Consider the following 144179-nt stretch of genomic DNA (forward strand, 5'->3'; position numbering starts at 1 on the left):
GAAAGTGGTGGGGAGAAAGGTTGATCAATCGGTACAAAGTTACAGTTAGGAAGGCGCAAGAAGTTCCATGGTATTATTGAACAGGATGGTAACTATAGTTGACAATGCTATGCTGTACATTTCAAAAAGTTGTAAGAGAGGATTTTAAGTTTTCACCACAAATAAATGATGTATCAGATACCTAAGTTTTTTAAAAAACTGAGTCATGTTGAGGTCTATTCTATAAAGGAATTAGCTTATTGCATTTTGTTTTGTTTATCAGAATACTGACTTGAGAGTTTTAGCCTACATAGATATCATAATATATTACTGGAAGGTTTCTTGCATTTTGATCTTTATTGCGAATAATAAAAGCATTTCTGCGGTAAGCTGTATAGCAATTATATACTATCTTAGTAGCTTATTATCTTATGCTTTGGATAAGTGTCCCTCAAATGTTCATGCGTTAAAAACGTGGTCCCTACATTGGCACTGTGGGAGATGGTAAAACCTTTAGAAAGTGGCACTTAGTAGGAGGTCTTTAGATCATTGGGGGTGTGTCTGTAGGACCTGGTCCTTTCCTCTCTTTCTTTAGCTTCCTAGTTATAAAGTGAGCACTTTGTTCCACCATTCTTCCTGCCATTCCCATCTGTCAGGACTACTAGAAGCCTAAAGGAACAATCTACCTATCTTGGATAGGAACCTTCAAACTGTATGCCAAAATAAACCTTTTTGTCTTTATAAATCACTTAATAAGGTATTTTGCTATAGTTTCAAAATGTTACTAACACATGGTATATATTATATCAGGCATAACTATTATATGTATATATTCAATCTGTAATTGTTACTCAAAGGTACTAATATAAATTTCCAATTCATCCTCACCAAAAGATTAGTCATGCTATTTGTGTGTATATGAGCATGTGTGTTTTGCTGGGGATTGAACCTAGGACCTCATGCATGGTAGGCAAGTACTCCATCATTGAGTTACACCTACAGCCCAGTGGTGCTAGTTGCTTGATAAAGACCAACCAATACAGCTTCTAAGAAAGATGTTTTTGTATTCTTCTATTTTTGTAATATCCTAACTTTCTTGACTATTTTCTATGTATTTTGTATTTTTTTTTTATAAATATTTATTTTTTAGTTATTGGCAGACACAACATCTTTGTTTGTATGTGGTGCTGAGGATCGAACCTGGGCCGCACGCATGCCAGTCGAGCGCGCTACCGCTTGAGCCACATCCCCAGCCCTGTATTTTGTATTTATCTCACATCATTCTGTTCATGGATATTACGTTCTCATTTCCAGATTATTTCCACTTTTTCACATATAGTCTTTGGTTTTATATCTGCTAAGATTTTCTTCAACTATTTTACTTTTCTATGATGAACTTTTCAAAAATCATTGACCCACTTTCCTTGGGAACCTCTAGGAGATAGTCTGGTTGTATCTGCTGCAGAATGGTATTCTTAGCAAGCCAGTTTTCTGTTCTCCTTATCCCAGAGGAGGCCAGAAGGGAGGGATCTATTTCTTTCTCATGCCAGGACTGCTGATCTGAGGCTTCACTTCTGGAGAGCAGGGATATAATCAAAGTAAGTCACAATACCGATGAAAAGAAAAAGGATTCAGCTGAAGTTTGTGCCAATCCTTGCTTGCCTCTGTGTTCCCTCTATCCTTCATACTAATTATGGACCTCACTCTTCCTTTCTCAACTCCATTGAGTAAACTATGCAATGTGTCAAAGTTCACAAGTGAGTGCATCAAAGCAAATGAGGTGGCCACACAACCCCACCCAAGCTTAGACAGTACATCAATTAACATGTAGTTTCCTAAAGTTAGAATGAAATTAAAATGGAAATCTGTGTTAGAGGAAGGAAAGGATAAACATGGAGATCAAATGATCAGATTATACTTAGGTAAAAACACTTTTTTCCAATAAATATTTATTGAGCAGTATTGTGGAGTGAATTGTGGCCCTTCCCCAAATTTGTATGTTGAATTCCTAATTCCTAGATATCTCAGAAAATGACTGTATTTTGAGATATGATTCAGCCTGATAGTTTATCCTGCAATTTTTGGACTAGCCAGCCTCCACAATCACACGAGCCACTTATAAAATATGTGCATTCTGTTTCTTTGAAGAACGCTGATGAATACAGACACTTTCAGCATGTTAGACATGATAGGAAATATATCTGATGATGTTTTCTTTGACTTCAAGGGAAATATTTCAGAACATAAGATATTCATATATAACAAGTAAAACTAAAGAAATGCTATTGAAGAGTATGTGATTTATTACTTAAAGTGCACTAGTGATGATAAAGATTCTTCACTTAGAAAATAATGGGTGGGTTAGAGTTGTCAGGAAAAGTTTAATTGCATGTAACTTAGCATATAACTGAAAAAATTTTCAGGAAAACTCTGGGTTTTTTTCATTATACTTTTATCCTACTTACTCTTCAAACTATAATACTTTCAAACAACCAAAAAGAGTTTCCTCTTCCCTCTTGAAGGCAGGACCCCCTCCCTCAGTCTTACTAACTATATCATTTTCTCTATGAGATGCTGTCTTGTCCATACTAAGCTGCCCTTTCTGAATTTGTTGGCACTATCTTGGGAGGGAAGAAGAGAGGTAACAAAAGACAGAAGTGCTTCCTGTGAGGCATAAACTTTTTCAGGAAAAGAAGACTAAACAAAGAATTCAAAGGAGACAGGAACAAAGGGTTTCCTTATAACTCTGAATGCCTGATACAGAGTAAGTGTTCAATACATTTTTGTTGAATACCTTAAGAGAATAAGCAAAATAAATTTTTCAAAGCTAGGTATCCAGATAAAATTACATTATACCTTTAACCACCATCTTTTTTTTTTTTTTAATATTTATCTTTCAGTTTTTCGTCAGACACAGCATCTTTGTTTGTATGTGGTGCTGAGGATCGAACCTGGGCCGCACGCATGCCAGGCAAGCGCGCTACCGCTTGAGCCACATCCTCAGCCCACCACCATCTTTTTGTTTGCATTTTGTTCTTTTGTTTTGTTGGTGCTAGGGGGTGAATCCAGAGGTACTTTGCCACTGCCCACATCCCCAGCGCTTTTTATTTTTTATTTTGAGACCGGGTCTTGCTATGTTGCTGAGGGTCTTATTAAGTTGCTGAAATTGGTCTCAAACTTGTGATCCTCCTGCCACTGCCTCACAAGTCACTGGAATTATGGATGTGCACCACCACACCTGGTTCTAGTCACCATCTTATTAACATGTTAGAGGACAGAACATGTTATACCCCCTGTTCATTTAGAACAGTTGGCTATGGTAGGCATTCAATGAATATGAACAAACGAAAAAAAAAAATGAGATCAAAACCAGGCCTAATTGTGATGATTTTAGCAAAAATCAGGCATCAAAGACCTTTTAAATTTTGTCCCTCATATAAACAGCAAAAAAGACCTAACAAAAATGTTCAGAATCAGTTTTAAAACTCTGGAAATTAATGGAGGGCTTGCAGCAAGCCAAAGAACAATTAAGAAAAAAGGTTGGATCTTAGTAAAAGCCAGGAGTTTCTTAGCAATCATTCTTCAGTTCAGTGATGAAAAATAAAAACACCTGACATTCCTAGAACAAGCAGGATCAAAAAGGACCTCATTCCAAAGAAATATCATTATTTGATCTATTTGCTGGTGGTTCACTGGAAGACACCAGAGGAAAGATACTATTTATTTATTTATTTATTTAATCTCAGATTTTCCCAGTGCTAAATGCCTCTGGAGGTGGGGGAGAGATTTTAGTAAGTGCCTTAACATCACAGATGCCTGAAATAATTCATAATAGTGTTATCAACAATATATTAACCAAAAAGCTTAAAAGGAAAGCCTGATAAATGGGATACTTATAGAGACTTTGAAAAATTCTGACATCTAGAAATTATCAAGGAATTAGTTCAAAAGACTTCCTGGTTATTCACTAAATAAACATATAACACTAGCTCTAAAAAGCACTAGCAGCAACAAATGCCGGAGAAGCAGATTCCTGCTCTGATTTTCAGAGATGCCACATTATCTGAGACCTCTGTTTACTTTTCAACCCCCCAAATTATAAGAAACAAGAAGGCACACTTCATACACAGAAGATAAAAGCAATTATATAAAACAGTCCCTGAAGCAGCTCAGATGCTAGACTTACTAGACAAAGATTTTAAATCTGTTTTAAATGTGCTCAAAGGGTCAATAGAGAACACATCTAAAGAAGCATGAAAATGATGTCTCAACAAAGAACATAAAGAATGAGATTTAAAATTTTTAAAATGGTCAAAGAGAAATTCTAGAATTGAAAAATAAAACTGCTGGGCTGGGGATGTGGCTCAAGCAGTAGCGTGCTCGCCTGGCATGCGTGCGGTCCGGGTTTGATCCTCAGCACCACATACAAACAAAGATGTTGTGTCTGCCAAAATCTAAAGAATAAATACTAAAAAAATTCTCTCTCTCTCCCTCTCTGTCTCTTAAAAAAAAAAAAGAAAGAAAAGAAAAGAAAAAGAAAACTGCTAAAATGAAAAATTCTGTAGAAAGGCTCACTAGCAAATTTGAGGAGGTGGAAGAAAGAATCTGTGAACTTAAATACAAGTCAATTGAGATTACCCAGGATGAAGAGCATAAAGAAAAAAGAATAAAAATAAATAAAACTTCAGAACTTGTGAGACACCATCAAACGTATCAACATACTTATAAAGGGAGTTAGAGAAGTTGAGAGAGGTGTGTAGAAAAAATATTTGATGAAATCATGGCCTAAAACTTCCAAAATGATTTAAAAACAATTTATACACCCAAGAGTTTCAATGAATTCCAGGTTGGAATAGCTCAAAGAGATCCACATCTACACAAATTATAATTAAACTGTTGAAGGATAAAACAAAGAAAAAACCTTGAAAGCAAAATGATAGAATAACTCATTGTATATAAAGGATCTTTGTATTACTAGTTGATTTCTCACCAGAAACATGTCTGTAATCCAAGTGACTCCAGAGGCTGGGGCAGAGGATTGCATATTCAAAGCCAGCCTCGGCAATTTAGCAAGGCCCTACACAATTTAGGGAGACCCTGTCTCAAAATAAAAAATAAAAAGGGCTGGGGATGTGGCTCAATGGCTGGGTTCAATCCCTGATAAAAGAAGGAGGAGAAGGAAAGAAAACAGAAACCAGGGAAATCAAAAGGCAATGAGAGAGCTGGGGTTATAGCTCAGTGTTAGAGTGCTTGTCTTGCACATGGGAGGCCCTGGGTTCGATCCTCAGTACCACATAACAATAAATAAATAAAATAAAGGTATTGTGTCCAAATACAACTAAAAAATAAATATATATTTTTTAAAAAGGCAGTGAGATAATATATTTAAAGTGCTGGAAGGAAAACACCTGTCATATAAGAATTCCATATCTGGAAAGAATATCTTTCCAAAATGGAGACATTATTCCTAGATAAACAAACACAGGATATTTCACTGCTCCAGGATGTTTCTTGCCATATGAGAAATATAAAAGGGAGTCTTTCAAGCTGAAATGAAAGGATTCTAGAAGTAACTCAAATTTACACAAAACATGAAGAATGCCATTAAAGGTAATGAAATAGATAAATATAAATGTGCACTTTTAAATTTTTTTTAAAATTGTACCCAGTCCCTTTATTGATTTATTTATGTGGTGCTGAGGATTGAACCTAGTGCCTCACACATGCTAGGGGAGAACTCTACCACAGAGCCACAACCCCAGGCCCATAAATGTGTACTTTGTAATGTCTTTTTTTTTTCTGTATAATATAACAATTATAAATCCAAGTTGTAGATTTATATGTAGAAAGATTTTGTTTTTTACAATAACAAGAGGCAGAAAACAGAACTTCATAGGAGCAAAGTTTTTGTATACTATTTAAGTTGGTATAAGTCCAAAGTAGATTGATCTAAATTATTAATGTTAGTCCCCAGAACAACACTAAAAATAAACTTAAATATAATTTTAGCACTAAGTTATTATCATGTATCACTCATATATTACAGAATTTATCTTGGACTTATTTCATTTCACTAGTTGCTCAGAAGTTTGCCATGAAGACATACCTTTGGGGCTGGGATTGTGGCTCAGCGGTAGAACGCTCGCCTAGCTCAGGCAGGACCCGGATTTGATCCTTAGCACCACATAAAAATAAAGGCATTGTGTTGTGTCCATCTACACCTAAAAAATAAGTATTAAAAAAAGACATACCTTTGGCAATTTGTCTAGTAACTGTGCACCATAGTATTCTATATGGTTGCCAAAAACATCCTTCAAAAAGTATCTTTACATTCTGTATAAATTTGTTAGAATCTTTGAAAAGATTTGGTGGAAGTTCTTGAAAAGAGAATATTAGATCATGTTTAAAATCCAAGGAATGCCACCAAAAGTTTCTAAAGGAAATGCTCAGTTTATCAGTAATAAACTGTATATTCTTAGGAGTCTGATAGTAAAATCCATTGTTATTTTAGGCTACATCTGTTAGTAATTCAGAGTACAGAGGGCATATTTAAGGGGAAAAAGGTACTAGAATAGGATAAAACAAATATTTTTAGAGACATGAACAGAAATAGAAAGTCATATGGTCATAGACATTAGGAAGTTTAGATTGTTATCTGGGCAAGGATACAATATGGGAAGTGATAGAATACTTGGGAAACAGGTTCTGCCAAATTAAGTTAGAATATTATTTGGTCAAACTTGTTCAAATATGAAATTAAATGACAGGAGAACTACCTAAGTGGCTTGTCCAGATACTTTTTGTCACACTCATTTGAAATACATACATCCCTTTCATACATCCCTTTATGCCCACAGTGCCAATCTTTCCAATGTACTCTGACCTAAAAAGTCCTAAAAGAGGATATAAATAGAACTTTTAAAATACCTTCAGAGAAAACTTTATAGATATAGATTCTGGTTGCCTTAAGAATGCTTATATGTATTTGGATGCTTCACTGAAAGCTCAGTAGCTATAAGATTGGACCAAGTAAAGTTGTGAAACAAGTATGAAATACTAAGAACAAACCAAATGTTGGGAAGAAGTAGGTTCAGAGAACAACATAATACTGGACAATATAATAAGGTGTGATCCAGAGTACAGGAGAAATAGTGACAAATTTCTTAAAAGATGTTTTGGGACTTAACACATAAGGATAGAAGGCAATCAAAATTAGCAGACTTAAAAAGGGACTGATAAAATAAAATACCTGGATGTTTAAAAAAATATTTTAAGCATAATTCCAATTCTGCCCATGAGGGAATAAGTGCTGTACAAATTGCCCTATAGCCATAAACAACTGAAAAACCAAATAAAATATGTGAAATCATGGTCTTCCAACATTGGACAAAATTAGGACAGGTAGCTCAGGACTCTATTCACTGAGAAAAAAGAAACAAATGAGATGGGCCTTAAATTTTTAGAGGTTGAGAAACTAAAACTTGCAGGGCAGAGTTTTTTGTGCTATCATTACATGTTAGAAATCACTGGAGAATCCTCTTGAGCCTTCTGTTAGTCCTGAATTGAATATCCATGAGAACACTAAACGAGGTGGGGAGCATCAATTAGGATGTGGTTAGCTGAAAACTTACGGAGATCACATAGACCTGAGAATATTTCATGATTCTGGCAGTCTGAGTCGATAAATATCATAACATACACACCCTTGGTAGGGTCCTCAGAAGGTTGTGCATTAGTAATATAGAAAAATTAATTTTCAGAAAAAATTATTGAACCTGTCCTACTAAATCACAAAAACAGGGCTGGGGTGCAGGGTAGCTCAATAGTAGAGTGCATATTTAGCATATGCAAAAGCCTTGGGTTCAAGTCCCAACCCCTTTTCCCAAGTAATATAAAAGCAAGACTCAAAAGAATCAAATAGATTCCAAGCAACTTAACTATTCCCCAGAACAAAGTGCAACAATATTTAAAAGAATACAACAAGGGGCTGGGATTGTAGCTAAGTGGTACAGTGCTTGCCTGGCATGTGTGAGACACTGAGTTTGATTCTTAGCACTGCATATAAAGAAAAAAATACAGGTCCACTGAAGAGACACTTCTCAGAATATGATGTACAATCAATCAACAAATACATGAAAAAATGTTCATCATCACTAGCAATTAGAGAAATGCAAATCAAAACCACTCTAATATTTCATCTCACCAGTCAGAATGGCAGCTATTATGAAGACAAACAACAATAAGTATTGGCGAGGATATGGGGAAAAAGGTACACTCATACACTGCTGGTGGGACTGCAAATTGGTGCAGCCAATACGGAAAGCAGTATGGAGATTTATTGAAAAATTGGGAATGGAACCATCCAGCTATCCCTCTCCTCAGTCTATACCCAAAGGACTTAAAAACAGCATACTATAGGGGCAAGGCCACATCAATGTTTATAGCAGCACAATTCGCAATAGCTAAATTGTGGAACCAATCTAGATGCCCTTCAATAGATGAATGAATTAAAAAAAATGTGGGGGCTGGATTGTAGCTCAATGGTAGAGCACTTGCCTTGCATTTGTGAAGGCCTGGGTTCGGTCCCTAGCACCACGTAAAAATAAACAAATAAAGAATAATAAAGATATAAAAAATGTGGCATATGTACACAATGGAATATTACTCAGCAATAAAAGAGAATAAAAAAATGCAGGTCCATCAACAATTAAAAAGATATTTGAAAAAAAACAATACAACAAAATCCTGCATAATAACAATCTAAAATTCAATGTGTGATATCCAATAAATTTTCAGACATGTTCAGAAGCAGGTGAGTACAATATATAACCAGGAAAAAAAATATAGCAATAGAAACAAACATAGTGTAAAGACATAATGTAATTATTAGAAAAGATCCTGAAAAGAACTATTATAAATCTTATCAATATGCTAAAAAATGTAAAGAAAAACATGAACAAGACAAAAAGAAAAATGGAAGGATAAAAAGAATTCAAATGGAATTAGTAGAAATTAAAAAATGCAAAACTAAAAATAAGCTGAATGAGAATAATAATAGACCAGACACTGTTGAAGTAATGATCATCAAACCTGAATACATAAAAATAGAAAACTGTCCAAAATGAAGTACAGAGGGAAAACAGACTTTAAAAAGTAGAGAGACTATTAGAGACCCATGGGGCAATGTTGGGAAACTAACATGTAATGATAGCACAAGAAAAAGAGGGATGCATATTTGAAAAGAAAACTTGAGACCAATATCTCTTATGAACACAGATGCAAAAAATCCTCTACAAAAGCTAGATATGGTAGAATGCACCTATATATAGTCCTAGCTACTCTAGAGGCTCCAGTGTGGGTTCACTTGCGCCTAGAAGTTTGAGACTAGCCTGAGCAACATATGAAACTCTGTGTTAAAAAAAAATTCCTCAACAAAATATTAGCAAATCATATCTAACAATGTATAAAAAGAATTACACTCCAGGGCTGAGGTTATAGCTTAGTGGCAGAGCGCTTGCCTAGAATGTGTGAGGCACTGGGTTCAATCCTTAGCAACACAAAAATATAAATAAAGGCATTCTGTCCACACACAACTACAAAATAATAATAATAATATTAATAATAATAATAATAATAGAATTACATTCCATGACCAAGATGATTGATCCTAGGTATGGTAATTTAACATTTGAAAAAAAATCAATGAATGTAATCCATCACACCAGCAGGCTAAAGAAGAAAAATCACATGGGTCATGTCAATAGATGCATAAAAAGAATGTGGCAAAATCCAAAACTCTTATTAAAGTAGGAATACAGGAAAACTGTCTTGGCTTGATAAATAATATCTATAAAAATCCTATAGCTAACATCATACTTAATAGTGAAATTCTAGAAACTTCCCTACTAAGATCAGGAATAAGGCAAAGATGACCCCTCTCATTCCTTCTTTTCAATATCATACTGCAAGTTCTAGCTAATACAGTAAGATAAGAAATATTTTTATTTGAGAAAAAAGAAAATGCCTTTGTTCATAGATGAAATGATCACCTATGTAGATAACCAAAAAGAATTCACACACACAAAAAAAACCTCCTGGAACTAATAAGAGATGATAGCAAACTTGCAGGATTCAAAGTTGATATACTAAAGTCAATTGCTTTCCTATATACTAATAACAAAAAAAAAAAAGGAATTTGAAAATACCACTTACATTATCACCTCAAAAAAATATTTAGATTTAAATTTAACAGACTACTTATAAAGTCCGTATGAGGAAAACTATAACTCTAATGAAGGATAGCAAAGAAGACCTAATTGGAACATTATTCCACATTCATAGATACACTCAATATTGTCAGTGTCATTTCTTCCCAGCTTGATCTATAGTCAATGCAATCCCAGTCAAATTTAAGACAAATCTGGGCAACAAAGCAAGACCTCCATCTCAAAAATAATTAAAAAAAATGTTACATTGTAGTATTTCTCAAAACTGCAAGGGCTTTTAATTTCTCTCCCAATTAAACAATGTCTCTACTATGGAAACATTGTCTCTACTTAAGGAAGTGGTTAATTTGGCCCTTCTTTACCTCTCTGATCTACAGTTGCTTTCTCTGCCTTCATCTATACTGGCCTCATTGATGTTCCTCAGACATGCCAAGCACACATCTAGCTCAAGGTCTTTTTATTTACCATGTTTATTATTTATCATTTCTTTCCCCTGATGTGCCATAAAGTAAAAGAGGGCAAATTTTGTTTTCATCAACTTAACCCAGTCACCTAAAATTCTGCATCACACATAGGAGGCGCTCTAATGTTTGTTAAATGAAAAGTCCAAGCCCAATTATACAGCATTTAGGATATTAGAAAGGTTAACAAAAACAGGTACTCAACCATAGGAGACATAACAGAAATTCAATAACCAAAAATGGAATTGTAATACTAGAATTTTGCTAGTAACAAAGGTCATTTGATGCCAAATGTTGAACAAGAAATAATTAATGCATTTTTGTCAAAGATCAGAAACTTATCAAGAAGTTGGGCTAAGATGGGGATCTAGAGACTTAAACGATGGGAAGTAGGATTTGATATTAAGTTCAGCCTGAAATGCTCTAAAAACATGATTTCAAAGTGATCATGATTAATAACAGAATTTCAGAGGAGCATGTGTGTGTGTGTATGTGTGTGTGTGTGTGTGTGTGTATATATATATATATATATATATATATATATATATATATATATATATATATATTACTAGGATTTAGTAAAGACTTGCTATATAATACTATCATTTTCTTTTTTTTAACATCAATTTGTTAAAACATTTAATAATGATGAAGGTGTGATAAAATGCATACCTTAGAAACTAACAGAACAGTTGCAATTAAAAAATTATTGTAGTTGTACAGAATGTCTTTATTTTGTTTTATTTTTATGTGGTGCTAAGGATGGAACCCAGTGACTCACATTGTGCCGGAGCATTAAGTTTGTCATTTTGTTGTACAACCATCACCAACATCTATCTCCAGAACCTTTTTCAATACCACCATTCTTTAAGTACTGCAATAACTTTTTATACTTTGGTGTTTACAATCTATATAATCAATAAATTAAGAAACTTCTGAGGACTGGGGATATGGCTCAATAGTAGAACACTTGCCTAGCATGTGCAAAATCCAGTGTTCAATCTCCAGCACTTCAAAAAGCCAAAAAAAAAGAAACTTCTAAAGAATGAAATTATGTTATTTTCAGGAAAATAAATGAAACTTGAGAATGTTAAGTGAAATACACCAAACACAGCAGATCAAGGGTTATACATTTTCTCTTCAAGTGGAAGCTAGAGAGGAAAAAGGAAAAGAAAGGTAATAGTAGGGGGATCTCAAGAAAATTGGAGAGAACAGTAGAGAAAAGGGACCAGGAGGAGGGGAAAGGGGGGGAAATACTGGTGAACAATACTGACCAAATTATATTGTTATATCATGTGCCTATACAAATATGTAATTACAAATCCTAATATTATGTATAATTATAATGTTTCAATAAAAATATGAAAAAATAAACCTCTTCAATAACATGAAGAGATTACTTATACAATATAAGCAGAAAAAGCACAGGTGACTCCCAGAAACCCCTATAATTTCTTGTGTATGCATTCAATCCCATATCCTATTCTATTTTAGGAATAAAAAAGGTGTAAAGCTTCTTCTTTAAGGAAAAGAGCAGGATGCAGTGGAATGTGCCTGTGTCTCAGTTACTTAGGAGGCTGAGGTAGGAAGGAGGATCGCTTGAGCCCAGGAGTTCAAGGCAATATAGGAAAACCCCCTCTCAAAAGGAGAACATGTGTCCTTGACTCAACCCTTTCTCATAATGTGAGATCTCATCTTTCAATTATGTGTTATGCTGCAAGAACATCTGGCAGTTCTTCCATCCATGTACTCTGACAGCTGCCAATACCAATTCTCCTGGCATGAACTGGGATGGAGTTCTAAGCTTCAGGAAATCTTATTTGGACCTGGCAGTTGTTTATGGGCTGAGGGCTCTCCATCTACAGAAGGCAGAGTAGTATGGAGTTCTAATAGAAGGTCCAAAATGTGTTCTTGCTTTCAGGATAGTGATGATCTTGGCATTACTTAGGTCAGAGGATTATAAAAGGCATAGGACATTTATGGTCCATAATCTTTTTCATGGCCATAACTTGGCAAGTTCAGTGTCTCATAGTTCTCAACCCAGCTGCATTTAGAAAAGCACTTCTTCATTGACTTCCAGATTCTATTCCTATAAATTCTAATTTTCCCTCCCTCTTTCTCTTTCCCTTCTATCACTCTCATAAATTTGTTTCTATTGCATCTTTTTTTCTGACCTGCTCTTTAATTGTGTGCAGACATTTTATTTCCTGAATATTTATGTATCACTATTTTGGAAAGCTTATTTTCCCTTCCACGTTTAAGTACATCCTACTTATAAACAACATATTTAACATAGTGAGAGACAGAGAGCTGGGGATGTGATAGGGCACTGACAGCATACATGAGGCCCTGGGTTTGATCCCCAGTATATGCCCCCCCACCACACACACACACACAAAAAGAACCAGAAGAACTTTTACCCCAAAAGGATCAAGTGAATCAAGTCCAAAATACTGTTTCCTGCATGACAATCAATGTTCTTTCCACTATAACATTACAGTCCTATAACATTACATTTTAATGATTTGCTGTTTGTAAACCTAAAAGCTATCTCAAATACATGCTATCCCACCATCAGCCAACACAATTCTGCCACAAAAGTCTATATACCACAGATATTTTTATAGTATACCACATAATGGGTAACATATATGCTATATTACTATGGGTTTTTTATATTTATTTTTTAGTTCTAGGTGGACACAATATTTTTTATGTAGTGCTGAGGATTGAAACCAGTCCCTCATTCATGGTAGGCAAGCACTCTATCTCAGCCACAACCCTAGCCCGTACTATGTATTTTAATGTCAAAAACATATGCAAGGGACTGGGGTTGTGGCTCAGCGGTAGAGTGCTTGCCCAGCATAGGCAAGGCCCTGGATCCTCAGCACCACATAAAAATAAATAAAATAATTAAAGATATTTTATCTAACTACAACTAAAAAATAAATATTTTTTAAAATGGAAATATTCATATTATTTTTCATATTTCTTTTATATAATTTTCTTAACTATGAAGTGAAGAATCTTGCATTTATTCTATTGCTATATGATAACCACAAACAGCATTCTAAACGACAAATTTGTTAATTCATAATCATGCATAAAGTATGTAGGTAGACCTGTGCCTCGATTGGTCCCATCAGGCTGCCATCTCATCTGAGGCTCAGGTTCCTCTTCCAAATTCTTGATTTTATTGGTAGAGTTCATTTCCCTGTGATTTTAGGACTGAAGGCTTCAATTCTTAGAAGTCATTTACTATTCCTGCCATATGGCCCTCTTTCTTCATACAGCAGTTTATATCTTCAAGGCCAATAAAAAGTGTCTCTGGTGTTTCAGATTTCTGATTTCTTCTATCTCTGGCTTCTAGATATTCATTTAAGGGGCTTACCCAGGATATTCTCCCTTTCAAATAACTTAAAGTCAATTGATTGGAGGGCTTAATTATAATTAAAGAAATGATTATAGAAATGATAGTCCATCATATTCAAAGGTCCTATTCGAGGAGAGAAGACTGTACAGTGCATGTACATTAGGGGATGGAATCATGGGAGCTATTTTAGAATTCTCCTACTACAATATTTAATGGCAGAGATTTTGTTTTGCTCACTTTCTGATTATCTATAATTATTCCGATTGATTTTCCTTTACAAGATCATCATAAAACTGATCAAAATGAAATCTCCACTTTTATAGCAGTGACTAAAAAAACAAAGAACTTTAATTTTTTTTTACTTTGTTACTATGTGACCACTGGAAGGTTATTTCTTTAAATCTGTCTTAATTTTCAAATATTATCGCCAACAAAATCAGAATATTATCTATATTAATTTAGGGAATAATATCTCTAAATTAATGTTCTTCCATTCACCATTTCTCCCATACCTTTTGAAAAAAGAATACTGCCTTGGCCTTTTTTCTTGTGAGAAACTCATTCAAATGTACCAAGAGGGGCTGATCCAAACCTTGCTAATCACCAAACTTCACTATCCCCCCATAGTGGAGAATGAGTTTGGGTGGATGTGAGAACCCACCCAAGGACAAATAGAGGCTCATTCCCACCCTACTCCTAGATTTCCTGAAAGAGCATTTTGAGAAAAATAACTGAAGCTACTATGTTTAAATGATAGAGGCCACAGATTATTTTGTCTGCCTTATAGAAATGGAAAGAGCCTGGCATGGTGTAATTCCAGTAACTTGGGAGACTTAGACAGGAGGATTCCAAGTTCAAGGACAGCTGTGGCAATTTAAATTTAGTGAGACCCTATCTCTAAAGAAAGAAAGAAAGAAAGGATGGGGGGCGTGTAACCTGGAAGTAGAACACCCCTGTACTCAATCCCCAACATTTAAAAAAAGCAAGACAGGGGTTTGGGGATATAGCTCAGTTGGTAGAATGCTTGCCTCACATGCACAAGGCCCAGGTTTCAATCGCAGCACCTCAAAAAATAAACAAATAAACAAACAAATAAATAAATAAAGATGAAAAGAGAGATAAATTGAATATCTTGATCTAGTTTTGCCTGAAGCCATTATAATCTTAGAAATATAGATGATTTAGATAAGATATGAACCAATAAATAATCACAACCCCTTTTCTTTCCTAAACTAGTTTAAATTGGATTAATCATTTCTGAGAGTCCTGGTTAAAGCAATCCACATACCTGTAAATTTCTGATCAAGGTTTCCATTTCTACTGACAAAAAAATTGTTTAAAAGAAGCAAAATACAAGCACAGATGGCTGTTAGTTAGGTCCTATTTGTAAATCCAGTTTTGGAGAATACACACAGATATATGAAGGAGCACAGGGGATGTAGTTAAGAATATGAGTAGCAGTTTGTATAGAAGATGGAAAGACATCTTGGTAATTAAATAATTACTAGCATGACAAAAAATATGAATGAGAATCCAATTCTCTTGCCATTTCCTCTGCAAAACTGAACTTGTATTTTTTTTCCTTCAGCTCCACATTCTTTTTTTGGGGGGTGGGGGGTTTACTAAGGATTGAACCCAGGGGCAACTTACCATTGAGTTACATCTCTAGCCCCTGACCCCCACTTATTGAGACAAGTCTTGATAAGTTGCTTAGGGCCTTGTTAATTGCTGAGGGTGGTCTTGAGCCCATGATCCTTCTGCCTCAGCCTCCCAAGTCACTGATTCTCCAGAATACACCAAAATTTTCACCTTCTGTTCTTTTCTCCCCACAAACAGAAGTATGTATGGGCAATAATTACTTTAGAGCTTACAACTGGCAAATCTAAACTTCCAATGCTTTCCAAAACTCCATTTTCATAGCCAGTATGGTGGCACATGCCAGTAATCTCAGTGGCTTGGGAGGCTTAGGCAGGAGAATCACAAGTGCAAGGCCAACCTCAGCAACTTAGTGAGACACTAAGCAACTTAGCAAGATCCAAAAAAAGGGGGCTGGGATTGTGGCTTGGTGGCAGAGTGCTTGCCTAGCATGTGCGAGGCACTGCGTTTGATTCTCAGCACCACATATAAATAAATAAAATAAAGGTCCATCGACAAACTAAAATAAATATTTTTCAAAAATACAAAAATGGGCTGAGGATGTATCTTAGTGGTTAAGCACCCTGGGTTCGATCCCCATTTTTATACACATACCTCTATTTTCATAACCATGTTTTTGTTATTAATTGTGGAAAATAATTAACTTGCATTGTTTTGTGATAAAGGAAAAAACTTTTTTTTTTAATTTTTATTGTTCGTTGTTCAAAACATTACATAGTTCTTGATATATCATATTTCACACTTTGATTCAAGTGGGTTATGAACTCCCATTTTTACCCCGTATACAGATTGCAGAATCACATCAGTTACACATCCATTGATTTACATATTGCCATACTAGTGTCTGTTGTATTCTGCTGCCTTTCCTATCCTCTACTATCCCCCCTCCCCTCCCCTCCCCTCTTCTCTCTCTACCCCCTCTACTGTAATTCATTTCTCCCCCTTGTATTATTTTTCCCTTTCCCCTCACTTCCTCTTGTATGTACTTTTGTATAACCCTGAGGGTCTCCTTCCATTTCCATGCAATTTCCCCCCTTCTCTCTCCCTTTCCCTCCCACCTCTCATCCCTGTTTAATGTTAATCTTCTTCTCATGCTCTTCGTCCCTACTCTGTTCTTAGTTAGTCTCCTTATATCAAAGAAGACATTTGACATTTGTGTTTTAGGGATTGGCTAGCTTCACTTAGCATAATCTGCTCTAATGCCATCCATTTCCCTGCAAATTCTATGATTTTGTCATTTTTTAATGCAGAGTAATACTCCATTGTGTATAAATGCCACATTTTTTTTATCCATTCGTCTATTGAAGGGCATCTAGGTTGGTCCCACAGTCTTGCTATTGTGAATTGTGCTGCTATGAACATCGATGTAGCAGTGTCCCTGTAGCATGCTCTTTTTAAGTCTTTAGGGAATAGACCGAGAAGGGGAATAGCTGGGTCAAATGGTGGTTCCATTCCCAGCTTTCCAAGAAATCTCCATACTGCTTTCCAAATTGGCTGCACCAATTTGCAGTCCCACCAGCAATGTACAAGTGTACCCTTTTCCCCACATCCTCGCCAGCACTTGTTGTTGTTTGACTTCATAATGGCTGCCAATCTTACTGGAGTGAGATGGTATCTTAGGGTGGTTTTGATTTGCATTTCTCTGACTGCTAGAAATGGTGAGCATTTTTTTCATGTACTTGTTGACTGATTGTATGTCCTCCTCTGAGAAGTGTCTGTTCAGGTCCTTGGCCCATTTGTTGATTGGGTTATTTGTTATCTTATTGTCTAATTTTTTGAGTTCTTTGTATACTCTGGATATTAGGGCTCTATCTGAAGTGTGAGGAGTAGAGATTTGTTCCCAGGATGTAGGCTCCCTATTTACCTCTCTTACTGTTTCTTTTGCTGAGAAAAAACTTTTTAGTTTGAGTAAGTCCCATTTGTTGATTCTAGTTATTAACTCTTGTGCTATGGGTGTCCTATTGAGGAATTTGGAGCCCGAACCCACAGTATGTAGATCGTAGCCAACTTTTTCTTCTATCAGACGCCGTGTCTCCGATTTGATATCAAGCTCCTTGATCCATTTTGAGTTAACTTTTGTGCATGGCAAGAGAAAGGGATTCAGCTTCATTTTGTTGCATATGGATTTCCAGTTTTCCCAGCACCATTTGTTGAAGATGCTATCCTTCCTCCATTGCATGCTTTTAGCCCCTTTATCAAATATAAGATAGTTGTAGTTTTGTGGATTGGTTTCTGTGTCCTCTATTCTGTACCATTGGTCCACCTGCCTGTTTTGGTACCAGTACCATGCTGTTTTTGTTACTATTGCTCTGTAGTATAGTTTGAAGTCTGGTATCGCTATACCGCCTGATTCACACTTCCTGCTTAGCATTGTTTTTGCTATTCTGGGTCTTTTATTTTTCCATATGAATTTCATGATTGCTTTCTCTATTTCTACAAGAAATGCCGTTGGGATTTTGATTGGCATTGCATTAAACCTATAGAGAACTTTTGGTAATATCGCCATTTTGATGATGTTAGTTCTGCCTATCCATGAACAGGGTATATTTTTCCATCTTCTAAGATCTTTTTCTATTTCTTTCTTTAGGGTTCTGTAGTTTTCATTGTATAAGTCTTTCACCTCTTTTGTTAGGTTGATTCCCAAGTATTTTATTTTTTTTTGAGGATATTGTGAATGGAGTGGTTGTCCTCATTTCCATTTCAGAGGATTTGTCGCTGATATACAGGAATGCCTTTGATTTATGCGTGTTGATTTTATAGCCTGCCACTTTGCTGAATTCATTTATTAGCTCTAATAGTTTCTTTGTAGACCCTTTTGGGTCTGCTAGGTATAGAATCATGTCATCTGCAAATAGTGATAATTTAAGTTCTTCTTTTCCTATTTTGATGCCTTTAATTTCTTTCGTCTAATTGCTCTGGCCAGTGTTTCGAGAACTATGTTGAACAGAAGTGGTGAGAGAGGGCATCCCTGTCTTGTTCCAGATTTTAGAGGGAATGCCTTCAATTTTTCTCCATTCAGAATGATGCTAGCCTGAGGCTTAGCATAGATTGCTTTTACAATATTGAGGTATGTTCCTGTTATCCCTAGTTTTTCTAGAGTTTTGAACATAAAGGGATGCTGTACTTTGTAGAATGCTTTTTCTGCATCTATCGAGATGACATATGGTTCTTATTTTTAAGTCTATTGATGTGGTGAATAACATTTATTGATTTCTGTATATTGAACCAGCCTTGCATCCCAGGGATGAATCCTACTTGATCATGGTGCACAATTTTTTTGATATGTTTTTGTATATGATTCGCCAGAATTTTATTGAGGATTTTTGCATCTAGGTTCATTAGAGATATTGGTCTGTAGTTTTCTTTCTTTGAAGTGTCTTTGTCTGGTTTAGGAATCAGGGTGATGTTGGCCTCGTAGAATGAATTTGGAAGTTCTCCCTCTTTTTCTATTTCCTGAAATAGCTTGAAAAGTATTGGTATTAGTTCCTCTTTAAAGGTTTTGTAAAACTCTGCTGTATACCCATCTGGTCCTGGGCTTTTCTTAGTTGGTAGTCTTTTGATGGTTTCTTCTATTTCCTCAATTGATATTGGTCTGTTTAGGTTGTCTATATCCTCCTGACTCAATCTGGGCAGATCATATGACTTAAGAAATTTATCGATGCCTTCAAGGAAAAAACTTTTTAAGTCTTAGCTTTCACCTGATTTTATGAAAAGATTTTACCTGACATACTGGTTTAGATAGTATTCCTCAAAATTCATGTCAATTCAACTTCAGAATGTGGCCTTATTTGGAAATAACATTAACCAGTTATCATATAATTAGTTAAAACAAGGTCATACTGGATTAGGATTGGCCCTAAAGGTTGGTGTCTTTTAAAGGATATGTGAAGATACAGACACACAGGGAAGAAAGGCAAGTGATGACGGTAGTAGAGGTTGGAGTGATGCAGTTGCAAGCCAAGGGATGCCAAAGATTGTCAGAAACCCTCAGAAGCTAAGAGGAAGTATAGACAGATTCTTCCCTGGTGGTTTAAGAGGGGACCTGACTCTACCAACAATTTTGCTTTGAACTTCTAGACTCCAGATATGAGAGAATTTTTTTTAAGCCCCTCAACAAGGTAAACCTGTATATCACATCATCTTTTGATAGTTTTCCTAGTTGAAAATCTGAAAGACTCCTTTTGTTCATTTTTAAAAATACCCTACATATGTGGTTCAGTGGTAGAGTGCTTACCTAGCTTGCACAAGGCACTGGGTTCAAACCTCAGCACCACTTAAATGTAAAATAAAGATATATTGTAGCTATTATGTTTCCAGGTCAATTATTCCTGCAAAAATCTCATTACTCTTACCATTTCTGCTTTAACCAATACAGTTAATTAATAAAGAACAAAAATCTATCCAAACTAAGAAATAGGTGGGAATTATTTACTTTGTAAATTGCCTATCGTCACATAAAAATATAGTCCCTAGCATGTAGGTGGCGAAATCCAAACTTTTCTGTTCTTATCCAGTTTTCAGTAAGTGGAAGATCTTACTATTTTCCCATACACGTTACTTTGATCACAGTGGCTTTTTCAGCAAAATGTTCCTTTTCCTCTTTAGAAATCAGTTCCTATGGATACATGCTCTGCCATATAGTCTTGTACTTTTAACAATACACAATTTCTCTTAGGACATCTCATAAAAACCAACTTCAGATGATGTGGTGTTCATGTGAAATTTACTTAAAAACCCTTTCATGTTATTTTCATAAAGATATACCAATTTCCCCTTCATCCCCAAATTCCAATAATAATTTACCATTCAGGTTTGCACCTAATTAAATGTGGATTCTGATTATATTCCCCAAAATGCGTCCAAATATTCAAATGGTTTTATTAAACTGGAAATTTTATTAAAGTGCAAATTACTTTATTATTTTTCTTGGTACTGCATAATCCCTAAATGTTAATCAGACTCGGCAATTCTTTACTCCTACCACATTCTTGTTATAGTTCAGCTATCCTCCATTAGATCTAGTATCACTCAGGATAAGACTTCTACTAATTTGTGGACGCAAGACATTATTTTTTATTAACTCAAGTTTTTCCTCCTGATTTTGACCACATGATGAAATTTTCAGGTCCACTTTGGATATAACCATTATATAGTTCCTGAGCCTCTCCATACCTTTCCAGGTGCCATTTTACTATACATATATCGCCCCCCACCATCCCCAAAGAATTCCCTCTCCAACAATGCTCAGTGCAGAGGGGAAAAATTCTACAACAGCCATTAACTCAATATCAATTATTTTCTAAAAGTAATATTCAATTGGCTGTACTAAGCAAGCATATCAAATACAGCTTACCTCTTGTTCCCAGTCTCTTTTCTTGTATTAGAGTCCTTTGACTGCATGTAATAGAGAAAATTTAAGAGGGAAAGTTCATTGGAAGAATACTGAGATACTTCATGTAAGTAAGCCAAAGAAACAAGATCTGGTAGAAGCAAATAATGGAATTTTATGTCACTGTTTAAAAAACTGAGGTAATGGGCTGGGGTTGTAGCTCAGCAGGAAAACACTTGCCTGGCATGTGTAAGGGCTTGGGTTTGACACTCAGCACCACATAAAAATAAATTAAATAAAGGTATTGTGTCCAATTACACCTAAAAAATATTAAAAAAAAAAACAAGGTAGCAATACACCTGCTTGTATGGCAAAATACTCAAAATATATCATGAAATTACGGATCACTGCTTATGTCATGATCCCATTAAGAAATGTTTATAATATACAATTTTTGGGAAATATGCAACAATCTTTTAACAGTTGATACCTTCTATAGAGTAAGGTCAGCAGGAGGGGAGGAGTGTCAGTGGATTTTACTTTCTAGTTTATTCTCTTCCTGAGAATTATTCTTCTCCCATGAGCACTGCAGCAGCAAGCTTTATGTTGTCAGATCCCTTAAGAAATCCCATTGAGAAATGGTGCAGCCACAATGGTAGACAACGTGGAATCAACTGTTAAAAGATTGTTGCATATTATTGCTACCTTGTACAAACACTGTTCCAGCCCATAGACTGAATGATATGAAAAACTGCAAGGTTTGAGTAGAGACCTAGAGAAGATTCTAGCTATGATGCAAATAACCCTGCAAATTGAGCTGTTACAGCAAATATTGTTATTGAAGGTGAGAAAACATACAATGTAGAATTTATGACAGAGGTTCACTGAACTATGGAGGGGTTCAATGTGTGTGAAGTAGACCTGTGCAATATTAAGGGGTGAGATGTGGTTATCCCAAAGTGTGCCACCCAAGTTTCTCAAGAAAACTAGATATGCTGAGTGTGGTGGGGCATGTCTATAAATTCCCATCAACTCAGGATGTTGAGGCAGGAAAATTTCAAGTCTAAAGCTGGTCTCATCAACTTAGCAAGGACTTAAACAATCCTTTATCAAAGTAAAAAGGTCTGGGGATGTGGGGATGTAGCTAGTCAAGCACCCCTGGGTTCAATCATCAGTACAAACAAATAAACAAGCAAACTAGATACAACTAACATATTTGGCTGACAACCTCCAGTTGCCACTCCTGACCTACTGCAGCATTCACACAGAAGCTGGGCTGCTGTGGGCATACTGATCACACCACTTCTTCACAATGCAAGACTACTTTAGTGGGTAATTTGCTCTAAGATACCTCATTGGAGTGGCAAAGATGAGATCTGAAGGTCTATTCTAATTTCCCTTTCTTCTTTCTCCTCTATCACAGCTTTCAAGATTTCAATTTGAAGGCATTCCCTGCCTTCTAGATCTTCTCCCTTATTACCGTTTACAGGCATTTCCCTCAAAACATTTCTAGCACATCTGACTGTATCTTTTCCCTGTATTTCGGAGTCTAAGTATCATAAAATTCCACTGTCATGTATGCTTAAACAATAACCTTGTTATTTAAAAAAAAAAGTGGCAAAGATTTTGCCAAATCATTTACACCTCTTGATTTTACCCAATTTTGAGAAAAACAAGTTTCACTGCCATAATCCACAGTTTCTCAAATCTAAACAATTTAAATTCTAAATATCATAGAACATCAATAGCTCAGTATTGTTGTAGCTCCTATAAAACCTGCTTCAAGCCAGGCACTTATGATAGATATGTCAAGAGCTTTGTAATGTTTTGAACAACTAATAATAATAAAAAAAAAAAAGAGAGAGAGAGAAAAAAAAAAGCCAGGCACATACATGGATTCTTCCTGTGTGAGTGGTAACTGAATAGAGGGAAAATATAAAAACAAAACAAAAACACTAAACAATCTTCCAAAGGTCATCTGTTTATAATAATAAAGTCAACATTTAATAAGCTTTTATTTTATTATTTTTTATTTTTAGAGAGAGAGAATTTCAATATTTCGGCGGACACAACATCTTTGTATGTGGTGCTGAGGATCGAACCCAGGCCGCACACATGCCAGGCAAGCGCGCTACCGCTTGAGCCACATCCCCAGCCCCTTAATAAGCTTTTAAACCTTAAGAATTCTGAAGGATTGGGTGCCTTAATTCTTTTTGATCATACAAGTACTGCCTTAATGCAAAGAGTGACCATCTGTTCAAAATCCCACTTATACTAATTTTCATAAGAATATCAATCAACTATATCTTCCACTTTCCTGCACTACACTGAAGTATCATTCTTGGTCCACTGTATAGAATTTCAATACATTTTCCTACCACAGCAAATAACCTCAAAAAGTACTGTCACCAAAGTCTCAATTTAGATGAGTATTAATTTATGGACCATAGTCAATTCACATTCAATCCACCCATTCTTCCAGAGTAAGTGTTAGTCTGGGGTACACATGTAGGCTCAGTGAGGCTCCGGGCAGTGGAGATGGCCCACCCAGTCCAGGTGAGCTATCCTTGGTGGTGATCTGTGGGACATGAAGCCCTGCTTTCAACCTAGCACCTCCTGGTGCCTGAAGCACAGGGCTTACAATTTGCGGTGAGGTCATGTTGATACGACATATGAAGTCACCTTTGACAATTTCACCTGGAGAGACCAGCCTATTTTATATAACTTAGGAGCTAAGTATTTTATTTTATTTTTTTACATTTTAAAAGTGTTTAAAACTCCACAGACCATATATAGGAAGCAATGGCTACAATATTACTACTTGTCCTTTTAGAGGTAAATTGGCCAACCCCTATTTCAGTTTTGTTGTTTCGGTTTTTGCAGTGCTGGGGATCAAACCCAGAGCTTTGCACATGCTAGGCAAGTTCAACCAGTTTCTTAAAAGCACTAGTGATGAGATTTACAGCAGTAGTGATCAAGCATTAGTATGAATGTCACCTGCACCGTGCCAAAATGCAAACCAGGTGTGATGGTACATTCCTTTAATCCCACCAACTCAGGCAGCTGAGTCAGGATCACAAGTTGGAGGCCAGTCTTAGCAACTTAACCAGACCCTCAGCAATTTAATAAGACTATCTCAAAAAGGGCTGGGGATATAGCTCAGTGGTAAAGCACTCCTGCAAAAAAGCATATTTTTGGCATCCAAAGATTCATGTGAGGGCCCTAGAATCTCCATCCAATAACCCAAGTGATTATAAGATGGGTCAAGTATATTTTGAGAAAAACTCCTCTGGACATTCTAAAATTTATTTTGCTGGATCATCTTAAGACCATCAAAAGGGACTTCTTATTGAACTGCCTTTATTGGTCTGTTAATTTAGAGTTATGATATTGATCTGCTGTTTGAGAAATATTGCTTTTCCCAAACAACAAATTTGCTTCTATCTTAAGAATATCATGAATCTTCTCATTATCTTATTCTACTGTAACCAATTTTGTTCCACTATCATTTACTTAAGAAATGTACACAACCTGATGGTTTGCATTTTTCAAGGTTTAACTCACCTTTATTTTCTATTTTGTCTTCACCTAAATTTCCCCCATTTGTTAATATTATGCATCATATGCATATTCCTTAATCCAATAGGATTTAGTTTTCCCAACTAAGAGCAAGAAATATACATATGTTTATATATAAATATATATAATGTTTCTTTTTTCCTTACATAAAATTCCTAATCCAATGAAATGTGGAAATAAGAATTTGTCAGCCTAGATTAGGAAAAATGCCATGGCAACAACTCTCCCCACCCTCATGTTCCAGCCACTACGAGATCAGGTGAAAGGAGTTTAAGTAGAAAAACTAAAAAGTAAACCAAGAAAGAAAATCCAACTTTTAGTATTAAAAATAAAACAAAACAAAAATGATTCAATAGCTTTGAATAAAGTATCAATAATCAAAATTTATAAAATGGACAGTATTTATTAAAGATTCAAGTACCTGCTAAGCACCATACATGTATTAGTTAATCCTTACACATTAAGCTAATAACAATTATTTCCTTCTTTTGTTGTTGTTGTTGTTATGCTGGAGATTGAATCTAGGGCCTTATGCACATACCATGGAAGAACACCACCACTGAGCTACATCCCCAGTCCACCAATTATTTTCATTTTTAACAAATATATATCTAAGGTTTGAAGAGAGTAACTCGTCCAAAGGTCATTATAATCATTAAGTGATGAAACTGGAATCTGTACTAATATCTGATTACAAAGTCCACTCTTGAAAAGTACTCTCCAGAGATTTAAAAATAAAACAATACAATAACAATTATTCTGCATGGACAGATAAAGTGATGAAAGGCACAGGGAGAAATCCATAATACATATTTTAGGGTTCGCCTATGTGCAAAAGTAGTAATTATTCAGAATTACTAAAGTTCCGTCAAAGACTAAGAACCAAAAAACTCAAGAGTTTCATTTTGCATAAGATGAGAAATAAAAAAAAAATTTTTTAAATGACATACATGGAGCTAGATATCAAGTTTAGATATCCAGACAAAAGTGAACAGGATAAAATGGATAGAAACAGCTGTCAAAACAACAAGTCACACTTTCTGTTATTCAATTTTCAGTTCATGATGCTTTTATTTTAGAAAACACACTGAATCAAACAAGTTAGAGCTACTGCTTTCTTGTTCTGTGTATTTCTACTTTTCTCTTGAAAAAAGGGTGAAATCTATCTTCATCCATTCTGCTAATGAGATAATCAAAGGATCACCGGTTACTTCAAGAGAACCTAGGGGGAAAAACAAATATAACTCAAATTACAGATTTAAATAAATTTTATGATCAGTTGAGAGGGGGGAAAGACACAATATCAACTAACATAACAATAAATTACTACAAATTGGCTAGATAACAAAGACTACAATCTTTACATTGCCATTCTGTGTCCTGGTTTTCCCAGTAAGCAAAAGTATATTCTAATTCCAATTTGGAAGATACTTAATGTTCTTATCATTAAAAATTAAAAGCTATACCTATTATTATTTTGTATGAGCAAATTTGAGTTTTCTCCAGGAGAAACTATTCTAAATCTCTAGAATTTGTTCTCTCTAGTAGGTGAAGACTTACTAGTTAGTTCAATTTATAGGTCCATAATGATGTCTACTTCATTTAAGATGCTGTCAAGACAACAGCTCACCTTTTTTCCCTTTCCTTTTCTTTATCCCAAGTACTTAGATTTATTTTAGAAAGTTACTTATTTAAGTATACTTTCCCAGGGATTAAACTACCCCAGAGAAATAGCTTACTTACATTTTATAAAAATTAATCCAATGGAAGACAGACAATATTCATAATAATTTAAATACAGTCACAAAGATGCTATAATAGTATTATTCCTTAACAATACTACAATAGCATTGTGTTCCACTTTAGTCAGAAAAACTGTACCAAGAGGACAAAATTGAGAAAGATTAAAAATTCCTTATATCAAAAAAAACTTAAAAAAATATATAGTACTAAAAGGCCCAAACAAAATTCTAGGCTAAGTCTTCAATAAATCATAGACTGGAATAATTTAATTTTAGATTCAATTCATGTTGGTCATCTTTTTTCAGCTCTAAAAAAGCATAACTTTATTATTATTATTTTTTTTAAGGAGGCTGAGGTAAGAGGATCCCAAGTTCAAGGTCACCTTAGCAACTTAGAGACACTGTCTGAAAATTTTTAAAGGTGAAAAGGGATGGTGATGTAGCTCAGTAGTAGAATACCACTGCCAATGGATTCAATCCCTAGTACCACACAAATCAATGATTTCATAAACTAATCAAAATTGTTGATTAACACAAAGCTGTTTAAGACAGTGTATTCATATTTTATGCTAATATGCATGTTTTTTAGCACTAAATATAATTTTCAAAATACAAGGTAGTTTCTTTTTACACAGTAATGAAAATTAAAATTTACTGCATAGACAATATTATCAGTTATTCCAGTATCATGTTACATGTTACTTCCTATCTTTCTAAGTAAATACTCATTTATTCACTTGCCCCCCTGCTGGCCTAAAAAATATGCAAGGAAAAAAAAAAGGTATTTCAGAATAAAAAAAGATTGCTGTTTATTATAAACTGACTTCTTTTCCAGAATAGGAATGGATGGTAGGCAAGGTGAGAATTAATTAATGGTATATTAGATGTAAAAAAATCCATTCTTCTTCTTTGAACACAAAGTATCTTAATTTATTAATTTGCAATGCTGGAGATTGAATCCAGGGCCTTGCATATACTAGGCAGCCACTCTACTACTGAGCTATATCCTTAGCCCTTTTTGTAACTTCTTTTAACAATGAATAACTTTTCAATGTTAAACCCTGGAAATGATGTACTCATAATACCATTTAATGTACACAACACAAATAAGTGTATGAACAAGCAATTCTGTATGACATTATGTAAAATGGCAACCTACTGCTTTAACAGACTCCCCATACTGTATTAGATATCGATAAGCATAGAAAGTGACAACTTTTTTGGTGGCATCACACCATGTTCAGTAATTAGATTTTGAAGAAGATATGGTATATAGTGCAAAGAGTACTACACATTGATAATCAGGTAACTTGGATTTTAGTTCTGGTTCTCTAATCTTGGGCAAATCACTAACTTCTCTAAACTTTAATTTCCTTTTCTACAAATTCAAATAAAAAGGTTTACATTTTAAACTTCCTAAATTTCTATGGCAGACCTTTGTAGGTCAGCATCTCAATTATAGATATCAATAGAACTCCCCCTTTCTCCTCCCTCCCTCCCCTGAGTACTGGGGGTTGAACCCAGGCCTCACTTCACCTACTGAGCTTCATCCCCAGTAACCCCCTCCCAAACATACATACACTTTTCTGAGACAAGGTCTTGCCATGTTGCACAGATTAGCAACAAATTACCTACTCACTGGGATTACAGGCATGTGCCACCAAACCCAGCGAGAACTCACTTTTTAAAAAATAATCACTTGTCTGGATAATATATTTCTATCATCTATAAATCCTGAAAACAATTATTTGTGTGTTAGTTTAAGAGAATAGAAAAGCTTCTGAAATGCTCATGTATATAAGATTTAGACGGCTTCGTTTTAACTTTTATTTGAAAGACTAAAAATTCATCTTCTCTAATACATGTATCTATAAAACAATGACCGCTTTTCTCATGTTTTGAATATAACAGACTTTAAAAATCAGTCACCTAGAAGTTAAAAGCCTAAATAAGGCTGGAGAGTAGCTTAAGTGGTAGAACACTTGCTTAGCATGTATGAAGCCCTGGATTCACAGCCCAGCACTGCAAAACAAAACAAAACAAAACAAACAAATCTAAATAAGATTAAGAATTATATTGCCTCTCATTTCTGTTCAAATAAACAAACAGGTTGGTTGGTGGAAACAATAAAGAAACTATAATTAAAATGAACATGTAATTGAATAGCCAGGCCTATAGCTTATTATAAATTTAATGTAAATATAAACTTCAAATATGATTTGCTGGGCTGGGGTTGTGGCTCAGTGGTAGAGCACTTGCATGGCACATGTGAGGCATTGGAATAGATCCTCATCGACACATCAAATAAATAAATTAGTAAAACAAAGGTATTGTGTCCATGTTCAACTAAAAATTAAAATGATTTGTTGTCTTCTATTTAGCCCAAATTCTAATATGTAAGTAATCACAATGGTGCCACATGGATTCACTTACCTAAATGCAGGTACAGACGCCTAGGCAGTTACAGACAAAAAATGCCAATGGAAAGGAGGAAGAAGACACACACACACACACACACACTTACTCACTAACTATTAAGAAAAAAAGAGGCAGGCAGAGATGCAAAATAACAACATTGGATAAGTAAAATCCAAAGGGCTCTGAAAGAGAGAAGACCATCCAGACAAACTAAGGTAAGAGAAGTTAAAAAGGGATAGAAAGAGGCAGAGGAGAAAACTAAGAGTCAGATAAGCAAGAAAGAAATATAAATACACAGAGTGGACTGATGTGCATGCAGGGTGACAAGGAAATGGGACTAGTTCAAAAAGAAACAGCCAGTAGACCATATCTTATTACCCCCATGATTTTTTTTTCCAAAATACATTCTCTAATTATCCCTTCAGCAGTCCTACTAAAAATGAGGCAGTCTTAATTTTATAAAATGGTTAACAATGTATACTCTTCTTGGAAGATTTTTAAAACATTAGATGTACTAGCAGCTTAACTTTTTTCCATTTTAATTATGTAACACAGCACTGGTATCAGATTAAAAAAATACCGTTGATTACAAATTACTTACCATTTAGAGTCAAAATCCAGTAATCTGTTTCCATTTTTGCCCCCCTTGCTTCACTTGGTATGTCATACTCTATATCTCCTCTCCTATGCAGATTTTATGTCAGTAGCCATCAATCTGAAGAACTCCTTCCTCTGCTGCCACCTACCAGTTTATTTCTCTGCTGCAGCAGAAGGGTATATAGAAAAAGTTCTTGCTTACTATTCAAGACTAAAGAGAAAAACCTTTAACATGTCACATTTTCGCATGTGTAAACTTTTGCATGTCTCACCCAGATATTCCCCCCAAAAAATCATAAACAAAAATCCCAATCACAAAAATCAAATAATGTATGATCAATGTTCATGCTAGTGGGGAAAATTTAAAAAAGAAAGTGGAAAGATTCAGACACCCAACAACTGCCATCTCATTTTCTGTTCTGTCATAGTTTCCTTCTTTACCTTCTTTACAATTTACAGGGTAAATTAACATTTACCCTATAAATGTTAATTGTGTAAATGTATAATTCATAAATTTAACTAGGCAGTCTATAACTCCTACAAATTTAAAGTTCTGAGACCACTCAAAGAATTATGGAAGTTACATGTTATTCTAGAAACTAAGGGTGTTTAGGTGCTTTACCTGCTTGAGCTTTCAATGTTCTGGACTGCTTATTGCCCAATGGCTCTGAATACATTAAAACACGAACATATACTCCACCTACATTTAAAATAGGGTAGCATTTGTATGCCCATATAAGCACTGAGGTACATATATAGATCTTTTCTTTTAAAAGAGTAATAAATTTAAGTCTTTTAAAAATATTGACCATGAATGCATATTTCCTCAAATTGTATATACACAACATAGAAAATTAGGGGGAAAAGGCAGACAGAATGACAAATGTAATAGCAGTCATAGGAGAATTGGGAATTAACACAGCATAAATGTTTTCTGCTTGTTAAAACCTAAGATTCATTTCTATTCTTGATCTGTTTGTCACTGGGGGTCTACATTTCAAATATATTCTATATCAATTATTAAGGAATGATATCTAACAATGAACGGATGGTAACAGTAATGGCTTGTTTTTGTTCCACCCTCCCACTACCTTCACCATAAAATAAATATGCACAACTTTGCCAACTTAAAAAAAAAAAAAGTCAAAATAAAACGAACACTGACATAAGCACCAAAAGCTAGTCAACAGTGGCACTGCAATGACATTGTATCTGCTTTCTCATTCCTTCCCCCATCTCAATCCCCACCCTTTTGACCTCTGTATATGGGATGAGCCTGAGCAGGAGAAGTTGGTGATGTCAGGACTGCGCCGTTCCCACGGATGCTCCTAGAGGCCTGCTGTGCTTCTGGGAACTGGGGCACAGGGATGTCTGTCTGACTGAAACCTAAAACAACAACAGTTCACCCCACCCCTCATGTTCCCAAACCCCACAATTGCAGCCAGGTATATATGCTATATAAGGTCCACCTAATAAGTTTGAATATGGTAAAATCTAAAAGCAAGATCATCCTTTACAAGTCAGTGGTTTGCAGTGGGGGCAGCAGAATGGAGGTTGTTAAACTCTCCATACCCTATGTAATCACATACTACATACATCTTAATGGTGGCCATTCTTAGCAGCAAGAGAACAAGGGTCTCCTGAATGAACCTTTTTATTAGTACACATCATAAATTCCTGCAAGACTGAAGTTGGGACTCCTTTATTAATAAATTTCACCTCAACAAATTATTTTTGTCTTAAAATGCTTATGGGAGTGACTTCTGCTATCTTTTTATATGAGGTAAATGAACATGTGACTTATTACATGCCCTCCCTTTAGCTTTAGAAAGAGAACTCGAGTCAGGATTTCTTTTTAACTAACTAGTAGTTTTTTAAAACTTATAGCCTTTTTGGATAAGAAATTTAAAGCTACAGTATAAAATTATGCAGAAGCATATACAGAAAAGGTACTGCCTACTTTTGCTGCCATTCTAACATACTGGAAATGAGGATTATTTACCAAAATGCAAAAATATGGTAGTTTAAGCTCTCATATTAAAACTAAAACTTGCAGAAGGACAGAAGAAAGGAGGAAAAGGTGGGTGGATGGGGACAGAGAGAGAAGGGGATAGTCTACTAATAGGAAGGCTACTGAAATGGACAAGCTGCACTCCTACTCCTGCTACTGGCTTTATGATCATCATGAATCTGCTTAACTATGTTGTGCTTCAGTAATGCTTTTCTTAACTGTTCAAACTATTCTAACTGTAATTTTTGATTGCTTAAAACCTTGACTTTGTGATAATCTTAAACTGTTCACATTTATTTCTCTAAGAGCTAGCTTCTCAGAAATGCTAATTACTTCTGATATGACAGTGCTTCCATAACTAAAATGCTTTTTTATTATCTATATTTCATCATTTCTTTCCCTTTTATAATTATGTTATTGAAAGAGAAGCACTAAGGTAATTGAATGCTATGGTGAGTTTTTACCATATATATAACCTACAACCTAATTTTACCTTTTCAAAACTCTAGTTTTCCATACCTGTCAACTCCTAATTGATGTCTTTATACTGTGAGCTCACTGTGTATTCGGAACACCAACCCCTGAAAAAGCTTAAGCCAGAGTAGCACAATGGAAGAAACAAACAAACCCAAAACAAAAACAAAGCCAAAAGTCACACTCTGAAATACTTAATTATAGACATATATGCAAGGAATGGAATTATCTAAATGGCTAAACAAAATTCCCAAAGAAAAGTTCTGAGTTCATCTCAAATCAATTCAAATGTTACCCACAAAACATCTCCTTTAATCAAATTTGCTAGATATATTTATGCATTATTTTTTTAAATGACAGTTATGACAAACCCACATTGCCTTTAAAGTGCATAAATAAAGGAAACTTTTAAAAAGAAAAGTAAAGTTAGCCTTGTGATGGAAAGAAAGGAGAGTCAAATTACCTGCAAGCAGGCTGGGGCTGTGCCTGAATCCAAACCGCTGCATTTAGCATTCATTATACAGCTGCATTATTGGGGGAAGGGGAGTTTAGAAGGGCACTGACCCCGAAAGTTCTCAATACTTCTCACTCATCATCAGGAAGGGGGAAGAAGGAAAGTTTTTTCTCTGGGTATTTTTTTGTTTGTTTGTATTTGTTTTTTTGGCTCCTGAAAAGGCTGGCAAAGAACAGTAACAGTGCAAGCAATTAGAATATTTCTTTAAAAACAATTTTAAAAATCCAAAACATTAAGGAATTTTAAAAGCCAAACTTTCGTTAATATAGAAAAATTTTCACTAGAGTTAGACAGCCACCAAAACAGCATGGCAAAAGGGCACTGGTATAAAGGAAATAAAATACCACACAAAAATCGAAAACAAAACTAAAAACATTTCAAATTAAACCTGGAAGACTAGAGATTCCAACAGCAGATTTCTGTCCACTACCGAAATATTCCAATATCCAAGCTTCAAATGCACCTACACTGTATTTTAAATGAAATTTTGTTTTGTTTTGTTTAAGAAGAAAAATAAAAGAAAGAGCAGTGAACCTGGTTATAAATCCTGCAATATATTACATATTTTTAAAATCCTAGTACAACAAAAACAAATTTTAAATAAAATTAAACAAACAAACAAATAAAAACAGTAGCAGCAGAGGTTACCTGTCTGAGCACCTACATTTTCTTAGGAGGGGATCGTGTCTCACCAGCCAAATAGCCCATAAACCTTCTCAAAAAAAGCGAGCCAGGAGAAAAATATAACACAAGGGTTGATTTCACAATGTCTCTAAGCCCCCCAAGCCCCAAAGTGGGGGCTCACTGAACGAAGAGAATTTGTTTTCCCATTGCTTTCTTCTTGAGAAAAAAAGGAGATGATTTTGAAAGTCAGTGACTTTTTTCAATGCCTTCGGTACCTTTTCTCAAAGTCTGACAAAGTGCTCCATGAAAGCAAGTCTCTTGTTGGATTTTTCTAATGTTCCAGGGTAGTTTTCTTATTGATAGCATATACAGAAAGATTTTTTCAAAGTTCATTGGAGAAAAGCCAGCAGAAATGACCAATTATAGGCACCAAAAAAGAAAAAAGACTATTAAAAATTTTTAAATGGAAATAGTTCATATGTATAGATAATATAGTAAAAGTCCAGTTTTCATCATGGGTGACATAAAAACAATATCAGAAAGAATTATTTTAAAAATACAATTTAGAATTACAATTTTAACAATATACAAAAATTTAACAATAATTCAGAATTTGGCATGATAATGATTACATATATTTGATAAATACATTTTATCTCTCATAATAGTGAAGATCATACAAAAGTTATTGAACAATTATGAAAATAAATTCAACTACCACTTAAATATCTAATGCTGATATTCACTTTGAGTTCTTCCAGCATTTTTTTTCTTGTTCTTTACCTTAATTTTTGAGGAAATTCAAGATACCCATGTTTTTGAAATCTAATATGATCATTCCTAACCTTCTCATTCTAATGTGTGAGTATGAACTCCAGAAATAGATTGGTCATGTTTTAATATAGTATGAATGCACAGAAAATGGACAAACAGGGAGTAAAAGTATAGGTGAAGATTTCAGATATTTCTTGAAAATGGTTGCTTAATTTGGTTGTTAAAAAATGGCTAACTACATTTTTCCTCATCCCTTACCCACAACACAAAATTAGTTTTTCATCAAATAAGGAGGTTGTTCATTTTGTGTTTTTAAATACATATTAACCTATATACATATGATATATAACTGTTCAAAGTATATGTATCATAATATGTATGGCAACCAGATGGTCTCTACATGAACATATGAATGATAGTTTGATTAAGCAGTTCTTCATTTATTTCTCTATACCAAATAGTATGCACCTTTCAAAATATGGTCATTCGGCAGAAGTACCAAGTATTTCTTTTTGTTAATGAGGCAGAGGTACTTATGTGAGTCTGAGTCCCCCAATAACCCTGTGCAAGTCAAATTCTTTTAGATGCAATTAGAATATACTAAAGATAAATTAGAAACTTCTCTTCAGTTATATTTTTTCTCAGGTGAAATGAGACAGTGCACAGATTAGAGGTACTATTCTATTTGTCAACAATCAACCTTTCACTCAATTTTAATAGTATTTAATTCTATGGAAAAAAACAAGTTTTATTACATTCCTTTTTAAAACGGGGAAAAGCTGTACAAGTAAGCATGATCAAACCTCTGTTAGAGCTGGTTAATACTGATCTTTTATTATTGCCTCGAAGTCTCTCTAGTAGTGTCCAAGAAATTATGTTAAGGTCCATCTGAAGGAAAAATAGCACTGGAGAGGCAAAGAAGGGCTTGGGTAAAAGCTTCAGAGGATTTGTAGGGAGATGGAACTTGCTGTTTAAAAAATTATGTTGAGCTCTGTAGCATCTCCATTTCTTAACATACCTTCCAAACCCATCATTAAGATAATTTAACCAATGTTATAAAGGCTCATATTATATGCAGTTCTGGGGCTTTTGTGATTCAGAAAATAAAGGAATAAAAAGAGTGGTCAGTACTGAAGGCTTAGGAGTAGGGCTATATGAGACTCAATACTGCTAATTTAATCCCCAAATAAAAACATCCAGTCTACCCAACCCCAAATCCTATGTGTAAAAAGAGAAAATGCATAGCCATGAGCATTGACAAAAAGCATGTAGCTTTGAATAAATCATACACGGAACAGTCTAGAAACAAAGGAAAAAACCAAACAACATACATATAATACACATGAAGGCCTAAGAAGCACCTATTCTTATGTCTTTAGGTGACTACCTCTACCCCAGTGGAGTCTAAGTCATGAAAACAATGCATCTGTTTTTTAAAGTAAAAAACTGTGTTTCCCATCATGCTCCATTCTCTACAATCTATCCTTTTTGTTTGGTTGGTATAAATAAAAAGCAAAACACAAACACATGCATGCGTGCACACACATACATATATACTCCCTTGTAAAATGTGAAAAATGCAAATATGTAACGCTGGCGTTAGAAAGCACTTTAGCTTCATACTTAAGAAATTATAGGTCCCTGATGTGCCCCCCCAAAATATTTTTCCTTGTCCTTATTCTTTAAATGTCCAACCACAAAGAGAAAAACAGAAAAAAAAAATAAAAGGTTTTAAATGTACATGTTTCAAGTCAATGTCTTGTTAACAAAAAGGTAGCATTTTTTTTTTTTCCACTTTGGCCATTATTAAAAGATGCAGGCATAGAGCAGGGAATGTTAGACTAGCATGTATTAAAAAAAAAAAAAAGTAACATTAACAGAGCATATATCTTTCAAAAAAGACTAAAACACTAACAAATACAAGTCAATGCACATATTTTAAACTAGTGTAACTTTATCTACATTGAGTAAATGTTATTTTGTATACCAGACATTGCAATACTGTTCATTTCTCTGTCATCATGCAAACATGCCAATTTTGTCATTAAAAAAATGTCTTTATTGGGTTATATTTACTTTGCCCTCCCACCCAAATTAAGGGGAAAAAACAAAACATAAAAATGAAAAATACCAATAAAAGAGCCCCTTAAGATTTCATAAACAACTATAAATTAAAGCTGCTATTTAACAGCAAAATGGTAGAATTTTCAGATTTACAGATAAAAAATTCCTGTAATTTAGGCAGATGTTTTCCTCACTCTTTACAAATTTTCAAACACAATGTAAGGTTATGCTATCGGATATTTGAACCAAATCAATGTTTTGTATAAAAACAAAAGGAACCATGAACAAAATTTTCATGTGCCTCATGGCCTGAAAGCATACAGTTTTTGGTAATTTAAAAAGTAACTAAGAGAGCCTCCTGACATCGTTCTATCCCACCTCTTCTGCCTCTTTGTAGAATCTGTAAATTAGTCAGTAATATCTTACTAGCAAAGGTCTCATCTATTTCCCTCTTCTCTCAACTAATCCTACTAATTTTCCTCTCATCCTCCTGAGCATCCTCCATGAACAGCATTGCAAGTTGGCTTAAAAAAGAAAAGGGAAAAAAGAAAAAGAAGGTTTTACAAGGGTTTTGTTGGTTAATTATTTACCAGTGGAGTCACTCCACTAGGAGTTTGATTTCATTGGCTAGCAGCTGGTTCATGTTGAATAGGCCCCCTGGGAGCTTGGTGAGTAGCTCTCGCTCCGTGCTTTCAGGGTCACTGTCGACAGAGCTGGAACTTGCGCTCATGTTGTCGACAGCAGTGCTGGCAGGGGGACCCAGCTCCGGCTCACTAGTCTCACTGGCCGTGGACACCACGGAGAGCAGGGACATACGCCGGGTGAGCCGGCCAGAGGGCAGAAGGGAGGCGGCATAGTCTGCTATGATACCAGCTACATCTAGATTACAAGCCTTATCAAAGGCGATGAAACCTACATTTGCATTGGCCTCGCAGACACAGAAGGAGCCGTCATCTTTCATCAACAGGTCAATGCCACACACATCCATCCCCAGGATATTAGACACCTGGATAGCTAGCTGCTTTCCTTGTTCACTCAATGAACACATCATTCCCACACCACCTGGCAAAGGAGAAACAAGAAAAAAGTTACCAAAATAACAAAGTTTTGAAGTAAAACTGATGTTAGTCTCATTAGGCTAATCCTCTCTTCTAAATCTGTAATGAAAACAAAGGTGCTATTCTAGTATATAACTGGAATTTTGGACTCTAGATTTACTGCATTAGAGATTCTGTCCTTATCTAGTCTCTTAAAGAATTGACTTTAGCACTTTTTCAATGTTACTTTTTCTGAGAAAGTCATTAAACTTTCTCTAAAGCACATCTTACTTGCAATAATATGAACCTAAGACACATACTCATTGATAACCAACAGGAAATGGTTCCACAACCATTCAAATACAAAATCTACACATGCTGAAGTCTCACACAAAATGATGTAGTACAAAATTTAAAATAAGCTCTAGATTATTTACAATACTGAATACAATGTAAACACTGTATACAAAGTTCTTATACTGTACTGTTTAGGAGTAATGACCCCAAAATACCTCCAACACGTTCAATACAACATCATCACTGCAGGCCTAACTGCACATTACAAAAAGAAGACTCAAGATGAACAATGCTCAAACAACAAGTGTGAGGAGAGACCAAGGATCTGTCATATGGCAGGAGACTACAGCAGGGTATGCCCATACATCACTTGATTTGCAGATTAGCACATGGCAAATTCAAGGTTTGTTTTTGGAATTTGATGGAATAAAAATATATATTTTCAATCTGTAGTTTGTTAAATCGTTGGAAGCAGAACCTGTAGATATAGAGTGCTAATTATATAATGAACTTTTGCACAAAAACAATTAGGCCACTTTATGTTACATAAGAAAAAACTTTTACAAATTTTTAATTTGAAAAGACAGCTGAGATGAAAAATAAAGACCTAGGAAAGAATGGCTGAACATGGCTCTGTTCCTCTATACAACCTACACTCTAATTTATCTTGCCATTCCTAAAATAAAAAAGCTTCTGGGTTGTGAACTAGTTGAACACGGTGATATATGGGCTTTGCTCTTATTTGAGAGAAATGAAGCAGAACTAGGTTCTCTCTTGGAGACTAGCTTCAGGATTCTGAAGAGAGAAAGAAGGAAAAGACCTTTGAGAAAAGTTTGAGTGAAACAGCTCTGTGCATTCACAGAAGTACCTCTAACAATATTACATGAGCATGCTTTTCTCCTTGAATTCAAAGAGGCCAAAGAGTAGCTAGACTGGTGTGCTGAGTCCTCCCTACCACCAAAGCTGGTAGGGGAGGTTCAAGAAACAAGGCTTCCCAGTGTCTGCAGAGGACATACATAAAATGATGCAAATAACCAGAGCTGAGTGAGCACTGATGCAACAACAAGATAAAAATCAATCTACCACTTGAATGAAAGAAATAAGAAGTTAATGAGATTCAAGTTCAATTTAAAAAGACTTTCTAAAGCAAAAACAAAACATGATTTCCCAATTTAAAAAATTCAGTAGAGAACATCCAAGAACAACGGTGCACACCTGTAATCCCAACTACTCAGGAGACTGAAATAGGAGGATCTCAAGTTTGAGGTCAGCTTGGGCAACTTAATGAGACTGTCCCAAAATTTAAAAAAAAGGCTGGGGATATAGCTCAGTGGTACAGCACCAAGTACAGAACGAAAACATTCAGTAGAGGAACTTAAGGAAAGTCAGTATGTTTGCACACAGCTGTTAATTCCAGCAACTCAGGAGGCTGAGGTAGAAGGATTGCAAATTCAAGGCCAGCTTCAACAATTTAATGAGGACCTCAGCCATTTAGCAAGTTCATGTTTCAAAATTTAAAAAGGGCTTGGGATGTAGCTCAGAGTAAAGCACCCTTGGTTCAATCCCCAGTATCACTGGTGGTAGTGGTGATAATGATGACCGTGATAATAAATGGGAACTGAAGGAGAGTACAGTCATTTTTGAGAAATCACTTAGAAAATCAAGGGTAAGAGAGAGAAGATTTAATAAGATTAAAGATGAAAAAGAAGATATCACCATAGAATCTTCTAAAATCCAAAGGATTATCAGAACCTATTTTGAAAGCTTCTACTCCAATATACTAGAAAATCTAGAAGATACTGACAAATTTCTATACACACATAACCTGCCTGAATTGAATCAGGAAGAAGATATACATTATAATCAAGTGAATGAAACTGAAACAGCAATTAAAAGCCTTAGAAAAAAAAGAAAAGCCCAGAACCAGATGGAATCTCAGCTGAGCTCTACCAGACTGTACAGAAAGATTAATACCAATCTTTCTCAAACTATTCCATGAAATTAAAGGGAGAGAACACTCCCAAATACATTCTATAAAGCTAGTATAACTCTGATACCAAAACTAGACAAAGACACATCAAGGAAAGAAAACTACGGATCAATACTCCTGACGAATATAGATGCAAAAATCCTTAACAAAATATTAGCTAACCACATTAAAAAAAAGACAGAAAAAAGATAGTTTTCATGTAAGTTTCATTCCAGAGATACAAGGTTGGTTCAACATACACTAATCAATAAATGCAATTCACCACTTAAAAAAAAGTAAGGGCAAGAATCACATAATCATCTTAAAAGATGCAGAAAAGGCCTTTGATAAAATTCAGTATTCATTCACATGAAAAATGCTGGAGAAGCTAGGGATTGAAGGAACTTAGCTCAACCTCATAAACGCCATAAATTTATGACAAACCCAAAGCCAACATCATACTGAATGGAGAAAAACTAAAAGTATTTCCTCTAAAATCAGGAAGAAGGTTGTCCACTCTCACCACTCAATATACTCCTTCTAACACTAGCCAGGGATCAGGTAAGAAAAGGAAATCAAAGGGATACAAATAAGAAAAGAAGTCAAACTATCTGTTTGCAATGACACGATCCTATACCTAGAAGACCCAAAAAAAAACTTCACCAAAAGATTTCTAGTGCTTATAAATGAGTTCATCAAAGTAGCAGGATACAAGATCAACACCCATAAACCCACAACTTTCCTGTACTCCAACAGTGATTCAGTCAAAGAAGAAATCAGGAAAATCATTCCATTCACAACAACCTCAACAAACAAACAAATTCTGGAATTAATATAACTAAGGAGATAATTTTACAATGAAAATTATATAACTAATTCCTTTCAAATTCTCTGTGTGCTCCTACTCTATATCCTATATTTTCAGAAATAAGTCTTTATGTTGAATTTCAAGCTTATCAACACACTGCTTTTTCTTTATAGTTTTATAATGTTTGCATTCTTAACTATGCACTGTTAAGTTTTGCTGTATATTTAAATTTTACATAATAAGGAATCAGACTACATATATTCTCCTCTGACTTGCATTTTTATTCAACATGATGTTTTTGAGATTCATCCATGTGGTTGTAGATCTCAGAAAAGTAACTAGTAATAAAATTATGTAGGGTCTAGTAGCCACTACATAAACTTGTTTTTCTCTAAATTAAATGGGGAGTTCCTAAAGGACTATGAGCAAGATATGATTTGTCTTGCAATATACAGTAATCCTCCCTCATCTGTGGGAAATATGTTGTAAGACACCCCTCTCCTTACCATAGATGCCGGTAATTGTGCATACCAAACCATTTACTTATTAAGTAAAAAGGCCTATAGCTGTATACAAATACTGGACAAAAGCTATAACATTTACTTTATATATCAGAAAGACACCTGCATTACTTTTACCTAGTGAGCAGTTGCTTTGCATTCTCCCATCTGTTGAACAACGTAACATGGTACCAACAACACGGCCTCCGACAACAATGACTCGCACATCCCGTCCATGAGACTCTTTAACATACTTCTGGAACAGGTATGGAGCTTCATGACGAATAAGATGGCTTAGATCAGCCAAATGATGTTTATCTCGAGCCAAGAAAACAGCTTTACCTGTGATTTAAAAAGAATAATATATACACATAAGTCAAACTGTGGACAGTTAATATCTACTACCTGCACATTCTTGAGTACCAATCTATTCTTTCAAAACTAATTACAGCTGGGCATGATGGTGCTTGTCTATAATCTCAGGGTCTCGGGAGGCTAAGGCAGGAGGATACAAGTCTGAGGCCAGCATCAGCAACTTAGTGAGATCCTGTCACAAAATAAAATAAAGAGCTGGGGATATAGCTCAGTGGCAAAGTGTCCCTGGGTTCAATTCTTGGTATAAAGAAAAAGAAAAGGAAATAAAAAATTACACTTTTTAAAGTTTTCCTTGTTAGAATGTAGTTTAATTATAATTAATCAGATAATACAAGAATGTTTAAAGACAAAGCTAATAATCTTCTTCTACCATTCCCTCAACCTCCATACTCTATGGTAAACTAGAACTCATTTTGGCAAATGCTGAAAGGTAAAAATCCAGAGATTAGCCAATAATGCTAGCATCATTTATTAACAAAACTTTTCCCTCTGAGTTAAAAGTATAAGTGTCATATACTATTGTATAATATTAATACTGTATTAGTATGGAGTAACATAGCATGTTATTATACATGTCAACTTATTTCTAAATTCATTAGTCTGTTCTATTCCTATTTTTGTGCCAATCAAAGTAGCTCTTTTTAAATGTAATTATAAATTCCTTTCTTGGGGGACAAAACCCATGTCTCTTCTGATTCAGTCAACAGTTCCAGCTAAACTGATCCAGCCATCCCAGTCAAAGCACTAAATTTGTAGTCCTCATGTTTATAAATCATTTTATGCCTTAAACATTCTTCCCTTAACTTGAAGTCATTATATATTTTCACAGACTCTTATAAAAAGACTTATAGTTTGCCTTAAGTATCCAAGAATTTAAATTTATAAATTGGGAGAGAGATGATTTAAGTTAGAGATCTAAGGTGTTCAAATTTTTAAGAAGGAAGATAAAAGTAATTAATTTGAGGCTTACTATGAATGTGCATGTAAAGCATCTAGAACAACTCTAAACAGAAACAGCTTCTAGTTAAACTTATCTTGCAATAATCACCTAGAAGTGTGACATGTCATGTACCTATCAATTTCTCTTTATTCTTCAGCATTCTGTTACAAAATCACCCTTATTAATTTTCAAAAATAATTTAAAAATTCTGTATCAAGTCAAGAACTTATACAATACCTCTATGACCCCGTGTATTCTTCACTACCATTGGGAACTCCAGTACTTCTGCTTCATCAATCATTTTAGCAAAATTTTCATGGCCACCTGGTTTAGGAAAAAAAAAAAAAAAAAAAAAAGAAAGAAATCTAAGAACAACAGAAGTATTTTGTGAACAATTTTATGGAGGCCAAAAATAAATAGTACAGGAAGGTAAAAAGTAAGAGTCTGTATGTAGCTAATGTTTTCTTGGAGAACACAAGTAAGTTGAAAGTATTACTCAGTTATCAGTTTTTAAAAACTACTCCTTGTAAAACAGGTAATAGCTTTCTTAAACTGTACATATTCTGATATCCAACCTAAAGAAAGTGTCTTTCAGTTAAAAATAATATCATTTTTCATATTTTTAATACTGTAACCCTCCACCACACAAATAACCAAAGCCACAAGACTTAATATATACATTCCTTCCTCAGATTAAGAAACTAAACAACGAAGGCTGGATAAGGTGTAGCTCAGTGGTAGAATACTAACTAGGCCCTGTACTCAATCACCAATACTAGGGCGGGGGGTGGGGGAGTGGTGGTGGGGGCACTGAACACTGAGTTGGTTAACAAAAGATTTATTCAGGGTTGAGGAGATACTGCATGCATGTATACACCTACAGATGCAGGCATACATACCTCTCTTAATTATCAAACACACAGCTTATTTATTGTTATGCTGTGATTAATAAGAGTTCATTCTATACTGAAGCACTCAGAATCCATGGGTTGTCTTGTTTCTTACTTGTCTTTATTGCCCAGGAACAAATGATACAACAGCAAGATTAGAATAAATAGAATGTAGCTAGTAAAAACTCAGCATGATTATAGAGGGAAATCAAGCCATGAAAAAGTTAATTTGCAGTTTAGAGAAATTAAAATAATTCAGCCAACAAATTTTAATCCATCAATATTAGAGTTGATGGATTTGATTAACCTTTTTCTTCTTTCTATTCTCATAAAAACCAGAATTCCAGAACCCATAATATAAGCTAATATCCCAAAAGTATCAGGAAGACAGAATTCTCATTGATCCACTTTTTTTTTTTTTTTTTTTTAAATAAAGGCTGGAAGTATAGATTACAGGTAGAGAACTTGCCTAGCATCCATCAGGCTCTGGGTTTGATTCCTAAACCTGAATTAAAGAAAGTGGCGGGAGGGTGGGGGGGAGAACCTCCAAGTATTCAACTGGAGATTTATTTAGAGAAATGTCTTTGGAAAATACTGTACTGATCTTTTCCAAACTAGAAAAACTGAAAGGGCAAGAAATACTTTAACATAATATTGTTCATAGCACTGCTACTCAAAGTATGGTCTTGTAACCTGTGCATGTTTATGACTTGTTATTGACATATGATAAACACAAACAGAGTAAACACTAACTAGAAGCTTTAAAGCAACTGTGGTGATATTTTTATTGTATTTTACAGGAGTATTAATTCTTAGCAGATGGATCTTTAAAAAAAAAAAAAAGATTCTGAAACTACAGATAGTTTCAGAAACACTGTTTTAAAGCACTTAAGATATTTTCTTAAAAAATATATTTATGAAGTTATGAAAATTATAATGACAATAAGAAATCACACAAATATAAAATTGTTATCTTTTACCTCAAACTTTGGCTTGCCGTTTACTTTTATGATAGTTAATTAGAACAGAGCCAAACTCACTTAAGCATTGTCTCTAGCAGTTTCTGCACAACAGTATTATTGAAGGTTACCATAAAGAACTTTACCAAAAATTTTTGCTAACCTCATTCTACCTCATACTGTGAAACTAATCTGAAGACATAATTCAAAATTCTTAATACTGAAAGTCACTCTCTTAAGAAGCTTCTTCATGTTCACAAATCTACAATATAAATTAATATGGATCTCAAAATTATCAGTGCTTTGAACACTTAGGACATATACTCTTACTAATGGCCTCACCATAAGAGAAAGTATCTGGGAGAGGAACACCGTGGCCAGCTAATTCTTGAAATGTCCAGAACTTATTAACACAGTTAAGGATGGCTTGGGGTCGGTTCATCAATCGACATCCCATCTTCTCTAGATGGCGCAAAACAGTGATGTCACTATCACTTTGTACCCAAGGGGTTGGAACTCTCACAACCACCACTTGGGGGTAGGCAGAGATTAGTTCTCCATTGATCCGTAGACCTAAAATACAGGAATGAAACCAAAATCTTTAGAAAGGAATAGATAATAAAACAGAGGAATAGTTATACACAAAAACTTAGATCACAAAATTAAATGTACTATGTTGTTAATACTGGGTTGGGAGAGAGACACATTCCTTTGTAAGAAAAAAGAAAATTCCTATACTGGTTAACTAAATCATATATATGCCAACAATGATTACTACACAGCCATTAAAAAGAATGTCATGTCATGAATATCACACATACATACACCCAGAGACATAACACCTACCCCTCAATGTTTCTGTCCTAACTTTACTATTAGTGTTACTTCAATTACTATGTCTAAAAGCTAATTAAAGCCAAAGAACTAAAGTCAGCATACTATAATGATACATACATACCCATGTTTACAGCAGCATAATTCACAACAGCCAAACTACAAAACCGGCCTAGGTGCCCATCAACAGATGAATGAATAAAGAAAATGTGGTATATGTACACAATGGAGTTTTATTCAACCATTAAAAAAAAGAAATTATATCATTCGTGGGAAAAATGGATGGAACTTGAGAATATTTCATGAACATAAGTGAAACCCAGAAAGTCAGGGGTCATGTTTTCTCTCACATGTGGAAGTCAGAAAAGGGGAAAAAAAAGGGTAGAGGGTGATCTCATAAAAAGTGAAGGGAGATTGGTAGAGAAGAGAGGAGAGAAGAGAAAAGGGACATAATGGAGAATGATATTGGCCAAATTATATTGTTCTACTGTGTGCATGTACGAATATACAATAACAAATCCCCAAATAATGTACAACTGTAATGCACCAATGAAAATAAGGAAAAAAATAAATCAAAGCAAATAATAAAATTATTTATATATCTGTTTCTCCTCACAAAATCTTGAGAACAAGGACCTTATTTGTCTCATTTATTAATCCATCCTGAGCATTTAGAAAAGAATATCAATACATAGTAATTGCTTAATGTTTATTCAATGAACTGTCCTTCAGTAAGAGATTGATCTTAGGTTACTTCTATAAAATGTAATTCAATTCAGCCCACCTAAAAAATGAATGCTATATATGCATTGACATAGAAAGAGGTCTCTGATAGACTTCTAAGGTAATTTGTATAAGAAATATAAAACCTGAATGTTTTAAAAAGTATATGTTTTCTATATACTTAAGACTACAGTGGGGAAAATACATCAATAACACTAAATACTTACAGAATTGGATGGGAGGTGAATACATTTGAAATTTTTGTATGAGTGCTTTAAAAATAAATATACATAAAATTTTAAAGTCAAAGTCGGTTTTAAGGAGTAACTTATGAATACCTTGTTCCTGTATTATTTGGAGCCTCCCTAAATAGAAGTATTAGATAAAAGCTCAAGGATCTTCTCAATTTATATGCCTCAACTATAATTTTATTGATGTAAGATACTGCTATTAGGGTAAGTTGATAATTAAGCAAGATCACATATTATGAGCTAACCAGTTTTTAATTAAGAGAGTGTGCTGGACATTTCCTGTTTACAGAACACACCATCCCTATCTTTCACCCCTCCCATCTATGACAGGATCTTAGAAGCACTTCCCATATACCACATGACAGCAGAATTCTATTATGAGAATCCACCAATGACATGACCCTCATATAACATTTTGATGGTGAAGGAAAATTAGAAATTATTCTCCCCTAGAGACTATGTTGTCATCAGCAGATATAAAGTTTGCCAGAAGCTTCCCAACATTCCCCTCAAGCATCCACTCTGCTATTATAGGTACCTTGAGATCATGGACAGCAGACTTCTAGAATCCTATACTTACTCATTTCTTAAGCTTTACCAAGGGCTTGACTAAGATAGGCAAATCTAAAGAGTATTTTTTTTTAAACTGGGGAAAAGAACACATACTACCATTGAGAATTAAAGTTTGGAGACAAAGATAGAAAATGGGAAAGTTGAGGGCTAAGGGATATAGTTAGCTCGGTGGTAGAACACTTGCCTAGCATGTATGAAGTCCTAGGTTCAATCACCAGTACTACATAAAAAGAAAGGAAAGGAAAAACTCAGCTTGATTAAAGCACATCTATAATCCTGACAACTTGGGAGGCTACAGCAGGAGGATTGCAATTTAGCAAGACCCTTTCCCAAATTAAAAAAAAGAGCTGGGGATGTAGTTCAGAGCCCTGGGGTTCAATTTGCAACACTCCCCATGCCCCCCCCCCCCCAAAGGGATATGACTTGAGAGTAGAATGATTCTTGTCACTAGAATAAACTGTCCATCTGCTACCACCAGAAAATGGGGGTGATTCTGCCAAAATCAGAATCAGATTTATATCATACACCAAGTCTATAGATGTTATTGAGAATATGAAGAAACTTAATGCCTCCTTTAACACTGCTATTTTAGGTAAGCAAAAGGTGGTCCAAGACTGGAGACAGAGTGTGAATCAAAAAGGCAAAGTGACATCTTCTAGGATCATGTGCTACAGATCTCTTAGGTTTTTCTAGCAAATGCTACTCTTTGATGTACAGCTCACAAACTGAAATAAAAAGAATGGCTGACATTTCTTAGATCCATGTTATTCAGAATATAAATGTGTACAAATGTGTAAACAACTTTACCTACCATTTCATTATACTCGCTCTAAAAACATATATTCCAAATGATACTACTCAATTTTGTTTTCAACACCACTTCCACTCATTCATTCATTCGTTCATTTATTCATTTATCATAATAGTGGGAGTTGAACCATGCATGCCAGGCAAATGCTCTACCACTGAACTAGTCCCCAACCTCTTATATTGTCTTTAAACTAAGATCTTAAACATTAATTTGTCAAACTGTTCATCTAGTTTGTAAACTTAAAACCGAGAGCAAGATTTCAACATGAATATTTTGGATATAAATATTAGATTAAGTGTATGAGCAAGCATTAACAGCCAATGAAGAGTTAACCTTAGAACAGCACTGGGATAACAGAACATATTTGTTCCTTTTTATTTTTTAAGATAAAAAAATGTATTACTTATTAAAAGGTCACTGCTGTTGTCAAGGTAGAGTGAGGGTATTATGAGCCAATCTCTGATTTGAAAGATTCCTTAGGCTATTAAACAATCTTCTTCCCCATAATTAAATGGGGAATTCCTCAAAGCCTACCCTGAACTTCTGCTCTTTGAAAGTAGAGTTTGACTATATTATTAATAATAAACCCTAGTGTTTATTTCTCAGGAAAAACAAACAGACAACTCATAGGCTTCTTGCTGAATGGCATTTATATTCTTCCATCCTCTAGAGTTCTGAAGGATTTTTCAGGATTTCTGGAATCTTTCAAATGTTTATGGAATTCTAAGAATGTTAATAGAAATGTCAAGTGAAGGTACTGTTTTATATACCACTAGAAACACTCATAATCTTTGTGTCAAAATCATGTTACAAGGACACAGAAGACAGCATTGAGGTGCTCTGACCAGCTAAATTTGAGATGCTCTGACCATGGGGGGGGGGGGGTGGAATATACACCAGGCACAGTGATACATACCTGTAATACCAGTAGTTCTGTTGATTGAGGCAGGAGGATCCCAAGTTCAAGACTAGCCTCAGCAACTTAGCAAGGCACTGAGCAATTTAGTGAGACCCTTACTCCAAAAAAAAAAAAAAAAAAAAAAAAAAAAACAGGCTGGGGATGGGTTTGGTGTTTAAGGGCCACTGGGTTCAATCCTTGGTACCAAAATAAGTAGACAGATAGACAGAAAGATTAATTTAAAGCCAAAACTGGTAACAGTAAATTTTTTTTAAAAAGTTCATGAATCTATAATTATATGAAGAAAGAGCAAGCTGGGTGAGGTGGTGAACACCTATAATCACAGCAGCTCGGGAAGTTGAGGCAGAAGGAGTTCAAAGCCAGCCTCAGCAACTTAGCAAGGCTGTAAGCAACTCAGTGAGACCCTGTCTCAATACAAAAAAGGGCTGGGGATGTGGCTCAGTGGTTAAGGGCCCCTGAGTTTAATAATTGGTACCAAAAAAAAAAAGTGGGGGAGGGGGCTTAAAAAAAGAATTTCACTTGTTACCACCTGAGGAGACTATTATATAACTATGAACTGTTAATGTGAGAAAACTACAATTATCCTGTAAGGGTAAAAGAAACTGAAGTTAAACCGTAAAAGTTAAAGGGTAAAAGACTGGGTATTGTAAAGTTTCTAAGCTGCGAGGTCTGGGTTAAAATGTAAAGGATTAGGTATTGTTAGGTTTCTATGCTACCTGCAAAACCTGAAATTCCTGTAGCTGTTAAGACAATGCTTAGAACCGCCCAGTAAATATTCCCCCTGACTGCTTGGTTGTTTAATAATTCAGGGCTCTGTGTGATCTCGCACGTAGGCCTTGCAAGGCCTAAACCAATCAGTTTGAATGTGTACCCCGTTTAGAACTGACCTATCACTCCCGCCTGACCTGTTCCCGCCGATGAATGAACTAATCATGTTTAGGAATTGTTGTTTGATTTTCATGCGGTGTATAATGATTTGTTAAAGGAGACTGTGATGTATGTAAAATCCCCGCCCTCCCCCAAAAAAGTGTACTTAAGCAGTGCTCAGCCCCTGCTCGGGGCTCTGGGCTGCTTTCCCTTCTTGAGTGGGCACGGAGCCCCAGCATGCTGGTTCAATAAATCCCCTTCTGCCAATTGCATGAGTGGTCACTTGGTGGTCTCTTTCTCCGACGCTTCGCCGGACCCTTACAATCCTACCATTTTTGAAGAATATTATCAATATGGAATTACCTTTAAATACAAATGCCAACTAATAAATCAATAATAGTGGCACAAACTTTCATTTTGTATTTCTGGGTCTTATATATAAGAAGTACACACCATTACCTATGAAGTAAATTTTGCCCAAAATGTGCAACTTAGATATAATCATACAAATATATAGAAAATGTCATGAGGCAGATATCAAAAAGAAATGATCAGATAAGTCTAGAATGTGATAAAACTCTTCTGATCACCTTTAAACAATGTGATTCCAGAAATAAAGATGGCGAGGTTGTTCTACATTTAAGGCTATACAGACATTACATTCAAATGAATTCATTAATGTTACCAGAGCCAATCTGAAAAGACTAACTTAAAAAGATATGTTGAGTTCAACTAAGAAATCTGACTCTAGAGCCTACATATATTAGACTACTATATATATTATATATATAATATATATATTAAACAGTCAATTTTCTTAGGTATGCTAATAATATATAGGATTATGTGTTGATGCCCTTATTTTCTGGATACATTAAAGTATTTAGGGGTAAAATGAAAATGAGATGCTATTTAATCTGAAATGTTAGCTCCTTTAAAAACTGTATTATGCGTATGGATGTATACCTATTATGAGAGAGAGAGAGAGAGAGAGAGAGAGAGATGGAAGAAGGTTTTAATAAAAAGCTGGGTTGAAGGAAAAGAAATCAAGACATCATATCAAATTCCTGAGTATTCTACAAAGAAAACTGATGCTGGATCATTCACATTTCAAAATTTCTTGTATTTGATACAGTTTTTCTACTTTTTTATTTTTTTTAAATGGTTTCTTTTCTTCTATCTCACCAACACCAAAAGCTCTATCTATTTTCCCCCACGGCTCCATTTCTCTTGCCATTTACATATCAAGTGTCATGACAATGACAAAAAAGGTATTTACCACACTAAATTAAAAGAAAAAAGAGTCTTAGGGAGGTGGCTCATGCCTGTAATCCCAGCAGCTTGAGAGGTGGAGGCAGGAGAATCTTGAAAGTTCAAAGCTAGCCTCAGCAACTTAGTGAAGCCCTAAGCAACTCAGTGAGACCCTGTCTGAATAAAATATAAAAAGGGCTGGGGATGTGGCTCAGTGATTGAGTGCCCCCTGAGTTCAATCCCCGGTACCCACACCCACCCTCCAAAAATAGTTATAAAAAGAAAAAAGATCAGATAATTCTAAACATTTTAAGGTATTCAGGGCATTATGAATCTCTTTTTTAATTAATCTATTCGAGTATTAACTAATAAAAGATTTCAGCAAATAAATACAGGTCATATAGTAATACAGAACTAATACATAACATAAACGTTAATTTATCTTCATGTACATCTAACATATCAGAGATGTCCCCTTGTGCTTTTTAAAAAAATTTTATTTGTTCTTTTTATTTATATCTAACAGGAGAATGTATTTTGACATCTTTATGCTTTTTTTTAATCACTGGTTTGTGCCCCTACTTCAATCCAATCAGGTTCCAAATTAATTTAAAAAGAAAACATAATTATCTAAATTTTAAAAAGAACAGACCAACTGGTAATATGAAAATGGTACCAAGAATTAGGTAACTCAATAGTGACACAAAGCATTAACTCATATTAATTTTCAAGCATCAAAAACAAGTATAAGAATATGCTTATAATGTAAGAATGTGACTTTCATATCTGCTTAGAGGCTTCCTAACAAGATATGTTTGTTTCCTAAAATAATTTCCCTCTTTAACACCTCAGCAATACTTCTTCTCCCCTCCAATATCTTAATATGCCCCAGGCAAGTACAAAATTTTTATCTTTGAAGGTATGGTCTCTTGGAAATGATGTGAAACCAACAAAATTCCTTACCCAGATCCCTTGTCAAGGGAACAGAAACAAAAAGACTATTCACTCCTCATTATCACTGAGCACTGCTGCATTGTAGCCAAGAGTGATGGTTTAAAGTGAGAAGAGATAAGAGAAAGGGGAAAACAAAAAGCAGGCAAAGACGCAATCACATTAAGGATGCTGTTTTTTTCAAAGTACCATTTAAAATAAATGGGCTCAGTGGTGCACTTCTGTAATCCCAGTGACTCTGAAGTCACTGAAGCTGATGATTGCAAATCTGAGGCAAACCTCAGCAAATCATTGAGGATTTAAGCAATTTAGTGAGACCGTGTCTCAAAATAAAGCAGCTACCCTCCCCACCATCCCCAGTACAAAATAATAATAGTAGTAATAATAATAATAATAAGGGCTGGGGATGTGGCTCAAGCGGTAGCACACTCGCCTGGCATGCGTGCAGCCCGGGTTCGATCCTCAGCACCACATACAAACAAAGATGTTGTGTCCACCGAAAACTGAAAAATAAATATTTTAAAAAAATAATAAAGAAAAAGGGTCTGTGGTCAACATAACCAACTGTATCCTAATAGTTGGCAAAGGGGGTAAGACACATTAAATAGAATTGTAATGCTAAAATAATGTGATTCAATCCATCGTTAAATTTTGTGAATGCTTACATTCAAGCCCTGCAATTCAATTTTCTCTTCAGCTTTTCCACACCTAGACAGTGAAATAAAAATCACTCAGGAAACGGAAAATGTAATGAAACTGATTAACCAAAAAGATAAACCTTAGGGATTCAATCAGTCTTTTATTCACTCAAATAGATTTGCTGAGTACCTGCTTTATTCGGGTACCGAATCTTGGGGTTAAGGTCCGACCTCTACCTAGGAAGTTTTAAGGGCATCAGCAGAGGGAAAATACATATAGAGTACTTAATAGATGATTAGCGCATAGTAAGTTCTTTATAATAGTTATTAAGTACTCTTAGCTCACATAGTGGGTTGATATATGTTGATGGCCTGTTAGCTATCACTACTACTATAACTAGAAAACTTGTTTCTTTATGGCTTTTGCCCTCTAGCCTTAAACTTATCTGGCTTATTTCATTTTTAATGCATAAAAGATACAATAATAAAAACGAGACTTCTACTTCACTTAGAATGAAATCTTACTAATATGGTTTGGATTTTAAGTTAAAAATACTATATCCAGGGATAGGGATGGAGCTAAATGACAGAGCTTCTGCCTAGCATACATGAGGCCCTGGGTTCAATCTCCAGCAGTAGAGAAGGTTGGGAGGGGCCAGATCCTTTAAAATACTCTATCCAATACTCAGAGAGGGAGTGTGGCCAAAGTCACAAATTCCTTAGAGGTCAGCCTGGGCAATTTATTGAGACTCTAAAGTCTCAAAAAAGCAAGGAGTTGTGGATAGAGCTCACTGGTAGTAGGTCCCTGGGTACGACTCCACTCCAAATACAGTACCAAATGTGCCTCACTCTTCGCTCTCCACCCTCCAAGAGTACTGGGTGTATCATCAGAGCCAGGGTGTACTCATTGAACTCACTGGGAGAAAGATACTTAAATTAAGGTGCTCTCATAGGTTGAAGTGCACCTAAAGCCAATGTGCATTCCCAAAACCCATCCCTACTCCAGACAGACAAGAAAACTAGCTCCATTTTTGTTTATTTCTGGTCCCCCACACCACCCCAGTGACCCAGCTTGACTTTCCAGAGCTCCATCACTCTTCCCAGGTTGGGGCCCCAATAAAGGATTTGTCTTTTCATTCATTTAAAAGTAAACAAGAAAACTACATCTAAACTAATAATTGCATTTTATTGTATTTTCTTCTCTCATAAAATAACATTCTATGTAGAAACAATAAAGAAAAGCTATATAGAAGATAAGTAAACAAGTGTTTAAATCACTGATAATAAAACCAGCCTTAAAAATTTACTTCTTTCTTCTAGCAACAAACTACTCTAGGAGAGGAAAGGATACGAAGCTTTTTAATGCAATGAAGAAAAATCTGCCTCTGCCCAATTTTGAAAAGAAATAAATTCTTTTTAAAAGTGGCTCCTAGTTAAAATCAAATGTTTTCATTAATCTATTTTTTTTCAATCAAGAATAGTTTAAACTTCATTACCTAAAGCTTTCAAATACAGCCATAAACAGAAACATATGGACTAATGAACAATAAATAAGGGGAAATATAAAACTTTGAATACTGAACTTTTTGAAGAAAACTGTTTAGAAAATATAATATTAAGGTTACCCTCCCACATTGCATTTAAACCTCAAATACTCAGGAATAATAATGAAGGAAGAGCAAAGGCAAAAAACAAGAAACAGGTAGGTAATATTGCAATATCTTCTCTGGCATGTAAACAATGGCTCCACCATTCAACTCCAATCTCTGCCCTTATTAACAGGTTAATAAATAGTTAGGATAATCAGACCTAACTACATAATTGTAAAGCCCAAGCTCTTTTTACAATGTCGTACAACTTCCCCCTAAAATCCCTAGCTGTGCTAATTATCTAAGCAGCATATAATAGCTGGGAGACTCCTTATAGCAAGAATATTTTCTAACAACGGTACCTACAGTCAAGAATTTAAAGATCTGAACTCCTCATTCATGCTCTGCTTTCTCTCTAATGTTATTTAGAAGCCCATTCTAGCCTCTTAACTCCAAATTCTTCACAATCTTTCAAAGTATTCTTTGTCAATAGCTACCAAGTTCCCCTGATCCTTGCCCTCAACAAGTCTAAGTGAATAAAGATAATTTTCCAATTATCAGTTTCACTTCAAGTAACATGAGTTTTCAAATTCTCATACTGAAATAAGAAAAGTGATCCTTATTGTTTTTTGCCCTACCTACACCAGGTAAACAATATTCTAAAGGTCTACTGTCTGTGATCTGTTCTCTAACATGGGAGGCTGAGACAGGATGATTTCAAGTTCAAGGCCAGCCTTAGCAATTTAGCAATATCCTGTCTCAAAAGAAAATATAAAAAGGCCGGAGATATAGACCAGTAGTAAAGTGCCTCTGGGTTAAATCCCTAGTACTCCCCACCCCACCCCCACACCCCCCAAAAAGGAAAACCAGGCTTAGAAAAAAAGACAATTTTTGGAATCTAGGAAACAACCTAGAGTCTCATCAAGGTATTGTACCAAAATGATTAAATTCCATTTTCCTCCTGTTCTTGAGTCAAACTGCTCATATTCAAAGGGTAAGAGACATAATGACAAACTCTGATGGCTCAGTTTGGTTATAAAAGCAGAGGACCTTGAATAACTACACAATCAACACTGTACAATAATGGAAATGGGAATTTCTCAAAAGAAAAGTGCATTTGCTATTAGTAAAGCAAAAAAAATGTGAAAAGAGGGGTTGATCAAAGAAGCACTGGTCATTGGAGGAATGACGAAGAAATATTATATCAGAGGCCCAAAACTGAACAAATAATTTTATGCATATGAGTGTACTAATTCTCATATATCTATAACATTTTATGGGATTATTCTTATAACAATGCCTTCAGTACAGGGACAAGAGATACTACATGTCTTGTTACATTTCATCACTATCTCATCCCACATCATTACTAAGGGAACTACTTTGACATGATGCATAAGGACCTGCTTATTTTACAAGAATATAACATTTACTTTAATTTGTATAGTAACTTTTATTCATACAGCTAGACCCAATGTTTAATATTCAATACCACATAAAAAAAAAAAAAAGAAAACACAACTACCACCATTTCCAAGAGCCATCTGATCCCAAAAATCTGAAAGAATTTAAACATCAGGGTCACAAAATACCAAATACCAACATTTTCCTGAACTACTTTGGAAAAGGACAGACAATCACTCTGAAACAGGCATGGTCACTTAGTCCTGGTAGAGAAGATAAGGTTTCATTCCAGTACCTCACCCAAGAACTAATAACTAAAAGGCAGACTGATTTAGTATGCAGACTATAATCAAATCTCCCTGGTACTCTGCTAACAGAAGGAGCTTAAAAAAAAAAAAAAAAGACCTAAGTACCTAAAAAAGAAGACATTACTTCCTGATAATTTAAGATATAAAAGCTTTCTCCTTTAAATATGTTTTTAGCATTTCAGAAAAGAGAAAATGTATATGTCTAACACCATACCTTGTATATAATATACAATATATATATATAATCTCAAACCATTTCTTCTCAAATAACTCAGAAAACTTCCAATTAGATTTAAGGAATATGTTTAATTAGTGATAACTGAGTTCTCAATAACAATAATCTCAAATAGCTAATAAATAACTGAATCAATACCACATGGAAAATCTAATGACTTTAAATTAGGGAAGAAAGCATAGTATATTCCTGTTAAAAATACATAATTTGAAATGAAAACTAAAACATTAAAATAAGAGAATATATATAAAAGCAAAATGGAATCTTCTCGCAAAACAATTTAAAAAAAGAGAGAGAGAGAGAGAGAGACTCTCGTTTCCAGACTCAATGGCATTGCAGTTTTAAAATGAGAAAAGGATATTGTAAACTGTTATAGATATGACAAGAATTTTGGAAAGTATAAAGCTGAGTTGTTCTCTTTCCTCAAAGAAGATCAACAGTCCATAAAAAGGTTGATGGCTCAAGTATATCACACTGGGCATGGTGAGACACACCTGTAATTTCAACAGCTTGGAAGGCTGAGGCAGGAGAATAACGAGTTCAAAGACAGCCTCAGCAACTTAGCAAGGACCTAAGCAACTTAGGGAAACCCCCCTCCAAAAAAAAAAAAAAAAAAGCTGGGGACATGGCTTAGTGATTAAGCACCCCTGGGTTGTTCAATCCCTAGTACAAAAAAAAAAAAAAAAAAAAAACACAATAACAGGCTAACTTGTAAATTGACATAATCACTTTTACGTATGATAAATTACATACACAGGTGTTAACATATGCATAAGATTTTAAGACTTAAATAATTAAGCGAGTCTATTATAATCAAGTATAATGTCTTCCCTTTCCATGATCTTTTGCAAATTTCTGAAAGCAATGTGGATTTTGCAGGCTACAGAGTAATAAGAAAATTTTACTTTAAATCAAATCAGGAAATACATGAGAAATAACAAATAATCAGTTCAAACTTTCTATTTATTTTCTCTATTATGGAATACTTCAAACAAAATATTGCAAACAGTGTAATAAATCCAAGTTATTATTACCACTTTCAACTATTATCAGAACACAACCAACCTTGTTTTCACCTATATGCCTAAAACTTCCCCCAACCACAAATAATCTGGGTCTACAAAACAACACATAATTTAGTTCATCCTTGTCTCAACATTTTTTCTCCTTTTCCCAAAAGGTCATGAATCTTTTCTTCAATTATAGTTTAAACTTGCATTATTTATTTCTGCAAAAATTATATTTATACACTGTCCCCCCCCCCCCCAGATAATGGTAGCATCGTATCCCTTTTCCCAATTTACTAATTTCTCTTAGGAATATCCCATTTTTCTGGGCACAGTGGCACATACATCTGTAATTCCAGTGACTCTAGAGGCTAAGGCAGGAGGATTGCAAGTTTGAGGCAGCCTCTAGCAACTTTGTGAGGCCCTAATCAACTTAGTGAGACCCTGTCTCAAAGTGAAAAATAAAAAGGGCTGGGAATTTAGCTCAGTGGTAAAGTGCCCCTGGGTTCAATTCCCAGAACCAAAACAAACACACAAAGTGATAAATATCTGATGTGACAGATATGCCAGTGACCCTGATTTACTCATAAACATTATATGCATGTATTTAAATGTCACACTGTATCCCATAAATATGTAAAATTTAGTAAAATATAGTAATGACAATTAATATAAAAATACATGAAAAAACAAAAAAGGAGTATCATGTTTTAAGCAGTAGATATTTGGTATGTATCTCAAGAGAAGGACTCTTAAGGAATGTAAACTTTCCTTAAATACAACACAAAACCACAAACTAAAAAGAAAGAATGTGTATATATGAGACTGCAAATTATAAGCTTCTATATACCAAAGGCATTATTAACAGTGAAAATGTAAGCCATACAGTGAAGAATATATTTACAAAAGGATATCCATTGTGACTTGTATCCAGAATATATAATATAAAAACAAAAAGTTAAAAGATCAATAATTTTAAAATGAGCATAAACCTAAAGAACATGAGTCCTTACCGACTTAAATAAAAAGGGTACAATAATTCCATTTAATTAATGTAGGAGAAAAGAGAAAAAATAGCATTAGAATACTGCAGCAAGAAGTATGATGCCACACACCTGTGATGCCAGTTACTTGGAATGCTAAAAGCAGGAGTACTGCACGTTGAAGGCCAGCATGAGCAATATAGAGAAAATCACTTAAAAAAAAAAAAATACAGCACTACCAATACCAACTGGTAAATGCTAACATTAGTGGACAAAAGTTTAAAGAGAAACAGGATAACTGCACAGTCTGAAGATATCTTCCCCCTTATCATTTATTAATCATATAGGGAAAAATAGTTAAGCTGACAGACACAAGCTCAACTAAGTGATCAAGATTAACACCAACAGTAATAGGACATAGCAGCATCATGGATGCTCTGATGGGATGTACTGAGAAAGATGTGTCACTCCTGTGGTGTATATCACTATAATTTGGGACATAGCAAAGCTTTTTTTCAAGAGGCTGAAGTAAACATTTTAGGCTCTGCGGGCCATATAGTCTTGGCTACAATTTTTCAACATTACCAGCATAGCACAAAAGCAACCACACTCAACAGAGAAAAAAGGGTACTGTTATGACTAATAAAATTTTTATAAAAATAGGTGACCATTCTGTTGGGCAGTTTGTCAGTCCCTGTAAGAATACTAACTTTAATCTAACTATGAGAAGCACCAAAAACTGTGGGACAGTCTACAAAATATACCTGCCCAGGTATATATATAAATGCATCATGGTCTTACAAGACAATGAAGGTGAGCAGCCTCAACACAGTAGTGGCATAGGAAGCCTCAGATCTCATTACCCCACAGAGACCACTACTTAACAATATGAGGTCCAAAAGGCCTTTCTAAAAACTCCAGAAACTAGTTAAGAAGTCACACTACTACATTTGCAGTATCCCAGTTCTTGACAAATGCAATGCTAAGAACAGCCGCATTAAAATAGCAAAGAAAATCCTTTGCATTTTATCCACCAAAAGCCTTCTCCAAAGCCAGCACCCAATGTAATCAGGAAAAACTGTTCAGTTTTCTCTGCAAAGAACTATCTACTTTTTTGTCATGACTGACTTTAAGAGCTGATGGGGAACCAGCATACTTCAGATGGTGGTCAACTGCAGAACCAGAAGCCTGTAGTACCAAATACAAACACCAGAGAGAGCAAGAGATTAATAACCTCTCTAACCAGTAAATTACAAAAAATAAGCCGTGAGAAGACACATCTCCTGAAAACATTAGAGATGAGCAATATATCTCACTGGGTTGACTGGTGAAGGCATTTCCCTTACAAAATCACTTTTTAAAGACTAAGAGAGTTAAGGAGTATGGATGTAGCTCATATGTCCTGGGTTTAATCCCCAGAACCACCCCCCAACACACGCACACACAAAGTAGGCATTAGCCACTTTTTTGTTTTTGAGTTAGAAACTTTTCAAAATACCCAAATTCTGGCAGAAAATTATCCAATAAAGAATTCAATGAACTAAGAATACACAGATAACTAAACAATTAGGAAAATGATGAAAAGTGAGAATTATCAATAAAGAGAAATTATGAAAATGACTAAATAGATTCAGAAAGCTTAGTAACACAATTAGTTCACTAGAACAGTTCAGCAAAACACTTAAGCAAAAGATTCAATGAATATAAAGGTGGGTCATCTGAAATTACTCAATAAGACAATTTAGGGGGGGAAAATGAAGGATATGAAGAAAGTCTGAGAAACTTACAAGATATCATCAAGTAGACCAACTAAGGGATCATGAAAATTTCAGAAGTGAAGTCAATGGGACAAAGGTGAGTTGCTCACTGCCTTGCTGTTGCTGAGACTGGCTTTGAACTCACAATCCTGTCTCAGTCTCTTAAACTGCTGGGATTACAGGCGTGTGCCACCATGCCCAGCTGTTGATGGATTTTTTTAAGAATGTAGTGAGTACATATAATGGAATACTATTCAGTCTTTAAAAGGGAAATCCTGCCATTTGCAACAATATAGATAAACCTGGAAAACACTATGCTTAACAAAATAAGTCAAGCACAAAAAATAAAAAATACTGCATCATCTTACTTACATATGTATAATGTCAAACTTACAAAAATAGAATAGAATGGTGATTGCCAGGGGTTGGTACATGGTGATGCTGGTCTAAGAGGTGCCCAGGGTACAGAACTTCAGTTTTCAAAGATAAGTTCTGAGTATGGCAGTGACTTTTTAGATACAAGGTCAAAGGCAAAAAATTATGAAATAATGAATAACTTGAACTTCATTAAAATTAAAAACTCTGTTCTCTTAAGATAATATTAAAAGAATGGAAGAAAAATCATACACTGGGAAGAAATATCCTCCAAAGACACAACCTGACTAATCCTGAGAACATATCAGATATGCCCAAACTGAAACATATTGTGCAGAAAAGCTCACCTACACTCTGCAAGAGTCAATATCAAAAGATAAAGAAAGGTAAAGAAACAATTCAAGATTAAAGAAAACTAATGATACACGATAAATGCCATGAGTGATCCTGAAGAGACCCAGAAGCAGGATGTGGTGGTGCATACCTGTAGTTCCACCTATCTGGGAGAATGAAGCAGAAAAATGGCTTGAAGTCAAGCATGGCAGCACACGCCTATAATCCCAGCCGCTCAGGAGGATGAGGCAGGAGGATCATGAGTTAAGCCTGCCTCAACAATTTACAGAAGGCCTAAGCAACTCAGTGAGACCCTATTCCTAAATAAAAAATAAAAATAAATAAAAAGGACTGGAGACATGGCTCAGTGGTTAAGCGCCCCTGAGGGTTCAATCCCTGGTCCCCCTAACCCAAAAACAATCACAAAAAAAGATGGCTTAAGTCTAGCCATTTGAGAACAGCCTGGGCATCATAGCGAATCTTTGTCTCAAAAAAAAAAAAAAAAAAAAATCTAATAAAATTCCTGAATATTGCTAAGCTTTATACTTATTCTTAGGAAGTACACGCTTATGAATTTTTTGTACCTCATTCTAAATAGTACAGAAAAAAAGTACATGGGGGGAAACAAATGTAGCAAAATGTTAACAATTGGTGAAAACTGAGTAAACAGTAAACAGGAGTTCTTTGTATTATTTTTGCAACATTTCTATAAATTTGAAACTATTTCAAAATAAAAAAGTTTTAAAAGAAGTACAAGGCTAGTAGACCAATTTTAGCTTACTGAAAGGAGAAGTTATTCAAGACTAAATAGCACCTTAAAAGAAAAAAAATCACTTATCAAGCAAACCCAAATCTTGTGGCATCTTAAAATTAGGGTTACCCTTAAACATAAAATAAAAACAATGGTTTTTCAACTGTAAAGACAGGAAAACACTGCCATCTGAGGAAATTTTTTCACTGTAACAAAATTGGCTCACCAGCTTCATAGAAGACATTAATAATATAGATAATAAAATTCTGAAATAAGGACTCCTCCCCCAAACCACTCTTTAATCAAAAGCAAGCAAAAAAGTTTTTTTAAAAAATGTGTTTTCAGTGCTGGAGACTGAACCCAAGGTCTCATATATATTGGGTAAGTGTTCTACCACCGAGCTACATTCTCAGCTCAATAAAATAAATTTTAAATTTTTAACCAAAGGTTAATTGTATATCTCATCTACTCAGCAGTATTCCACACTTAATTAAATATTAATCCCTTGCTATTTACACTTTTGAAATTTTCAGCCTCAAAGAAATGATAAATGTTTGAAGTGATAGATGTCAATTATTCTGAGCTGGTTAATACATACTATATGTGCACTGAACATTACTGTACTCATACAGATATGCTATTAAGTCAATTTTTAAAATTTTTCAATTTCACCCTGTTTTACAGAAGCAGATCTAATAGGCCATAAACTCCAAAATTTATCATTATCAGATATTCTGAAGCTCTATGACCTAGGAAAACATTTTTTAAAATTTGATCTACAAATTTCCTACACCAAAACAATTAGGATAATTTTTTCTTACTGTCGTTGAATATAGTTTAAGGAATACAGTCCAGAGTATGACAATGCAGCAAAACTACCTCATCCTGTTTGTCCCCTGAAGTGAATTTCTGGTCCTTAATGTATTCTGTGCTTAGCTGAGATGAAGCCTCATGAAAGAACTCCAAAGAACTCCAAAGGCTAATTGAAACAGAAAAGGTGGAACTCAGTTTCCCTCCTCATATTTATTACCTTCCCATTGGAAAATAAAATGCTTTTATTTTACATAAGTAAATACATCTATTTTTATTAAAATCTGCAATTTAATAAATTTAACTCCTTCTTAGTATTAACGTGTTTAGCTAGTTTATACAACAAACTTTGAGAAGCTAAATGATACTGTTTAGCTAGTTAATACAACAAACTTTGAGAAGCTAAATGATACTAAGGGCAAGTAAAATATGACAACGCCTAAATCAAATGGCCACCTATAAAACTGATTTCTTGGAGGGTCTTGGGGGTACTAAGGATTGAACTCAGGGGCACTCGACTACTGAGCCACATCCTCAGCCCTATTTTGTATTTAAAGAAAGGGTCTCACTGAATTGCTTAATGCTTCACCATTGCTGAGGCTGGCTTTGAATTCATCCTGCATCAGCCTCCCGAGCCGTTGGAATTACAGGCGTGCGCTACCGCACCCAGCTCTACAAAATTGATTAATTTTAAAGCCACAATTAATACTATTAAAAGGAATTCAAAGTGTTGGGCATAGTGGTGCACACCTGTAATCCCAGCAACTCAAAGAGTTAGAGGCAAGAAGAGCCCAAGTTTTGAGGCCAGCCTCAGCAACTTATTAGCAAGGCCCAAAATAACTTAGCAAGACTCTGTCTCGAGATAAAAAATAAAAAGGGCTTGGGGATGTGGCTTAGTGCATAGGCACCCCTGGGTTCAATCCCCAATACTAAAAAATAAATCAATATATAATCTCTCTCTCTCTCTCTCTCTCTCTCTCTCTATATATATATATATATATATATATGCACATACATATATACATAAAAGTAACTCGATTCATTCCAAATACAGCTGGATTCATTTTGAGATCAATAATATGCAATTTAATGAAACAGTATGTCTTATGAAATAGATATATGTACATTTCTATAAAATTTAATTGAGGTGAGGGTAATAGCCCTTATTTCTTGTTCATAAGAAAATAAACTACAATTGGGGATACAGCATAGTGGTAGAGTGCTTGCTTAGCACATGCAAGGCCCTGGGCTCAATTCCAAATACAGCCAAAAAAAAGAAAAAAGAAAAAACTTATACAATCTTTCCAATAATCAATTTGCAAACACCCCTCAACCCACCTGACCCCAAAAAACCCAAAAATATACACTGATTCAGTGATTCATAAATCTGCATTATAGAAACACAAATGACCAGCATAAAGATATAAATAAAAATTCCATCATATTACTAACAGTTTCTTTTTAAACTGTAAACAACTTAAATACCTGATGATTAAAGTATAAGTATGAGAAAAACAACACTGAGATTTAGTATATGCCAGGCACCATTTTAAGGACTTGACATTTATCACCTTATTTGAACCTCATAACTATCCTATAACATGGCTTCCATTATACACATGAAGAAAAGCATGCAAAAGTCCAATCTCTTGTCCATGATATACATTTAGTAAGATTTAATCCCCAGCAGTCTGGTTCTAGAGCAAATTTGTTTAACCACTAATCCTATACTGCTATATTATGTCAATATAACACTTTAAAATTATTAAAATTTGTGTTATGGGTCAATATCCTCCAAGAAAAATGGCCCCAAGATAGAGCTAGACTGTAAAGGTAGGCTATAAATAAAAATGCAAAATATTTTTACAATCACATTTAAAATTACAGTTTATAATTACATAAAGATATGTTATGCATAAAAAGACTTGAAGGATACATATAGCCTAAGTTTAATAGTGACTTTCTCAAGATGTGAAAATTATTTTTTTTATTGGCCAAATTATAGTTATATTGTGTGCACATACAAATATGTAACAACAAATCCCACATTCATGTACAACTGTAATGCACTAATAAAAAATATGAAAAAGAAAATTATGTTTTCAGTGCTGGAGATTGGACCCTGAATATAGTACATGCTAGGCTCTACCACTGAGCTATACCCTAGCACAAAATTATGAAAAACTGCTAAACTTCATTGTTATTGTCTATATTTTTCCAATTTTCTAAAACAAATCACTTATTACTTTTGTTAGAAAATTTGCTAGGGCAGTACCAGGATTGCCTAGCCCACCTTTTTGAAAATATTTTGAAGCAGGATTCTCTCTAGGTTACCTAGGGCCTTGATAAATTGATGAGGCTGGTTTTGAATTTGCAATCCTCCTGCTTCAGCCTCCAGAATCACTGGGATTACAAATGTGGACCACCACACCCAGGTGGGAAACAATTTTTTTTTTTTTTAAATCTGCTTCTCACTAATGAGTCTATATACTGGTATATTTATGAAATCCTGTCATAATTTGTACATACAAAGCTCGATCAGCTCCAAAAGTCTGAGTTCCACAATCAGATTATCAACAACTAGGAAGAAAGGATTGGGAAAACAATTTTAAATGTCTACTCTAAGAAGTTTAATATATGACTTTGTTATCTGTATACATATTACCATCCTGGTTAAGAAACTGATATGATGAAAGGTTAAATAATTTGTCCTAAGTCTTACAACTAGTAAAGCCAGAATTTAAATATACTTTGTTTGCTTCAACAAAGTCTCAGTTGTAGGACGCCAGAAGGAAAAAAGCTGAAAATAACCTTTGACCAATTAATTTACTAAGAAAAAATAAATAAACTAATTAAGAATGAATAGCTCATCATAAATTGGTTAATGGCATAGAACTAGGAAAATTGGAAAATTCACTGAACTAGGATTTGTTTAAATGGGATTTTATTCCACAAAATTGGGCGAGTAACAATCTTTCATACTGTTTTGTTCTCTTTAAATTAGAGGATCTGAGCTAGGTGACTGTGTCATGTGCCTATAATCCCAGCACCTCAGAAGAATGAAGAAGGAAGACCAGAAGTCCAAAGCCAGCCTCAGCAATTTAGAGAGGCAAATTAGAAAGATCCTACCTCAAAATTAAAAAATAAAATAAAAAGGGCTTGGGATGTGGCTCCATGGTTAAGTGACCCTAGATTCAATCCTTGGTACCTAAATAAATAAATAAAATTAGAGAAGCATGACTCAGTGGTAGAGTGCCTGCCCAGTATGTGTGAATACCTGCTCAGCATGTTCCCCAGCATAAAAATAATAATTAAAAATAATTAAATTAAAGGATGAGAGCCAGACATGGTGGCCTATAACACCAGTGATTCAAAAGGCTGAGGCAGGAGGATCTCAAGTTCAAGGACAGCACTGGCAACTTAGAAAGACCCTATCTTACTTAAAACATAAAAGTAAAAAAAGGGGGGATTGGAGATGGATCTCAGTGGTGGAGTGCCCTGGATTCAATCCCCAGAACAAAATACATAAATCAATAATAATTAATATAATTACTATAATTATGACAATTAATTATAACATAACTATATATTATATGTGATACTAGAGGATGAATAGCTTTTCCTAATTCCTATAGTTCCCTTTTGGCTTAATTTTAGGAACTTTTATACTAAAAATATGATCCTCTCACTCGCCTCTACATATATACACCCATAAACATACATCCCCACTCAAATTAAGTCAGATAAAACATGTACTCTTATTTTAAAAGAATCTGAGAGCATACAACCCAAACAAACTACACACAAATTAATGTAGAAAAGTGCTTTTCCTGAAAAACCTTAACTTTTGACAGTAATAAGATTAAATACCTAAATGCTTGCTAAAACCTTCAGCCTGGTTGGAAGTGTAGCTCAGTGGCAGAGCACTCGCCTAGTAAGCACAAAAACCTGACTTTGACCTTCAGCACCAAAACAAAAATCCTGCTATATATAACTATAGCTATAAACTATAGCTAGGAAGCCTGACTTATTTTCTGATTCCAAAAGATTTTCTAATCTGCTCCATCTCCAAAAGAAAATATATTCCTTCCCCTATCCATAACAATAATTAACTTTATTCTAAATGCTCCAGAAAAGATCTTGGTCTCCCTTCAATTCCTTCTTTCATCAACAAGTCACCAAAATGAATGAATTCACCAAATGCTGGTGAGAATTAGAGCCAAAAGAATTCTCATTTTGGGGCTGGGGATGTGGCTCAAGCGGTAGCGCGCTCGCCTGGCATGCGTGCGGCCCGGGTTCGATCCTCAGCACCACATACAAAGATGTTTGTCAGCCGAAAACTAAAACAATAAATATTAAAAAGTAAAAAAAAAAAAAAAAAAAAAAAAAAAAGAATTCTCATTTTGCTAACTGGAATGTGAAATGATACAACACTTTTTAAGGCAGTATGGCAGTTTCTTACTAAGCTAAACATATCCTTACCTTATGATCTAGCAATCATGCTTCTTGGCACTTATTTACCTGAAGGAGTCAAAAATTTATGTCCATACAAAACATATTCAAAGATAATTTAAACCAGCTTTATTCATAACTGCCAGAACTTAGAAGCACCCAAGATATCCTCCAATAGGTATATGAGTAAATAAATTGTGGTACATCCAGACAAATGTAACATTATTCAGCACTGAAAAGAAATAAAAAACTATCAAGCCACGAAAATACATGCTAGAGTCTTAAATGGGTATTACTAAGTAAAAGAAGCCAACATGAAAAAGACTAGAGTTTATTACTGCAGCTACAGAATTCTAGGCAAGGAAAACTATGAAAGTCCAAGGTTGTCAAGAGGGAAGAAAAGGACAGAGGATGAATAAGTGGGAGAAAAAGAAAATGATAAATAAGCAGAGCGCATACAGGATTTTTTAGGGCACTGAATTATTCTGTATAAAACTACAACAGATACATGTCATACATTTGTCCAAGCCCACAAAATGTCCAACACAAGAGTGGACCCCAAGGTAAACTAAGGACTTTGGGTAATAATGATGTCAATGTAAGTTTACCAATTTTAAACACATGTACCCCTCTAGTAAGGGCTGTAAATGATAGGAGGAAGCTATGCATGTGTATAGGGATATACAAGAAATCTACTTTCTATGCAATTTGAATGTAAATTTAAAATTGTTCTAAAAATTGATGTTTTTTTATACAAATTCTTTTATTTTTTAGGTATAAATGGACACAACACAATGCCTTTATTTTTATGTGGTGCTGAAGATCTAACCCAGGTCCCACCCGTGCTAGGCATGCTAGGCGAGTGCTCTACCACTGAGCCACAATCCCAGCCCAGGTTGTTGTTTTTTTTTTTTTTTTTTTTTTAAAAAGGCTTAGACTTCCAACTATGCCATTATGAGAAAGTGAACAAATTCTTATCTCAAAACATTCAACTACAAAATTACCTATGTGTGTGTTTAAATTCTACTTCTGGGGCTCAGGAAATTAGCCAAAGACAAATTAATTGAGACACATTTAATAATAACACCCCAAAAAAGGTAGAACTGTGGGTATGAACAATGAAGTCTATGGCTTTTTTGCCTAAGGCTGCTCCCATTTCCTATCTTTACCTTCACAGCTTGGTTGGCAAGGGTAGTTTGACCTGGATGAAGTAGCTGGGAAAAACAGCACACTTGCTGCCAGAGAGGGTGGTTCTGAGAATGAGGCACAGAGGCTAAAAAACCAAGGCCTCACTGACAATAAAAGAGATGAACAGAGCAAATATATTCTGGTAGCCCAAGGACACAGTTCTACCACAGACCAGTTTGGTCTAACCAACTCTGATTAGCATTATTTTTTTTTTCCCCAAATAGGCATATACTGGGGAGAATGTTCCAAATATTTTTAACTGATGAAGCTGGATTCAAAGAAAACCTATTGGAGACCATTGTTTTAAGTACTATGTAGAAAAAGAGAATTCTGTGAAAAAGTTTTCTCATCTATAAAATGGTAATATAACATTCCCTAAAATGACATAATACTTAAATAATGTAAAATAATAGTTTTGAAAAACACCTAGTTATGTAGTTATGTCTGGATACACAAGAGGTATATACCATGCTATAGGGAATAATAATTTCCTGAAGACATCTTAATGGATGTTAAGATAATCAGAATAGGTGTGGCAGCGCTTGCTTGTAATCCAAGTAGCTTGGGAGGCTGAGGCAGAAGAGGACTGCAGGTTCCAAGCCAGCCAGAGCAATATAGTGAGGCTGTAAGCAACCTAGTGAGACCCTGTCTCAAAATAAATAATAAAAAGGGCTGGGGATGTAGCTAAGTGACTAAGTGCCCCTGGGGGTTCAGTCCCTTGTACAAAAAAAAAAAAAAGATAATCAGAGAAGTTTTTAATGAAGATTTGAAAAATAAAGAGGAAAGACCAATGTGAAAAGAGAAAGAGCTAAAGGGCGTTGTAGTCATTAAAATTTGAGGCCAAGACTGTCTGCCTCAGAATAAGAAGACAGAATGGTTAAAATTTAGAATGAAAATAAACAAGAAAATTGTGTTAAGACAGGCTCTAAAAGAGTTAAATTTTTAAATGTCATCACAAGTCCAGGTGTATGTGAGAAAAGTGATGTTATAAAGAAGAACGTTGTAGGGGAAAAAGTGAGTTCAGCTTTGACAAACTGGCATAGAAATGCTAGCTGACATAGAAGTGAAAATATAAAGCAGGCAAATTGAGAAAAAAATGCAGGAATAATGGTTTTCAACCCTAGATCTTTTTCAACTATTCAAACTAATTTCTACCTGCCAAATCTTGCCTACTTGGCAGACACTAGATTTCTTTTTCTTTTTTTGAAGTTCTGAGATCAAACCGAGAGGCACTTAACCATTGAGCAATATGCCTGGCCCTTTTGTTGTTGCTTATTTATTTATTTATTTATTTATTTATTTATTTATTTATTTATTTATTTTTTAGGTACCAAGCATCGAACTCAGGGGCACTTGAACACTGAGCCACATCCCCAGCCCTATTTTGTATTTTGTAATAGGGTCTCACTAAGTTGCTTAGTACCTTGCTTTTGCTGAGGCTGGCTTTTAACTCCATGATCCTCCTGCCTCGGCCTCCTGAGCTGCTGGGATTACAGGCATGCGCCATCACACCCTGCCCTTTTTTATTCTGAAAAAGGGTTTTGCTAAGTTGCTTACACTGACCTCAAATTTAGGATCCTCCTGCCCAGCCTCCCAAGTAGCTGGCATTACAAGCTCTGCTACCAGGCCCAGTTGAGACACCAGATTTCTTAAAGAACCCTGGCTCTGGCCATTGTTTTTCTAATCTGTAAAACACAGAAGTACACACCAAAAGCCTTTGGGAGTGGTATTATGTGAACTAATGTTTCATATTGGCATATCTCTTCTCATGCACACTTCAAGAGCATAGCTCCCAACAAAAAGTATCTGAGGTTCTGACTTCAGTTTCAACAATAACTACACATACACTTATACTAAAAGTTATAAGCAAGCTATAATAATTTTACATGAATTTGAATAATTATTAAAGACGACCTCTAGAAAACAGGAACTATGTTTTATTTTGCATACCATACCCTTCAGTAAACTAGTATCTAGGAAGTACTCCAATAATATGCAATGAAAGAATGAAAGAGAGTTTGCTCAACGTCTTCTGAATCTGAAAATCTAGGCATATATATTGAAAAAAGAATTGGACTGAAAAATAAAACAATGAACATAATCATCATAAGGTTAGTAACTAGCCAGTGCAGCAGTACACACTTTTAATCCTAGTGATTCAGGAGGCTGAGGAAGGAGGATTACAAACTCACGGCCAGGTCTCAAAAATAAAAAGGACTGGAGGTACAGGTTAGCGGTACAACACCCCTGGGTTCAATCCCCAGTGTTTAAAAAAAATAATAAAAAGAAAGAAAAAGTAGTAATTATATCCAAGAGAAAAAGAATACTCACTTAAATGAAATAGCATGGAAACATAACAACAACTGCTCAAAGAATGAAATAAATGTTAAAAGAAGGCTGAGAATAAAGACTGGTCTAAGATGGTCTACTTATTAATTGAATCTGTGGAATTAGACAAGATTCTGCATCTTTTAATCACCCTGTGAATGAAATTATTTTCTAACAGCAAATAAAAGTAAGAATTTAATATACTCTGCATATCTTTAATTCACACAATAATTGTCTCTCCCCCACTGTATTAATGAGGAAATTAAAACCATGGAGCTTCACTATGATTCTAGTCACAAAGCAAGTAAATAATCTACTTTTGTTTGTTTCCTAAGTGATCTAGAATGTGCATATGCTAAATTACAAGTTATAGGCAGGCACAGTGGCACACGCCTGTAATCCCAATGGCTCAGGAGGCTGAGATAGAAGAATTGTGAGTCCAAAGCCAGCTTCAGTAACACTGAGGTGCCAAGCAACTCAGTGAGACTCTGTCTCTAAATGAAATACAAAATAGGGCTGGGGATGTGGCTCAGTGTTCAAGTGCCCCTGAGTTCAATCCTCGGTACCAAAAAAGGAAGAATACTAAATTACAAGTTATGTTCTGAAAGCCAATAAAAAAATTCCACTTTTCTGATACCATATGAAATTCCCAGACAGAAATACCACTTATGTTAACAAACCGTAACTTTCCAAATCAAAAATTTAGATTTCTGAAAGTTAGACCTCAAGAATTGCTATGCTCTTCCAGGGTATCTTTCCCTTTTAATTCTAAAACAAATGTGAAATATTACAAATACCAGAAATATTTTTATCATTAACACACATCATTAGTCACATCATTAACGCACACTTACCCTTAATAAAACTGTTTTAGTAGTTTAAGCCACACATTATTTTGTAAAGAAAATGAAAATAAGAGTCACTGTACACGGATTAACAAGACCTCTGAAAGATACAAATTCCCTTAGGAGTTCCTTATAAACAAGTATTTAAAACTAGAAGATAGAAATAGAAAGGAATGATGGCACACACCCTGTAGTCCCATCTAATCCAAAAGCTCAGACAGGAAGATGGCAAGCTCTAGGTCTACCTGGATGACTTAAAAAGAACCTGTCTCAAATAAAATTTTTGTAGGAAGGATTGGTAATGTAGTTCAGAGGTAGAGCATTTGCCTAGTATGTGCAAGCCCCTGAGTTCAATCTCCAGCACTGTAAATTAAAAGACAATAAAAATAGAAGAAAACTAGAAAGTCATTTTAAATTTCCTTCCTGTGTTTCCTAAATCCAATTAGGAAACTAGTACTATTTTCCATAAAATTTACTAGATTTTATGATCATATGATGCTTAAAAATGCTAAGGCTATTAATGATTCATTTGTCCTAAAACAGAAAGATTCACCCCATTCCAAGCAAAAATTCAAAAGATCAGTCAGGATAGACTTACCCAGGTTTCCTTGCTCAATTGTCAGCACCACCTCATCCATCACCACAGCCCTGAAGTCCAGTTCCTCTTCACCACATTTGGACTTCAAAGCTCGTAAGATCTCTTTTTGGGGATAGTCTTCCCTGATACGACGATCTGTCAAAAACCACAACTTTGCAGCCACAGAGCTACACATCTTGATCTGCTTGTTCTTTCTCTTCTGGATTATTTCTTCTTGAATGTAAACTCTAGATGGAAAAAATATACATACAAATCAAGAAATCAAGTGCAAATCAAGGAATCTACTTGATGTTTGGATTTTATACACGCAAATGCTGAGTATACAAAACTATGCAATAACTATAATATAGTCATTATATAATAGCTAGGAATAAGGTAAAGATACTACGCCTTTTTTCATTTTCATTCAAATTAAAAATTATATACTAGTAAAAATATAGAAACTGGCAACTTTTCCAGAAATAAGATTTCTCTTTTGTCCTTTAAGGAAACTCTCACTGCAGCTTAACATTAATAATTTCAGTTGGTCACTTCAAAGAAAGGTGGGACATAAAGAAAGAACATAGACCAGTATATTGTCTAGCAATATACTTCAACTTGATCACCTCCTTTTCAGTTTTATTTCTTCACTCAAAATCAATCTCCTTCTTGACATGAAATAGACGAAATCCCAATCATCAACAAGATACCCCATATTTCCCATCAGTAGTCTCATTATGTATATTTTGTATCTGTAATTAGCTTAACATTCAATTTCCTTCCCATGCTTTGTAATAGTACAAAATGAGATAACAGCACTGATATTACTAGGTAATTAAATGCTGACATCACTTACGTAGTAATTTTAATCAAAAATAAATACAGAAGAAGCAAAAGGACTTTGAATAATCAAAGTAAATGCCCAGGTCCTCACACTAAATTTTGTCCATTTCAGTCAGAGAACACTATGCTCTTACTCAGTGTTTGTATTCTTTCTTCAAACAGAAATTTGGAAACTCAGTTTACTAGAATACAAAAAAAAAAGAGGACTTTTTTCACAGTGATAAAAAGTCACTAGATTTTGAGTAAGACAACAGTTTAAAGTTGTCTTCCTGGAAGGCAAAAAAATAAACAAAATGAGTCTGAGAATAAGAAGGAAGTTTTAAAAATTTTTTTAATTAAAAAAATTTCAGGGGTTTGGGGTTGTGGATCAGTGGTAGAGCACTTGCCTGGTATGTGTAAGGCCTTGGGTTCAATCCTCAGCACCACAAATAAATAAATTAATATATAAAGGTCCACTGACAACTAAAAATATGTTTTTAAAAAGTTTCAAGTACAGTTGTCCCTTGCTCTAGGTATCCAAGAGGTGGTAAAATTTGGTTCCCAGAACTCCACCCCTGCCTACACACCACATCCTACTCCCAGGTACAACAAAATACAGAGTTAAGTCCTTACATAAAACGGTATATTTTCATACAACTGTACACATTAGTGGGGATTAGATGCAGGGACACTCTACAACTGAGCTATATTCCCAGCCCTTTTTAATGTTTTTATTTTGAGACAGGGTCTCTAAGATACCAAGGCTGGCTCCAAACTTAGAATCTTTCTGCCTCAGCCTCCCAAATTGCTGCAAATACAAGCTTGCACCACTGGCCACACCCGGTCCTCCTGTAAACTTTAAATAATCTTTAGATTACTTATAAGATTTAATTCAGTATAAATACTATGTATGTAGTTGTTTTACTGTTTTGTTTAAAAATACCAAGAGTCTGTATGTTTTCAATACAATATTGACTGAATCTCTGGATGCAGAACCAGGGCATAGAGGGCTGACTACTATTCAAGTATTATCCCAGATAAGGTGGTAAAACTAACTCAAAAACAAAGGGTAAAGATTAGAGGATAGCAAAATCCAAAGGGATCAGCAGCTTCATGAAGAGCAGCAGCTATACTGGTCCTTCATGCACACCTCCACTCTCTCTCAGATATACAATTGGAAGGACCTGATCCTCGGAAATATGGTAAAACCAAACTCAACAGTGCATGTTGACCTACACCATGCCTGTGAAACTCACTCACCTACGCTATTCTCAATCGACCTATCCCTCAACCCACTTCCTCAAAGGTGTAAATAAGTCACTGATATTAAATAAGAAGGATATCTATTCTAAATATGATAATAACTTACACTAGTAAGGAACCATGCTCACAATAACATATTATACTCAATTCTGGTCAATCTGTAAATTAAAAATTATACTCTTTGTGTTATAGTTTGTGATGTTTAAACCTCATTAGAAGATGACTGCCAAGCTGGACATGGCAGCACAAACCCATTATTTCAGCTACTCGGGAGGTTGAGGCAAAAGGATGGCAAGTCTTACATCAGCATGGGCAACCTAGTGAGACCCTGGGTGATAAGAGTACCCCGATGCTGCTGTTGATGATGATTATGATGAAGAGGAAAAGGAAAAGGAAAGAGGGAGGAGGAGGTAGCAGGAGGAGATAATAATAATCACCAGATGTAATGAAATAAAATATGCGTTATGGGCCAAGTTCAAGACCAGCCTTGGCCACTTATTGAGATTACCCCATCTCAGCCAAGTGCGGTGGCACAGGCCTGCAATCCCAGCGGTTCGGGAGGCTAAAACAGGAATATCGAGATTTCAAAGCCAGGCTCAGCAAAAAGTGAGGCACTAAGCAAATCAGTGAGACCGTCTTTAAATAAAATACAAAATAAAACAGAGTTCAATCCCTGGTACCTGCCCCCCCCAAAGATTACCCTATCTCAAAATAAAAATGGCTGGGGGTGTAGTTCAGTGGTAAAGATTCCCCAGGTTCAATCCCAAGTATCAAAAGTAAAAAAAAAAAACACTTAAAATATCTGTATATTCAGTTATTAAAACTGCCATTAACCTCCAACACTCAAGCTATGTCAGTCCCTTCTCCCCTGACAATTGATTCTTGAGCCTCATCTCTTCACTGATGATTTAATTTGATTATGTGGTGGGCTTCCAACTAAGTGTGGCAGTTCTTACCCCAATAACAATCAGAATGAAACCTTATAACCATTGGCAACTAGGAAACAAAAATGTTTTGCTGATATTAATGTCAGCTGTTGAAAACTTCATGGATCCCAAATATTTCCAGTAATTCTGTAATCAGACAATACAAATATCTACCCACCCCCCTTGAATAGTACAACTTTCAGTCAACCTGTTTTTTCACGTGAAACCTCTAGTTGTCAGATAACTGTTGTAAGACGTCTGAATCATAACTATTGGGATTCCAATTCAAAATCTATCACCCAGGTCAAGTTCAAAGACTTGGGCCTGGCATCAGGTCTAGAAGCAGGTCTATACTCTGCTCTCTGATTTGCAATGGGTTAGAAGGAGCAGTTGTATAGGTTATAGCTTTCTTGCAGATGCCACACATAATCCCCAATTGCCATAAAGCTGGAAGAGGCCAATGGTACATTCCCAAGGAACTGCATTCCCTCAGCTCATTCTCAGGTCCCATGCAGGGCAAGGGGTACATTGTCTGCATACATGTGTGCCTAACATTCAAAGAGATGCTGTCAACACGACAGCTCTCGTGGATCTTCTCAATTTCCCTCTTTACTGGAAAAGGACTTCCTGACTTTAGATTGCAGAATGTCAAGTGATTTTATTTCTGGCATCTATACTCCATTTTCTTCACTCTAACACTTTGCCTGAATGCTAAATAAGATACACTTTTGTGATGTGGTTTTTTTATAAATCCAGTCAGAGCAGGTGGGGTACAGAGATGATCACTTCATACTACCTGACCAACGAGCTGAAAAGACTATAATGCATAGCTGCAAACTCAATCACTGCGGCAACTCCTGGCAGATTATGTATCTAGGAATATCATCTTGTTTAGTTTAATAGCTATACCTGACATCCTTGAGGACAACTCCATGTTTCTACACTGCAACCAACAACTATAGATTCAGATTTGGCTTCCTATCACCTTTCATTTTCTGTTTTGTTTTGTTTTTTGTGATACTGGGAATTAAACCAAGGAACACTTTACTACCGAGTTAAATCCTGCCCCTCTGCCTTTGTAAATTTTATTTTGAAACAGGGTCTCACTCAGGCTGGCCTTGAATTTGGGATCCTCCTGACTTGGCCTGCCAAGTAGCAGGGATTACTGGCATGTGCCACTGTGCCCAGCTTCATTTTCTGTTTTCTTTCCTTCCCCCCGCCCCCCCAGGGACACTTAACCACTGAGCCATATGCTCAGACCTTTTTTATTTTGAGACAGATCTTACTAAGAAGTAGTTTGGGGCCTCCCTAAATTGCTAATGATGGCCTAGAACTTGCAATCCCCTTGCTACTTAGCTTCTGGATCTGCTGGGACTACTGGAGTGTGCCACCACATGTGTTTACCTTAGGGCTATACTATCAGGATTCACATCTGAGACCCAGAAAGGCCCTTGAGCCAAACACAGTGACTAGAGCTCTTTCCTCTACCAGAGTCTTCCCAATCTCAGGCAGCCAACATCAAGTGGACACCTCACTCCACTGGCCACAGTATATCCATCCTTAATGAAATTTTAAAACATCTACTTTTCTACCTTTTCAACATTTTGATGTTGTCTGTATGTACTAACAGTAAGGAAAAATGGCTTGGATTATAGCTCAGTGGTTGAGTGCTTGCTTGCCTAGCATGGGTAAGGCACTGGGTTTGATCCTCAGCACCACATAAAAAAATAAAGAAAAAACTAGTAAGGAAAAAGGAAAAATAAATGCTGATAAGTCAGAAAGCATGCCGAGCACATTGGTGCACACCAGCACCAGGAGGTTGAGACAGAAGGATTGCAAGTTCAAGGCCAGGCTGGGCAACTCAGTGAGACTCTATCTTAAAATAAGAAGGACTGGGAATGTAGCTCAATGGTAGATCAACCCTGGGTTCAATCCCTAGTACCATTAAAAACAAACACAAAAATCTGGACAGCACAGTAAACCTATATAGTACAGAAGTTCACCAATAAAATGACAATCTTACTGATGATCCAGAATCGTAAAGTTTAAATGACATTCACAATTTTAAAAAATAGGAGCCAGATATGGAGACACGTGTCTATAATCCCCAAAACTCAGGAGATTTAGGCAGGAGGATCACAAGTTCAAGGCTAGCCTCAGCAATTTAGCAAAGCTGTCTCAAAATGAAAATAAAAAAGACTGGCAATGTGGCTCAGTGGTAAAGTGCTCATGTCAAATTCCTAATACCAAAAAATAAATAAAAGATGCAAAAGAGTCCCCTGTAAAATAGTTACTTTTCCTGGCACTTAAAGGAGTAAACTTGGGGGCTGGGGGTGAGGCTCAGTGACACAGCACTTGTCTAGAATGTGTGAGGCACTAGGTTCAATTCTTAGCACCACATATGAATAAACAAATAAATAAAAGGAGGAAACTTGATCATGTAATAAAGGTATCTGTAAGAAAATATTCTTCAGCAGTGTAAGATAAACGCAGCATTTACAAATGTCCATATACATACCATTTTCTCAGAATACGAACTCGTATCACTAACTCCTATTCTCTATTTTGTTATTTCTCCCAGAATATCAAGAAAAATAATACATAAATACTAAGGTGTCAAGTAAATACTATGGGGGAAAAATATCTTCTTTGAAATTAAAAAAAAAAAAACTCTACAAATAGAATTCACTTTTTTTTTTTTGGGGGGGGGAGGGACCATTTACAGGGGGTATTAAACCAAGGAGTGAGCTACACATCCCTACCCCTGTTTATTTTGACACAGGGTCTTACTAAGTTTCCCAAGCTAGTCTAAAACTTGAGATCCTCCTGCCTCTGCCTCCTAAATTGTTGAGATTACAGGTATGAGGCGCCAAACTCAGTGAGAATTTATACTTGTATAAAGTGGCACAACCTTTAATCTTAGTAGCTCAGGAGCTGAGGCAGAAGGATTACAAGTTTAAAGCCTGCCTCAGCAATTTAGTGAGGCCCTAAGCAATTAGGCAAGATCCTGTCTAAATAGTTAAAAAAGGTCTGGGGATGTGGCTCAGTGGTTAAGCATCCCTGGGTTCAATCCCTGGTACCAAAGCAAAAACAAAAACAAAAAACAGTCATCAAGAATAAAAATAACAAAAATTCTAGAGAGGATGTAGAGAAAAATTAATACTTTTACATTGTTGGTGGGATTATATTTTTTAAAAAATGAAAAAGAGGAGCGGGGGTTATGGCTCAGTGGTAGAGCGCTCGCCTACAACAGGCGAGGCCCTGGGTTTGATCCCCAAACACCACATAAAAATAAATAAAGATATTTTAAAAAATGAAAAAGAGTGTCTAGGTGCTTTAAAAGATATTTTAGAGAGTATTGCTTTAAATTATTTACTCTGATTTTTAATTCCCATTTAGACCAAACCTAAAGATATCTTTTTTCTACCTTACAAATTGTTTCAATAAGCATTCCAGTATCTAAAACTTATCACTTTCCCATCGGTTCAAATGTCCTTAATAAATAAAGGGGAAAGTTCAATGTTTGGAGTCAAAACCTTGTAATACCTTATGAGCATTTAGAATTTTATGAAAGGATTCATCTCTTCGCCTACAGAATAACAAATGAGACAGCATAGTATTTGCAACAAATACAGAGTAAAAGAAAAAGTTAAGGGCTGGGGATGTGGCTCAAGCGGTAGCGTGCTTGCCTGGCATGTGTGAGGCCCGGGTTCGATCCTCGCACCACATACAAACAAAGATGTTGTGTCCACCGAAAACTGAAAAACGAATATTAAAAAATTCTCTCTTTCTCTCTCACTCTCTTTAAAAAAAATAAATAAACAAAAGATATCGTGTCCAACTACAACTAAATTTAAAAAAGAAAAAGAAAAAAAGTACCTATAAGTGTACATCTGAAGATACTAAGATATTTTTTACTACCAGAAAAACCTTTAACTCCAGATAAGACCATAATGTATTAAGTCAGAACTCAACTGAAGAAAATAAATGTTGGGGCTGGGGTTGTGGCTCAGTGGTAGAGCGCTTGCCTTGCACATGTAAGGCACTGAGTTCAATCCTAAGCACCACATAAAAATAAAATAAAGATATTGTGTCCATCTACAACAAAGAAAGAAAGAGAGAGAGAGAGAGAGAGAGAGAGAGAAAGGAAGAAAGAGAGAGAGAGAGGAAGGAAGAAAGGAAATACATACACAGTTATCCTTCAGGAGCCAAGGGGGACTGATTCTAGGACCTCCCTTTCCTGTGAGATACCAAAATCCCCAAACGATCAAGTCCCACATATAAAATGGCATAGTACAGGCATATAACCTAAGCATATTTGCCCATATATTTTAAATCATATCTAGATTACCTATAATATCTAGTACAATGTAAATGTTATGTACATGTGTTATACTGTGTCATTTAAAGAATAATGACAAGGGGAAAAATCTGTATATGATCAAGTATTCTTTTTTTCTCAAATATTTTTAATCCAGGTTGGTGGAATCTACAGAAGTAGAATCAGGGATAGAGAGGGCTAACTGGATATAATATACTATATAATTTGTATACAATTCTATTATGATGTACACTAGAATAAAACCCCATTTGTAAATTGCTACAGACTTGATTTCAACGAAAACATTCAATTTTCCCATCCACTGGCTTTCAATTAATTTCCTTTCTTCTGACAGCTCTCCTGTACATAATCCTCAGAGCTGTGTTCCTAAATCCTGTTTTCTTCTCTGGAAAATCACCCTCATCCAGGTTTCAATTACTATTGAAACATGGATCCAATATTTCTTCCCAACCAGGAGCCTAAGACTGAATTTCAGATCTATTTAATCAGCCTACCAAGCACCCTAACTTAATGCCACCTACTATTGGCTCATTGGACTTACACAAAAGACACATAATTTTTTTTTTTCAATTCACATACCTGCTTCAGTGCCTGTATTCCCTGTTGCAGTATGTCAACTTGGTTAAGCTATGATGCCCACCTTTTGATCAAACACTGATCTACATGTTGCTGAATGTATTTTGTAGATGTGATTAAGCCTATAATCAGTTGACTTTAAATAAAAGATATTAACCTCCAAATGTGGAAGGGCCTCATCCAATCAGCTGAAGATTTTGCTATTGGGCAAAAACTAAAAAGAAAGAATTCTGCCTCAAGAGTCAGGACTCACAGACACCCTACCTGATTTCCAGTCTATTGGTCTGCCCAGCCAACTAACTCAAGACTCAATGTCAACTTGTTTTAGTTCACAGGTGGTCAGCTTTCTCTACAGATTGTGGACTTACCAGATAAACTATTAATCCTATCTCCTAATTACTTCAATTTTACTTTCTTTGGTGTCTAGTACATTCATCATATACCTAGAATACTATAAAAGCCTATGAACTAATCTTGTACTGCCTCTCACTTCCAATTTTCTAGACATACTGTATCCTCTTACGTTTCCTATTGCTTTGAATATACACTCACACTCACACACACACACACACAGTGTGTGTGTGTGTGTATGTGTATATATATACATATATACTCAAAACCAATCTACTTCAAAACTCTGAATTGAAATGTTTAATACATTTGTTAAGTTTCCCCTGACTCCTACAATCATCCTTCTTCTATGTTCGTACATTATCATTTACATATATGTGTGTGAATGTATATAAATGTATATTCCTTCTAGCACTATCACACTATAATACAGATTTTTTTTAAACAGGGATCTGCCAGTGCTATAAGATGAATTCTTAATTCATTATGTTTTCAAGCAAACTATCATCTTTTTTAAATGATTCTACTTCCTTACAAAATAAGTCACACTTGAAAGCATGTTCAAAAAATAAGCCTAAATTCTCAAACTAGGACCATAAGACATTCAGGGGGCTAGGACCCATCCATAAGACATTCAGGGGGCTATGAACATTTTTCCTAATTTTTTAAAACATCTTTTAGTTGTTGATAGACCTTTATTTTATTTATTTGTATGTGGTGTTAAGAATTGAACCCAGTGCCTCATGTATGCTAGGCAAGCACGCTGCCACTGAGCCACAACCCCAGCCCCTTTCCTATAATTTTTATTACACAGAATTGAAAAAGTTTTGGCCCTATTTCCCCAATATTGTTAAATCTTATTATAAACATGAATTACACTTTCTTGTCTATTCTCAGAAATAGCACTAAGATATATAATAGAAGCACAATGTATGAAAATGTTGAATGACTACATGCCTTATTAAAATTCAGATACTGGGCTAATTTACTGAGCACTTTCATAAATGCTATTTCAACTCAACCTTAGGCAGTATAATAACCATTTTATAGATTAAGAAACTGCACAGTGTTAAGAAATTTATAAAATACTAATAACAGCATTAAGTAACACAGTCTGGATTTCAGGAGAGTTTCAATTCTAGATCCCAAGAGTCTCCCTTCAAATCATACTATGTATTAATTGGCTTAGTAAATTTTTACCTTTTAATGCCAACTTTACAACATTTCAGGTCTTGGCTAAAGAGCCATTTATCAAGGTTTGTTTCCTCATCACTGAGTTCTAATACAATTCTTTTCAACACACAAAACAAAATTTCATGTGTATAAAATGTTAATGGTTCCTTTACTCTAACAAAAGTCTATCAGAAGTAGTCTGTGGATGTAGCTCAGTGGTAGAGTACTTGCCTAACAAAAGACCCTGAATTGAATTCCCTTGTACCAGGAAAGAAAAACAACGAAAGTATATATGAATTATTGTTAGAACTTAGAGAGAAAAGGGATAGGGACAAAAGAAAGATAAGTTAAAGGAAACCACCCATCTTGATTGAGGGAAGGAGAGAAAAACTTCTTTGCAGTTCTTTTAAGTAAGGTGCAAAAATTACAGCAGCACAATTCACAATAGCCACTTTATGGAACCAGCCTAGGTGTCTGTCAACAGATGAACAGATCAAGAAAATGGTATTCAGACACAATGAAACCTTACTCAGCCAAAAAAAAAAAAAAAAAAAAAAAAAAAAAGAATGAAATCACCAGGCATTGTGGCCCACACCTGTAATACCAGCCATTTGGGAGGCTGAGGCAGGAGAACCACAAGTTCAAGACCAGCCCCAGGAACTTAGCAAAACTCTCCCATAAATTTTTTTTTTTAAAAAGGTTGCATAGCTCAGTGGTAAAATGGCCCTCCCTGAGTACAATCCCCAGTACCCCTCCCAAAAAAAAAAAAAAAAAAAGAAAGAAATTAAGTCATTTGCTGGTAAATGAATGGAAACTGAAGAATAATATTCTTATTATTTATATATATAAATATTAGTTGTAGTTGGACACAATACCCTTACTTTTTTATTTATTTATTTTTATGTGGTGCTAAGGATCAAACCTAGCGCCTCACACATGCTAGGTGAGTGTTCTAAAGCTGAGCCACAACCCCAGCCCTGAAGAACAATATTCTAAGTGAAATAAGCCAGACTCAAAAGTCAACGATCAAATTTTTCTCTTAAATGAGGAAAGTTGGGGGGGGGGGAGAAGGAATAAAAAAGTGTGTGGGGGGGTGTGTCACAAAAATGGAAGGAAGACCAATAGATAAAAGGAACTGATAACAGAGGAGGAAGAATGGAATGTCCATATAGAAATGTATCACAATGAATCCCACTTATATATATATATCATTATAATATACTAATTGAAATAAATAGTAATAAAAAGGAAAATCAGTAGAACGAAGCAATCAGATAGAGGAGGATGGGTGGGAAAGGGAGGTCCTAGGAAATGAGACTGATCAAATTATGCTAATTTAGCATACTGAAACCCACTATTACATAACACACCAATAAAAAACTGAAAATAAAATATAATGAAAGATGCAGAAAATGAATAACACATTGAAATCTCAGGGGTAGAGTCTCAGAAATAATCAAGTGATGGCTCAGTTATCTCATGTCCACTAAAAACGTTCACCAATATATGACCACACAAAAGAAAAGTCCCTTTGAAACTTAGAAAATTATTATGTAATCTTATTGTCATTTAAAGTAATATCACTTGATTTAGATGTTTTTAAGTCTATAAAATGCCATTTTCCTTACCACATTATTTTTTGTAATAGAGATTGAATCCAGGGGTGCTCAACCACTGAGCCATACTCCCAGACCATTTTGTTTTTTGAGATAGGATCTCACTAAATTGCAGAGGCTAACTTTGAATTTGCAATCTTCCTGCCTCAGCCTCCCAAGTTGCTGGGAATACAGGCACGCATCACTACGCCCAATACCACATTAATTTAAAGGTAGATAGGATGCTGAAAAATAAGGAGCATGACACTAGATATTAATCAAAGTTAACTTAAACAGCAATAGAAAAGAAATGTATGACCACTAATATCCCCTTACACTCAAGAGTATACCTCAAAAAGAGAGCAAACATATAATTTCTAAGTTTCATTTTACATTCATTTATTTTCTCCTTTCAGATAGTTCTTATAATACCCTTTTTTTCCCTAAAGGCAACTGTACACATGATTATATACATAACCATTTTTCTATCCAAACTCAATGTGGTCCCTTTATCAAAAGACTGGTAAAACATGAAATGTTTAGGGCTGGGGCTGGGGCTCAGTGGTAGAGCGCTCACCAGGCATGCATGAGGCACTGGGTTTGAGCTTTAGCACCATTTAAAAATAAAATATTGTGTCTATCTGCAACTTAAAAAAAAACACAAATGTTTACACAAAAGCAGAAAAGGTAATTAAGGAAAGGCAACACTTAGAAATATGTAGATAAAGTTGGACTCAATGGCTCACATCTATAATCCCAACAACTTGGAAAGCTGAGGCAAGAGGAGATTATAAATTCGAGGACAGCCTTAGCAATTCAGCAAGACCCTGTCTCAAAATAAAAAGGGGGGCTGGGGTTCTAACTCAGTGGTAGAGTGCTTGCCTCACATGTGCGAGGCACTGGGTTTGATCCTCAGCACTACATGAAAATAAATAAAATAAAAGCACTGTGTTCATCTAAAACTAAAAATATTTAATTAAAAAAAAAAAAGGGTTAGTTTTAGCCGGGCATGGTGGCACACGCCAGTAATCCCATGGGCTTGGGAGGCTGAGGCTGGAAGATCGAGAGTTCAGAGCCAGACTTAGAAAAAGCTAAGCAACTCAGTGAGATCCTATCTCTAAATAAAATACAAAAAGGGCTGAGGATATGGCTCAGTAGTTTAATGCCCCTGAGTTCAATCGCTGGTACCCCCCGCCCCCGCCAAAAAAAAAGGTTAGCTTTAAAAAAAATGAATAAAAAAAAAAAAAGACGGTTCAACGGTAAAGTACCCCTGTGTTAAAAAAAAAAAAAGATGTGACCCAGTTATCCCACTCCTTGGTATATACCCAAAGGACTTAAAATCAGCATACTATTGTGATGCAGGCACATCAGTGTTTGTAGCAGCTAAATTCACAATAGCTAAACTATGGAACCAACCTACAACCTGCTCCTTAACGGATGAACGGATAAAGAAAATATGATATACATACACATGGAATATTACTCAGCCATAAAGAAACAATGAAATTAGGGCATTTGCCAGTAAATGGATGGAACTGGAGACTTACAATGTTAAGTGAAATAAGCCAGTCCCAAAAAGCCACAAGCTGAATATTCTCTCAGATATGTAGATGCTAACACACAACAAGGGAGGGTAGGGAAGGGAAGAATAGACATTCAATGGATTAGACAAAAGGAATGAAAGGAAGGGAGGAAGGATGGAATTGGAAAGACAGTAGAACCAACTGGACAAAAACTCTCCTATGCTTATATATGAATACATGACCAGTATAACTCCACATCATGTACCACAAGAATGGGATTCTAATTAGAATAAGTTATACTCCATGTATGTATATGTCACAATACACTCTACTAGGGTGGCGTTGTGGCTTAGAGGTAGAGCACTTGCCTAGCATGTGTGAGGCATAGTTCCACATAAAAATATTGTGTCCACTTATAACTAAAATATAAATATTTTTATATACTCTACTGTCATGTATACCTAAAAAGAACAAATTAAAAAAAAGAAAATCGTGAATAAGTACCTATAGTTTCCACTTTTTCAAAGAAACACATTTAGGAGAAATGCAAAACAATGCACACAAGTGAGAAGTTAAAAATATTTTCATTTGCCAGGCTCAGTGGCGAACGCCTGTAATTCCAGGTAAGGCAGGAGGATTGCAAGTTCAAGACCAATCTCAGCAGTTTAGCAAGGCCCTAAGGACTTAGTAAGACCCTGTCTCAAAAATAAAAAACATTTAAAAAGGTGGGGGGGAATAGAGGATGTGACTCAGTGGTTAAATGATCCTGTGTTAGAGTCCGTAAACAAGTCAAGATGGCGCCTGGCATTTTGCCAGCGAGCCATTAAGTGTGGAGATTCCTTATTGGTTGACTGCTGTATCTAGTTTATGTTAATTAAGATAAGCTGTGTGGAATGTATATATACCCCTCCTGTCCTACAATAAACGGCTCCCACTCCTGCTGTATCAATGTACACAAGTTGTTCGTCACCCCCCGGTTATTTTGCTGCAGCTGGACTGCGGCAATCCTTTGGTTCAATCCCTGGTACTATTTAAAAAAAAATTTTTTTTGTTTACATTTCATAAAAATACTTTCACCATACATTTTATATTTTTCTCATTTAATCAGTACATAATACAATAATTATATGAGGAACTCAGGCCACATGTTACCACCATTCTAAAGAAAGACCAGCCCAAGATTCAACAGTAAAGCCATAACTGGGATCTTTTCCTGATTTTGTTGTACTCTTTTCTACTATACATAAAGACGTCAAAGGGAATTTGGATAAAGAAAATAAACTTATATTTGAGTGAATATGTATTTCAAATACAATGTTTATTTGTATTATTTGATCTTCACAGACGCCTCTTTGAAATATTACAATCTTCATTTGCAGTGAAGCTATTCTAGCACAGGTTAGATAATATGTCTAAGGTTACAACTGGAAAGTGGTAGAGCTAGGGTGACTTTAAATTCCACACCTTCTATGACAAAGATTGCCAAATGTCCTGTCTCCCAATATCTATTTTCTACTACTACTTCCTTAGTAATAATTTAGAGGGAGGGAGGTTACTGGAGATTGAACCCAGGAGTGCCTAACCACTGAGTCACGTCTCCCTCCAGCCTCTTTTATTTTTAATTTTGAGACAGGGTCTTGCTGAGTTGCTTAGGCTAGCCTCAAACTTGCAATCTTCCCGCCTTTGCCTGGGGTTACAGGCATGCACCCCTGTACCCAGTGATACCTAATATTTAGTTGGCCATAATGCCATGTAACAAACTGTGTTCTTCATGCTTCCTTATAATTAGATGTGGTCATATAATTAAATTTTGAGCAAAGCAATCTGGGCAAAAGTATTGTGTTGCAATTTCCAGAAAACATACTCAAAAGGTTTACTCTTCTTTGGTCCTTCTTTCATCCTGTATCTGGAATATGAATGTTATAGCTACACCTCTGGCAATCATCTGTACTCTGAGAACAGAGGTCAACCTTGGAGTTGGAAAGAACTTGAACCCTGACAACTGCACAAAGTCAGGGCCTTGTATTCCCTCTCTTTGCAGGAGAAAGAAATATATTTCTATCTTGTTTATAGTATTTGGGGATTCTTTGTTATAGGCCATTGAATCTTTTATTTTTCTGGTACTAGAGATTGAACCCAGAGGTGCTTTACCACCTGAGATACAACCCCTATTCTATTTATTTATTAGGTAATACTTAATTAAGAAATTTTATTTGAGAGAATTCTTTATAAAGCACCATAATAAAGCTTTGATCATAGATAATAACATGTTTTTTCCAACAGAGCCAATTGAGAGCACTGCCATCAGTAGCCAGGATAACAAATTGTTAGAAACAAAAGCTACTATGATCATCCTCCATGTTTTCTCTCCCTGTTCTCTGCCCTATGTAATGTTACACCAACCAGGATGTTCATCTTCCTTGACACGTAAGCAATGGTGGGGTGGGCATATCAAGAGGAGTTATATTCCACAGCCTGTTAATTAAAAAGAGCACAGGCCCAAATCATTATCACAACGGATTAGGCCCTGACTTCCTTAACAAGACTCCTAAAGCACAAGAAATAATCAAGAACTAATAAATGGGATGGACTCAAACTGGAAAACTTCTCAGCAAAAGAAACAATCAGTGAGGTGAAGAGAGAGCCTACATTATGGGAGCAAATTTTTGCCACACACACGTTAGATACAGCACTAATCTCCAGGTATATAAAGAATTCAAAAAACTTAACACCAAAAAACAAATAACCCAATCAATAAATTGGCTAAGGAACTGAACAGACTCTTCTCAGAAGAAGGTATACATTTGATCAACAAATACATGAAAATATTCAACACCTCTAGTAATCAGAGAAATGCAAATCAAAACTACTTTTATCTCACACCAGTCAGAATGGCAATTATCAAGAATCAGACAACAATAAGTACTGGCAAGGATGTGGGTGAAAAGGTACATTCATACATTGCTGGTGGGACTGCAGGTTGGTGCAACCAATCTGGAAAGCAGTATGGAGATTCCTTAGAAAACTTGGAATGGAACGACCATTTGACCCAGCTATCCCACTCCTCCATCTATACCAAAAGGACTAAAAATCAGCATACTATAGGCAATACAGCCACACCAATGTTCATAGCAGTTCAATTCACAATAGCTAAACTATGGAACCAACCTAGATACCCTACAATAGATGAATGGATAAAGAAACTGTGGTATATATACACAATGGAATATTACTCAGCATTAAAAGAGAATAAAATTATGGCATTTGCAAGTAAATGGATGGAGTTGGGAGAATATCATGCTAAGCTAAATAAGCCAATCCCAAAAAACAAAAGACTGAATGTTCTCTCTGATAAGTGCATGCTGATCCAAAATGGGGGGACGGGGGGTATGGAAAGATGGAGAAACTTTGGGCAAAGTGAAGGAGGGGTGGGAAGGGGGCATGGAGGCAGGAAAGATGGTGGAATGAGATGCACATCATTACACTAGATATATGTATGACTGCACATATGGTGTGACATTGTGTACAACCAGAGAAATTAAAATTTGTGCTGCAATTGTGAACAATAAATCGAAATGCATCCTGCTGTCATATACACCTAATTAAAATTAATTAATTTTTTAAAAAAGAACAGGGGCAGAAGGAGTGGTATAATGACTCTTGCTGTAATTCTCTGTTCAATCCAGAGACAGGACAGTCAAGCAGATGCTGCTGTCTTTTTTATTTTTTGAAATAGAGGCTAAATTGCTGAGTCTGGCCTCAAACTTGCAATCCTCTTGCCTCAGCTTTGAGTCACTGGGATTACAGGTGTTTATCACCACATCTGGCTTAGGTCACTGCAATGCATTTAACCATAGCATTTATACCCTATCATACCTGTACAAAAGTCAATGGAAGGCAGGACCAGGGGCACATACCTGTAACCCCAGTGACTCAAGAGGCTGAAGCAGGAAGATTGCAAATTTGCAAATTGCAAATTTAGGCCAACCTCACCAACTTAAGCATGGCCCTAAGCAATTTATTGAGACTGTCTCAAAAGAAAGAAGATAAAAGGGCTGAGGATGTAACTCAGTGTAAATCCCTGGTAAAAACTGACTCTGAGTTAAATCCCCGGTAAGAATTAAAAAAAAAAAAAAAAAGAGAGAGCCATAGGAAATCATTCCCTTGACATATTAAGTGTTGTATATCAGCGGCAAAAAGTGGTACCAGTGTTTATCACATTTATTGTGCAGGTCACACACACCCCTGAGACATATTTCTATACTCAGGAAATAAAAAAAATATATAGACATATTTCTATACAAACTGTTCTAAGTAAAAAATTAGTCACAATCCCACATAAGCTAAGAATATAAACTACTAAGTATACAAGACTAATCTTTCAATTAATATTAAAACTGTCTCCTAAGTACTCTAAAGACACCATGGCAAACAAAATAGTGTCAACATGCATAAAGCTAAAAATGCCTGATGCTAAATGTCATGAGTAAGACATTTAACATCATTTATCACTGGAAAAATGCAAATAAACACTACTGCACCTACCCCCGAAAAGCCATAATGAGATACTACCACCTTACACCCATCAGAATAGTTACTATTTGAAATATATATATCTATCAAGTGTTGGTAAGGATACAGATACAAGTAAGGATATAGGTAAAGAAGAATCCTTGTGTACCACTAATGAGAATATAAAATGGTTCAGGCACTGCAGAAATATTATGATTGTTCCTCAAAAAATTAAAAACAGATCCATCAGTATATACAACTGTAATGCACTAAAAAAATGTGGAAAAAAATTAACAGAATTACCATATGATATAGCAATTCCCCTTTGTATATATACCCAAAAGAATTGAAAGCAGGGTCTCTCCATATCTGTACACTGGGTTCACAACAGCATAATGCACAATCGCTACAAAGTAGAAGCAACCCAAAAGTCCACTGACACATGAATAAGCAAGCTGGGATCATGTATATGAAATGGAATATTATTCAGACTTAAAAAGGAACACAATTCTGATACATACTATAATCTGGATGAAACTTGCAGACATTATGCTAAATGAAATAATCCAATTATAGAAAGATAAATACTGCATGATTTCCACTTATCAAGAGTAGTCACAGGCTGGGGTTGTGGCTCACTAGAACAATGCTTGCCTAGCATGTGTGAAGCACTAGGTTCAGTTCTCAGCACCACATATAAATAAATAAAATAAAGGTCCACTGACAACTAAAAAAAAGAAAAAAATTTTTAAAAAGAATATTAAAAAACCAAAAAAAGTAGACATGCTGGGCACAATGGCACACGCCTGTAATCCCAGCCATTCAGGAAGCTAAGGCAGGAAGATCATGAGTTCAAAGCCAGCTTCAGCAGTTTAGCAAGGTCCTAAAGCAACTCAGCAAGACCCTATCTTTAAATAAAAAGGGCCGGGGATGTGGCTCAATGGTCATCTGATCTTATATTGCAATGGTTAAGCACCCTTGGGTTCAATCCCTGGTACAAAAAAAAAAAAAAAAAAGTCACATATGGAAAATAGAACGGTAGTGACCAGAGGCTGGGGATTAAGGGAAATGGGGAATTTTTTCATGGGTAGAATTTCAGTTATACAAGATAAGAGTTCTGGAATAGATGGGGATGGTTGTACAACAATATAAATGTGTTTAATGTCACTGAACTTTATACCTAAAAATGGTTAAAATGGTAAATTTTATGAGTACTTTATCACAATAAAGAAAAGTGTAAAAGAAAAAAAAAACATGTAAGTTAACTGCTAAATTTTGCACATTTTCAGCTACAGTCAGAAAAATGTTAACTTTTACTTAATTATCTAGAGCTTAGTTATTGAATTCCCCAGATTATCTATAATATTCAAAACATTCTAAACTTAAAGATGGGGGGGTCTTGAATCAAAATAAAATTTCTAATGATTTCACTCAAGAGGAAAATACATAAAAGTAGCCAGGTGTGGTAGCGCACACCTGTAATCCCAGCGGCTTGGGAGGCTGAGGCAAAAGGATCTCAAATTCAAAGCCAGCCTCAGCAATGGCGAGGTGCTAAGCAACTCTTGACACCCTATCTCTAAATAAAATACAAAATAGGGCTGGGGATGAAGCCCAGTCATCAAGTGCTCCTAAATTCAATCCATGGTACCTCCCCACCCCCTGCAAGAAAAATACATAAAAGTATATCTGAAACATGGTGTAAAATTTGAAAAATGTTACAAGATAAAATGCACAGTACAGATCAAAGTTCCTCACATTTAACATGATGTATTAGACCTTCAAACTTTCTTTCCAGTCATTACTATATTTCTAAAAAAGAAGTTAGCAATCTACTCATTTTCACAAGCCCAAGGCATGGCTAACTAAATCACATGTTAAAGGAGTTGGCTAACAACTGATCACTCCAAAGCATCAAGGGAAGAACTTCAAGGTTGCTACTTGGACAAATCTACAGCAATTTTCATGATGCAGCTTTCTAATAAAGTACCAAAACTCTAATGTCACCCCAAATGAAAGCAGAGTAGTAAGAAAGAAGTCATCTGATCTTATATTGCAATTCCATGTTGTATTTGAAACCTTATTTTTAAGAACATGAAGCTAACTGGGTGAGGTGATGCATGCCTATAACCCCAGCGTGGGAGTTTGAGGCAGGAGGATTTCCTCAAAGCCAGCCTCAGGAATTTAACAAGACCCTGTCTCAAAACAAAAAATAAAAATGGCTCAGAATGCAGCTAATGGTTAAGCACCTCAGGTTCAATCCTAGGTACCAAAAAAAATGAAGATAGTAGGCTGTAGTTGTAGCTCAATGGTAGAGCACTTGTCTAGCACATGTGAGGCACTGGGATTCAATTCTCAGCACCACATATAAATAAATAAAAATAAAGGTCAATCAACAACTGAAAAAAAATATTTTTTTAAAAAAATGAAGATAGTATTAGAAGGAAAAGAAAGAAGAAATGGAATGTAAGGAGATGAATACAGAGTGAAAACATTTAACAAATGTGAAGTTTTACATTTTTTTGGTCACAATTTAGTGACATATCACTTATTTGGAGGGGGGAAAGTAGTAAAATTAATAAGGAATTTAAACAACTTTTTGTTTTGCCAACTCAACTGACAAATTGGTATACATTTCATGAGAACTGCAGACTTCTCCAGACACTGCTGGAAAAACTGAATGACAGATAAAAAAGTATACGATCAATGAGAAATAGATTGCAAAAGTCCACCAAGACAAAACATACATCAGTGTTATTCTCTGCTGTTATCCAATGGTCAGCAAAGAACATGATATATAACAGACTGACAAGCTAAAGACCACAGTTATTTTGAGTTATTTTTAACAGTTGGCTGTATCAAATCGTATAGCATCAAATATCAACAGGTATTTTTAATGTTAAGCACCAGGCAAATGTATACTGCGGTAAGATCTAAATGTAGCTGTCAAAATTCATAATTTGTTTCTCTTAAAAAAAAGAAAGAAAAGCAAGTCTAATATTACTTTCCATTATCATCATACAACTCATCCTGAAATAAATAACTTTGTTAACAGTTAAATTTAGGGGTAAAAACAAAAAACACAATTTCGTTAATTTTGAAAAAAAAAGATAAGCAGATGGGTTCTGTGTAGACCAGCCTCTAAGGGAATTGAAAAGACTAGCTCTGTGACTTTTCTCCTCCAAGACAACTGAGAAGAAAAGAAAACTTAAATACATCACTATGGCATTAGTGAATATACTATGAAGCTAGAAAGACCTTTTCTGCAAACCTAAAACATGCACAGATACCTATGGTACATGTATCTAAAATGTTATGTACAAATCCTGAGGCACTATGTTATTTCTTAATAATCCTTAATGACAAGCAGGAAAATTCCAAATAATAAACGACTATTTCCCCAACATCCACAACACTCAACCTCTCTTGAGAAAATTGCACCTCAACACATCTTACATTTGAAAATAATACCTATTTTATTGTTCCTTGCACAATCTTCTCCCTCAAAATTTAAAATAAAACTATTATATTTTCTAAAGACTTTTTCTCATATGCTGGCAAAATATTCCTTGTAAACTCATCTTCCATAAAAGTCTGTGCATCTACATCATTAAAATGCCCCCAAACAGTTGTCAAGCAACATACAAAAAACTCATCCTCTTTACTTTATGTTTGGTTTTCTCTTCACTTGTTGTTTGTAGGCACAAAAGTTCTTCCTATACCCGTTTTCACTGTCTGTGTCTCTATAAAGATGGTAAAAACTACTCCTTCACAAAGTGTGGAACAACTGGCTGTGCTCTGTCCCTTTCCCTCAGTTTCTACCAATGTTCGTGGTCCATCAGTTACTCAGTTCAAGGGAGGGAACTTTGAGAATAAATGTAATTACTTGCCCCAGCAGCAAGCACCAGGTGGATACAAACTGGGGAAAGGAGAAATTGGGGGATATTTTAAAATGTATGTTTTTCTATGTGCCCCAACAAACTAATGCCCAAGGCACGGTTCATATACACTGGTCAGAGAAAATAAGACTATCCACTTCAGTGGGTTTCTTTACAATATGGCAGAGAAGGGATAGAAGGTTTCTAAGATTTTGCTGGTATAATTTCCCCCTGGAGAGTAAAAGGAGACTGAATGAGAGGAAAGAAAAAATAGGGACAATTTCTTGTTGTCACTCTCCCCTCCACTACCATATGCTATTACTAATGTGAGTATGTTCAATGGGGAAATCAAAGAAAATTTTTAAAAAACACTATAACCAAGACAACTGGAATCTTAGCTGATAGCTAATGAGCTACAGGTTAGATACTCAGCCTCTTACCCACTGCAAGGGGGCAAAGCAGGAAAAGTGGATGTTGAAAAAAATGAGGGGAGGCTTGCATGTGACTGAATTTGCTGTTCCCCTTCTTGGCTCTGTTCTCAGAATTAGACTGCACCCCCCGCCAAGCAACTCCAATACCTGGAAACAGTAAGAGAAGACAAGAAAGAAAAAGAAGGGAAATAGAGAAAAGATTGGGGGGGGGGGGGGAGGCCATGTTGCCAAACCAACAACTAAATTAATGACATTAAAAAAGAAAATATATTATCAAAGATAGAAATGTAAGATTACCTCAAAACAAAAATAGTTCTCCCCTTTAACATACTAACCAAATAACTCTTAAAATAAATTCAACTATTTTAAAAGTAGAGGATTACCTATAAAATAAATGTCGACAAATTATACTGTCATATCGTGTGCATGTATGAGTATGTAAAAATAAATCCCGTCATTAATACAACTATAATTCATCAATAAAAATATGGAAGGAGAAAAAAACAATGTTGAACCTACATGACTGGAATTTCAAAGTTTTATTCCAAATAAGTACCTTTTGCCAATTCATTGTTTTTAAGAAATCACTTTAAAAGAGAAGAAATCACATTTAAGCTATTCAATATTGTGAAAGGGGAAAAAAAGGCATTTGAGCAACATTTAAATTTTAATGGTTACAGTTAATAAGAATGCCCACCAATAAACACACAAGTGGACAGAAAATCTTGTATATTAAAATAAACTACCTCTGCACTTTCCTTACAGATTTAGAATGTAGCCAAACACCACAATGACGTGGGGTAAAAATACATGCAATGGTGAAATAACAGCACACTGAAAAAGAAAAATTACACTTAAGATAAACTCAGCACCGTTGTTAGTAGAACCCCCATTCAAAGCAGAATTAGTGCCCTATCTCTATTCACAAAATATTGGGATTACAAATCTGGGATCGGAGATAAATAAGTAAGACTAAAGTTATATTCTGTTTGGCTTGGTTTTGAGGGAGTATTTATATCATAGTCAAATGCTCTAAAAGAAAATCAAGACAAGTAATTATTTGATCATCCTCTTCTTATTCAGAGGGCTGTCAAAGGAAAACGGGAAACGACTGACAATCTCAAATTCACACGTTAGGAGGAACATAGTAACTGCAGGGTGTGTGGCACGCTATCCAGCTGCTGGGGTCACGCTACGGAATTCAGGGATGCATGGGCGGTTACCACACGCCCGAGGACTGGTTAGCAACCCGCAGGTTTTTACAGCAAGCATTCCCAGGGTTACCACACCCCTTCGCCGACAGGGGAAACCATACTTCTTTCACGCCGAGGTCGCCGCCTCCCTCCGTCAGTTATCCCAGTCTCCAGCACCCCGCACTGTCGACCCCTCCCCGCACGTAGGCGACCACCGAGTACTGCCCCGCTCTCCACCGACTGGCACCGCAGCTACCACCGGACTCCGCGACCCCGGGCCCCGCGCGCGTGGTGCCGACCCCTCTCCCGGCCGAGCCCCCGCTCTAGGAGTCCTCCCGTCCACGGCCGCTCGCCCGCGAGGCCGCGCCCCGCTTCACGCCCCCACCGCGAGCCGGGAGGCGACCGTGCCGCTCACCTGGCTTGGCGGCTCCTCCTTCGCTCAGGACCAGCTGGACCCGGCTGGGGCCTCCGAGGAAGCGCGGGCCGCGGGTCCGGCTGGAAGTCGGTCGAGGAGAGGAGGGGGAGGGGGAGGGATGCCGGGAGCCGCCTCCTTTCTCCTCCGCCGACCGCGGCTCCCGCAGCCTGGCCGGGCGTCCTCGCACCCTCGCCCACTTTCTCACGGCCTAGCGGTGGGTCAGCCTCTCCCTCACCCCCCACTCCCACACTCACACTCCCACACGCTCACACCCAGCCGCTCCTCGCTCCCTCACTCGCTTGTCGCTCGCGCGCGCGCGACCCCGCTTACACACACAGCGCGCGCGACGCCGGCGGAGGCCGCCCCGCGCTCCCCTAGACCGAGGCGCCGCGCGCCCCCCGCCCGCGAACAGAGGACCGGCGCGCGCCCAGCCCCGCCCTCCTGGCGCTGCGGCTCGGCGGGCGGGGGGCGGCGGCCCGCAGGAGGGGCGGGCCAGCGAGCTAACTGGGCCGAGCGGATCTGACACCTGCGTCGCGACTCTCCCTCCCCTCTCCGCGACGGCGCTCGCAGCCATCGCGGTCCTCCAGGGCAGCCGAAAAGCTATGGAGTGCGCGCGCTGCGAAGGAGAAGGGAGCACGAGAGCGCTCCGAGGACGCGCTTTCCCACCCGCCCCAAAACCGTTCTCGCTGAGAAGGGAAACGGGTGGGGGGCGAGGTTGGTTCCCAGCTCGAAACCGCGAGATTAGTCCCTTCCGTTGTACGCCCAACCCGCCCTCGCATTCTTGCTCAGGCTTCAGCCATCCACGGGAACCCTGGCGCGAGCCCACCAGCTTCTTGTGCGCAGTGTCTGGTCCCCACATCCCAACCTCGGCGCCCGCCGCCTGCCGCCCCCACCCCCCACCGCTGTCGCCCCCTCCAGAAGGCGAAGATTTGGGGACAAAGATGATGGGCACCTAGAGGGTCCATATCCGCGTACACACACAGTCATTGTATATGGAGGCACATAAAGCGACACCATAAATACTGTGTTTAGCAGGTTAAAAGATATCTACCAGGGCAGACAGAGCCAGCTCTACCACTTAGAAACCAGCGTAAACCTTGGTCAAGTTGATTACCTAACTTTCCCTCAGCCTTCGTTATAAAAAGATAAAAGTGCATTTCAGGGTTCTGATGAGAACGAAATGAGATGAAATATTTAAGAACATTCTGTAAATTCTAAAACTATGAAAATGAAGTAAAATCATAGTCCAAAGCAGAATAAAATTATAAATGTTTGACTACCTAATTTTTCTAGACCTCAAATAAAATACAGAGTGGTGGATGAGTCGGATTTAGTGGCGCATATCTGTAATCCCAGCAGCTCGGGAGGCTGAGGCAGGGAGGATCTAAAACCAGCTTCAGCAACTCAGCAAGGACCTAAGCAATTCAGCAAGACCCTTGTCTGTAAGTAAAATAAAAGAAAGGGCTGGAGATGTGGCTCAGTGGTTAAGTGACGCTCAGTTCAATCCCCGTACCAAAAAAAAAAAAAAAGACAGATGACCTCCCTTCTATCCATGAAAGATTAATTTCCAAATAATCAGCCCAGATGCGAGCTACAGTAATGTCCTAACTGATCTGCCTTTTTTGCAGGTCACATCTCCTTTTCAGTCAACTCAGCCAATAACTTCTGTTCACATTCCTTTCCCAATCCATTGCCAATATAATTTCATCACCTGTCTTGGGGTTTTTTGTTTGTTTGTTTGCTTGTTGCTCATTTCTCTCAGGAAACTAAAAGCCCTTGAGGAGCGGCTGAATAACCTAGAGTGATGACTTCTGGAATCAGACTGCCTAGATTGGATTTCTGTTTATACTACCTATGTGATCTTCTAAAGAAACTTCATCTGTTAACTTATAAAAGTGAGAAAAAAATGGATACCTACTACACTTAGGTTTCGCAAGGAATAAATGAGTCAATTCATTTAATAATGCATAGTTCTTTCTCAACCAATAGGAGACTGGCTCCAGGACCCTTCTTGGATATCAAAATTAGGATGAGTCCCAAATGTAAATTTGCAAGTAAAATTTGCATACAATGTAGGCATATCCCCGCATACTTCGTTATCTCTGGATTGCTTATAATACCTAACAATATAAATGCCATGTAAATAGTTGTCACACTGGATCATTTAAGGAAATGATACGAAAATGCCAGTACATGTTTGGTACTGACACAATTTCTTTTCAAATATTTCAATCCACATTTGTTGAATTCTTGGAGACAGAAGAATTAGCCATATACGCTACTTAGTGTCTGAAACAAAGCAAGAGCTATTATGAGAGTTTACTGTTGTTACTATATGTGATACCACTGAGAGTAACCAAGAAGAATAGTGCCTATCCTCACAGAGGACAGGTTTAGAAAAACAAATGTGGTATATGACATACCTTCAAAAGAGGATAAAGTCTAAAGAAATACAACATTATTGATTTCCACTCTTTCTATTCAGCCTCCTAGGACATAGACCAATAGTTGTGATCAAGTAAAGCTTGATCACAGGGAGATTAACACTATGAAAATCTAGCAAAAGATAACACAGGACAAACGTTGCACAGAGGACCAATAATACTTAAGTTTGTTCCTTCAGTCCCACATAATGGAATCCACTTCATGGTAACAATGTACCCTCCAGAAAAAGTGGTTTTTAATGTTAAAACTATGAATAGGGAACATTACACTATTAATTTATTTGCCATCTGCCCTTTTAAAAATGCTATTATTACCTGGGCATGATGACACATGCCTGTAATTCCAGCAACTCAGGAGGCTGAGGAAGGAGAACCACAAGGCCAGCGTGGCAATAGTGAGTCCCTGTCTCAAAGTAAGAAATAAAAAGGGATGGGATTTAGTTCAGTGGTAACCATGCCCCTGGATTCAATTCCCAGTTCTGGGGGGGGGAAAAAAAAAGTTGTATCATTGGTTGTAATGCCACACTGAAATTATTCCTATTATATATACATTGCTTTTGTTTTGTTTTGTTTTGTTTTCTGGTACCAGGGGCACATCACCACTGAGTCACATCCCAGCCCTTTTTTGTTTCATTGAAGACAAGGTCTCACTAAATTGCTTAGGGGCTCACCAAGTTGATGAAGCTGGTTTTGAACTCCAGATCCTCCTGCCTCAGCCTCCCCAGTCACTGGAGTTACAGGCATGTGCCACTATACCCAGCTTATACATTGTTTTTGACATATGTTAATAAGGGACATAAAAAGAAATACTAAAAAATTTTTAGTTGTCAGTGGACCTTTATTTTATATATACGTGGGGCAAATGCTCTACCACTGAGCCACAACCCTAGCCTTAAAAAGGACTATTTTAAAAAGTCAATGATGTGATTAAAACTGTGTGTCATTATCATTATATTGATACAATATTTACATAAATAATAATCATTTCACACTTCACATTTTTTTTTGTATAAAATAACCAGGGAGAAAATTATTTCCACCATTTTCATACTGGGATACCAAAGTCAAGAAAGGCTATACATAAATTCAGTTATAATCTTTGGGGCTTCATGGTTGATATGTTTAGAGAAGAATGGTTTTTATGTCCTTTGGATAGCAACATGTGTTCAAAAATACTTTAAGTAGCTTGTCTTGCCTTAATCATGTATCACTCATATTTAACCAGTGAATTAATATTCTTCAGAAGGCTTTAAGATCAACTGAATCCCTTGGGGAGCACAATAAACCTCACGTCAGATAAATTTGATTAGAAATTCAGGTTTAACTTTTTAGCAGCATGGGATTTTTGTTTAACTTCCATAAATCTAAGTTTTCTCATCAGCAAAAATCAGGATTTCATTAGTACTACTTTATTAAATTACAAGATTAAGGAAATAACTCAAACATAACATACAACATAATTGCTCAATAATTATTGACTATTATTATCCAAGTTGATAGCAAAATAGTCTTATCAATAGAGAAGAAATTATACAAAGTGTACATGTGTGGTAATAATACAAATAATTAATATTAATTGTATGTCTCTGAGAGTGAGAACAACTCTATGAGTGATGAATTTGAGATGAACATAAAGTCCACTCTTTACCTAACCCAAAACACTTCCAGATTTTTTGCTCTTATTCTTATATATATATTAGAATCAATTGGAAAGCTTCCAAAAATAGTTAAAGCCAGATGTCTGGATCTAAGAACCAAGTACTTTACCTGTCCTAACCTGTTTACCTTCTTTCAGGTCACATTCCCTTCTCAGTCACTCCAGCCAATAGCTTCTATTCAGTGCTTTTAATCTGCTGCCAATATAATTTCATCACTTGTCTGTTTTTTTTTTTTCTTCCTTTTTTTTTTTTTTTCTTGCTGACTTTCTTCAGGGTACTAAGAGTCTTTTAAGAGCTGTTACAGAACCTAAGGTGATAACTTCTAGAATCAGACTGCCTGGATTGAATTTCTGGTTCTACCACCTATATGATCTTCTGAAGTAATTTAACCTCCCAGTATCTTCATCTAGTAACCTGTAAAAGGGAGGAGAGTTACCTACTTCACTGAACTATCACAAGGAGTAAATGAGTTTTAATAGGTACAGTGGTCCCTTGGTATGGGAGCAATATTTTTTAAAGCTTTTCAGGGGATTCTATCCTGCCCCCCAAAGTACAACCAACAGTGATGTTAGAATTAATTATATCTGGCTGTGTTTGAAATGCCATTTCAGTTAATCAGATTAGCTGGTTAGAATACAATAGCAGCAAGAAGTATTTTTTTAAAGTAAGTTGTGAGAGAACATGATGATACCAGGAAGGCACAGGAACAGGGTTTAATGAAAACAACTCCCCCCAACAAAGTTACCCAGGTCCGACCAATCCCAAATCTCTGATTTTACTTGTGTATATGTACATCAGGCAAAAACAACAACAACAACAAACAAAACACATAAGGAGCAACATTGTTTTTTCTAGATGGCAGGTCAAACAAAAATCTTTTAAGTGCCCCAGAGGCACCATCTGCCACCAATCTTTTCCTTCAGGGTCTCAAGGAAACAAGCCGGAATTTGATCAAAACTAAAGGACTGAAAACTAGTAAAGAGAACTATAAACAGGAATTTAACCTCTGATTTCAGTATTTAATAGTATTCTTTATGGAGTGTCTAATGTGATTACTGCAAAATTCATGTGGCTAGAGAAAAAGGTGGCGGGTGTCTTATATCAGAATCTTCACTAGCAAATAAGGAACAGTAGCGGCAGCTGCAGTAAATCTAGCTCTCCCCGCTGTTTCCTCTCCCGGAGCCAGCCGGCTAGAACCAGCCGACAACAACAGTCTTCGCCGTTAGAATAGCTAAACACTAGTCTAGTCTTTCTCCACCCACATCCCTCCTCCTTTTCCTCCACTCCATTTCTGCACATTAAACTCAGTGCCTCTCTAACTATGCTAAGACAATGCCCATGCCAGACACAAAGGGAGTTGGGGTGGGGAAAGGAATTCAGCGGCTCAATCAGAGAAGGAGTTGAATGAAAGTCAAGGGGTGATGTAGGTTGCCCCATCTTTCTTAAATTGCATCTGGTTGTCAGTAAAATTTCTTTTTGTCTACCACATAGGAATCACAGGGGAGATGCTTGTTTAAAATGCAGATTCCGTGGCCCCCACCTCTGACCTTCTGAATCAGCCAATCTAGCTACACTTCTTGAGCCACCTAAATCTGCATTTTTTTTCCCTCTAGCTCTGTTGGGCATTGAACCCAGTTAGGTCCTCTTGTTGCTAGGCAATTTCTCTACCACTGAGCTATATCCCCAGCCTACCAAAATCTGGGTGTTTGTTAAATAAGCATAACAAGTGATTCTTGGACACACGAAAAGTTTGAAAACAGTGCCTTTAAAGAGACTAAACTGACCATTTGTAAAATGTTTTCTTTAAAGCATTCAACATTTATTAACTCACTGTAGCCTCAAGCAAACTTGTAAGGTTGAACAAATATTATTAGTCTTCTCTGCCAGAAGAAAAAATTAAGTCAATGATATTAACTCATTGGTGATAATTTCCTGGTCTCCTGAGTGTGCATAGGAATATGAACTGAAGTTCACCAAAGAAGCTACATCTGGATGGGCATGGTGGCACATGCCTGTAATTCCCCAGCAACCCAGGAGGTTGAGGCAGGAGAATTGCAAGTTTGAGTCAAGCCTCATCAATTTAGCAAGTCCCTAAGCAACTTCAAAAGACCCTGTTTCAAAAAAAAAAGAGGGGGGCGGATCCCAGTGGCTCAGGAGGCTGAGGTAGGAAGATGGCAATTTCAAAGTCAACCTCAGCAACTTAGTGAGTCCCTAAGCAACTTAGCACTACCCTATCTCGAAATGAAAAATAAAACAGGCTGGGGATGTGGCTCAGTGGTAAAGCACCTCTGGGTTCAATCCACTAGTATCAAAAAAGAAAAGAAACTGCATCTATATTTAAGAGTATGCAGACTAGGGTTCACTGATTAGAATATCATTATTATAAAGAGATGTTGCAGATTAAGAGCTAAAGTTATTCTGAGTTGGGTGTAGTCCCTTTTAATAGCTATATACTATCAATCCCTGTCTCTGACCTAGTATTCCTGAGACTAGATAAAACTCTTGGAATGTATACTAACCTTCCAGGATCTCAGGCTTCCACCAACCTTAAAGATAAGAATATGATAATGTCAGAATACTGTAAAAGATTCCCCTGCGTTGTTAAAAACATCTGAATCATATGGCAGAGATTTCCCAACCTCGATTTCACCTACTGCATGACACTACTACTTTCTTTTATAACTAAAAAGCTCCTGAAACTTCTAAGAAAGAACCATGTCATGCCTTATAAATCAAAACTATATTCCTGGGCGTTTATCACTCATATATGACTCTGAGAAAAAAAATTTTCTTATTCCCTCAAAAGAGAATTGTTACCTATGGTTGACAAAAGTATCTTTAAAAGTATATCGATTTGGGGCAGGGCATGGTGGCACACACCTGTAATACCTGTGAATCAGGAGGCTAAGGCAGGAGGACTGCAGTTTTGAGGCCAACCTCAGCAACTTTGAGGCCCTGTCTGAAAATCAATAAAAAGGTCTGGTGATGTAGCTCAGTGGTAAATCACCTCTGGGTTCAATATAAATATAAAAGCTTTGAAGAATGAGTGGAAAAATATAGAATAAGTAAATTTGGAAAGCCATTGTGTTCTCCCATAAATAGAAGAAGCACTGAGGCAGGGGAAAAGAAAAAACAAAAACATAGGACCACCCCCTCACTTGATGCAAAAAAACATGGCTGAGTTAGTAGACAACTTATTCATGGAATCTACCCATGGAAATGATAATATTCAAACCGCATAAGGGCTGTGAGGATTTGTCACCATCTATGCCACCAGCAGCACCCTGAATGGGTAGTTAACATTTATAGATAGTAGTAGTAGCAGTAGTAGTACTGGGTATTGAACCCAGGTGTGCTTTAACACTCAGCTACATTCTATTTTTTTTTTTTTTTTTTGAGACAGGGTCTCATTAAGTTGTTTAGGGACTTGCTAAATTGCAGAGACTGGCCTCAAACTTGCAATCCTCCTACCTGAGCCTCCAAAGTCACTGGGATTACAGGCGTATGACACTGTACCTGGCTCTAAGAGCTTTTATATATAGCAAGCCCTTTAATGCTCCTAATACCATTATTGGATTTAAATATCTTCTTTTTATAAATGAACAAATTGAGGCTCAGAGAGGTTAAGTAGCTTATCCAAAATCAAACAGCTATAAGTGGACAGCCAAGAAGTACAGATTATTAACCACTTTGTTCAACTTTTTTTTCTTTTTCTTTTTTGCCATACTGGTGTTTGAACCTCGGGTCTCAAACATGCTAGGAAAACACTGTGTTATATCCTCAGCCCTTTTTGATTTATTTTAAGACAGTCTCTCTAAATTGCCCTGGCTGGCCTTGAACTGCCTCAGCCTCCCAAAGTCGCTGGGATTATAGGCATGTGGCACCACGCCTAGCTTTGCTTCATTTCTTTTTATAATCCAACCAAAGTCCTTAAAATTGATTGTGGACAGTTTTCCCACTTCTTAAATTTAATTTAAATATCACTGCTTTCTGTCTTGGCTTATCTATGATAGCATTTAAAAAGACATTTGAAAAATAGTGATGCATATATTGGAATTTGCAGAATCTAAGAACCCATTAAACAACATCATCTATAGGATTTAACAAAAAGTATTACTAATAAATGTATATTTCCTCAAATATGTGTAGTTTTTGTTGTTTGTTTTAGGGTTTTTTGTTTGTTTAATCTGTTTTTGTTTTTACAATAGTGGGGATTGAACCCAGCGATGCTCTACTGCTGAGCTATATCCCCATCTCTATATCTTTTAGATCTTTCAGCCTCAGCCTCCAAAATTGCTGGGATTACAAGCATGTGCCACAATGCCCCACTATGTATTGATTCTGATTTCTTTTTTAATTTTTTTTTTTTTTTTGCACCAGAGACTGAACCTAGAGATATGTACCAATGAGCTACATTCCCAGTCCCCTGCCTTTTAAACTTTAGTTTAATTGTTTAATTTTGAGGCAAGGTCTTGCTAAATGGCTGAGGGTCTCACTAAATTGATGAGACTAATCTAGCATTTGTGATCCTCATGTCTCTTGGAGATGCTGGGATTAAAGGCCTGTGCTTCCCCACCCCATTTGTAGATTCTATTTAAGAATAATGTATAAATCCATTTAAGTCACAAATGGATTTGCTAAAGTCCTATCATTAAGTTTTTTCTCTTACTTCAGACATGTAAACTACTATGTTGTGGGAGACTGTAAAATGTTTTGAGGTTTAAAATGGAACCCACTGACATTTTGGAACATAAAGGGTTTAGCAGAAAACTCAGTTTAGTGGAAAAAATCAGGGTTTAGTGCCTAATAGAGAGGCCAAAACTAGGTCAGTGTCTCTTGACAGTCACAGCTGGTAGAGAATGATGTCACCGAGGCATGGGGCGGGGGAGGTGCAATTGAAGGTGGAGAAGTGGAGACCCTTTGACTGGGAGACGGTGGGGTGGGATTTACAGAGCAGGGCTGTAGGTCAGATTTTGTAGGCTGATTGCAGAAACAGCTGAAGCCGGACTTCCTCCCGACCAGCCTCTCCCCTGTTCTCTCCCAGGCCACGTCCCTACCTCAGTGTCTTGGTCAGACCCCCTCTGCTGGAGACAAAGACACCTAGAAAGCAATGAGGAGAAGGACAAACATGAAAAAAGAAAGATTCCGACAAAGGAGAGAAGGATGAGGAAACGAGGCAAAAAAACTATTACTCAAATCCAGGGGGAAATGGAGGAAGAGACAACAAACCGAGAGAGACAGATGAAGAAAAAAAAAAGTGAAAAAGATGGCTGAAGGAAACAAAAGACAAATTAGTGAGCAAAATGCTGGGAACAGGACATCACAATGGTTGAAACTTGAAATTAAGAATACAGTTAGTTTTTTGCCAACAAATCAAAACTGGGATACTCCCAACTAGGACTCTTCAACTCACATCCACATTAAAAGTTATGCTGTCTGGTTTACCTGTCTAGATCTGGAAAAAAAAATCTATGACTAATTTAAATATCTCATTCCAAGTTTAGGTGGTACCTGTTAAATTTTTTAAAAGTAATGACAATAACAGTTTTTGCACATGGAGATTGGGTATATTTCAATACCCCTGCTTTTGAAATGTCATGCATTTCACACATTATTTTAATCACCAGAAATAAATATTTTAATCCTGCTCAATGAATTCCTAGACCAAAACTGATGTCCTTCCATCATGCCCAATGGCCTTTCTATAATAACAACAAAATCTCTTTTTTGTTCATATAAGAACTGGTAATGCTCCTTTCTAGATAATTAAGATTTTAAATATCCCCCGGTGAACCAAAATATACCTCTAATATACATATTTCAGGATAAGCCATGTCTAGAAGAATATGAGGGAGATGAACTATCCTAGCTAGGTACTAGAACTAGGGGGGTCTTGTGCTAAATCTGGAAGTATGTATTATTTCTTTCCTTTCTCCTCTGAAATTTCTTCCTTTCTAAGGAAGGAATTTCTTTTATTTACCTTCTGCTTTCTTGTTCCCCCTTTCTCTCTTTTTCTCTTGTTGCAACAGCTTCTCTCTTGGTTTCCATCTCAGGTTGCCCCCATAATCTCCTTCTAAATTCTGACTTTGTTGTGTCTTGGCTTAGTCTGCCAGACTTCCACTAAACTTTCAGAGCTGGAATCAGAACAGTGCATTTGGCAAAAAATCAGTCACACATTCCACACAACCACAAACAAGCACTCTGACTGCAAAATCTTTTCAACATCCATTCCTGTTTCTTGTAGTCAGCAGTTCACACAGACCCATGATCTGAAAGAAGCAACACATACATCACATACATTGTGCGTGCACATGGCCTCTGCAGTCAGCTCACAAAGACACAATGTCTGCAGAAAGGTCTTGCAGGCAGCAGACACAGGCAGTGCATTCTCCACCCCTTTCATAAGCTCTTCCTGACTGGCTCTTTCTTCCAGACACCTCCTCCCCTCATGCTGCCTGGCAATGACTCCCCTCCTTTTCCTGCAGCTCTGCAAGTCCTAACTGCAGTGCCATCCATCACTCTCCCAACAGATCCTTAAAGCAAAGCAATTGTTGTTTCTTGAAGCTCCTTTTTGCCCTGACCAGGAACTTGCTTCAGCCAAAGAACAGGCAGAATAGAATCTCCTTCGGGAACATGCTACTGTAGGCTGGTCTCTAGTACTCTAACTAGTTTCTACAAATTTTAATGTCGGCTTGGAAAGCTTGAGGAGAAAGCAGGGAGAAAGAAAAAAAGAGGGAGAAAGAAAGAGGGAGCTCTGAAAAAAAATTATTTTGTTGAAAACTTGGACAAAATCAGAGAAACTAACTTAAAAAGAAAAGGGGAAGCAAAGGAGGAGAGTAAACAGTAAGAGATGTGAAATGGTAAAATATCAGAGATCAGTAATATTATTTCTCTTGAGCTTTTTGTTTCAGGGGGATAATCAGTAAGAGAAAAATCCTGATGAGATTACACACTTTGAAATTTTCCTTAAAAGTCAAAGTATATAACCATGACAAATACCTGCCACAAGGGAGATTTAACTACTAATTTGAAAATGTTTTCTGATGCTTGGAGAGATAGTATCATTTGGATTTTAGTTAAACAGATGTTTTGCCTCAAATATTACCTTATGAGACATAACCTATTTTTTAAAATTATCTGTTATTTACCTGAAACTCAAATTTAACTGATCATCCTGTATGCATCTGGCTATCATACATTCACGTTCAGGAGATTCAGATACATACTCACATTTAGTAAGAATACCTGACAGAGCCAGGATCACCTGAAGGTGATTGCAAAGTATGCTACACATACCAAATTGAAATCCGCAGGGATGGAGTTAGATTCTTCAGGCCTTAAGCAACCTATCAAGACCCTGTCTCAAAATAAAAAACAAAAAACTGGGAATGTAGCTCAGTGGTTAAGCACCCCTGGGTTCCATCCCAGTACCAAAAAAAAAAAAAAAACCTCTTCAGTTTGATATACATTGGATAATTGTGATGCATGAAAGTTTCATAACCACTGATTTTTAGGAGGGCTACACAGCCCTCCCTGAATCTGCATAGAATTAAAAACTAGTATTTAGTTGGGAGGGTACCAGGATTGAACTCAGGGGCATTCAGCCACTGAGCCACATACCCAATCCTATTTTGAGACGGGTCTCACCAAGTTGCTCAGCACCTTGATGTTGCTGAGGCTGGCTTTGAACTCCTGGTTCTCCTGCCTCAGCCTCCGGAGCCTCTGGGATTACAAGTATGCACCACTGCACCATGCCACTTATATTTTTATATACATTTGTACATATATCTGTTACACTATAGAAGCACTAACTTCCTTTTAAAACTTCTTTCCTTCCTTTGTCTTTTATAATGCTAAAAATGGAGCCCAGGGCTTCACATATGCTAGACAAGTGCTGCACTACGTAGCTAAACCCAAAACATTAATTAACTGTTTTAAAGTCAGTGGGAGCTTGGTGTGGTGGCACAAGTCAGGGTCTCACTAAATTGCTGCAGATCATCCTGAATTGTTGAGGCGGCTGACTTTGAATTTGCAATCCCTGGCTAAAGCAGGAGGATCGGAAATTCAAAGTCAGCCTCAACAATTCAGGATGATCTGCAGCAATTTAGTGAGACCCCGACTCAAAATTTAAAAGGGCACGGTGGTATCCTGTAATCCCAGTAAACCAGGAAGCTGAGGCAGAAGGATCACAAATTCAAGGCCCTAAACAATTTAGCAAGACCCTGAGTCAAAATTAAAAATCTGAGCATGTAACTCTGTGATAAAGCTCCCCCAAAAGGAGGGAGCTGGAGGAGTAGCACAGTGTAAGAGTACTTGCTTAACAACTGCAAGGCCCTGCATTTGATTACTAGCACTGCAAATAAACAAATAGATAAATAAATCTAAATTGCTTTTCTTTGTATCAGCAATGAACAAAGTAGAATACAAAATTAAAAAGACAACACATTCAGGCACAGTGGTGTATGTTTATAATCCCAAGGGACTAAGGAGATTGAGGCAGAAGAATGCAACCTCAAGGCCAGCTGAGCAATTTAGGAAAATCCTGTCACACACACACACCTTAAAAAGGGGAGTTGGGTATGGTTGACTCATGCTTATAATCCTAGTGACTTGAGAGGTTGAGGCAGAAATATTGGAGGCAGGAGGTATGTATAGATTTTGTTATCTTCTAGTTTTGTAATGTTTTTATTTTATTTTGTTTGAAACAGATTCTCTCTAAGTTTCTCAGGCTGGTTTAAATTCCTGGCTAGGCTCAAGGCATCTTCCTGCTTCAGACTCTAAGGTGCTAGAATTATAGGCACCTGACACTATCCCCCTCTTTCTGGGAATTTACATTTAGGTGTATGGTCTAATCCGTGGGGGGATTAAACCCAGGGGGTGCTCTATCACTGAGCTACATCCCCAGCCCTTTTTATTTTTGAGAGAGTGTATCCCTAAATTGCTGATTATTATGGAGTGTGTGAGAATTCCAAACCACCAAGCATATTAAGACAAATTGAAAGGGAAAAAGGGCCCTTTAACAAGCATGCCAGACAAGCAGCTGGAAGCAGGCTGACGCCTCAAAGAACTCCCAGCTTCTGAATTTTGGAAATACAGAGTTTATAGAGGCAAAACCCACAAGAACACATTTAGGTCAGAAAGACCCTGTTGGGACGTATTTTGATTGCAAGAGAGAATTGTTTTGATTACACATTTCAGAGTCATTTTGTTATACATCAGGGCCATAATCAGGGACACGGGAAGATCCTACTGTACTGTCAACATAGATACATCTGTCAGGAGGCTGAAAAAGAAAACATTTTAAGCAAGGATAAAATGGAGTCAGGTCAGAACAAAATGGCGTTACTTTGGTTCTTTTTCACTTCACTGATAATCTCTCTAAACTGCTGAGGCTGGCCTTGAACTTGTGATCCTCCTGCCTCACCCTCCTGAGCCCTTGTGCCACCGTGCCTGGCTGCTGCTAACTGTTTACCACAAAGACAATCGGACAGAAATCATTGATGAGGCAGGTCTTAGTCTGTAGAGGTCTTCCACACTGTTAGGTATAGCTCAATATTCTTGCTATAGGAACTACATTAACTAACATTCAGCAACTGAACAGTAAGACTTGTCTGTAGAAGTTATTTGTTGCCCTCTTGTGTCTGGTTTTAGAAAATGCAGTCTCTCCTGGCCTCACCCTCCTGAGCCCTTGTGCCACCGTGCCTGGCTGCTGCGAAGTGTTTACCACAAAGACAATCGGAGAGAAATCATTGATGAGGCAGGTCTTAGTTTGTAAAGGTCTTTCACACTGTTAGGTATAGCCCAATATTATTGCTACAGGAACTACATTAACTAACATTCAGCAACTGAACAGTAAGACTTGTCTGTAGAAGTTATTTGTTGCCCTCTTGTGTCTGGTTTTAGAAAATACAGTCTCTCCCCTTCACGCTCAGAATCCTCTTAACTTGCTGATAACTTCTTTATTTATTCTAAGAAACAAAGTTTCTCTATACTCTAACTCAGAAGACTTTTTAAGTGGGGGGTCCTCACTATGTCACCCTTGTTGACCCCTGAACTCCTAAACTCAAGCCATCCTCCTGCCTCAATCTCCTGAGTAGCTAGGACTAAAGGTGTGCCAGGCTCACATAGAACACTTCTGACAACCAGATGTGCCAGGTTATTTTTACTTCTGCACTGAGGGATTCTGACAGCAATTGGTTGTTCTACAGTTCAATTCTTACCAACTCTGTCTCCTGGGAGTTACATCAAATCCCCTAAGTTAAGAGATTAGTCCCACCAAACTGTCCCACCTACAGTAGCTGCAAACCTCAAGTCCTGGCCTCTGGTACCTCTGACTTATAAGCAAGCTATCACTGGGGATTCCCATGACCTCCTCAACTGTCTGAATAATTTGCTAGAATGACTCCGAGAACTCAAGAAAGCACATTACTTACCAGTTCATGATCAAGTATATTATCAAGAACAGATGAAAGAAAAAAACAAAAACCAGATGAATAGTTGGCCGAAGAGTGTACGTAGAACGTGGGGTCTGAGAAGAGTCCTCAGCACAGGATAGTCTGTCCCCGTGTAAGGTGGAGTTGGGATGCACCACCTTCTTGGAATACGGGTTCAGTTCACCAACCCCAAAGCTCATCAAGCCTCCTTAGTTCAAGAGATTTTATAGTGCTTTACCTTTAGCCACTCCCTGCTTCTTGGAGGTCGATGGGTGGGTCTGAAAGTTCCAGTTCTAATCTCTTGGTCTTTCTGGAGAGCAGCCCAATCCTGAAGTTTACTAGGGGCCACACTAAAATCATCTCATTAGCATAAACCCAGGAGTGATCACTGTGCAAGATCAGAGGCTTGTTATGAATAACAAAAGACACTCCTACCACTCAGAAAATTCCAAGAATTTTAGGAGTTCTGTGCAGGAACTAGGTGTAAAAATCAAATGCTTCTTATACCACATTTATTCAACATATCTTTTTGTTGTTTTTAAATATATCGTTTTGATGCACAGGATGTGTAAGCTCCTGTGCTTGGTTTGGGGCAGAGGATGGTGAGCAAAGCATCTGTCCACAGTAAATTCACATTGTAGCAGAGATATCCAGGAAGACAATCCAAAGGATATACTGAGTTAGGAAGGATGAATATAAATTTTTTATTTATACTCATCTTTAGCCATGGGCTTGGGGTATAGGTCAGTTGTAGAGTATGTGCTTAGTATTCAAGAGTCCTGGGTTCTATCCACAGCACTATGAAGAGAGAGGGGGAGGGGGATGTGGGAAAGGGAGAGAAAATTAAAAAAAGAAAAGAAAAAAGAAAGAAAGAAGAAAATAAATTAGCCAAATTAAAGTAAGGATTCTGGACAATTAAGGATGGTGGCAGAGACATTACAAATAGAATGTTGCCTATACACCAAGATTGGTAGTACCTACCTGCAATCCCAGAGATAGGAGGTGGAGGTGGGAGGATTGCAAATTAGAGGGTAATCTGGGCAACAGAGTGAAATCTTATCTCAAAATAAAATATAAAAAATAAAAAGTGCTGGTGATGTAGCTCAGTGATAGAGCACTTATCTATCATGTACATGTACTTTGCCCTGGGTTCAATCCCCCACCACAAAAATTTGGTAATAATAATAATAATAATGCTAGTGAGTTTCTTTCTCTCTTTCTCTCTCTCTTTCCATATTCATTTATTAGTGCATTATAGTTGTACATAATGATGGAATGAAGTTTCATCCATATCCTAAAAACAGTGAGGAACCTTTATGATTTTTAAACCAGGGAGATGACTTAATCTGATTAATACTAAAGAGATTGCTCTGGCTGCTGTGTATTAGGAATAAAGGTAGGAAAGCACTGGAACTCAGACACCAGTTAGGACTCTGCTAAAGAGAGGACTGAACTAAAGTGATGGAAAGAATGATGAGAACAGACAAATTTGAAGATATTAAGAAGTAGGCTCGGGCTGGGGTTGTAGCTCAGTGGTACAGTGCTTGCCTTGCATGCGTGAGGCGCTGGGTTTGATCCTCAGTACCACATACAAATAAGTAAATAAAATAAAGATATTGTGTCCATCTACAACTAAAAAAAATATTTAAAAAAAAGAAGGTAGGCTCACTGGGTTTGGTGGTGAAAAGCTGTAATCTAAGCAACTCAGGACTCTGAAGCAGGAAGATGGCATATTAAAGGCCAGCCTTGGCAATTTAGGAGAACTTATCTCAAAAAAAGAACTTGTGATATAGTTAACCACTCCCAATCTCCACTCCCACCCTCGTTTTTGATCTTTAATACAAAAAACAAAAAACAAACAAACAAAAACAGTAGGCTTAATAGGATTTGGGTAGCCAAGAGTGTGTGTATGCATATGTGGGTGTTTGTTGGGATTCAAAGTGAGGAAAAGATAGAAATGAAGATAGATGCTAACAATGACTCACAGATATGTCAGCAGTATAACAGGGTGAGCTAGGGGTGGGATGGTCTGTACTGGAAGATAATGGCTTAACTGATTTTAGATATGCTGAGATACTATGACTTAGCTTGCTTAATCTTTGTTCAAATTTCTTATACCTTTCTGTATTACAGAGAGTGGGAAACTAAAAACTACGCATTATACTCTTCTACAGATAGATTTTTTTTTTTGGCGGAGGATACTGGGGATTAAATTTAGGGACACTCGACCACTGAGCCACATCCCCAGGCCTATTTTGTATTTTGTTTAAAGACAGGCCCTCACTGAGTTGCTTAGAGCCTTGCTTTTTACTTGAGGCTGGTTTTGAATTCACAATCCTCCTGTCTCAACCTCCCAAGACTCTGGGATTACAGGGGTGCCCCACCACACTGGCTAGAGATAGATTTTGAATGTGATTTAGGTTCCTGCAATTACATGCATTAGCATCAGACTGGAATTAAAAACAAAATTGGGCTGGGCATGGTAGAGCATGCCTTTAATTCCAGAAGCTCAGCAGGAAGATCTAGAGTTCAAAGCCAGCCTCAGCAATTTAGTAAGTAGCTTGAGGCCCTAAGTAACTTAGCCACTCTGTCTCTAAGTAAAATATAACTCTGAGGGATGTGGCTCAGAGTTAAGTTCAATACCCAGTACCAAAAAAAAAAAAAAAAAAAAAAGAAAGAAAGAAACCAAACCTGGCCAGGTACAGTGGTGCATTCCTGTAATTCCAGCAACTCAGAAGGCTGTGTCAGAAGGTTCATAAATTCAAGTCCAGTCTCAGCAATTACTAAAGTCATAAGCAATTTAGCAAGACCCTGTCTCAAAATCTTAAAAAACAAACTAGGGCTGGGGATGTGGCTCAAGCGGTAGTGCGCTCGCCTGGCATGCGTGCGGCCCAGGTTCAATCCTCAGCACCACATACAAACAAAGATGTTGTGTCCGCTGAAAACTAACTAACTAACTAAATAAATAATATTAAAAAAAATTCTCTCTCTCTCTTAAAAAAAAAAAAACAACTAAACTAAACAACAATTAAAAAAAAAATGCCAGATGGAGTGGCACACACCTGTAATTCCAAAGACTCTGGAGGCTGAAGCAGGAGGACAGAAGTTTGAGACCAGCCTCGGCAATTTAACAAGACTCTGCCTAAGAACATAAAGGATTGTGAATGTAGCTCAGTGATAGTATAACAGGGATTCAGTTGATGCTATGATTATATCATTTGTGGCTTTGAAAATTAAAAAGTTTTTTTCCCCCAATCTTTTCCCTAAACTTCTCCTCTTTGATCTTCTTTTCCCTAAACTTCTTCCTGATCTCCTTTCTGATCTTCTTTTCCCTAACCTTCTCCTTCCTGATCTCTCTAATCTCATTTTTTCTGAAACACCTCTATAAAGTTCCCATTCCTGTGGAGGTGCAGAATCACAGCTTTGGGACAGGAGTCCCCTGTGTTTCTCCTTTGCTAGCAAAGCAATAAACCTTCTTTCTCCATTTTTTTCAAAACAGTATCCTTGTTATTGGATTGGCACTGGGGACAAGGATGGAGCTTTCAACAACAATAGAATTCTCCTGGGTGGAATCCTCAATACCATAAAAAATAAAATAAGGCAGGGATGCAAGCTTAGTTCAACATACAGAAATCAATAAATGTAATTCATCACCTCAATAGATTTAAAAACAAGAATCACATGATTATATCAATATATACAGAAAAAGCACTTGACAAAACACAACATCCACTCATGTTCAAAACACTAGAAAAACTAGGGATAGTAGGAACATACCTCAACATTGTAAAAGTTATATATGTTAAACCCAGGGCCAACATCATTCTAAATGAAGGAAAATTGAAAGCATTCCCTCTAAAAACTGGAACAAGACAGGGATGCCCTCTTTCACCACTTCTATTCAACATAGTTATTGAACTCTAACCACAGCAAAAGAAGAAAGAAATTAAAGGAGTAAGAATAGGAAAAGAAGAATTCAAACCATCTCTATTTGCTGACAACATGATACCATATTTAGAAGACCCAAGGCTGGGGTTGTGGCTCAGTGGTAGAGTGCTTGCCTAGCACTCTTGAGGCCTTTGGTTCCATTCTCAGCACCACATAAAACATGTTCTAAATAAACATTTAGAAGACCCAAAAAAACTCCACCAGAAAACTTCTAGAACTCATAAATGAATTCAGCAAAGTATAAAGATATGAAATTAACACCCATAAATCAATTGCATTCCTGTGCATCAGTGATGAATCAACTGAAAGAGAAATTAGGAAAACTATCCCATTCACAATAGCCTGGTGGGGGGGACATACCTGGGAATCTATCTAACAAAAGAGGTGAAAGACCTCTACAATAAAAACTACAGAACACTAAAGAAAGAAATTGAAGAAGAGGCAGGCAAGGTGGTGCATGCCTGTAATCCAAAGGCTGGGCTCTGGAGGCTGAGGCAGAAGGATCCCAAGTTCAAAGACAACCTCAGCAAAAAGCGAAGCACTAAGCAACTCAGAGATATCCTGTCTCTAAATAAAATACAAAATAGGGTTGGGGTGTGGTTCAGTAGTTGAGTGCTCCTGAGTTCAATCCCTGGTACCCCACCCCCAAAAAAAGAAATTGAAGAAGAACTTAGATCCCCCAAGTTCTTGGATAGGCAGAATTAATATTGTGAAAATGGCCATACTATACAGACTTAATCCAAATTCTGTTAAAATTCCAATGAGGTTCTTCATAGAAATAGAAAAAAGCACTCATAAAATGCATTTGGAAAAAAAAGAGACCCAGAATAGACAAAGCAATTCTTAGCAAGAAAAGTGAAGCAGGAGGCATCATAATATCAGAACTTAAATTATACTACAGAGCTGTAGTAACAAAAATAGCATCGCATTGGCACCAAAACAGACATGAATCAATGATACAGAGTAGAAGATGTAGAGACAAATCCACGTAAATACAATTATCTCATACTAGACAAAGGTGCTGTAGACATATATTGGAGAAGATAATCTCTTCAACAAATAATACTGGGAAAACTAGAAATCCATATGTAGCAACCCGTATCTCTCACCTTACACAAAACTCACTTTAAAGTGGATCAAGACACCCTGTGCCTGCTCTCCATCATATTAGCTTAGGAACCAAATTTCTCAACAAGATTTCTAAACTTCAAGATGTAAAATCAAGAATCAGTAAATGGGATGGGATCAAACTAAAAAGCTTCTTCATAGCAAAGGAAACAATCAAGACTATAAAGGAAGAGCCTACAGAATGGGAGAAAATCTTTAGCACATGCACCTCAGTTAGAACATTAATCTCCAGGATATATAAAGAACTAAAAAAACTTAAACATAAAAAAACCCCACAAATAACCCAATCAACAAATGGGCTTAGGAACTGAACAGACACTTCACAGAAGAATAAATATGATTGGTCAGCAAATAAACAAAAAAAATGTTCAACATCTCTAGCAATTATAGAAATGTAAATTAAAACTACACTGAGATTTCATCTCACTACAGTCAGGATGGCAATTATCAAGAACACAAGTAACAATAAATGTTGGCGAGGATATGGGGAAAAAGGTATACGCATTCATTGTTGGTGGAACTGCAAATTGGTGTAGCAATTCTGGAAAGCAGTATGGAGATTCCTTAGGAAACTTGGAATGGACCCACCATGAGACAGTTATCCCACTCCTTGGCATACACCCAAAGGACTAAAATCAGCATACTGTAGTCAAATCAATGTTTATGGCAGCTCAATTTCACAATAGCTAAGCTCTAGAACCAACCTAGGTGCCCTTCAACAGATGAATGGATAAAGACAATATGGCATGTATACACAATGGAACATTACTCAGCCATAAAGAAGAATGAAATTATGGCATTTGCCGGTAAATGGATGGAACTGGAGACTTATCATGCTAGGTGAAATAAGCCAGTCCCCCAAAACCAAAAGCCAAATTTTCTTTCTGATGTGTGGATGCTAACACACAATTAGGGTAGGGGGAATAGAAGTACTTTGGATTCGACAAAGGGGGAAAAAAGGGCAAGGGAGGAAGTATGGGAATAAGAAAGACAGTAGAATGAATCAGACATAACTTTCCTATGTTCATATATGAATACATGACTAGTATAACTCCACATCATGTACAAACACAAGAATGGGAAGTTATACTCCATGTATGTATAATATGTCAAAAACCATTCCTGTATAGCTAAAAAGAACAAGTAAACATTTAAAAAATAAAATAAGGGTTGGGGGTGTTGCTCAGTGATAAAGTGTCCCTAGGTTCAATGCTAACCAAAAAGAAAGAAAGAAAAAATAAATAAGGACAGAGGCAGGGAATGAGGATCCATTTTTCTTTTCTTTATTTAAAAAAATTTTTTTTAGGATGAACACAATATCTTTATTTATTTATTTATTTTTATGTGGCATTGAGAATCAAACCCAGTGCCTTACATATGTGAGGCAAGCACTCCACCACTGAGCTACAGCCCCAGCCCCTGGATCCCTTTTCTTTCTTTTTTTTTTTTTCTTTTTGTGGTACTGGGGTTTGAACCCAAGGCTTTGTGCATGCAAGGCAAGCACTCTACCAACTAAGCTATATCCCCAGCCTCTGGATCCCTTTTCTTATTGTGCATCATAGCAGGGTTGAGATAGTTCTAGAGACCAACTGGTAACATTCCAATTTGGAAAGTGTCCTCCAAAGATGGAGAGAGCAATAGAGTCTCTTGGCAGTCCTTCCTGGAAACTGGGTGTGTCTCTTTAACTTCTGTCTCTTAAATGACACTGCCCTCTGTAAAGATGTGCTATAGCATATTCAGATCTGGGGTTCAGAAGATAGAAGCAGATTAGACTGAGGTATAGAAAAGGGAGAAACAAACCAAGAGACAACACATGAAGACACGGGAGTGGATTAATGAGAGCACAGTAAAAATAGAGGTGGAGGTCTGTCGGTGTAGCTCAGAGGAAGCATGTGCTCAGCATGCACCAGGCCTGTGGTTCAGTTTCCAGAACAAGAAAGAAGAATGGGGAAGGGAGGGAGGGAAGAGGGAAGGAAGAAAGGCAGGAAGGAAATCTGGCTGGAGCCAAAGCCTCAAGAATTATCAAAATTTAAGACTAAACATAAGAAGTTCCAGGTACAGTGGCACATGCCAGCTCCTTGGGAGACAGAGGATGAAGGATCAAGTTTTTGTATCAGCCTGGGCAATTTACTGAAACTCTATCTCAAAATGAAAAATAAAAAGGGCTAGGGATGTAGCTCAGTGGTAGAGCAACCCTGGGTTCAATTTCCAGTGCCACAATTTTTTTTTTAAATAAAAAGAAATGTAAAAAAGCACACTAGTGAGGTGTGAAGAGGAAAACAAGGAATGTGGTATCACAGATGCCAAAGGAAGGGATCATTTCAAGAAGCAGGGACTGGTCAGCAGTCCTAATGCTAAAGAAAATATGACTGAAATGTGTCTACAATATTGAGCAACAAAGAGGTCTTTGTGTGACAGCTTTTCTTAGAATTGTGAAAGAGGTGAGTTAGATTTCAGGGAAAGGGCAAAATATAAATATTTCCTGTTTGGCATTTAACCCTGGTCTGTTGAAAAAATTCATTCAGCATGCTGATGGACTAAAAATGACAGCATATTTTTGGCCTTTCCTCCAATTAAGAGGCAGAGCCTAAAAACCACAGAGAGGGCTGGGGATGTGGCTTAGTGGTCGAATGCTTGCCTGGCATGTGTAAGGCCCTGAGTTTGATTCCCAGTACTGCCTAAATAAATAAATAAATAAATAAAAATGACAAAGAAAGCAAAATAAAAAAGAGGTAGAATCTACTTTTCCTCCTCTTAATTTGGAATTGACCTTGTAAATTATTTTGGCCCACAGAACTGAGGTTGACCCTTAAGAGATCTGTAATTTCTTTATATGCTCCTTGAGTGCTTCCCTCAAACCAAGGCCATGTTGTCAGAAGCCCAAGTGAGTCACATGGAGATACTACAAGGAAGAGAACCAAGGCTTCGGCCCACAAGCCCCATGGAGATCCCTATTGGTCACCAGCACCAATTAGCCATTTGAATGTAGCCATCTGGTATCTTTTAGTCATCCCTGCAGCTCAGCCAACACCATGTCTCCTCCACACAAAACTGTGGACAATAATGAATTGTTGTTTTACACCAGGTGCTGTGGCTCATGCCTGTAATCTCAGTGATTCAGGAGGCTGAGGCAGGAGGATTGCAAGTTCCAGGCCAGCCCCAACAATTTAACAAAGCCCTCAGCAACTTACTGAGCCCCTGTCTCAAAATAAAAATAAAAAGGTCTGGGGATATGGCTCAATTGTAAAGTGCTCTTGGGTTCAATCCCTAGTACAAAAAACAAAAATTAAACAAACAAAAATGTTGTTTTAAATCAATGAATTGAGTATAGTTTATTAAATAGCACTTTTAAGGGAAGTGGAGAGAAGGACCTTCAAGTAGAAAGAGACCAAAGATTCATGATAGGCAATCAGTAGTATTTGAAAGAGCAGCATTGTATTCTGCCCATCACTATTCTCAGGATATCTCTACCAGTTGCCTTCAATCATGCCAGAAAATAGAAAGATACGGGAGACCACATAAAACAACAAACAAATTCCAATTTCCCCATGATGGGATTCAGTCCCAACCCTTATTAATCATCTAATCCATCATTCTGTCTCTAGAAATTTACCAATGCCAAGGCACTGGAGTAGCAGTCTTCCACACACACAAAAAAGAAGAAAACAAAAGAATTTCCATAGTCTTCCTTAGAAAATGTAAGCAATACAAAGGCAAAATAAATGTTGTTTTATTTCTGCATATTTCAAATACTTATAACAGTATAAATAGTTCTCCACATTTGTTAAACGAATAAAGGAATTTAATTATTTGTAGTCATCATTAGGAAAGTCACTACAAGATATAACTGAAACTAAGCTCCAGAATAAATGTTTCCTTCCATTCTTTCTTTCTTCCTTTTAAAATACTTTTCTTTTCTTTTCTTTCTTTTTTAAATGGTGCTAGGGTTTGAGCCCCAGGTCTCATGCCTGCCTGCAAGGCAACTGCTCTACCACTAAGCTGCATCCTTTGCTCCCATTCTTTTTCTCCCTCTCTCTCTTTTTTCCTTCTTTCTCCCTCTTTTTTTTCCTTTCCCCCTTCTTCCTTCTTGTCTGTCACTTCTCCCTTATCTCTCCTTTCTTTGAATTTCTTTCCTTCCTTTTCTCTCTGCTTTCCAAAGAGGGTACTAACTTTAGAAAGAAGCATGTAATTTTTTGCAGGGTGGAGGGTACTGGAGATTGAACTCAGGGTCACTCAACCACTGAGCCACATCTCCAGTCCTATTTTGTATTTTATTTAAAGACAGGGTCTTACCGAATTGCTTAGTGTCTCGCTATTGCTGAAGCTGGCTTTGAACCAGTGATCTTCCTGTCTTAGCCTCAGAATCTCTGGGATTACAGGCATGTGCCACCGTGCCCGGCAAAAAAGAAAAATATAATTTGTATGGCATAATCATACTTAGTTTTTAGGTAGCATAGCTAAGTATACTGTAAATGTTCCATAAACACTGGGTATTATTAGGGTTGGGTGTGTAGCTCAGTGGCAAATCACTTACTTAGTTGGTATGAGGCTTTGGGTTTAATCCCAGCACCATGAAACAAACAAAAAACAAACCACTGGGCTGGAGTATAGAGTTGGTAGAGTATTTGCCTTGCAAGCACAAGGCCCTGGGTTCAGTCCCCAGCACCACAAACAAAAAACCCAAACTTTTTAGTTATTATGACTAACTAGTTTGATTAATAGCTGATATATTATAATAACTAATATATAATATTTCATATTTATTAGCTATTTTTGAAAGTATTTTTCTTTAGTTGTAGATGGACACAGTGACTTTATTTTATTTATTCATTTTTAAGTGGTGCTGAGGATCAAACCCAGAGCCTCACATATCCTAGGCGAGCACTCTACCTCTGAGCCATAACCTCTGCCCTAGATATTTGTTTTTCTTTTATTTATTTGTCTCACTGTGTTGCCTAGTCTGGCCTCAAAATCCTGGGCTTAAGTGATCCTTCTGCCTCAACATCCCTGGTATATAGGCATGTGCCACTGCACCCAGCTTATAGTATTTCATATTAATATATTTATTGATACTATAGTTTTATTTATTTATTTTTTAATTTTTAATATTTATTCTTTAGTTTTCGGTGGACACAACATCTTTGTTTGTATGTGGTGCTGAGGATTGAACCCGGGCGGCACGCATGCCAGGCGAGCACATCCACCACTTGAGCCACATCCCCAGCCCAATACTATAGTTTTAAATATGCAAATTTGTATACTTTCATATAGTTTCAAAATACATATTGAACAGTATTGTATAACTACAATGTGCATTTTATCTATTATATAGACATTTATATACTAATTATTCACCTCAAAATTTAGCATCTTTTTCTCAGCATCTTTAAAGAAAATGTGGTATATATACACAATGGAATATTACTCAGCAATAAAAGAGAATAAAATCATGGCATTTGCAGGTAAATGGATGGAGCTGGAGAATATATAATGCTAAGTGAAGTTAGCCAATCTCAAAAAACCAAATGTCGGGTGTTTTCTCTGATATAAAGAGGCTGATTTATTATGGGGTTGGGAGGGGAAGGATTAGATTCAGTATGGGAGCATGGGAGGATCAGATGAACTCTAGATAGGGCAAAGGGGTGAGAGGGGAAGGGAGGGGACATGGGGGTAAAAAAGATGGTGGAATGAGATAGATATCATTACCCTAAGTACATTATGAAGACACAAATGGTGTGAATATACTTTGTGTATAGCCAGAGATATAAAAACTTGTGTTCTACATGTGTAATATGAATTGTAATGCATTCTGCTGTCATATATAACAAATTTAAAAAATTTAGCACCTTAAAGCAGCAATAATTTATTTTCCCCAAATGTATGTTATTATGAATCCAAGCACAGCCTATGCCATACTTGTGGCTCAGGGTATCTTACAAAGGCTGTAATCAAGGTGTTGGCTGGGGTTGCAGACATCTCAAGGCCCAACCAACTGACAGTAGATTCACTTCCAAGTTTACTCATGGCTTTTGGCAGGCCTGAGGTTCCTAACTGTTGGCTAGAGGCCTCAGTTCCTGGCCATGTAGGCATCTCTCTAAAGTGGCTCACTGCCCGGCAACAAGTTTTGTTCAGAGCAAACAAGCAAGCAAGAGAGGGAGAGCACCAAAGACAGAAGCCAGAGACTTTGTGTAACCTAACCTTAGAAGTGACATCCTATCACTTCTGCTGTATTCTGTTTGCCAGTAGTCCCCAAATCCAGTCCACTATCAAAGAGAGTATTTCACAAAGGGGAGAGAATGAAAACAGGGAACACTGGGGGCCATCTTGGAGGCTGCCTAGCACATATAGTATTTAAAAAAAAAAAAAAAAAATATATATATATATATATATATATATATATATATATAAATGGGCTGATATAACTTTATTACCTATTATTATTTATTAATAGTTTTAGGTACACTGAACTTTCCTGGGATTTTTTTCATATTTTCAAATTCTAGTTTCTCTATCTGGTTTTTCTTGGGGGCAGAGTGTGGAGTGGAGATGAAAAGATAGGGACTTCCCTTTTTTAAATTAATTTCTAATATTTGTCCTATTTTGTCTATAGCCAGTCTTATCGGGGCTTTTAAAGTTTTTGTTGTTGCTGCTGATGGTTCTGTTTCAGGAACTGTAACAGAATCCTGAATCTAGATCAAACATTTTACATTTGCACAATCAAGTGAGAATGGATGTAATAGTGCAAGACTGACCAGCAGTGCCATCAGAAAATTTACACAAAGCAAAATGATAATCCCAGTCCAGTGGAGCCTGGGATGTGCCAGGCAATTCCTCTACCACTGAACTACATCTATAGCTCTTTTAAAATTTTATTTTGAGACAGGGCCTCACTAAGTTGCTGAGGCTGATCTTGAACTGCTATCCTCTTGCTTCTTGAGTAGCTGAGATTATAGGTGTGATCCACCATACCTTGTACCTATTTTCTTTTGCGCTATTACCTTCAGATCACTTTAATACACTGCTTACTCGTTCCACTTGCAACAGTTCCCTGTGTACTCTCAAATTGCTTACTTTACTAAAACTTTATCCTGTACCCCCTTTCTATTTAACTAAGTTTTTGAATGTTTATACTTCAGAAATGGAAATTTACTGTTTCAAGTCTTCATCTCCACTCAATTCCAGTGACTATATTTTAGTTCTCATATGTTAACCATTATGTCAGCTGGTAATGGGTAAGACTTAAACTCTGCCATCAAGGAACTTGCAGATGAATAGAGATTAAAGATATGTAAAAGAGTTTAATAAAGATGATCCTGAGATTATAAAAACAAACAAAGGACTCAGTAGAGGGAATGATTAACTCTTTAGGAGCAGGGGAATCAGGAAAGGTTTTGGGGAGGAGATAACATCTAGGCTGGATTTTGAAGGAGAAACAATTTTCCCTAGCCCTGGTTTTCTGAGAACATATGCCCTACTGGCATCTAAGTCCTTATTTTGCATTTGGCTGTTACTATTTCTTTGCTTCATCTCTCTACACATACTGCTCCCTCTACTCCTCCCCCACCTCATACAACCCTCCCCTCGTATTTTTGCTTCCTTTTATGGGAATTTTTTTTGTGTTAGCCCCTGGATTTAATTTAGTTGGATTGGAGTGTAGTAATGTTTCTGTACATTTGCCCAGAGGCCTTCAGCTAATGGGTGTATTCTTTATAGGCTAATAAACAGATGAATAAAGCCAGCCTGCTGTCTCTCATCTCTGTCTCCCTTGTTTTTCTTTGCATTTTACCCATTTTCCACAGAACTTAAAAAAAAAAGTTTTCTGGGTAACTCAAACATAAATTGCCTTTATTTTTTTTAAATTTTTTAAGTTTTATTAATTTTTTTTTAAATACACGACAGCGGAATGCATTACCATAGATTGCCTTTATTAAGTCACTTCTACACCTGCCAGTCAGTTCCACAGAGGGCTTTTCTTTTACTGGAAATGTGTTCTCTTCGCACAGAAGATGTAGACTATGTGGAATGGGAATATGGACTATTGCCCAAGGAGTTCATCCCAAGTCATAGAGAGCCTCCGAAAATTATAGGCTTATATCTCTAGATGGCATTTTCTCATTTCTGGCCATTGACTTTGACTTGATGTAATTAAATGATAAGCTGATGGTGTAACACAACAGAGCTGACCAGATCACTCTGACAGAAGTAAATCTGAGGCTCTTATGAGCTTGAACATCCAAGCTTGGACTTCGAAAACAAATGGGGAATTGTGTTAGAAGAAAGGGAACACCGTCACAGTGACCAGCAAGAAATTAACTAAACTAAATTACCCTGAACAAACTGGATATTCTTTTTTTGTTGTTGTTTTTTGTTATTATTATTATTATTTTTTAGATTGGAGGAATCTGGGGATTGAACCCAAGGGCATTTAACCACTGAGCAACATCCCCAGCCCTTTCTAGTTTTTTAATTTTGAGAGACAGAGTCTCACTAAGTTGCTGAGGCTCATCTGGAAGTTGAGATCCTTCTGAGTCACTGGTATTACAGATGTGTGCCACGTGTATCCCAACCTGGGATCTTTTTTTTTTGTGTGTGGCAGTACTGAAGATTGAACCCAGGATCTTACACACTGAGCTACATCCCAGCCCTTTTTATTTTTAGTTTTAGACAGGGTCTTGCTAAGTTGCCCAGGCTGGCCTTGAATCTGGAATCCTCCTGCCTCAGCCTCCAGAGTCCCTGGGATTACCCTGGGATTACAGACGTGTACCACTGTGCCTGGCAACAAACTGGATTCTTGGAAGTCTATAAAGCCCCCAAACATATAGCTGTTCTGATTTTCTGTATCTCCCTGCCTTCTAAGGTGCTGCTTTCCTCCCTCATCCCTTTCCTTTGGCCTTGCTCTGAACATTCTGTTCTCATTTTCACTGCCCTAGCTTTCAGACTTCCTCCTAAGACCCCAGGAGATGGTCCCCTCCTACTGCCTGGGGAGGCTTTCCTAAACTATAGTCTTTAGCTAGGCCAGCACATTGAGGTCATTGCTCTCCCTGCCAAACGATTGGCCTGAGTTCAGTTTCCCCATCTGTCTAAGCTTTATGGAAAACATGATTGTTGCTCTAGGCTCTCTAGTCTATGTCGTCTTAGCTCTGCTTTGCATCCGCTTTTTTTCCCCCCTCACACCCCCTACCTCAACCTTTTCTCTCCCTCTCTTCAAACTATAATCACATCTGTTTTCTAGCCTCTGCCCCCTCACTATGGACCAGATGGAAGAAGGGCAAGTTCTGGGTCAAGCAGATCAGGAAGAGCTGGGTTTTCTTTTTTGTTGTGTTGTTGTTTGTTTGTTATTTTAATATTTATTTTTTAGTTGTAGTTGGACACAATACCTTTATTTTATTTATTTATATTTATGTAGTGTTGAGGATTGAATCCAGGTCCTTGAACATTCTAGTCTGGTGCTCTACCACTGAGCCATGAACCCAGCCCAAGAGTTGGGTTTCGTACTCATATTTGTTCTGGGAACTGACCAGAATCCATGTATCTCAGAGATGCAACACTTACACCTCCCTCAGCGGGGCCAGAGGTGCTTATGGCGTGCAATTTGCTTATTTCTGACTATTTTCATTGCTTTCTCTACCTCCTTTCTCCTTTCTAACCAAGCACCTACCTTCCTTTCTTCTTTCCATCATTTATTTTTTCTTCTAGTCTGTAATTTATTCGTCTATTTGATCTCTATCTACAGTCTAATTTATCTTATCAGGGTGCTATATAACATACACTAAAGGAGCTAGCAGGTGACTTGAAATTGAGGATATTTCTATTGCACAAAAGCCAAACATTCCACAACCTTAAGTTTCTGTAACTCAAGTCCACTTCTTCCAATGTGGAAATATTTTAGTGGTTTAACCATGTTCTCTATGAAGGAGAGCAAATACAAAATCTTTTTAAAATTCCTGGATCAGAGAGAATGTTGTCAGCATATTATATGATCTGAGAAAAAATACTGATAGAAAATAAGTAGAATGAACTTGACTCCCAATTTTCTTTAGGCTTCTTAAGGCATTTTGTTTTTTAAATTTCAGAAACTAAGATTCTTAGCACAAGTCTAAACAAAGTCAAAGACAAAATAAGACTGGCTCCTCTCATGGAGCTCCTCCACATTTGAAAAGGATTTGGACAGTTCTGAATGCTTCAACTTTTTATAACTCCAAGATAGCCAGACTTTCTCTTGGACAAACCTCACGTGGTGTCTGTTTTTGCTTGGATGTGAGAATAAATAGGATATCCCCAAAGGGAAAAACAAGAGCCTGTATGTGTGAGTCAAGAAAGAGGCAAAGAAGAAAAAGAAGTACAGAGATACAAAGGAATGTGCTGAAGAGATGAATATTAAAAAAACACACACACATACATATACACAAACACAAAAAAAGAAAGAAAAACATATAAAACAAATAAAAAAGAATAGAGTTGAGTGTTGTGGTGCACACTTATAATTCCGATAATTTGGGAGACTGAGGTAGGAGGATCACAAGTTTGAAGCCAGCCTCAGGACCTTAGAGAGCCTCTGTCTCAAAGTAAAATAATAAAGGTTGAGGATGTGACTCAGTGGTGGGGGGCTTCTGGGTTCAATCCCCAGTACCAACAAGTAAATAAATAATAAAAAAGAAAAAAGAGAGGAATGGAGGAATGATTCAAATATGGAAGAAAGAGACACAGAAATAAAGTCTGCTAATGTGCAATAAAACACCCCAAGAATGAGAGGGGACTATTAAGGTAAAAAGGAACCCACAGAGTAAAGGAAGATTGGGCCAGACAGTAAGAGGGAAAATAAGCGGATGGAAGAGGCATACATGAGTGTGGGCCAACTCTTCTAGGGAGCAGCAAGATCTCTCACCAGTGTGGTCATAACCTTTGGAATGAGGGTGTGAGTGACTACAAATTCCCTTCTCCCTTCTCATTCCAGCCTTATTGTAACACTGCATTCTGGGCCTCTAGCCTGGCTTTCTCTCTCTCCTTTTCCCTCTCCCTCATCTCATTGTTTCAGACTAGGCCAAATCTGAAGTCCTTCCCAGGGCGTGGCTCTGTTCATCTTACTCTCCAGCCAAAGTAGAACAGTGTGAGGACAGAGACACAGCCGCCAAAGGACTCTGTGGAGAGAGCAGAGAGCGGAGCACCATAGACAGTGAGTTGTTCCATTATAAAACTTTGTATAGACAGAGGGATTGTGTGTGCATTGTGTGTGTATGCATGTGTGTGTGTGTGTGTGTGTGTGTACTGAAAGGCTGTAGAGGGGAAGTGGGGAATGCTGCTGAACTTAGAATTGAGCAGACTCCCAAATTATCATGGAATTCCAAAAAGAGGAGTAACCAGGATGAGCAGATGACACAAAGAAGACAGAGATATACAAAAAGAAGCTTAGATATTAGGGGTGAAAAAGACCATGGGGTTTGGCAAAGAATGGACTATTTAGAGTACAAAAATTCCTCTGAAAATTGGATGCAGTGTCGCGCATCTACAAATCCAGTTACTTGGGAAGCTGAAGCAGGAGGAGTGGTTAAGCCCAGGAGTTTGAGGCTAGACTAGGCAACGTAGAGAGACTTAGTCTTAAAGAAAAAGAAAAAGAAATTCTGCTAATTTGGTAGAAAAGAGTAGTAAGAGGGACTAATAGTAAATTACCAAAGAACAGATCAGATTTGAGGGAGAAATAAATGTTGTGGGAAAGATAATAAAAGAGAGAAAGGGTTTGAGTCAAAGAGAAACCAAGAAAGCTCCTGGGAAGACAAGAAACCAGCTACTGAGGTACCTTTTCCTGGGGCAAAATGTCAGTGTGTCCCTGAGCATCACCCTCTCTACTCTTCCCACTACCCCACCAGATATGCTGCTCTTTGGCCCCAAAGCGCTGCTGTTTCTCACTGCACTCATCATCACATCTGGTGAGTCCCTATTTTTATTCTTCTCTCCCCCATATGTCAGCTTCCTAGCTCTATCTATATGAGGAGCTGTGTTTTAGAAGGTGGAATGGGCCAAGATTAAAGGGGATTGAGAGGAGACATGCCTGACATTGAGTTCTAGAACTGCTTTAAATTAAAGAGAAGGAAACAACAGATTTTGTGTCAAATTAGAAAGGGCAGGAATGTGACCAGAGAAGACCTTCCACTGGGAAAAGATAGCCTGAACCTAGGAAACTAGGGTGAAATTATGATGCACACACTTGCTTATTACCATTAAAAGGGAGTCACACACAAATATACAAGTAAACAAACACCTGAAGAAAAAGAAGCTAATATACAAATATATACACAAATGTATAGAGACTATATAATAAGAAAATGAACAAGATTTAAATCCTGAAGAAAACTGGTGGGAATGTATACACCGATACCTAACATCTGCATGAACAGTTATATAAATATATTCACATGCATGCAAGAAACAGATAGACACCTACACTCAAAAGAAAAAACGATCTTCACAGATTTTCGCAGAATCTAGCTAAATGATTGGTCCCAAAAAGTAACCCTGGACTTTAAAGAAATACCATTCTATTTTCCCCCCTTATTCTACCAGATAGAGACTGAGAAAGTAATTTTTCTGCCTTGTTCAATAGGGTGCCAATGGAAGGCTGTGGGGCTAGAAAGGCTGCTGGACCCCCTTGTGCAAAAGAACCCTTCCTGGCTGGGCATGAAGAAAAGAGAACATTCTGATTCAGGGCATTTTCTCAGGAACTTGCCTTTCTAGATTGTTTCTATTTCTATAAGTTTTGTGCATAGCACTAGTAGTCTGAGCAATTTTGTGTTGAGCTTATGGGAATAAATTAAAGACCATACTCAACCATTTCTACATCGTGTTCTGGTTCACTTCATGAAAGCCTTATGGGGCATACAGTGGGAGTCATTCATATCTCCTTTCTTCTTCCTTCCTGCAGAATGGATAACTCTGGGGGTCGATGGTCAACGAGGAGGTAGGTGAAGCCTTGAATATGGGCTGTATTGGGGTTTTTATCAGGATAATATAGATGAACAGTTAAAGAATCTGGTGTAATCCCAGCAGCTCAGGAGACTGAGGCAGGAGGATCCCAAGGTCAAAATCAGCCTCAGCAATTTAGCGAGGTCCTAAGCAAGTTAGTGAGACCTTGTCTCAAAATAAAAAATAAAAGGGCTGGGTATGTGGCTAAGTGGTTAAGAACCCCTGGTTCAATCCCCAGTACCAGGAAAAAAAAAAAAAGAATCTGTCCTGGGGGGGAAAAATGCATTGCCAAGGCATAAGAAACAGGATCTAATTCACCAGCTTCCACAATCTTATAATCTTATTCATAAAAACCTTATTTTTTTCCACTACTGAAACATCTTTCCCAATAACTTTTCTATGCCCATCTCTTCTCTTTCCTTTCCACTCTCCTCTACAGATCTCTTATCTAACTCAAGAAAGTACTCATTACCCTTCAATCCTTGTGGAAAACATTATTATTATTATTTATTTTATTTTATTTTTTGCTCTGAGGGTTGAATCCAGGGTGCTTTACCATTGAGCTACATCCCAGCCCTTTTCATTATTTATTTATTTGATTTTATTTTTTGAAACAGGGTCTTGCTAAATTGCTGAGGCTGGCCTGGAACTTAACGATTAATTTTTTTTATTTTAAGACAGGATCTCACTAAATTGCTTAGGGCGTCATGAAATTGCTGAGGCTGATCTTGAACTCAATCCTCCTGCCTTAGCCTCCTGAGTCACTAGGATTACAGTTCTGTGACACCAGGCCCAGCAAGAAAACATTCTCTTTTTTATTTTCCAGAGCTGGGGATTGAACCCAGGTCCTTATACATGCTAGACAAGTGCTCTAGCACTGACCTACATCCCTAGGTCTACTTTTTTGTTTGTTACTTTTTGTTTGTTTGTTTGTTTATAATTTGGGGAGGATATTTATTTATTTATGTGGCACTGGGAATTGAATCAGAGCCTTGAGCCTGCTACATGAGCATTCTATCACTGAGCTACACCCACAGCCCCCAGAAAGCATTATTCTATCCACATAATAGTGGAAAAACTAAAATTCAAAAACAGGGCAAGAAGTCTTTGCAGTTCTATGGTGAAAATGTGGCACAACTGGACAGGACTCAAAAGTTTTGGTTCCTAAAGGACTCTTCCTTCAATCTGATTAAGGAAACTCCACCCTGCCTCAAAGCTTTGACATGATTCTAATTTATCACCTTATTTTTCCCAGCCCATGAGGGCTAGAGAATAGAACACTGAAATATATAGTCTACCAATGAGTCATAAAATCAATTTAGTGGGTCACAACTGGTATTTTTTTTAACAACTTAAGGTAAACTAAATGTATCAGAATTTATTATTTGTGTTTTGTAAGAGTAAAGCATTATTTTACAAAAGTTGTTTCAGGTTTACATTTTTGTATACAGGGCCCATATAATATATATTTCTTGCTGAAAGTACTGGTACTGAAGATAAAAATATAGAAATAAACTTTTTTCCTTTTATTGGTAAAAATATCTGAGTCTCTAAGTTTTTGAATGAGATAGCACTAGTAAAATTAAAACTCTGAGTCGATTTCTCTAGGGTGATAAGGACCAGTCCTGTCTTATGACTTTAGGATTCTTTTCTAACATAAAAAGTATAAGTTATGATGAAAATTTCTAAGGATTCCTTTTCAGAGAACTTCATGAAACCTAGAGTAAGGATTTCACAGTGGTAGCTCATGAAAAAGTTGGTTTAACTGCAATAAATACAGAAAAGCAGTACTCTGCCCTGAAAACCAAAGGACAGACCATGCTCTTAAACTCTTCCCTCTGGTGGCTTCACTCTGTTTATGTGTGTGTCTGGACTGGAATGTAGAGAAGCCTCTGGGGAAAGGGAGAAAGTGGATTGAAACTGGGCTCCACCTTTGAGAGGCTCCATCTGCCTCTCATAATCTCTAGAATGATGTGGATTAGTGATAATATTTCAAATATCCTGTGATAGCTGGGCCCAGTGGTGCATACATATAATCCAAGAAACTGGATAGATTGAGGCAGGAGGATGCAAGTTTGAGGACAGTCTAGTCTCAGCAATTTAGCAAGACCCTGTCTCAAAATAAAAAATAAAAAGGACTGGGGATGGAGCTCTGTGGTAGAGAGCCTCTGGGATAAATCCCTAGTACCATGACGAAAAAAAGAAAAGAAAAAATCCTGTATTATTGGAACAGACATGGATTCCTTTTATCAAAATTTGTTCTGAAAGAAGAAAGCTTTTTCTGAATGTTAACAAGGCTCACGGCTGAGGGTGTAGCTCAGGGATAGAGTGCTTGCCTAGCTTATGAGAGATCCTGTTCAATACTTAGCAACAGGCACAAAAAAAGATGCTTATCAGATCGGATGAATTTCCATCTGTTTTATCTGGAGTTTACAGAAAAAAAGAATGAGATAACCAGAAGAAATGCTTACGAAATGCTTTATTTGTATTTTTCATCCTTACAATTATCAATAACTCTGACGTGCTTTGTTAAAACAAACAAACAACAACAACAACAACAAAAAAACATTGATTCTTCTGGATATGGTGGTATATGCCTATAATCCTAGACACTCCCAAGCCTGAGACAGGAGGATTGCAAATTGAAGGCCAGCCTGGGCAACCGTGAGACCCTGGTCTTAAAATAAGAAACTAAAAAGAACTGGGGATGTAGGTCAATGGGAAATCTTCCCTGGGTGCAATCCCCAGTACCAAAAAAAAAAAAAAATTAAATTAAAAAGTCAAAGCAAACTTTGTGAATTTGCTGACCTCTAGTGGACAGAATAGATTATGACTATGAACTAGTCAATCAATTCCAGATGGAACATTTGCTAAATACAGTATTTAAAAGTTATTTGCCAAGGGCTGGGATTGTGGCTCAGAGCAGTGGTAAAGCGCTTGTCTAGCATGTTCTAGGCATTGGGTTTGATCCTCGGCACGACGTAAAAATGGCTAAATAAAATAAAGGTATAAAAAATGTGGTATCTGCTTTAAAAAAAAAAAAAGTTAAAAAAAAAAGTTATTTGCCAAGATGGCAGATTTTAGATGCTCTCTTCTCCCTCTCTCTCCCCACCACATACACACCTACACAGTAACTATGTAAGAATATAGACATAATTAATTTGCTTGACTGTAGTATTATTTCACTTTGTGAATATATATCAAAAACATTGTGGGGCTGGGGCTGGGGCTCAATGGTAGAGTACTTACCTGGCACATGTGAGGCACTGAGTTCCATCCTCAGCACCACATAATAAATAAATAAATAAATGTATTAAAAACACATAATTTGTACACTTAATACAAATATATACATTTAAAAACAAAGCAAAGGGCTGGATTGGGGCTCAGTGGTAGAGTGCTTGCCTAGCATGTGTGAGGCACTGGGTTTAAATCTCATCACCACATATAAATAAAAAATAAAGGTCCATTGACATCTAAAAAAAAAGCAAAATGTTGGGCTTGGAGTATGGTTCAGTGGTAGAGCCCTTGTCTAGCATGAATGATAATAAATGAAAATCTTAAATTGGGCATGGTGGTCCATGCTTATAATCCCAGCTACTCAGGAGACTGAAGCAGAAAGATCGAAAGTTCAGGTGAGGCCAGCCTCTGCAACTTGGAGAGATCTTCTGTCTCAAAATAAAAAGTAAAAAGGGCTGGGGATGTTGCTCAGTGATAGAACACCTTTGGATTTATTCCCAGAAGAAAGGAAGAAGAAAGTTAATTTAAAAATGAGACAAATGAACATTGCCTTGCACATATGAGGCACTGGGTTCGATCCTCAGCACCACATGAAAATAAATATTGTGTCCATATAAAAAAAGATCTTTTTTTTTTAAATGAAACATTAGAACTGCTTTTTTGGTTGCTGTTTTTTGTTTTTTTGCTTTTAATGTAAAGACAGTAGGCTAAGAACATAGTTCAGAGGTAAAATATGTATTTAGCATGTACAAGGCTCTATGTTCAATCTACAACACCAAATAATAAGAATAATAGAAAAGACAATTTGTTTTTAAAAGCACTATTATTTAAAATCCCAGATATAGTTTTCTCAGTATTTCCTAATAGAATCCACCCAAAGATCTGGACCATTTTTATTTCCTCTCTTCCTGCCTTTAATTTTCTGATGATCAAATGCAAAGAGTTGTCTACTAACATTGGCATCCCCCACCCCCTCTCTCATTTCTGAGCATCAGAAAATCATCACCATCACCTTTTGTAGGCACTCTGTATAATAGCATTATCAGCAAATTCATATCAAAATTATAAATGTTGGGCTGGAGGTATAGCTTAGTGGTAGAATTTGTGCTTAGCAAAGAGATCATCATTCCATTGTAATTATTATAGGCAGATAAAGAAAAACAATTTGGGGGATACTTAACCATGTACTGGTGTTGTGCTTGATAATGTCATTTATTGGAAGTGCAAATGTAGAGGGGGCCAGAGAGTGCTCAGAAAATGTTTTCTGATTTTCTTTCAGATGATGTGACTCCAGAAACATTCACAGAAGATCCCAGTAAGCTATCCACCCCCACTGTTTTTTTGTTTTGGTTCGTTTTTTTTTTTTTGTTTGTTTGTTTTGGTTCGTTTTGTTTTGTTTTGTTTTTTTTGTTTTGTTGTAACTTTCTTGCTATCATATTGGGAATACAAGGATTGAGGATAATGTCTGACCAAAAAAAAAACAAACAAAAACAAAAACAAACAAAAAACTTGGTGGGCATTGGGTGCTCACCCAGACCAGAGTTCTCTTGTCTTTTTTTTTTTTTTTTTTGGTGCCCAGATTGAACCCAGGGGTACTCATCCATTGAGCCCCTAGCCCCAGCCCTATTTTGTATTTTATTTAGAGACAGGGTCTCACTGAGTTGAGTTGCTTAGCTCCTCACTGTTGCTGAGGCTGGCTTTTGAACTCACAATCATCCTGCCTCAGCCTCTCACAATTCTCCTGCCTCAGCTTCTCAAGCTGCTGGGATTACAGGTATACACCACTGTGCCTGGCTCTTGCCTATCTTAGAAGCCACCATTGCAGTAAAAATATTCAGTCTTATTACCTCTTCCATTTCTTTCTTTACCCAAGAGTCCACATGCCCTCATTTTTATCCTTCTCATCACCTTTTAGATAATCATCCCCTTTATCCTGCTTCTGGTAGATACTTTTTTCACCTGCATTTTTCATTCCCTGTTTTGTACCTTTGCAGATCTGGTGAATGAACCTTCAACAGACGAAACTGGTAAGTTTCACTGAAGTTCTTAAAAAAGGTATGATCTGCCAGGAGTGTAATCCCACATGCCTGTAATCCTAGCTACTGAGGAGGCTGAGGCAGGAGGATCGCAAGTTTGAGATCAGCCTTACCAACTTAGACCCTTAACAACAACAACAAAAAAGACTGGGGATGCTGCTTTGTGGTAAAGCACCTGGGTCCAGTCCCCAGTACCAAAAGAAGAAGAAGAGAAAGAAAGCTCTGATTCATGATGTTGTTAAAAATATTCCAGATCTTGAACGGATCTTGAATTCTTGAATTAATGCTACATTTTAAGCTCTAAATAAAGGGGTTGTGGGAGTGTTGTTCAGTGACCATGGGATAAGAGAGGTCGATAGTCCTTTAAAAAGTGGAACAAAGTGAACTAATAGCTAAATAAGGCTTAGATAATAATACAAGCATTCAAAAATTAATATAATGTCAACAGGAGCAATATTCCCAATTAACTTTATAAATTCTATTCCCTTGGACATCATACACAAAGGCAGCAGTAGTCCTGACCTTGCCCTCTGTTCTTCCTTTTCCTACTCTCCCTTACCCCTTGCATTTCAAAGCCCTCCTCACACCTGCTGTTTTGTGCCTTTTCAGTTCTGGCTGATATGGAGCCTTCCACAGATGAACTGGGTGAGTTCAGATCTGGGATCCCAGGGCCTTGAGGGCCATTCTGGATTTTCCCTAGAGCCCATTATGGGAGGCAGTGCAGCTGCTGAAGGATCCTAAATATATGACAGCATATGTAGCATGTCCTTCCATTAGGCCAATTTAAATTAATGACATTTTGAACCCATAATGAGCAGAAACTGCTGTTGGCTGTACAAAGTACCAAGATGTGATCTTTCTCTCAAAGTTTCCAAGGCTAAGTGAGACAAGAGACAAATATAGAAACAAACTTTTGGGAGGATAAATGAAGTTTTCTAGAAGGAATCCTTGAAACCCTCCCCCCCCCCTTTTTTTTTTTTTTGGTACCAGGGATTGAACCCAGGGGCATTTAATCACTGATCCACATGCCCAGGCCTTTTTATATTTTATTTTGAGACAGAATCTTGCAAAGTCACTTAGGGCCTCCCTAAATAGCTGAGGCTGGCTTTGAACTAATGATCCTCCTGCCTCAGCCTACCTAACTGCTGGATTAGAGGTCTATGACATCACATCTGGCTTGAACTAAACCTTGAAAGAAGAATTGGAACAAGATAAAACAGTCAAGGAGGTGTCCTTCCAATGAGGGGTACCAACAACATGTTCTAAGATGTGAAAACAAAATGGACTTTAAATCAGGTGTGGTGCTGCCAGGCTTCGTTCCTAGCTATTCAGAAGGTTGAGGCAGGCCAGCTGCAGTGGCATGTTATGTAGGAGACTTTGGAGTTTGAAGCAAGAAGATCACAAGTTCAAGGTCAGACTCATTAATGAGACATTATCCCAAAATAAAAAGGGCTGGACGTGTAGCTCTGTATAGAGCATCCCTGGGGTCAATCCTCTTTACTTCCCACCAAGTCCTCTTCAAAAAAAAAATGAAGCTGGAGCATTGTTTGAGCACAGGAATTGGAGGCCAACCTGGGCAACACAGCAAGATCCTGTCTCAAAAACAAACAAACAAAAAACACAAAAACACCAGAGCTGTGGGTGTTGCTTAGTGGTGGATGACTTGCCTAGCACATGAGGTCCTGGGTTCAATCCCTAGGAAAAAAGAGACTGAGAAAAGAAAAACACAGTAGAGTTTAGTACATGAGGGAAACTGAAGATTTTTGTTTATTTGTTTGCCACACTGGTGATTGAGCCCAGGGTGCTCTACCACTGAGCTAAATCCTCATCCCTTTTTATTTTTTATTTTGAGAAGGGAGGCTCACTAAATTGTCCAGGCTGGACTTGAATTTGTGATTGTCCTGTTTTAGCTTCCTGAAAAGCTGGGATTACAGGTGTGGGCCACCACAGGGAGGGTGGAAACTGAGTTTTTTAAATGATGAGGGGCAAGGAACAAGTGGTAGGTAGTAAGAAAAGGAGATAGAAGATAGTTGTTTTTATTTGTTTGTTTGTTTTTTTCCTTTTTGGTCTTGGAGAGTAAGCAAAACTTCCACCATTAAGCTACATCCCCATTCTGGAAAAGAGGATGGTTAAAATGATGTTCAGTTTTCTAAATGTGGTTATTGAGTGGTTGGTGGTACCATTATGAAAAACAACTCAAATTGGAGAAGGAAAAGATAATAAGTGAGTTTAAGATATGTTGAATTTGAAGAATCTTTAAAAAATTCAGTAACACTTCCATAAAATGGTGATTGAATCTGTAGATTTGGGGTTTAAGAGTGAGATCTGGGCTAGAAACAGAGTTTGAAATTATCAGCACAGACCTGCTTTAACCTTGGGGTAAATGATATCAGCTATCACACATCCTAGTCAATCTCTCTGTCTGATTTTTTTTTTTTTAATAGTAAGGATTGAATCCAGGGGCACTTTACTACTGAGCTACATCCCATTTTTATTTATTTTTTTTGTTTGGAGACAAGGTCTCACTAAATTGCTAAGGCTGTCCTGGAACTTGCAGTCTCCTGCCTTAGCCTCCTATATCTCTGGGATTATAGGCCTGGGCCATCATGCCCTGTGGGAAAAGTCTTTGGGAGAGTTAAATAGAAAGGATACATGGTGGTGCATGCCTGTAATCTCAGCACTCAGGGGACTGAGACAGGAGTATCACAAGTTCCAGGACAGCCTCAGCAATTTAGCTAGTCCCTAAATAATTTATCAAGACCCTGTCTCAAAATAAAAAGTAAAAAGGGTGGGGATGTGGCTCAGTGGTTAAGCACCCCTGGATTCAATCCCTGGTACCAGAGGGGGGGAAAAAAAAGGACATTTTTTCCCCAAAAGCTCCCTGAATAGCGTATCCCCTCAACCACATCTAAGTCCTTGACCTGTTGTCCATTCTGAAAACTAGCCTGTATCAAGCTTGCACCAGGACAGGTTTGGCTATAAATACAACCTTTGCTATTTTTTATCCAAACAGCTTTTATCAAAGAATCCATGATAATGTCTTTAATCTATAAAAAATAGACATAAGAATGAGGAGGAGCTTCTACAGGATAATATGCTTTCTCCTTAGCTCTAAGTTAAAGCACTTCTGGGGATATGGCTCTTTGCCTTGCGCTCCTACAAAATTTGTCTCTTATCTCTAGATATGGTGGTGTGCACGTATAGTTCTAGCCAATGGGGAAACTGAGGCAGAAGGATCCCTTGACCTCAAGGGTTTGAGGCCAGCCTATTCAACATAGTGAACACTCCTCCATTTAAAAAACTATATATATATGTGTGTGTGTGTGTGTGTATATATATATATAAAATGAAATTCTCAACTCTCCAGAAGAGAAAGGGGAAAGGCATAATTTCAATTTATTTCCTAAATCTCTTCCATCATGTGGATCAAAGCAGCCCAACAGGGGTTTTCTTTCAGAAGTTGCTAAGAGTTATTAACTTGTGGATGAGGTGGCACACACCTGTGATCCCAATAGTGGAAGGACTAAGCAGGAGAATCTCAAGTTGGAGGCCATGCTGGGCAATTCAGCCACACCCTGTCTCAAAGTATAATTAGTTTGTTTGTTTGTGGTGTTGGGGATCAAACCCAGGGCCTTATGCATGCAAGGTCAGCACTCTACCAACTGAGCTATATACCCTCAAAGAACAATTTTAAAAGTGCAGGAGATATAGCTCAGTGGTAGAGTGCCCCTGAGTTCCAAACCCAGTACCAGGGAGAGAAAAAAGGTTTATTAACTCATTTGTTCCCTATTTATGAGTATTCCAAGTGGGTTCCAAGAGAGGCAGCATGACAGTTACAGAAGTCCTGACTTCTAGAAATGGTAATGACTAAATAAAGTTTCTGCCTTCCAGCCTCGCCCAGTGATAAAAATACCACCACAGGTATGATCATTTCTTGCATGTTTTTAAATTTTTTTCTGAAGCTCTTTTTCTTTCTATGGATTCCTTTCTTTCTTGTTTTTTGGAGAGTACAAGTACTTGCTTAATTCCAATTCTTCCTCAAAGAATATTTTTAGTGCTCTTCACTCCATCCCCCCTTTATTAACTCAGCTTTTATGTACTTATTTTCAAAATGAATTCCTGTCCTAAAAGTCACAAAGAAGAGACTGCTGTTGAATGGTCCCAAAACCACTCTTTCTGTACATTACCTTTGGACTTTATTTGGTGATTAATGGATTGGGAAATAAAATCAATTTGTCAATTTACCATAGACTTCATGGTTAAAATTGCTTTCCGTAGATGGGCCTAGCTGTGCTTGCCTATAATCCCAGGGACTTGGAAGGCTGAGTAGGAGGATCACAGTTTAAGGCCAGCCTTGGAAATTTAGGGAGATCTTGTCTAAAAATTTTAAAAATGTTAAAAAAGGGGGGCACGTAACTCAGTGGTAGAGCACTTGCCTAGCATGAAGCCCTGGGTTTGAGCCCCAGTAGTGCAAAAAAGAAAAGTGCTTTCCTTAATTTCTTGATAAGTCTCTTCTACAACTAGGGTTGACATCAGCTAGAACAGAGATATAATGACTTTAATTCTTGAATTAAGAATTCTCATTCTTCAGAATGAGATCATCAACATTTCAGTTTAATATTTCATATTGCTACATAGATAATCCTAAAAAAGTCTTCTTTTTATAAAAACTTTCCCTTAGAGGATTTTATTTCTCTATTTTTGTATGGACCACTTATTAAATTAGAGGGCTAGAAAAAGACATTTTTTCTTAGAATAGTTCTCAGAAATTATTTTATCCACCTCTTCTTTGAGGTAGGGAAGCACCTAAATTTCATTTTAGTCAGTTTCCTTTTGCTCTGCTTTTGGTAAGCAGGAAGGATAGCCCCTGATTTATAATGATCTTCTATAGAAACTACTCTGTATTTTTTCCCTATTCTATATTCTTCCTCAGCTCTTTAATCCTTCATTTATACTATTTCTATTTGGACCTCCCTATTTTTTGTGTGTGTTGGATCTCTTCAGAGTGCCGGGATGAGAAATTTGCTTGTACAAGACTCTACTCTGTCCATCGACCAGTCAAGCAATGCGTTCATCAGGTCTGCTTCACCAGGTAAAGGAACCCAGAATGCCCAGACAGCAGCTTCCATGGTAGTCTTTTTGTGTCAGTAACTATTTAATAAATACTCACTAAGGAATTGCATCATTTGATAGGGCAGGTGTTTTTAGCATAACTCTTCTAGCTATTCCTGAAGGTGCTGGCTGGACCTCTGGGTTGAGGTATACAAGGATAGGCCGACTAATAGATATCAGAAGATAAGTGAAGGTGAAAGCGGAAGAAAAAGAGGGTCATAAAGGAAACACTGGCATGTTGGATTTATTACCTGATTGAAAGATGCTAAAGCAAAAGACTTAGATATGAAGGTAGAAAATGGAAAGGAGCAGAGGACTTGACTCTAGGTGGAAAGTGTCAGTAGGAAGAGGAATTAGCCTGTTGCAGTGGTGCCTGTAATCACAGCTACTGGGGAGGCTGGATCAGGATCATTCCAAGTTCAGGTCTGGCAACTTAGCCAGACCCTGTCTCAAAGTAAAAATTAAAAAGAAGTGGGGATGTAGCTCAGTGTTGGAGTACCCCTGGATTCAATTCCCAGTACGGGAAAGAAAAGTAAAGTAGGAAGGAAAGAAAGAAAATTAATATCATTCCATTACCTGCATTCTTCTGAGGGGTTAAAAAAAAAGTAGTCATCTGAAATACCTAAGGAAATGTAGATGGGGGAGGCTAGACAGGGGAAAGTGGGAACTACAGAGTTGAACAGCAGCCTAGGCCAAAGTTAGTTCTTCCCCTCAAGACTTTTTTCTATCTCTTTCCTTGACCATGATACTGGATGTTGCAGTTTACGACGTATGTACATCATCAACAATGAGATCTGCTCCCGTCTTGTTTGTAAGGAACATGAAGTTATGAAAGGTAAGTTGACATCTGGATGTTTAATGGGGACGAATGATTATGAGAGAGGTAAGTAGGATCATGATCCAAGATCCAAGGATTGGTTTGGAGGAGGACTCTGGCCCTAGGCTTTAGCTTTTATCAGCCCCTAATAGAAGTTTCCCCAAATAAACAATCTAAGTAAAGCAGTGTGCTTAATACAAATACAGACCTACAAAAGTACACCTAGATCCTTTCCCATCTAAATGGCAGTCCCCCCAGTTTCTCTTATATAGACAGTTTTTTAAAGCTCTGTTTTAAAGGTCAACCACTGGGGTTCTAGGGAAAGGGCCAATTCAGCAATCACAGATAATATGCTCATCTAGTCAATGGCCAAGTTCATAGCTCTTTAAGGAAAACACACATACACACATACACACACACTAGTGTGGAGACAGTAAGGTTTGGATAGGGTATATAAAACAGATAGCATGATGGTGCACATCTGTGATTCCAGCAGCTGGGGAGGCTGAGGCAGGAGGATCGAAAGTTCAAAGCCAGTCTCAGCAACTTAGTGAAAGCCTGTCTCAAAAAATAAAAAGGACTGGAAGTGGTGGCACTCGCCTGTAATCCCAGCATCTTGGAAGGCTGAGACAGGAGAATTATGAGTTCAAAGCCAGCTTCAACAAAAAGCAAGGTGCTAAGCAACTCAGACATTGTCTCTAAATAAAATACAAAATAGGACTGGTGATGTGGCTCAGTGGTCAAGTGCTCCTGAGTTCAAATGCCCCTGAGTTCAATCCCTGGTACCAAAAAATATAAATAAATAAATAAAGGACTGGAGGTGTGGTTCAGTGGTTAAGCATCACTGTGTCCAATCCCTAGTACCCCCCAGAAAAAGGAAGATTAAGAAATTGGCTATCTTATAAACAGTTCACCAATTCCAGGAACCATTTACATTGCTTATAGAGAAATTTAAGAAGTAGAGAAGGCAGAAAGATGTTATAAAAACAATTTTACAAGGGTCCTAAATGTGTGGTTTTAGACCATGCTTGGTGAGAGTAAACATACTTCTCACCTTCCCCATGGACAGCCCCAAATGATGGCTGTGGTTGGTGACAACACCACAGACACAGCACTTCTGACTCAGCAGCCTGCTCTGCACTGAGTTCTTGAGTAAGAGCTGTAGTTAACTTTGCTGAAGGAAATTTGCTGCTTGCCCCCATTGGCTTTGTGCAAGCCACCTGCAAGGGAAGCACCTTGAGATTGAGGATGAGTATTTGGGACTCTAGGCACTTTCAAGTATCTCAGGGGAGTAACTAAAGTTAGCTATTTGCACATAGTAAACACCTAAAAGTGGAATGAATGATTGGACCTCATTTTCCTACTTACTCGATCCATGACTAGAATTGGGAGCTGGGCATATAAAAGAAACTAACATTTACTGGGGTGCTGGGTACTTTGCATACCTTATTTCATTTTAACACAAGCTGTTAAGATAGGTATTTTAATGCTCATTTTACAAAAAGAATACTGAGGTTCATAAGTTAAGGAACTTTCTAGTAAGTGATAAATAACCAGTAAGTGGCAGAGGCTTCAACCCACCAGGTCTTTTTCTCTTCAACATTTTTTACTACATCTCATTGCACAGCCTTTTCTTTCCCTTAAAACAAGAAGCCTTGTTATCTTCCAGAATTCTCCTCTCACTCTCTGCTTCTCCTCTAGATGAACTTTGCCGTCAGATGGCAGGTCTGCCCCCAAGGCGACTCCGCCGCTCCAACTACTTCCGACTTCCTCCCTGTGAAGATGTGAATTTGCAGAGACTCGATGGTCTGTGATCATCAAGGAAGAAGAAAGAAGAAAGAATGTGTGGGTGAGAGGAAGGGGGAATTTCGTCTTCTACACCACTGTCAGCTAACCCATAGACATGAGAATTTCTTAAACCTGTCCCTTTGCAATATCCAGCTTTTGCCCCTACTCCCTAATTTTTGACCAAGACTGATAACATTTATCTCATTTTTCAGTACTTAAAACACAATACCTGTATTATTGCAGTTTTGTTGCTTCCCAATATCATAGGCATAGTAGATAAACATGACTTATATTCAAACATTCTATATACAATTCTGGAAAGAATAAACTTTAGGTTAATGATCTATTTGGAAGGACTGGGGATGTAGCTCAGTGGCAGAGCTTGCTTAGCATGCGCAAGGTCTCGAGTTTGATTCCCAGAACTGCAAAAAATAAAATAAATAGTAATAATAATCTCTGTCTGTGTGTGCATGTGTATTTGTGTGTGTGCGTGTGTGTGTAATGCTGGCTATCGAACCCAGGGCCTCTCAAATACTGGGCAAGTGCTTTACCATTAAGCTCCAGGCCCAGCCTGTATGTTAATAATCTCAATTATTAGATCTGTTGGAAATAGACCTTAGGGTAGAAGAAGCCATCTTTGTCTACTTTGGCTAACCATAGAACTTCATTTATTTTCCTTCCAAGACCTCATCATCATTTACATATTCCTCTTTACTCATTTTTACTATTTTGCCTGGATTGTCCTAATTTTGCCTGTCAGGTCTTCTTGGTGAAAAAGATCATGGTAATTTTTGTAGTTCTGAAAGTCCTAGAATTTTGTAGACTCAAGATTCTCCCAACAGAACCAAAAATCATATATATAATTCTAATAGCAATACAGAAAGACCCAAAATGTTATCTTCTGCTAAGTGCAGAGTCTGGGGTTAAAAGAGAAGATTGTGCCAGTTACAGAACTTGGACTTATAATTCTGTATTCAATTTTTTCATCCAGTTGTTCAGTCAAGGAGTAGTGTTGAAAAATGTGTTTCCTTTACTTATTCATTTGTGATAGTACTGGGGTTAGCTTGCTTACACAAAGCAAACTAGACAACTTAATGTGAAACCATACCATTGACCTGAGTTTCCTTGAGTTGTGCTACTTCTTTCATCCTTAACACCAAGTGCAAAAATAGAGCTTATTGTGCAAAAGGAAATTCTAGAATATCCTGGCTTCGAGCCTAAGAAGAACATTCATATCTGAATTTTTTTGTGTGCTAGTTATTGAACCAGGAATGCTTTGCCATTTAGCTATATACCCAACTCTTCATTTTGAGACAAGGTCTTTGTAAGTGGATGAGGACCTTGCTTAGTTGCTGAAGCTGGTCTCAAACTTGCTATCCTCCTGCCTCAGCCTCCCAAAGTCACGGGGATTACAGGCTTGTGCCATTGCACTGGGGTCAGATATAAATTTTAATAGGCAGAAAGCTTAACCTAAAGTTTAAAATGAAAGAAACACAATTTCTTGTCCTGGCCTTAGGAGTAGGATGAATCTTTAGATAAGTCATTTTCCTTCATTAGGTCCTGGTCTAATTTCCTCACTTTAAAATGAGAAGGCTGAATTTCTGTTAGTTCTTAGGCATTAGTTCTATGATTTTCTGACATAACTGCATTATTTATATTTTTCAAAGTCTAGATGCAGTCTAATTTACAAGCATGTCTGCTTTATCCTAAATATTGACAGTAGTACACAATGCAATACAATCAAATCCTACCCTCCTACCCCTGTGCTAGAGATTAAACCCATGGCCCCAAGCATGTTGTTAGACAAGTGCTCTACCACTGAGCTATACCTCCAGGCTCCTCAAATTCCATTCTAATAAGTGACAAACTATATATTGTGAACCCTTGGGTCTGAATAACTAAATAACTTTCTAGAAAAATCAATGGAATTCAAATAGGAATTAGGGGAGAAGTTGTTACATATGACACTAGGGGTTGGATTCCCTTCATAGTGTCAAGAAAACTAGCTAAATGAGGGTTGGATTCTTGCTGTTAAGAAACAATTTAGTTTAATGGGATTTGTACACCTTATCGAAGAGAAGTGTAAGAAAACCTCAAGGTATGCAATCTCTATTCCACCATAGTCTCTAGAATTAAAGTGTCCTTGTCCAGACAGACATAGTAAGTGTATATTGTAGTCACTACAAAGAAACCTCCTGGGCATAGAGTTTATAAAAATCATCTTAAGAATCTCTTCATAGGGCTAGGGTTGTAGCTCAGTGGTAGTCCTTACCTAACATTAATGGAAGCCCTGGATTCAATCCTTAGCACCACAATCAATTAATCAAACAAACCCAAAATCTCTTCATGAGACTGCAAATTCAAAATAATGATAAGGAGATGGAAAGGTTAGTTATCCCATTTGATCAATGCTTATTGTATATATGTACTGAAATATCACACGTACCTCATAAATATGTACAATGATTATGTGTTAATAAAAATGTTTAAATGCTCAATGAAATGGAAATGTTAACTACTCTGATATGACTTTTGCATACTGTATACATGTATAAAAAATTCACATTGTACCTTATAAAGTTGTACAATTAAAATAATAGTTAATGCTAAGAATACTAATATTTAGATTCAAAGACATTCAAAAGTTCAGTTTATGTTTGGGATCTGAGAAAATACCAAAAAGAAAAGAATCTCTTGGGCTGGGGATGTGGCTCAAGCGGTAGCGCGCTCGCCTGGCATGCGTGCGGCCCGGGTTCGATACTCAGCACCACATACCAACAAAGATGTTGTGTCCGCCGAGAACTAAAAATAAATAAATTAAAAAAAAAAAAGAAAAGAATCTCTTCATGTACTTGACATTCCTACTTCATGATAAATGATAGGTGACATTCCCACCAGTGAGCACCTCAATCCCAGTATTTGTCTATTGCAAATTAAATCTTTTACAATAAATTTTATCCAATCTTTTTTCCCTCAGCATAAAGTGGTCTTTGGCTTGGTTATTGTTTTTCTCTTTAATGTTCACAAAAAATACTTGAATTTGTCCACTTTTATCCCACTTTGAAAACTGAGTACCAAAATTAGTCAACTTTCTTTATTCTGCTCTTCTCTGTTTTATCTTTTACTCCATAACTTTACCAATGGTTCTCCAAAAATCCAAATTTATTTAGTCTCCTCCAGATGTGTCCCCGTTTTGCTTTTCTGCTCTTATCAGGCCCAACAATCTTGGTAGTTGAAGTTTCATTACTTACTCTCATTTCTCTTTTGTGTAAATTCCGAAGTTTTGCCATTCCTTGTTCTAATGTTCTCTACCCACCTTTTTTTGTGGTGCTGGGGATTGAACCCAGGGCCTTACACATGCTAGCCAAATGCTCTACCACTGAACTATATCCCCCAGCCCTGGAATTTATGTCTTAATGAAAAACAACTATGTAAACCAAATTAATGGATCTTTAATATTAGAATTAAACAATTTAGTAAAACATCCATTAGAGTTTGGATGCTTTCTTGGTATCCTGAATAGATAGCAACCTCATCTGTCTGCCCAGAAGGTTCATCTTTAACTTTCTCTTCCCAAATTGAGTTGATTCACAGTGGACACAGGGTTGCACACCTGTAATCCCAGCTATGTAGGAAACTGAGACAGGAGGATCATGAGCTCCAGACGAGCCCAGTAACTAAGTGAACCTTGTCTCAAAATAAAAATAAAAAGGGTTGGGGATGTAGCTTAGTGATAGAGTGCTTGTCTAACATGACAACATGGTGTTGGTTTGATCCCCAACAACAAGAATCAATCAATCAATCAATAAAATAAAATTGAGTTGATTCTACTCTGAGTCTAATTTTTCCCATATTTCATGCTTCTTAGTCAAGAAAATTATCCTTTCTCTTCAAATTAACAAATTCTGGAAATTCAAGTGTGAACTCTACTCACTAGAGTTTTCTATGCACACTTTCTCTTAGTATTCTTTTGACTCACAAGCAGATGGTGCAAACCCCAGCTGGTTTCCCCACCTCTAGATTTTATTTTGATGACATCAAGCAGTATATGTTGCTAGCCACAAGCTCCTCCCTACTTTAGGGTGTTTGTGGCAAAAGATGTATGCTAAACCAAATACTGTACCCCTGGTTGGAAGGTGCAAGCAACTTGTGAACTCTAAGTTTCCTCTTCCTTTTGTACTGAAGTAACTGTAACACAGTGGACAGATCAGAAGATGGAGAGCAACAGACCAAAGAATCTTGAGAGCACGATGATAGGTTGGCACCAGGGGAAGAGAACCAGGAAATGAGTTAGTGGGAATTTTCAAATCTGCAAATATAGGGTGAAATGGAAAGATATCAGGAGCACAGCAGAAGAGAGGCAGGACCACCCTCATGGTTTTGTGAACTCAAAGAAGGTACAACACTTCAATAAAATTGACATCCTGGAGCCAGGTGCAGTGGTGCACGCCTGAAATCCCAGCAACTTGGGAGGCTAAGGCAGGAGGATTGAAAGTTCAAGACCAGCCTCAGCAATTTAGTGAGGCCCTAAGCAACTCAGGGACACTCTCTCAAAATTCTAAAAAATAAAAAAATAAAAAAAAAGGAGGGGGAAGCTGGGGAATTTACTTTAGTGGAAAAGTCCCTCTGGGTTTAATCCCCAGTACAAAAAACAAAAAAAACAGTTGACGTCTTGGCATCTTTAAGCATTTTCACTAACCAAACATCAGGGAAAGTGACATGTTTAGTTTCTCTGGTGGAGAGAGGAACAGGTGGCCACAGTTTTCAGAGTTTTTTTTTTTTTTTTTTTAAACCAGTCAAGTAGAGCCATAAGTAGCAGTCAGACAACCACTTCTGGGCAGAACCCAAGGCGGAAAAAGCAAATGTTTATATAAATAGACGTGCAGAGCCCATAGTTTCCTGTTAACAAATTGAGCTTTGCTTTACCTCAAACCCTCACGTTTTATTAAGTAGCTGATAATGGTTTTGTGTTTTTTTCACCTTGTATAATCACTTTAAGGTTCTAGTTTGTTTCCTAACCTGTAGATCTTACAGTTTTTTTTTTTCTTCTGTATTTCTGGTATTTTTCTCTTTCCTCTCCCTTTTCCCTTCTGTGTGATTATCTGCCATACATATCTACTACATAATTAAATGTATGCAGCAATCCATAGTGACTGAATTCAGAATGATCTTGTAAATTTATGTGAGATTCACCTCTTCCCCCATACCCCCTTAAAAAGTAATGATTGAGTTGGCTCTGTGGTACATGACTGTAATTACTTCTAA

General features: G+C 36.9%; 2 protein-coding genes across 9 annotated transcripts in view; one reads left to right on the forward strand and one right to left on the reverse strand.

Annotated features, from left to right (window-relative positions):
- Window positions 1–24986: 24986 nt before the first annotated feature.
- On the reverse strand, window positions 24987–108028 carry Rimklb (ribosomal modification protein rimK like family member B). 7 transcript variants are annotated; one of them, XM_058580507.1, is made up of 11 exons: window positions 103436–103694; window positions 70378–70604; window positions 43939–44169; window positions 41985–42071; window positions 40571–40774; window positions 33008–36883; window positions 32309–32521; window positions 29983–30060; window positions 29365–29524; window positions 28275–28367; window positions 24987–25825 (listed from the first exon to the last, which is right to left on the reverse strand). In XM_058580507.1, the coding sequence occupies exons 1-6, from the start codon at window positions 103501–103503 to the stop codon at window positions 36420–36422; spliced, it is 1281 nt and encodes a 426-aa protein (XP_058436490.1). In that variant the 5' UTR covers window positions 103504–103694; the 3' UTR covers window positions 24987–25825; window positions 28275–28367; window positions 29365–29524; window positions 29983–30060; window positions 32309–32521; window positions 33008–36419. The 7 variants fall into 7 exon arrangements, with proteins under 7 accessions (XP_058436490.1, XP_058436492.1, XP_058436491.1 ...); XM_058580509.1 differs by having other exon boundaries at window positions 36738–36883; window positions 103436–103690; XM_058580508.1 differs by lacking the exon at window positions 103436–103694 and adding an exon at window positions 107889–108028 and having other exon boundaries at window positions 32309–36883.
- A 15898-nt stretch (window positions 108029–123926) lies between these two features.
- Window positions 123927–144179, forward strand: part of Mfap5 (microfibril associated protein 5) — a 21332-nt gene continuing 1079 nt past the window's right edge. The window contains exons 1-10 of one of the 2 annotated variants that reach the window (XM_046448218.2): window positions 123932–124137; window positions 124829–124888; window positions 125881–125916; window positions 130441–130476; window positions 131156–131188; window positions 131807–131842; window positions 135089–135118; window positions 136202–136289; window positions 137071–137144; window positions 138828–144179. The exon at window positions 138828–144179 is cut by the window's right edge and continues 1079 nt beyond it. In XM_046448218.2, coding sequence (XP_046304174.1) covers window positions 124831–124888; window positions 125881–125916; window positions 130441–130476; window positions 131156–131188; window positions 131807–131842; window positions 135089–135118; window positions 136202–136289; window positions 137071–137144; window positions 138828–138940 — 504 coding nt within the window. In that variant the 5' untranslated portion in view covers window positions 123932–124137; window positions 124829–124830 and the 3' untranslated portion in view covers window positions 138941–144179. Of the gene's footprint in view, window positions 124138–124828; window positions 124889–125880; window positions 125917–130440; window positions 130477–131155; window positions 131189–131806; window positions 131843–135088; window positions 135119–136201; window positions 136290–137070; window positions 137145–138827 lie in introns of both variants that reach the window. The other variant, XM_046448219.2, reaches the window with a different exon arrangement.

The sequence above is a fragment of the Marmota monax genome, unplaced genomic scaffold (assembly GCF_021218885.2).
Source record: "Marmota monax isolate L192 unplaced genomic scaffold, Marmota_monax_Labrador192_F-V1.1 WCK01_AAM20220418_F8-fsc00315, whole genome shotgun sequence".
NCBI lineage: Eukaryota > Metazoa > Chordata > Mammalia > Rodentia > Sciuridae > Marmota > Marmota monax.

What these genes read in the sequence shown, in the direction of transcription:
- Rimklb (XM_058580507.1), bottom strand. Translation starts at nt 103,503, where the DNA reads ATGGAAACCAAGAGAGAAGCTGTTGCAACAAGAGAAAAAGAGAGAAAG. An exon ending in GGGGAACAAGAAAGCAGAAG is followed by an intron (nt 70,605 to 103,435) that starts GTAAATAAAAGA and finishes TTTTCCATCTAG; the next exon opens with AGTTTACATTCAAGAAGAAA. An exon ending in GCAAAGCAACTGCTCACTAG is followed by an intron (nt 36,884 to 40,570) that starts GTAAAAGTAATG and finishes CTCCTTTGCCAG; the next exon opens with GTGGTGTGGGAATGATGTGT.